At 36.2% G+C, this 144,179-nt stretch overlaps 1 protein-coding gene across 1 annotated transcript; it reads left to right on the top strand.

Annotated features, from left to right (window-relative positions):
- The first annotated feature begins 49,911 nt into the window (after window positions 1-49,911).
- On the top strand, window positions 49,912-142,998 carry LOC150098425 (suppressor APC domain-containing protein 2-like). The gene is made up of 7 exons (XM_090405206.1): window positions 49,912-50,959; window positions 53,510-53,530; window positions 91,870-91,982; window positions 99,290-99,436; window positions 109,083-109,184; window positions 135,508-135,627; window positions 142,010-142,998. Exons 1-7 carry the CDS (start codon window positions 49,912-49,914, stop codon window positions 142,124-142,126), a joined length of 1,668 nt encoding a protein of 555 aa, XP_090261332.1. The 3' UTR covers window positions 142,127-142,998.
- Window positions 142,999-144,179: the final 1,181 nt, after the last annotated feature.

Here is a 144,179-nt window from a genome sequence, read left to right as displayed (position 1 = left end):
TTCCGTGCGTAAAAGGATGGATTTAGCTGGCTGGCCGTAGTATGGTTTACCACAATCACACAAAATCTTGTAGGCTCCTGGATACTGAGTAGGAAGATGTTTCATTTTAGGTCTACTTAGTATGGAGCGAAGTTTAGGACATGTAGTGAAGCAAGGTTCTAATGTTGAATTTCTGAAGCATTTTGGTTAGTTTGGGGGAGAGAGAGCTGATGTATGGTAACGAAATAAAAGCTCTTGGTGGAGAAGAATCTTCAAAAGCAGTTGAGCGGTGGACAAAGAGAAATTTATTAATCTTTTTAAGAGAGAATCCATTGTTAACAAAAGACTTTTTAAGAAAATTGAGTTCATATTCAATTTCTGTTTCATCTGTTAATAAAGACCTGGCTCGATGTGCCAGGGTTGAAATAATACCAAACTTTTGTGGAGGGTAGTGATGGGAAGAAGCATGAAGGTATCTGTCTGTGTGAGTGGGTTTTCTAAAAATGGAGATTTTGATATTTTCAGCATATCTTGTAAGTTTTAAGTCCAGAAAGGGAAGACAGCCGTCGGATTCCAGTTCACAGGTGAAATTGGTTTTCTGATGAAACTTGTTGAGGTGGTCCAGAAAAAAGTTGAAGTTGTTGACACCGTGTTCCCAGATGAGAAATACATCGTCAATATAACGATACCATACTTTAGGTTTAAGAGTCGAGGAATTAATTGCTTTTTCTTCAAAATCCTTAAGAAATATGTCAGCAAGAATCGGAGAGAGTGGACTGCCATAGCTAAACCTGAGTTTTGCTTATAAATCTTATTATCGTATTTGAAGTATGCTGAGTTCACACAATGAGAAAGTAAGGAAAAAAATTTCTTGGATAGTTTCTTCTGGAAAAGGTTTAGAACTTCTTGAGTATGTACATTCGTGAAGAGGGAAACGATATCAAAACTTGCCATTAAATCTGATGTGTTGAGTTTGATGTCTTTTATTTTGTAGACAAAATCAGCTGAATTTTTTACATGAGAAAAGGAAGTACCACAAAGGTTTTTTAAAAAAGATGCGAGGTATTTTGAAAGGTTGTAAGTAGAGGAGTTTATGCCCTCAACGATAGGTCTTAGTGGAGAGTTTAATTTATGGATCTTATGGAGTCCATATAACCTAGGGATTAGAGGATGAATATATATATATATATATATATATATATAGTGATCGAATTATTAAAATATGGAAAACAACAGTAAACAAGGTATCAGGTTAATTAACCAGAAAAACTGTTATCAATATAATGCTGCATGCAGATGATCAGATTTATATTCCAAAACAATGAAGAGAACCTTCAAAGATTAGTTTATGAATTAAACAAAATAAGCCAACAATACAATTAAGATCATGGCATTTAAAGATCAAGATCGTGTTAGATCAATAATAGTCAGAAGTAATAGAACAGGTGACCCAGTTTACTTATTTAGGCTGCATGATAACATACCTTAAAGATATAAATGAAAAAATGCAAAAAAATTCAGAAAATCTGTGGAGCAATTAAAAAGACACTGATTACAAAAACAAGACATGAAACCTCCACTTAAATTTTACAAAGTAATGCAACTCTCGCTCTGTTATATGGTTCAGAAATGAAATTTTTAAGAGAAATTAAAGGATGCATAAAACTGGAACACATAAAAAATAAAGACATTAGAAGATTGCTGGGTATTCACAGCATAAATGAAAAGATCAAGGAATATAGAGAAAAATGGAAAGAGCATTTATTTAGAATGGAAATATATTGGCTACCAAAAGAAGTGGATACATATAAACCAAAGGGAACGAGAGAGAGAGAGAGAGGAAGAGCAGTGAAGCTGGAACAGGCAAATGCCTAATCCTTGATTAAAAGAATAATTAAGTAACACGTAAAAACCACAGTGAAATCTTTAATTAGTAAAAAGACAGATATTTTGTACTAAAAATAATAGTACATCTTCAGTGTCTGTAACAGTAATAGGAATGGAATACAGGCAAACGTTTGGTGGATCACCTATTAAAATACAATTGTTATCGCATGCTAGGAAATAATAGAAATAACAAATTTAATCTATTAAGATAAATGGTTTTTTACATAAGATAAAAGTCTCCTAGATCTTTGAGAGAGAGACATACAGTCATTTCTATTTAAATTCGGTTGGTGTAAGATAGTTTCACAACTTTCTTTGAATAAGCATTCATATTTGAATCTGCATCTATGGAGGAGAACTGCTTTATCCCACTGGACACTATGAGTAGAGTCAATACTGTGCTGCGCTAGACCAGATTTCAGAGGTTTGTTATAATCAATATAATATTGATGTTCTTTTATTCTTTTTTCCTAAGAACGGCCAGTTTGTCCAAAATAAGAGACATCGCATTCGCAAGGTATTTGGTAAATGCCAGCAAAGATAGAGAAGACAGTTTATTCTTTGTAGAAGGCAATAAAGAAGAAATTTTGTTGATAGGAATATATGTTGGAATCAGTTGATACTTTTTCAGAATTCTACCTGTAGGTTCTGAGATTCCTGGAATGTACAGAATAGGAACTTTATGGACTGTTGAAGAAACTGTAGGTGTTGGAACATAAGAGTCAAGTATCTGTTGGATTTGATTGGAGTTGTAATCATTTTCCATTAACTTTTTAATGATGGAAAGTTCTTGTTGTAAGATTATTGGGGGAGAGCAAACTTTATGTGCTCTATGAATTAGAGATTTAAGGATGCCAAATTTTTGAGACGTGTGGTGCGTGGACCTTTTGTGAATGTATCTGCCAGTAAAAGTGGGTTTTCGAAAGACGCTTGTAGATAAGGTACCAGAAGATGTACTAGTAAGGATGATGTCCAAAAATGGTAAAGTACCAGAGTTTTCTTTTTCCATACTGAATTGGATGCGTGGGTGAAGGTGATTTATCCATTGTAGAAAAGTGAAACGTTCATCTTCAGTGTGTGGCCAAACAGCAAAAACATCATCGACGTAACGGTACCAAAGAAATGGTTGAGGATGAATGGATGAGAACATAGTATCTTCGAATTGTTTCAAATAGTAGCTTGCCAAAGGTGGAGACAGAGGGCTACCCATGGCAGTACCTTCAATTTGTTTGTAGATTTTGTTTTTCCAACTGAAATAACCTGAGTGGATAACTTATTCGAATATCCTTGCGATATCTGGAGGGTAATCTTCATATAATGAATTGACTGTGTCGGTTAATGGGATATTGGTGAACAGAGAAATGATGTCAAAACTGACTAATATTTCAGAATCTGTAATTTTTGTATCCTTGATTTTTTCAAGAAAATCTGTTGAGTTTTTTATATAGGATCTGGAATGACCAGTGAGAGCACTTAAGGAACGTGATAATACTTTTGCAATCTGATAAGTTGCAAATTGCATTGGAGAGTCAATGCAATTTACGATAGGTCATACAGGACAGCCTTCTTTATGGATTTTTGGGAGTCCATAAAGACGAGGAGTTCTTCCAAAGTAGGTGCGTATTTTATCCACGTAGTTCAGATCCCAACTTATAACCTCATCAAGTAATTTATTTAGCTGTTTCATTTGCGAATTAGTAGGATTACGTGTGATCTCTTGGTAGGTCGTGGTGTCTTCTAATAGGCTGGATACTTTTGTCTCATAGTCATTCTTATTCATAATTACAATAGCTTTTTCTTTATCAGCCTTAGAAATGGATATGTATTATCTTTTCTTAAAGAAGTTAGACCTTTAATTTCAGCATTTGATAAACTGCATGGAGGTAATTTGCTTTTGAATAACGAAGTTGCAACTTCAAAACGTAGTTTGTTGGCATCTTTGCTAGGAAGTCCAGACAAATTGCGTTCTATATTATGTAAGAAATCAAGATAAGGAATGCGTGAAGGAATAATAGCAAAATCAAGGCCCTTTGCTAAAGCACTGGTTTCAGTGGTGGATAATGGGCCATCGGAAATGTTTTTTAATGTTTGCAATCCATTTATTTGTAGGCGTACTGTCAGAGGTAAGGTTTTTCTTTTGCTTGTTATATAAAGAGTTGTATTTTTGCATAAGATTTTGAAGGTTTCTCTCATAAGACCAGGATAAGGATTGATTTGATAAGTGAAGAACAATATCCAATAATTCTTCATTAAGAACAGCTGAATTGTCTTCAAGAACTGATATAAGAATTGATATTAGAAGCTAATTCTTTTTTGGCAGTATGAAATTGATTACGAATTAAGGAAAAACTTGCACGTATATAAATAGAGTGGGCTCTAGGAGACTGAATTGTTTCTTTAAATCTAGCGAAATTGGGAATAACTTTAGTATCACGGCACTTTTTGAGGAAGGAAATCCGTGCTCGAAGCTTACAGTTTCAAGGAGATGTAGCACCTCCTTGATTAAAAGAAGAAACATATGTTTTGAGAAAAAAATAATAAATACTCATTAATAAAAAAAAATCAATGCACACATATTTTTTGTTCAAAATGCTTGTTTATAAAATTTAATGTGGAAAATTTACTTTAGTCTTCAGCCAAATTGCAAAATGAAGAAAGATTGAAAAATACGTGTAATAATACTTCACCTACCCATGCAACCCCATGAAAATGTGAAAAAAAAGGAACCATCCTTAGTTCATAATGAAATGTATATATTATATACATACACACACTCCTGGGAAAGAAGTCAACAGACATGGCTCCCACCTTAATAAGATGTAGCACCTCCTTTCGCTGTGATGACTGTAGCAATCCTATAGGGCATACTTTCCACAAGTGCATGCTAGGAAGGATGCTCCAAATTTTCTGCTGATCACTATCACATGTAATGAGGTCTTGGATTGTGTTGACCCCTACACTCCAGTTCATCCCAGAGATGTTCAGTCTTAATGTTCTCAACATTAAGATTGAGATTATGGCTCTGCGGATTCATCAAGTGTGGTGATGTTCATGTTCACAAACCATTCAATTACAATAACCACCTTATGACATAGTACATTGTCTTGCTAAAAGAGACAATGGTCAGTTCTGTAGAAATGCCACAAAGTAGGAATCATTGCATTATCCAGAATGTTCGGATACGTCTTGAAGTTCAGTGTTTGTGGCACCACAAACAGAAATCCGAGGCAAAACCAAGTAAAACAGGACCATACAATCACACCACCTCTGAATTTCATAGTTGGGGTTACACACTCTGGTAAAAGACATTCACTGGACATCCGCCATGCTCACACCTGTCTGTTTGCTCAGTAGAGGGTGTAGCATGATTCAGCACTCCATAACACAGCTTTCCAAGCTTCCACATCCTACTGTACTCCTTTGCATCACTGAAGATAATGCTCCATGCTGGTTCAAGTAATGTGAGGCTTGCATATTGTGGTCCTACCATGGAAACCTGTGTTGTCAGCCTCGGTTTCTGAATGCATTTTTTTCAGCTTCATGTTCCAGTTGATGGCTGGAACTCCACATTCAACGTGCCGGCTGACAAATGGCAGTTTTACATATTAACCTTCGTAGTGCCCTACAGTCATGTTTAGTGAGTGTTGTGGGTCACCCAGCATGGGTAGTACTCACGGCTGAACTCCCTGCACTTCCATCTCAGTGTAGTATCAACTTATTCAGCTGTCAATTTTCACCCAGACACAGTTGCACTGACTTGTTACATGGCACAATGCACCTTGCCCAGGAGGAATTGGTTGACTACTTTCCAGGCAGTGTTTATATATATATATATATACTTGGAAAGTTTGCGAGAGAAAAAAAAAATTCCAGAGCGCTTATAAGAATATATCCCTGTGAGTATAATTGGCTATTGAAAAGCTTAGAAATTATTATTATTCAGGCCTCCATAGAGTCAAAATACTCATCGTGGGAGATCCTTCCTTGGAAACACAAAGTCTATCATACCACTCCTTGAACTCATTGACTGTTCTTGCTCTCACCACTCTATCAGGCAATGCATTCCACTTATTATGTCGTTGCTTTCTCTATATTTTTCTGATTTATATCTTCCTATTCTATCTTTCAATCACTAATCTGCTTCAGATATCGGGCCTAATATACTTACATCTAGGATTGTTTCCTCTTCGGATACTGGCAAATTTATATTATGCTGCACCAGCCAGTATCCTATAGCAGAAAAGATCCTTGCTCAGGGAGACAATACTAGATTCTGAGGCGTTCTTACACAATGATTTATTTTAACACCACCGTATAGATTCCGACTGCAGTCATGACCTAAATCTATAATTATATACACATTCTAATTCCTTCCCGCCAAAATAGGTTCTATTTTTATAAGTGGTAAATCAGAATCGTAGTCAGGCATGACTCAGGTTTAGGTAAATAAAACATGTTTATTGAAATATCAAAGCAATACACTAAAGAAATTCATACATTCAATTATTGTCTCAATGCTAAATAAGGAAACTTGTTTTAAGAGATTAACATACTCTAAATTAAATCAAAGGTTATAAAGCATGTTAAATACAGTAACTGGAAAATTGGATAGATTGCAAATGGTATGTTAAGTTAAAATCCCCTTCTGCAAGCTATTCATAAGATGACATGACAAACATTCTAATGCTATTCAGTTGCTATAAATCTACAATTCTAATCTCATTATGTTAATTCAATCATATACAACACAAAAGACTTCTTCCAAACAATCCTTCTTATTCAAAAAAAGGGATTTGACTATCTAATTAGGGTCTGTCCACAAAGTTCTTTAGAATAATGTTCATAATTTACATTCACAAATAATTTTCTCTCTTCTAAGGAATACTAAACACACTTTTTTTGTACGCCTGGTTACCTCTTGTTTATTGGCTGTCCTTACACCAGCGCAGGGGCTATGCTATCTTCATAATTACTGCTAATCACGGACTCTATTTTTGCATCTCAGGAAACATCTCTATTTCTTTCGATGGGACTTCTCTGCAAGGGCTGGAAATCTCACCTTCAGCTCTGTGTGGAATCCTGCAGCATTCTCAGGAAAACGTGCCGTCCGACATCATAGCACTGACGCTTCATTCCCCTCACTTGAACCACTAGCTAACTTCCGAACCAGGAAAACGATTAGACAAGAGAGAGACAATATGGCACCCATTCCCTTATATTCTTCGTTCGAGCTACCCCTTTTTTCAGAGTCCCTTTTGCACATGACCTATATCTTTTCTCCCCTTGGGTTCATCCCTTGCTCTCCCCTTTGCTATTATACTCTTGTATTCACGGAATTCGCGTTGACGTACCTTCCACATAAGCTATTGCCGGCGGCATTATGCCGGACGCGTGTAGTTGTATACCTTCTATGAATTGTTACTTAATATCTATCTGGTGGCTCAGTCATTCTGTACAGCTTAAGTGAGGCTTAAAATAAGTTAAATTATTCCTCTTTTAAGACATTCTCAAATTTGATCTTAATATAATCACAATAGATTAAATACATGGTACATAAAATTAATGCAGTTTTATACATATGTGAAGAAGTTTCACTTTAATTTCAGCTGATTTCTTTGCAAGATTCCTTCATTCAGGATCTAACACACTGTTCAACCACCCTCCATGCAAAGAAACCATTCCTCACCCTCATGCTCACAGCTTCCTTTCATAACTTTCAGGGATAGTCCCTTATCATCGCTCCTTCCCACTGTTCCACCAAGCAAAAGAACTCCCCAATGTCAACCCTGTAACTCAACCGTTTAAAAGTCTCAATCATATCACCTTTCCTTCTTCTATCTACAAAAATCTGCAGTCCACATTCCCTCAGCCAATCCTCATAACTAACATTGCACAGTCCTGAAACCATCTTTTTTATCTGTCTCTGTACCCTTTCCACAGTTAATTTATCCCCTTCAAATCCTGGGGATCAAATAGAGGTAAAGTACTGTAAAAGGAATGAGATGATAAAGGTGACGTGAAAACTGAAGATAAAGATATTCTAGATATCTGGAGTAATTACTTTGAAGGACTGCTAATGAATAAAGCAGTGTCAGCATGGTGGTAGAAAACTCCCAACAGGAATGCAATCAGGAAAACATATCCATACTTCAATAGAAAAAGTCATCAAAAATCCGAAATGTGGAAAGGCAGCTTGGATTAGATGAAATTCAAACCAGAAATGCTTGAATATGGAGGTATAAAAGTTTTACAGTGGCTGCATTGCATAATTCAGAAGGGTCAGAAGGGCGAATTCCAGATGATTGGAACAGAGCTCTCCTAGTACCCTTCCATAAAAAGAGAAAATTGAATATGAAAATTAGAAGTATTTCCCCATTCAGGATTCCTGGTAAGAGAAACAGTTAAGAACAATTGTGAAAGGGAAGCTTGGTGAAAAACAAGCTAGAGGCATATGAGAAGGTGCCAAGAGGAAAGCTCTTCAAAACACTACAGTTACATGGTGTGAATGGGACATTATATAGCAATACATAGTTTCTGTTTAAGGTGTGAGTCAGCAATTAGAATTGAAGGAGTACAAGGGTGTGCATTATCTCCACTGTTATTCATTATCTATATGGATCACATGAAGGAAAGTGGTATTAAATCTGAGATCAAAATTAGAGGTGGGATCATAGCTCTTTACTTTATGCAAATATTATATTTTGAATAAATCCAGTACAAGTCTGCAATATTCCCTGACTAAATTGAATAACTGTTATAATAAATTTGGTATGAAAATTAGCAGTAAAAAGACAATGAAAACATCAACAATATCCTGAATAGTGAACCAAAAGAACAAGTAAAACATTTCAGCTATTTAGGCACAATTGTTAGCAAAGATGGCAAATTAAATATAGAAATAAACAACAGAATTAATAAAACTGATATGGCAGGAAGTCAGCTGAATAAATTCTTATTGAATAAGAAAGAAATTAGTCAAAACTGTGTGTGTGTAGATTTGTATAAGTAGAGGTTTTGTGTTTATGCATGTACTTGCAACATATGCATCTAACAAGAAATTATATGTAATGATGAATCAGAATCCCATTAACTCCAGAAATTGCTGAGGTGAGAGGTTTTTTTTTTTTTTTTTTTTTTTTTTTTTTTTTTTTTTTTAACTAGTAAAACAGATGCCGTTATTTTTGCATGTTAATTTTTCATTATGTTTGCATGTTTGTATATTCCAGTTCCGTTCCTAGGATGTTGATACCTGGAATTGCTATTTGAGCCTTTTTTTTCTTCTTCTTCTTTTTTTTTTTTTTTTGTTATCTCTCATAGACAATGCACATTTAAAAAATGCTTTGTTTTGTAATTTAACCATTCTTATTATAATATGTTTTATATTTTTATTATAAATAAAAATATTTAACAAATCTTATATTAAAATGCAAAAATTATTTTCTTTAGTTGTAGTGAGCCTCAAGTAAAGAAAATAAGTTTATGCAGTCTAATTTTTTTCCTCTCTATGTATTATGAAAATTCATAACAAAAATAAAAATAAATAAATTGATTTCTAGGAATTAACTATGTCCAGGCAAGTGTATTTTTGCATATGAATCATAAAAGTAATTGGGGATGACCACATTGAACTTAACATTATGACATAAACCACATTCAAGATTGATAATTTTGTAACTATAAGTATTATATATGTATATACAACTGTTGAATACATGTTTCTAGTCAAGTTTTTAAATGAATATAAAATCTGCCTGTTAATTAGCTGAACAGAAGTTAGAATGGTAGAGGAGTTGTTATATGATATTCTTATGGCATACGTTCCATTTATGCATCTGAATTCATGAAACTTTGAATTTGGAACTGTTGCTCATGGAATTTGGATATACTGTATGTCACATGAAGAAACCAGAATTAAATGCAGTTATCTGTTAAAAATCAGTGATGTATACACACACAAGTCTGATTTCTGACAAATTGATCAGATTTGCAGTTTCCCATTTTGTGGATTGTATTCAGTTCATCATTTCAGATGTTATGTAGTAAATTGTTTTGTATTGTAATAAAATTTTGTAATGTGAATTTTAGAGTAAATGTGAATTATACTTTACTGTATATTTTTGTGCCATTTTGCTCTTGTGTAGTATTCTCCAGATACATTACTTAAATTTGTGTTTGAAAACTAGCTGTTTTATTTATTAAAATCTCTGGAAACTGTATCTTTAAATTTTCACAGCTTATGTGATCGTATGTTTTGTAAATAAAACTGTTCATAAATATATAGTTATCTCTATGTAGATATTATTGCCTTAGGTAAAAAAAAAACTGCATGCTCTACAACTAATATTTAAAAAAAGTCCCAACTATAAAGCAATAAGTTATTTGTGATAGTTAAAAAATCATTTTCTTCAAAAGCATTTGCAGGTGGAGGAGAGAATTGAGGTGTCCTAAGAAAGGTACTAAGGCAAGTGATGTGAAGTCATACCACCTTTACCACGAGTTGCCCCAGTCCTGAAAATACTTCAGGTGCAAACTTTGTTTACTTACACTTGGATAAAGGATTAAACTAAGTATATAATTTCTTGGTATTTTTAATTCACAATAAGAAATGTCCCTTTATCCAATCACATTAGGAAATAACATTCCTTCTTCCTCAAAAGTTAAAGAACCATGCTTAATGCCAACATCAGTGACATGAAGTACTACTTCAGACAACTGAACCATTCTATTATTCATCACTAAAATTCAACTGGCATCCTCTGACTACAGTTCACCTAACAACTTTCATGTTACGTCATGCATGTCTTCTATAACAAGAGCAAAAATGTGCCTTTTGTCAGGCCTGATATCCCATGCCCAAGTTATCATACCAATCTCCTTTATTTACATGATCTGTTTTGCTCAAGATTTCTTTTCCAGCCTCATTTTGTTTCTTTCATATGCTGCCTTTGCTGACATTTTTGATCATCTCCAAAAGTTGATTATGTACACTCTAATTATTCAAACATAGAGATAATCTTCCTCAAAGATTTCAGTGTACATAATTCTAACTGGCTCCCCTTCTAACTTCACAGACCAAGTTAGAAGAGAAACTGAATTATTTGCTATTAGTAATAGCAAATAACTGGTCATATATTACATAATTCTCACCAGTCTCTATGAACTCTGGACGTTTTTTTTCTTAATCCAGCTTTCCCTCCAAATAAACAATTGCTGTTAGCTCTCTGCTTGGTCACCCTGACTATAACATTTGCATTTCTGTTTTTTTTTCTGATCATCTGTTTCCTAGCCAGTCTCAGCCTTGCATCCTATGATGTTGTTTGGGATTTTTATGCCTCTTTTCCATTTTCTGATTCTTGCTTTTGCTCTCCTGATCCAAACACTTACTTTAATCAAACTATTATTTCTGGAATGAGTGGCTTTATTTCCCACTCCACTCAAAATCCTTATTCCCTATTCAAAGCCTCAACAAAGGTACTAAAATATTCCAAGACAAAATCATACATTCAGTGGCTCAAGTTTAAAACTCCAACCTCTCACTCACCTTACTATGGCTTATAACAACTGTAAGCAAGGACTAAATGCACTAAGTTTCCCTTCTGCACAGATGGAAGGATAGAAGTTGTCCAAGGCCACTGGATGCAACTTCTGTCCTTCCGTGTTCTCCCCCCCCCCCTCTCAACAGTGGTACAATGGTAACATCTCCCAAGCATAAGGCAGACCTCTATGAACTGTAGGGAATCTGCCTTTTCCTCCAGCATCTTGTTTGAAGAAAATATGGATAGATGTCATATCTCTTCCCATTATTCTACAAACTACCTACAGTACTATTTCTGATCTTTTGCTAGAAGCAAGGAAGCTTGAAGTACATCAGAAAGCCCCTCAATAGCCTTCAATTATTCTCCTAGTCCAGATGGTATCCTTCCAGCTGTGCTAAAAACTTGTGCTGCAGGATTAGCATCCATCCTGTCACATACGCTATTTGGCCTAATGAGCGGAACGAATGTCAGAGGTCATCCTCATCGTGAGTGGGCCAACAATATTAAAGACTGGTGTGGGGGAACTCTTCAGGAATTAAGTCATGCTGCAATGAACAGACATCACTGGGACAATGTAGTCAACATGGCATAAGACACCTATGGGTGCTGCACCATGGTTGTTGATGATGATGATGAGGAGTTGGTCAAGAGAAATGCCACAATATTTCTGAACTTTGCAATGTCTACCGATATAATCTGTGGTGTAATCAGTAATATAATCTATGTTCGAGATCTAGTTCTAACCCAAATCACAATTACTTCTGTAACAAACAAGTAGGGAGGATATATTACTTTGGTAGATTGAAGACTTTGTATGCAGGGGCAATGAGAGGGGAATTCAAACAACAGTGTAATATTCCCTCCCCCAAATCAAAGGTGGCAAATAACAATACTAAAGAATTCTTATGTGCCATTGATCCCAGTAATTTGTACCACCTCACTCCCTTTTTATCAGTCCCGCTTATAGCCACTGACTAGATAAACTTTTCTAATGTTTATCTGCACCTAATCAATCTTTAGCACAGGCTAGCATAGTTTTGCTCTCCTGGAAGAAACCACAGATTTTAAGCCCACAACTCAACAAAATTTCGCTAAGATTACAAAGTATATACAAATAAATTAGATTAAGAATGATTCTTATCTAGCACATGTAGAAATAGTCAACTTCAGTGATGGAGAGAGAGAGAGACCAGCTGCTTGCCAGTTTTCAAAAAGTGTAGTTCTAAAAGAGTGCTGCCCCTACATTTTGCAGGGCTGTCAGTCCACTAAGGGATTAAGGAAATGTCTGTCACTGCAAATTTGGAAGGTGGCAAAATTGTATATTGACCATAAAAATACCATTTTTTGTTTTTAATTTTACAAATTTTCTTGAGTTTATGGGTGGCAAAAGAGTGCTTACCAATGGATGCAAGCACTGTTTTTCCATATGGGAATGAAAAGGCATTAGAACATTTGTTTATATCACTATTCCATCATTTTTATTGAGATAGATGTAAAATAGATGACACAAGATACATTTGTATTTAGTGCTCTCTTCCTACCTCCTGCATTTTAAGCATAATGGTGAATTTGTGGCATAATTATTTTTAACTATCTGTGGACATGGATGTACCTAACAAACTTGCTGTGTTAGGAATATTCCATGAGCAGGATATCACATAAGATATTTATTATTATTACGTGACACCTCCAAGGAGTCCTAGAATTCATCATAGGAAGGACCCACCACTGATCTCCGTATGAGATCAGCTCTTTTAATTAAAAAATTCAATACAATGATTCCTCTCGTCACGACGAGATCGAACTCTGTTCTTTTCCAATCAAATGGTATAATGTACTGCCGTTCTTCCAACTGCACTACAAAGGCACTTTTAGGAACTTTGAAAGGCAAGTTGAGAGGAATTGTTGCACAAACACCACTTCAATAAATCTGTTTCATTAGTATGTTGGTAGGTTTTGCAATTTAGCATTCTACCAAAGAAAACAAATTCAAGAAGCTCGCATGCATTTTTTACATCAAGTGGCTATTGTTATGTGATATTCTTTTCCAAAGTGTAAGCAAATAAAATTTATAAACGAATTATCTTCACGACTAGGCTAGTCGTATATAAAAGCTAATGACCTCACATTAATTACCATAGTATCTCATACTACAAATCACATCCTTTCAGATGTGTATTACTATGTATTATGGGAAGGGCCACTACCCAGACCAGTTTCGACTTATACTGAGGTATTCAAGTGTGGGGGTACCACTCTTCATAAACTCTCAGTGATTTACAAATCACTCTGAATCTTACTGAGTGACCCTAAAGGATAACTACCAACCGAGCAGAACGCTCTACTCCCCAATAAGCAAGCCCTTTTTAAGTGTGTTGGTGGGGGGGGGGGGGGTTTACAGAAACTCATGAGTAATCTACAAGATTACTCTGAATTTCACTGAGTGACCTGAAAGGATCACTCAGTGAAATTCAGCTCCTGAGCTGAATTTTACTCTAGGGCAGGAAAACAGCAGTGGCTCCATCTCCAGTGATGGGCAAAAATCCGCCACCAAGCAAAATCGTTCTACTCCCCAAGAAGTCCTATATAAGTAAAGGATTGTCTCTTCAAAAACTAGGCGATTCTTCAGATCACTCTAATCTCAAGAATGATCTGAAAGGAACTCTCAATTCTATACACTCCATTAAATTCAAATGTGCCATACAAAACCTTCAAAACAGAGGCCCTAGCTCCAGCCAGTTGTAGGCAAAAACCAAACTCCACAAGCCGTCAAAAAGAACCAACCACAAGTAGCATAAGGTGTATCACCTTATTATTAAATTACTCTGGATTAGATATAGTTGTAATAAGTTTTTTACTTTGTTGTAATTTAAATTAAACTTGCCAAAAATTATATTCTTGTTTGATTCTTTATCTAAGTGTAAACAAACTTTTGGGCATGAAATATCTTAAAACTAGGCTACTTGTATATAGAAGCTATGACTTCACATTCAGGGCTGTACTTACAATTTTCCCGAGTTGCTGGAGTGCCCTGGGGCCACACGTACTGTTTGGGGCCCTAAGTTTGTGAAGGCTCGGCTATCCTCGGCACCTGTGCATACGTACGGCCCTGTTCACATTAATTGACTTTGCATCCCATAATGCAAAGCACACATCATTTCAGACATGAATAATACTATGCATTTTGGGAAAGGCCATTACTCATACTGGTTTCAACATTTATTGACGTCTAATCAGTGGGAGCCAGAACGAATCATCTGGAAACGAAACTATAATGAAGTCAGATGTTCAGTCAGATCGACAGATATACCAACTTAGAAAAATAAATCTTGCCGATAGTGTTGCCATCTATGATATATATATATACAAGGGTGGTCTGAAACGTTCTCAGCCTCGACCATAGGTGTCAACACTATCAGCAAGAGTTTTTTTTTTTTTCTAAGTTGGTACATCTGTCATAAACATTCATGTCAAATTGCAAGTCATTCTATCAAGTAGTTTGTTTTAACAGCTGTTGAAGCAAAAGTGTTGTCTGCATCCCTTGAAATGAATAAAATTGAGTATCGTGCGGTTATAAAATTTTTTGTAAAAGATTTAACGGCAAAAGAAATTCATTCGAAGTTCATAAACGTTTATGGGTACTCTTCTCCATTTTTGACAATTAAGAAATGGGCTGCCGAGTTTAAACGTGGCCGTACCAGCCTTGAAGATGATCCACGTGAAGGACGTCCAAAAAGTGTAACAACACCAGAAATGATTGATGAAGTGCACGATATGGTAGTGGATGATCGGCGAGTCAAAGTGCGTGAAATTGCTGAGGCTATAGTCATTTCCAAAGAACGTATCGTGCACTTGATATATTTTGATATAGGATATATTTTGCAGAATAAAGAATTGAATGAAAAAACTTTGTACAATATGCGTGCCGCACTAGCTCACAGCAGAGCAAAAATGTGCTTGAAGCATTTTAACAAGAATAAAACTGATTTTGTGCGTTGATTTATTACAATGGATGAGACTTGGATTCACCATTACACACCAGAATCCAAACAGCAGTCAAAACAGTGGACAGAATTATTGTTCAGTGCCAAAGAAGACATAGTCAGTTCCATCAGCAGGAAAGGTCATGACATCGGTGTTTTGGGATGCTAAAGGCATTTTGTTTATTATCTTGAAAAGGGGAAAATAATAACCGGGGGATATTATTCCGATCTTTTAACCAGCCTCGTACTTCGAATAACAAAATGTGTTACAACGAACTAAAGTTTTGGAATACATCTACTTCTTTAACTGAGGTATTACTATATTTCATTCTCCATTTATATATCGCCATCTACCGCCCACTAATATAATATATATATATATATTTTGTTGTTGTCTGTAGATTGCTTGTGTTCTCTCTGGCTGTTTAGAGGAATTACATATCCACGTTTTTCTGAGAAAAACACTGCATATGAGATCGGTTGACTCATCTTGAATTGAAAAAGCCAACATAAAGATTCTCGGCACGACGAGAATAGAGCTTATGTTTCGTTAAATTTAAAATTAATGTAAAGCAGCATCCCTTCCTAAACTACTTGTTAAGAAAATTGATTTCTCTAAGAAGCCCATTTGAAATACGACTGCTATAGGATTGAACATTTTTCGTTACATAAAATTCAATTATAAATTATTTAGTACACTTCATTGTAGGATTACAGTCAATACACCTGTGTATAAAGTATAAATATATTCCTATATCTCAAGTAGAAAATATCTAGTTGCCTAATTATATATTTGGGTTTATCCTTTATCCAGGTGTAAGCAAATAAAGTTGGCCCTGAAGTACTTTCAGGACTGGAGCAACTCGTGGCAAAGGTATAAGTTCTCATCACTTGCCTTAGTATCCCATAATGCAAAGCACATCCCCTTCTGGACATGTATATAAAGCTATGCATTAAGGGAAAGTTTACTACCCAGACCGGTTTCGACCTTTATTGAGGTCTCATCAGTGGGAGCCAGACGCAGAGGTGGTGATACCAAGGTGGAAATAATCGAGGTCATATTTCCATATGCGAATTGCCAAAAGGTGTCACAACTCATTAAAATTCTCTGGATTAGAGATAAGTTAATAATTAGTAGCATAGCCAAGTGGGAAAAAAACTTCTATATCTAGTTAGCTAATAGTATTCGAGAGCCGTTTTCTTCAACCATTTTGCTCATAATGGAGATGACTGATTTTTCAGCAAATCCACTATCTATGAAGAGCATCATATCTAATTATTCCCTGTGACTCTTCTCTGACAAGAACCTGTAAAATAAAATAGTATGTTTACTTACCATGTGAATCTGTAAATAAGCGTCTAGATGATATAAATCTATTCTAAAATTTAAAATGGAAAAATATAATTTACATGTTTACATTTTATTACAGTTTTTGAAATTAATAAAAACTGTTTACTGAAATTCAATTTAATATTTTGCTTCTCGTTAGTGATTTACGTTACGAGCATTCATTTCTTTCTCTTTGATGATTACTGGCTTTTAAAAGTTGTATCTTTCCTTTCCTTGGCCTAGTTTATAACAACAATACTATAATTTAGGTGCTCTTTATCGGGTCACAGTATTGGGCGTTTACAGCATATTCTAAATACCAGGTTTACCGCATCGATATAGCACTAATTCTAGATTTTCACTTGACACGCAATACTATGTAGTTCTGTTCTACTTGGCCAGGCTGTTCACGCTCTCTTAAAAACGTTTATTAATTAATAATATATAAATAAATAATAAATTATTATTGTGTGACACCTCCAAGGAGCCCAAGAACTTATCGTAGGAGACACTACACCAATATTTACAACTCATCTTCTCCCCTACTTAATCTTCCAACTACAACACACAACGCCATCTACCGCCCACTATTATTAACAATAATACATATAATTAAGAAATAATTAATAAACAGATAATAAAAACATAAAAAATAACTAATAAGCAACGATACTATCATTTACGGCATCGTATGGACCCGGTTCTAGATTTCACTTGATAAATGTACAATTGTGTTCTGTTCTGCCAGGTTGTTTACTCCTTCCTAAAATAATTTGAAATATTAAAAATGATGAATGAATAAAAATATTCGCTTTTTATAATAGTAAATTATTTCAATCTCAATTATATTTAAGATACTTTATATTTCGCCACCTTTAATGATGTTTATTATTAATTAGGACCAGTAACAAGACCCAAACGACTGTCAAGAACCCAATATGTCAGGGAAAATGGAGGGATTTAGCAAGAAAGAAGGTTGTGTGTGTGTGTGTTGGGGGGGGGGGGGGCTTAACTGCTTTCGTTCCCACAATTAAAACAAATAGCTTGACTTAAAAAGGTATTTTTTGCGCATTTCTATAAATAATGACATCTTCAATAAAATCACATTATAAGCAGAAATGTTATTTCTAGCTAATCAGCTCTTAAAAGCTCCGTGGTGCAATGCAGGATGATATTCATCCTTCATTTTGAAAGACCTTGATTCTAATACTGTCTAGAATGCGAGAACCTTGTGAAGGTGAGATAACTAGTCTTATATACAGAAATGGAAAGTTACCCCATAAAACTCGGATTTTTCATTGCACAAACTGGCCAGAAGAACTAATGGTGAACAGAGATGATATACTGGTTTCCCATAGCCTTGGTTACTTCTGTTGTAATTTTATTCATTCTGATCTGATCTGCATTCAGATAAGGGCTAATGCATTTGAACCCCCCTCCCAATTAATAATCTAAAATTATCCAGAAATAAGTTTTAGGTTTCAACGACTTTGTTAGTTTTTCAGTCACTTCATCGGCTGCAGCTTATAACTAGTGATAGTCTTTGACCAGCTATCTCTGATTACCTACCAGTGGAGATTGAGCTGTCGACTCTGTTTCCAAAAGTTAGATAGGGCTAAAACAGCCTTGTCTACTCGCTATAAGGGAATAAAATACTTTAGCTGATTTTTAGACTATCATAACTGCTATTTTTGCCCATACTAAGAACTCCATAGATTAGTTTGTATCGACAGTGGCTTCTAGTTTGCCCATCTAATTTTAACACCCAAACCAAGCATCCTGAATACCTCTGCAGATTAGTTGGTATGGACACATGTCCTGTGACATTCTTGATATCGACAATTAGAATTTCTTCTAGGATGCAAAGAACCTTTATAAGAGTTTGTTTTTCATCTGAAGGTGAGCTCACCAGTGTTTTAAATCCCCCAGTGCAGGCAAACCGTCCAGAAAAGAGCACATGCAATTAGCATAGGAAGTATACTGCTTATTGGCCTCAGAATCTTGGCTGCTTTGGCTGTTATTACAAAACAACCACTGTTTCCAAAACAAACCTTTGAAAGAGCTTTTGAGAATTTTGTTTTTAACCTATTTAGTAAGTCCATCTAAGCCAGGGGTGTGTGTGTGTGTATATATATATATATATATATATATATATATATATATATATACACACACACACAATTAACCTACCACTGAATTCTAGAGTGCGCACTTATTATACTTGTTTGATCTTGAAGCAACAGGCACCGGGAAATGCTGACATGCGTCACCAGTTACTCAATCAGTTTTCAGCTGACTCTCGTGTCATAACATTCGATGAACTTCTGATTCGATGTGAGTGAACAATTCTGTGTTTTCGAACTTATGTTTTTATTAACAGTTCTTTAAGTTTAAGATAAGATTTCTGTTTTCATGAAGACTTAGTATAGTTCTGTAAATTTAAAACTAATTTTTTTCATTTTGAACGCGTATGTCAAGTTCTTGCCCGCTCCCCTAATTTGCTGATTACTGAAACCTGCAATTATTCGGTGTATTTGAATGTGTGTGTTTTTATGTTTTTTTTTTATACAATATCTTTCCTTTTTATTTACGTCTAGTAGGTTTACTCCTAAAATTTAACTGATCATCAGCAAAGTTTTCGTTATGAGGATGTTTGGGTTGTGTGTGTGTGATTGCCAGCTGATCGACTGTTTTATGGCAGGAAGCGTTCTCGTAATATATTATGTCCAATGACATAATATATTACGAGAGGGAGACGAAAACTCTATGATAAAAATATATATATGATTTTTAAACTTATAGAACTGTATTAGGCCTTCATGACAACAGGAATCTTATCTTAAACTTGTAGAACTGTTTTTGAATGTTCATAATGTTTAAATAATAAAATTATTTAAATAAAGTATTTAATAATAAGCTTTACTTTTTGGGCCTGTGTAGGTCAGTGGAAGTGGCGCTTGCGTCCTCTGCGCTTGGCCGCTTGAAGTTAGACCTAAGTTCTAGTCTAGTCGCTGACTGGAGGAACTTTTTCTAAGCCTATCTTCGACCGGTTCCCGAGTTAGTCGATCTCTGGCACAGGCAAGCGGGTTTTTCGTCCCGTAAACTCAAGAAAATCGACCGTAGTACCCACATTATTTCAGACAGTGACATATCTTGTTAGGGTTAGGTACCAAGAGATGGCAGCACTTGTTTGCCAGCCTCTTCATCGGCGGCTGCTATAATTGGTGATAGACATGGGCCAGCTATCTCTGATTGGCTACCGGTGGAGATTGAACTGCCCACTCAGTCTCCAAAAGCTAGACAGAGTATAAAGGCCTCGCCTACTCCCTATTAGGGAATAAAAGGCGTTAGTTTATTATTATTATTATTTACTTTTTGAAATAATTTTTTTGCAGTCAGTTACCCATTACTTTGCAAAAGAAAATGAGCAGAAGGTGATAGCAAGCGCCAGTTTAATGAACTGTGAGAAAATGAGTTCTTATTTATTGTGGGTCCTTTAGGAAAACCGTTGTGCATTGTTTGTGAAAGCACTCTCTCAGATAATAGAAGACATGATCATAACAGACTATAGAAAACATCAAACTGAATTAAAAGAAAAACTGAAGTTAGTTTCTGGGTCTGAGTTGCGGAAAGAATATGTGGTTAAGAAAAAGGAAGAAATTAAAAAAGAGACAAAATATATTTGTGAAACGAAGTTGAGAAAGTGTGGCAATGCTGGAGGCGTCTTGTGAAATTGCCTTTGTGTTGGCTAAAAAACAAGCCTTTTTCTGAAGGAGAGGAAGTTGTTAACCCTGTCTTGGAAAATTTGCAAAATGTCTTGGAGATAATAGCAGGAGAACAAGAGGTCATTCCTGGAAGCTGTATAAGGAGGGTGTGAGCAAGGGAGTGAGGAGCAGGTTTTATGCATGGAGAGTGGTGAGTGATTGGAATGCTTTGCCCGAGAGTATGGTGTGTGCAGAGACAGTGAATATATTTAAGCCACAGTATGATAAACTGTGTGTATAACAGTGGACCTCCCACGATGAGTCTTTGACTCCATGGAGGTTTTTATAATAATAAGAAGAAGAATGTTGAAAGAAAAGTAAATCAAATTGCTCTGTCCTAGCAAACAATTACAAGACGCATCGAAGAACTTTCCCATGATGTTACTGAGCAATTGAAAGACCATATTAATGCTTGTTCTTTCTTTTCTTTAGCCTTGGACGAATCCGCTGATATATGTGATGTAGCCCAATTAAGCATTCTTATAAGAGGAATTGATGGTAATTTTAACATCTTTGAAGAACTTATCGGTCTTGAGTCACTTCATGGAAAAACCAGAGGGTTAGACATATTTGACAAAGTAAAGTCATGTCTAGATAATCAACAACTAGATTCTAGTAAGCTCATCAATGTTTGCACTGATGGAGCACCGTCAATGGTAGGTAGAGTTTCTGGGACTGTAACTTTAATTGAAAGGTTTGTAGGTCGTTCTCTACTAAAGTATCACTGTATTATACATGAAGAATCTCTGTGTGGAAAAACTCTAAATTTGAAGCATGTTATGATACCAGTTGTAAAGTGTGTGAATAAAATTAGAACAAGAGGGTTAAACAGAAGAGAATTCAGAGAATATTGTGAACTGCTAGATATGGAATATGGTGATCTCATCCTTCATTGTGAGGTGCGCTGGCTTTCTAAAGGACAAGTTCTCAGTAGATTTTGGAAGCTGAAAGAAAGTGTTCGTAATTTTCTGGAAGAGAAGGATGAGCTGCATGAGAAAAAAGCCCTGTTGTGTGATGAGAAATAGCGATTTGATTTAACATTTTTAGTTGATATTTCCAGCCACTTCAATGATACAAATTTGAAACTGCAGGGCAAGAACGAATTGTTTCCTAGCTTAGTAAATGACATCAGTGCATTCAAAATGAAATTAAAACTGTTCATCTCCCAGTTAGAAAACGGGGATTTAAGTCAATTTCCACATTTAAAAGAATATAGTGAATCTTTTGAAGATAATGGCAACTTTACAGAATATACGGAGAAACTCAGATTATTGCAAGAGTCCTTTAACAGTCGTTTTGGCGATTTTGCCGAAGAAGAAGACTGCATTTATAAATCCCTTTTCACTTACTGAACAAAAAATCTTGACGGTGCCTAGTAACATACAAATGGAACTTATTGATCTCAAAACCAATTCTTTATTGAAAATGAAATTTAATGACCTTCCATCACTCCCAGATGCTTCTGATATAATTAATTTCTGGCGATTGTTGTCCTGTGAACATTTTCCAGAACTGAGAAAATTTGCTCAGAGTTATATCTGTCGTTTTGGAACTACATACAGATGCGAGCAAGCATTTTCATCAATGAAAATGATTAAGAACAAACTTTGGTCGTGACTGACTGATTCAAATTTGAAAAACTGTTTGATGCTTTCTGTAACTGATTTAACTCTAAATTTGAAAAACTGTTTGATGCTTTCTGTAACTGATTTAACTCTAAACATTACAAGCTTATTAAAAGCAAAGCAATTTCAAAAATCTCAATAAAATAATTAATGTTTATCTAGTCCTTATATGAAATCTTTTTATTTAAAATTGCTAAAAGTGTCTATATTACCATATATATAATAAATCATTTTATGCATAACTCTTAAATATATCCATATTACCACATTTTAAAAGGGCCGAAAGTGGTATAAGTTTGTATGGCGCATCTTAACTAAAAAATGAAAAAAATTGACGCATGAACTATAAAAGGTTGGTCACCCCTGATCTAAGCGAAACGCTGCTATGCGCTATCTACCAATAATTGTCTGGACACTTTAGCAATTCACTATTGATACCAGCAGGGAACCCTAATATCGAGTATGTTCACTTTTGGCTTTGATCACTTCCTGCACACTTTGAGGGAGGCTTTCCAGCAATGTGCGGCAGACATCAGGTGGAATTTGTCTCCATTCCTCCAAAGTAGCACTGAGTTTGGCAACAGATCGAGCATGTGCCGTTCTGGACCTTAATCGCCGCTCCAATTCGTTCCACATGTTCGATGGGGTTGAAGTCAGGACTCTGCACAGGCCAGGGCAGTCGTTTACCACTCATCTCTTCATACCATTCCAAAACAGCTGCAGCTTTGTGGCAAGGGGCATTGTTGTCTTGATAGTAACACTGGTCCATTCCATAAACACATCACAGCGTAGGCAGCACCTGATTATCCAGAATATTAAGGTACTGAGCTGCCTTCATGAAATCAGGGACAACGACCAGTGGTCTCACTCCAAACCACCTAAATGCTCCCCACAGACCATTACTCCTCCTCTGCCAAACTTGACTGTGGTACAACACCCTTGGTAACAAGCGTTAACCAGGCTGCCTCCACACCCACACCATGCAATGAGACTGGAAACAGGTGACTTTTGATTCATCGCTCCAGAGTACCGTTTTTCACTGATCAATTGTCCAGTTCACAAGCTATTTGCACCAGGCCAGACGAGCGCCTTGTTCGTTGTTGTGATGTTCGGCATGTGTGCCGCTGCTCTTCCGTGGAAACCCAGTAAATCAAGTTCTTTTCGTACAATATTAGTGCTCACCATTGTGTTACACTAATATTGTACCTTTCGTACAATATTAGTGCTCATCAATGAGTGCTCCAGAGTCCAGAGCACTCATACCGGATGGTCTGGAATGAGTGCTCTGTAACTATATGAGTTCCAGAGCACTCATACTGGATGGTCTATTAGCACAGACCATCCGGTATGAGTGCTCTGGAACTCATACCGGATGGTCTGTACCGATTGTGGCTGGTTTTTGTGTGCTACCCTTTTTAACATCCTCCTGTCTCTTTCAGTCATTTTTCGGCAGCCAACTTGAGTATTTTCCTGCGCTAGGGATGCCAGAACGTCTTAATTTGTTGATCACATCGTCAACGTTGATTTTGGATATCTCAATTGAGCAACAATGGCATGTATGGACATGCCATCACTGTGACAGCCCATGATGACATCTTTTTCGAAGTCACTGCGTTCACATCGTGTGCCATACCACCTATATTCTACTGCTATGCTAAAATACTGCTTACTATTTGTACACCGGTTTTCATGTTATTTACAAACCTGGAATGTTCCATAACTTCAAATAATAGGGGTTGCCAGACAATTATTGGTTGATAGTGTATATGAAGCCTAAGGGGACCTAACAAAGTCTGTTGAGTTATGAATTAAAAATCAAAACTTTTTATGAAAGTAAAAAATTACAGGATTCTAATTCGAGAGTGATTCTAGAATTCCTTCAAGATAGATTTCGTTAATGTCAGTTTAATTAATGTCAGTAACATTTTAGAAGATTGTTTCTCAATTGGCCTATGGTAGCTGTTGTGACTTCTGAGGCATATAGCATTAATGTGAAATGAACAGAGGCAAGGTTATATATCATGTGAACTTTTCTTGCATTAAGGAATATTATAATGCAAACTCGGTCTGTTAAGAGCTCTGTGTTTATTTCCTTTATAATTATATATAAACGTTAGATGGTTAATAGGCTGGTGATGCAAAGTATATAGTTTCCTCCAACTAAATGTCAACTCTCCACTCTAAAGGTGGTGCTAAACCCTCAGCTTGCCAATCCTATCTCTCCAAGAACAGTTCTTGGATGATTCACTGTAGAGTTGCATCACACTCTATTCAGTTTCATATGATCTCATACGGATGAAAAAAAAAAAAAAAAAGAATTAGTATGCATATTTATTAGATCATGAAGTGACGTTTGCATCCTCGGCGCTAGGCCGCTTTTGCAATACATAATTTCTGCAGAATAGTTTAGATATTTCTACTTTTGTTTTTACTTTTTTTTCATTACATCACATTACATTTTAAATTTTTTCCAACATTATAAAACAAACATCATATGTATAACCCAAGAGCATAAGCTCATCCGTGTTTTAAAATGTATAACAATTACAAAAATCAATATACAGTGCACAAAAATATTGAAAATCAAGAACAATATACAGGGGATATAAGATGCTGTGTATGTACAAGTAGAATAAGAACCATACAGTATATTAATTAATTGAATATATTGCACTGGTTAATTTCACATTTCCTACACTTATTTTAACCAAATGTTCAATATTCTTATAGAAAATAACTACTCTCTCTGATCAGATTTCTGTATGTGTTCATGTTGGTTTCGTTTCATATTAAGAGATGTAAGTCATTAAAGATTTTTGGAGCCAAATATATATATGGGGTTTGTGTGTTATTTCTTTTTGCGCTTTAGAAGATACTGTCCACATGGACTTTATAAGAAAATTAACATGTAACATGATAAAAGTGCCATAAAAAAAATTATTTATTTAACTTTTCTCCAGGATTCCAGCTTATCTAAATCTTAGCCTACCCGTTGTGCTGATGTAATAGATCTGTTATCTTTCGTGACTATACTACATTATACTATACTATCTCTCCCTGAATAAAATAGTATATAGTACTTTTATCAATAATTCTATCTATCTATACTACGAAACCAATACTTTTTTTTATAGGATAATAGTAACGTATGTATTGAAACCATCAAGTATCTGTATTTGATAGATTGTGTTATAAATATATACAAGATGGCCCATGATGTCGGTAGATGGCGTTGATGGAGATGATTCGTAGTTGTGGTTTGGTGTAGTGGGTGAGACAGTTGTAGGTGTCCTCCCGCGATGAGTCTTCGGACTCCTTTGAGGTATCAGGAATAATAATAATAATAATAATAATAATAATAATAATAATAATAATAATAATAATAATAATAATAATAATAATAATAATAACGTCACGAAGGGATTTAAACATTTAATAACTTTTTATTTATTCGTTATAAAGAATGGACCTAATTGATGGAGAATGAGATAGTAAGGAAAACAAATGCAAGTAAATCTACACAGAAGACAAAATTAAATTAACTGAAAATCATAAATGTACTTACCAAGTCTAGGGTTATCATCAAGACAAACCTAAATACAAAATCCAAAAATTAATGGTCAAAAAATAATTTACATATAGAGCCTGTGTAGCTCAGTGGATGTGGCGTTTGCATACCACCGCGCTAGGCCGCACGAAGGAAGTCTTGGTTTCGAGTCTAGTCGGCGACTAGAGGAAATTTTTCTAAGCCTTTTTTCGACCGGTTCCCGAGTTAGTCGATCTCTGGCACGGGCAAGCAGGTTTTTCCTCCCGGAAACTCGGGTTTTTCGTCCTGTAAACTCAAGAAAATCGACCGTAGAACCCACATTATTTCAGACATTAAATATATTGTGTTAGGGTTAGAGACCACGAGATGGCGGCACATTTGAGCCGTCTCTCTTCACTGCGTACCACTTAATTAGTGATAGCCTTGGGCCATCTGTCTCTGATTGGGTACCAGTGGAGATTGAACTGCCCACTCAGTCTCCAAAAGTTAGATAGGGCTAAATGGCCTCGCCTACTCCCGTATATACGGGAACAAAAAGGCGTTAGCTGATTTTTTTTTTTTTGATTCGTTATATTTATTATTTTTTTTTGTCATAGCGAAATACAAAACGTATAGTTTTCTTTTATTAGTTATGAAAAACCACATCACGTAAATGCCTTCCATTTTCGCCTTCACAAAGATGGGTCTTTTCTATGGCATATTTCATGACTGTTTGTCATGAAATAGAAAAGGCCCATCTTTGTGAAGGCGAAAATGATACAGTTTCATTTTCCACATCACGTAAAAACCACATCACGTAAATGCCTTCCATTTTCGCCTTCACAAAGATGGGTCTTTTCTATGGCATATTTCATGACTGTTTGTCATGAAATAGAAAAGGCACATCTTTGTGAAGGCGAAAATGGAAGGCATTTACGTGATGTGGTTTTTCATATAGTGTCCGCGCGGTTAGCCTAGTGGCTTTGCGCTTCGCAACCATATCTCTGGGAAAGGAGTGTCCTAGGTTCGATTCCCGTCGCCGACATGAGCAGCTTAAGGATCTTCCACAGCCACGTTAGCCGGGCATGGATGACAGGGTTTTTCCCTCCAGTTTAGCTGGGGGGTTTTTATCCCCCAAGCAATCAAATCGGCCCAGTGAACCAGGGCTGGATTTAGACTTGCTGAGACCCTAAGCTATAAAAAACCCAGAGGCCTCCCCTTACTGTTTTAAATTACATCAGCTGGTCTCAGAAAAATTTAAAATATATACGAAAATATATTGTCTTAATTTTTATTTAAAAAATAAAGTATGCGTTTACAAAATCACAGAAATAATTATATAATTAAAGGGTTTTAAAAACGACAAATAAGGCTCAAAAAAAAAAAAAGAAAAGAAAAGAAAAAGAAAAAAGAAACAAAATATCTCAATCACTTTTACAATGCGCCAAAATTATTTTAATGTTATATTTGTATATTTAAAATTATTTAGAAATTATCATTGTGAAATGTCTGACTTCATTTCAGTGATTTTTCTGCGAATATTTTTTATCAATTTTTATGTATTTTTCTTTTTTTATTTGAGGCCCCGGCAGATTGCGAGGCCCTAAGCTGTAGCTTTTTTTAGCTTATACGTAAATCTGGCACTGCCATGAATACACACGGATCTACAGCAATAAATACTTAACCCCCCATGAGGGGGCTCAACTCGCCCCAATATTGACGAGGGGAGAAAAGGGAGGGAACTCCATACGAATAAATAAATGACAATACAGGTAATAATAAGTTGTTAGTGTACAAAACCCTAATGTTCTCCTTCAGTGTTGGACTGTCTGGGACATGTTCACATCCATCTTTTCCTTCAAGTAACCCCTATTGGAAGAAGTCAGGAGCCCTCGGATCTGAAGAACGTGGCCCATTAATTGCATTATTCGAATGCTGATTTTCAAAATAAAATTGCGTGATATTGGTTGGTTGTTGGGTTGTGAACTTTGTCATGATTAATTTCCCATTTGTTCCGTAGAATACCTGAACAAAATTAATAATTACAAAAAAAAAAAAGTTATTTACATTTTAATTCAGCGAATCTGAAAACCCTGCTGTGGAGACCAAACATCGAACTTTTTCAAGCCACTGCAGGCCTCAACAAAGCGACGAAATTCATTTCCCAGTTAAGGACATTCACTATCATCCATCTCTACGGCGGGATTCGAAACCCATGTAATATTTTATTACTTTGTAATATTTTGTAATATTACAAAATATTACGATTTTTTAGTTTTGTAATATTACAAAATTTTGTAATTTTTTGTAATATTGTAAACTTTTCATAAATATTGCATCATATATAAATATATAAATATTCAGACTGGGCAAATGCATCAGTTTGAATATTTGAAATTACATTTTTATGTCTTGAGCTTACCCTGTGTGAATTCCCAAATAAAGTCCATCACAGCTTATGAGTAATTCTTTACTATTTTGCTATTTTTGTACAAAAATGAGCATTCTCTTAATCGATTATTACGTATTTGCTTCAACTAATATATTAAACTATTTTGTTTCTATGTTTTTAACTACTATATAAAGATAAGATCCTGACATAGTACAAATTTCTTGGTTTTTTTTTTTGTTTTTTTTTTGAAGTGGAGGGGGTTAGAGATTTAACCTAACGCGCTATTGTGTGTCATACAGGCGAAATCATAGATTATATCGGAAACGATTCGTTAGATCATCAGCAGCGTCTTGATTTTCTCATGACTATTGCGTTGAGGGACAGAATCCCCACCCTCAGCCTGACATTGATAGTACCTCCCGTTAATTCTATACCTTTCTTTCTTTACTATCTATCTTTATAAAATACTATACTAGTTCTTTTTATTGCCAACTTTTTTCTTTCTCCCCTTCCGTTTTAAACACGTCTTTGTCATTCCATGTGTGTCATACCTTTTTTTTCCCCGAATTTCAAACTGGTGTTGTCGGGATGAGCGTCTTTACCTTTCAGGTATGACAAATCGCCTACAGAAACGATAGAGGTTAAGGATGGAGAGCATGTCGCACTACATGTCACTGTAACTTCCCACTTGTTCGTCCACCCACGTTACTCCTACTGCAACTTAAGATGACCGTCTTGTTCTCTAAGGTCATTGGCATTTCTAGCGACATCGGAATCAAGTTGCTGTTTCCAAAACGCTACAGCATCTGAAGTCATTCGGGAACTCTATCCGGTTGTTAAGTGAGTACGGGATGGGAAATATATATATATATATATGTGAAAGATTGATCATTAACTCGGTTAACATACATATTTTTATAAAGAATTGAATGACTAGAACCGAGATTTAAGTAAAAAAAGGTTTTAATATAAAAACACGACTAGTTTCGGCTTACAACAGCCTTCATCAGGTGACATTATAAAAGAAAGAAAAAAAAACGAAAAAACACTAAAACACTGAAGCTTAAATAAACTATGAACACCATAGAGAGAGTCTCTATACATAATTGACACTAAATCGTTGTGGTTGTATTTAAAGCTGTTCTTTCGTTAGTTGTATTGTTGGGAAAGTGCGTGCTAGTAGCATCTCGTGAACGCCAGTACATGATTACAGCTGAATGATTAGAATGATTATCTGGGAGGTTGTAATTCAAGTTATTATTTAGATGAACAGGATTGAAGATGATTTTCCTAGATTCCACGATTTTTCTCTCTAGTTCATCGTTGCAACGGGAAGAAGTTAGTAGATTTTTCCCAGCAGACATTGTGACTTTGGTTTTCATCATTAGGATTAGCCGAGAAAAGGATATGACTTGATAATGCACTCGCTCGCTGTCTCTTGTAGGTAATGTCCCTCATGTGTTCTTCCATACGCAATTCGACAGATTTGTCTGTCTGCCCAAAATAAGGAATATCACAATCACACAATATTTTATATACACCAGGGTATTTGAGTTGATGATGACAAGGTTTTGGGTGGCTTATTAAGAAACGGATCTTTGTAAGTGGAGTGAACAAGGTTCTGATATTGTATTTTCTTAGAACTTTTTCTAATTTATGTGAAACTGTACTTATGTAAGGAATAGATATATTGCCTTTGAATCTATTTATTTCTTTTGAGTGATGTCTAGGAGGATTAAGAAGGAATTTTTCAATGATTCTCTTGGAACATCCATTAACTTCGAAAGAAGTTTTCAGATGGTTTATTTCTGTAAGAAGTTCATTTGGGTCATCCAGAAGAGAACGGGATCTATGTCCCAAGGTGGAAATTATTCCAAGCTTATGAGGAGGGAAGTGATGGGACTGAGTATGCAGATATCTGTTGGTTTGTGTGGGCTTTCTATATATATATCGATATTTAGAGTTTACCAGAAGGGCGAGTCAGTTTGACATCAAGAAAAGGCAAGGAATTATTCGTTTCAAGCTCGGCAGTTAACTTAATACTTTGATATCGGCTATTGAGATGTTCGAGATAAACCATAAAGGAATCATATCCATGGCTCCAAATAATGAAGACATCATCTACATCGCGTTTCCAAACTTTAGGTGTTAATATAAAGGAAGAGATAGCCTTGGTTTCAAAATCCTCTAAGTAAATATTTGCGAGTACAGGGGATAAAGGATTACCCATAGCCAGTCCATGATTTTGTTTGTATATATTATCTTGAAATTTGAAGTAACCAGACCTGATGCAATGTGTAAGCAAGGCTAACATTTTTTTGTATAACTTGTCCTTGAGTAATGTTAGGACTTCATCTGTTGGGACATTAGTGAACAAAAAAAATACCTTTCAAATATCTTGCAAATACCTAAAAAGTTTTTCAGGCAAGTCACCATCCTTTATCAAGAACACTACAGAATTTGTTACATACATCAAGGATAATACAGTTAATGAAGAAGATGACATCATGGCTAGCTTGGACATAACTTCTTTGTTCACTAATGTCCCAACAGATGAAGTCCTAATCCCACCTGGGAGCCAGAACCAGGAGAGATACCAAGGTTTTTCAACTTTTAACTTTACTGACATAAGGGGTGAAGCAAAAGCTTTTCATATTCCTTGCTATCTTAAGAGAAACTGTGAGTGGAGAAAGTTTATGAGCTAATTGCTCGCCCTGAATGGGCTAGGAGATTAGTCCTCAGTGTTGAAGTTTAGGATGGCTTTAGGTCTTTTAGGTTCGAAGTAATCCATTGCGTCATATTCTGCAGCCAGTTGGATCAGTTTGTTAGGGTGCACAGATGCTTTTGAGAAGAATTTGATTGCTTTAGTCTCCATGAAGGTGTAAATATAGGGGACATTTGTGTCCCGATGAAGCCGCACAGTTTGTACGAACCATAGGGCGTTCAAGATCATTCTGAGACATTTATTTTGCACACGTCGTAACTTAAGAATATTAGTATTAGCGGTATGACTCCAGGCTGGTGAAGCGTAGATGAGTATTGGACGAACCATCAGTTTATGTATGAGTAGTTTGATTCTGGTGCTCAACTTACTGTTTCTGTTAATTAGTGGATAGAGCTGGGCTAAGGTTCTTGATGTGTTTGCACAGAGAGTCTTGATATGGGAGCTGAAAGTCAGTTTTCTGTCTAATACTACTCCAAGATATTTGATCTGTTTGTCATGGGATTTTTGTGTTGAATAGGAGGATATCTTCTCTAGGAAGCAAAGATCTTCTAGAGAATAAGACGGTAACGCTTTTCTGGGGATTCACTTGGAGTCGCCATTTGGCGAAGTATTATTCAATTTGTGATAGTTTTTTCTTGCAGTTTCTTGATGGCTAGGTGCGGCTTTAAATATCTGGCCAATATCGCTTATCATCTGCGTATAGGGCTTTGATTGAAGACAATGGGCTGTGCGGATATCACACAAGTATAAGGAAAATAGAATCTGTGCTAATAAATGGAACTCCAGCCGAGATGCGTTTTTGTGTCAAAACTACCCCGCACATCCTGATAATCGTAAAGGTATACCTTTATTAGGTGAATGATTCCCATTGGTATACCAGATGATATCAGTGTGTATAGCAAACCATAATGCCAAATCTTATCAAATGCACAGGCTATGTCAAGGAAAATAGCCCAGTGCAGTGACGCCAGTTAAAACTCGTGATGATATATTCCACTAATCTGTGTATTTGTTGCGTGGTGCTATGAGATTGGCGGAAGCCAAACTGCTCCTCAGGCAGGATATTTAGTCGGTGTATGTACTGAATCTAGGAGTCTGGTAAGAATTATCCTCTCGGCAATTTTGCCGAGATTTGAGATGAGGCTAATTGGTCTGTAACTTTGAGGCAATCTAGGGTCTTTTTCAGGTTTATGGATTGGCATTATGTCCGCCAGTTTCCAGTAGGACGGGAAATGTTTGTAGTGAAGGATGGAATTAATTATATTTGTCAGATAGACAATAGCACTACGTGGTAGAAGCTTATCACCTTGTTAGAGATACCATTAGGTCCAGGAGCCTTTTTGTTCTTAAACTTCTTAATAATATCATATATTTCAGCAAGTGAGGTGGGTGCAATTTGAGTGGAGTACGTGACAGAAGATTTGAGTGACCATCTGTCATTACGATAGATCTTGTATATATGGTTAAAATCAAGGTGATTGTATACAGGTTTACATTGTTTTTCTAGATAATCTGCTATTGCTTCAGCTTTATCAGCATCAGTGTGGATGAGACCTGAATCTGTTTGGAGGGGGGAAGAGGTTTATTTCTGTTTTTAATCTTTCGGATGAGATTCCATATGGAGTGGTTATCAGGAGGGATGGAGGTCAATTTTTGTTCCCAGAGTTGACTTCTATGGGCTGAGAGGGCATCTCTCACTGCAGAGTTGAACCTGTTCAAGATCTGTTTGTCTTGCGGCGCCCTGGTGTTGTAGTATCTTTTTCTTGCCTTGTTTTTTTCTCTGATTAGATTCATAATATCTTCTGGCAAGTGGTTAGATTTGCGGCGATAGTAACTGCTGCACAGACTGCTTTAATCTGTTCTGTTAGATTTTTAACGGTTGTTTCAATTTCCTCTTTTGATTTTATGATGGGAACAGGACCAATATATTTCGGAAGTACCTTGGAGAGCCTTTCCCAAGGAATAAACGAGTGAGGAGGAGGGGAAGATAATTTTTCAAGGTTTCCCGATTTTAACCGTGTTGCATTGTGATCTGATGATAGATCATTAATCGTCATTAAACTGTATTGGAGTCTGATGTGCTACAGTATGGCTATGTCCAAAACATCAGCCCGACCATAAGTGTTGTGATGGGTGGGGTCGGTGGGACCTATCACAAGTAGGTTGTTGAAACCAGCATAGTTTTGTAGTATATGTCCATTTTTGTTGGTGGAACGGCTATTCCTGATTGAATGCTTGGCATTTAAGTCACCTGCCACAATGATAGGCTCTGGTAGATACCAAGGTTGGACGCAGTACACGTATGGCGCAGAGGGTGAAGCTTGACGCTTTTCATATTCCCTGTTGTCTGTTTCGGGAGCAGTAATGGGAGAGATTTGTGAGCTATTTCAGCTTGCCCTGAGTGGGCAGAAGTGATTGAGTGTTAGGATGGTTTTCGGTCTTTTATGTTTCCAGTGGTCATTACCGTCATAGTTTCCAGCTTGTTGTATTACTTGGTTTGGATGCGTAGATATCTTCATAAAGAATTTTTTTTGCTATGGAGCGTAGTAGTGAAGAGATGTAGGGGATATTTATTTCCCGGTGGATCTGGGCGTTCCTGATGAACCATGGGGCGTCCAGTATCATTCGCAGGCACTTGTTCTGTAGTCTTTGTAGCTTGAGGATGTTTGTCTTGGAGGTATGGCTCCAGGCTGGGGAGGCGTATATAATTGTGGGACGGATCACTGTCTTGTACAGTAGAATTTTGTTTCTTGAGCTTAGTTTGCTGTGTCTGTTGATCAGGGGGTATAGCTGGGCGATAACTTTTGAAGTTTTGGTGCATGTGCTCTTGATGTGGCCGTTGAAGCATAATCGCTTATCGAGAAGTATTCCGAGGTATTTAGCTTCAGTTTTCCAGGGAATTTTAGAGTTGAACAGAGTGATGTCTCCTTTGGGGGATGCTCATACTTCTTGTGAAGAGTATCGTTGTGCTTTTTTTGGGGTTTAATTGTAGTCGCCAGTCTGTAAACCATTTTTCTAGATTCAGGATGGTGTCTTGTAGTTTTTTGGTAACGAGATGTAGTTGGCAGGATCTGGCTAGTATAGCCGTGTCATCTACATAAAGGGTGATGGTGGATGTGAGAGGATTTTGAGGGATGTCTGCCATGTAGATGTTGAACAGGATCGGGGCTAACAGTGATCCTTGAGGAACTCCAGCGAGGATTTTCCGTTGGTTTGAGACTGTTTCATTGATTTTGACTTGCATCCTCCTGTTTGAGAGGTATGGTTTGATCAGGTGTATCATGTTTAGTGGAAAGCGATGGTAAGATTGTAGAGGAGGCCTTGGTGCCAGACCTTATTGAAGGCCTTTGAAATGTCTAGGAAGACGGCTTCAGTGTGTTGATTCCAATTAAATCCTGTGGTGATGTATTCTACCAGTCTATGGATCTGTTGGGTGGTGCTGTGATTTTGACGGAAGCCAAATTGTTCTTGTGGAATGATATTTAGTTGGTTGACATGATTTTGGAGTCTGACGAGGATGATTTTCTCTGCTATTTTCCCTAAGTTGGAGAGCAGGCTGATGGGACGGTAATTTTCAGGTAGGTGTGGGTCTTTGCCTGGTTTGTGAATTGGGATGATGTCAGCTATTTTCCATGACTGGGGGAAGTGCTGCCATTTGAGGATGGAGTTTATGAGCTATGGCTTTGCGTGGTAGTGCCTTGATGACTTTGTTAGTGATGCCGTCAGGACCTGGGGATTTTTTGATATCTTGAGATGGTTGATGATGCCGATTATTTCGGTAGGCATTATAGGGCTTGGATTGACATCGGGACGATTTACTGTGAACCTGACTTTACGATGGATCTTGCATACATGGCTGATGTTTAGGTTCTCATATGCAGTACTGCATTGTTTCTCTAGGTTTCTTGCTATGGCTTCGGCTTTGTCAGCATCTGTGTATGCAAGGTACTGTTCTGCTTGCAGAGGGGGGGGGGGAGGGATTTGCGCTTGTTCCTGAGGTTGTTTAGGAATTTCCATATTGAATGATCTGCTGTGGAGATGGAGGTGAGCTTGTTGTCCCATTGTTGATTCCTGTGGTTCTGTTGAGGGCTGTTTTGTCCTGGGGAGCACGAGTGTTGTGATCTCTTTTTCATTGTCTGTTTTTTTCCCTTATTAAATCCATGATTTCTTCTGGGAGACGGTTTTGTTAAGATACCAAGGTTGAAGTAATGCAGAAGTCATATATATCTCATATACAAGTAGACAAAAGGTGCTTGACCTTCTTAATAAAAATCTCTGGATGAGAGAGAGAGAGAGAGATGTAGAATTTTTTTTTACCTTGGATTAAATATACGTTAAAGATATCAAGAAATTTTATACTTGGTTTAATCCTTTTCTCAAGTAAGCATCTTGTGGCAACTTGTATAGGTAAAATTATAAGTTCTGCATTACTTCAACCTCGGCATCTCAGGGTCTGGCTCCCACTGACGAGACTGCAATAAATTTCGAAACCGGTTTGGGTAGTACCCTTTCCATAATGCATAGCATCATATATGCCAGCAAGGAGATGTGCTTTTTGCATTATGGGATATACTAAGGAAAGTGATCAGAACTTATTCCACCTTTATCACCCTTAGACCTGAAAATACTTCAGGTGCAAACTTGACTTACCTGCTTGTTTGCTTACTTGAAAAAAAAAAAAGAATTAAAACCAAGTTATAAAATTGCTTGGTATCTTTAACGTATAATATATCCAAGGTAAAAAAACTTTCAACATCTTTCTCTCATCCTGAGATTTTTATTTAATAAGGTCAAAGCACCTTGTGGCAACTTGTATAGGTAAAATTTATAAGTTCTGCATTACTTCAACCTCGGCATCTCAGGATCTGGCTTCCACTGACGAGAAATCAATAAAGGTCGAAACCGGTTGGAATCTTGGGTGATGAATGGCAGTGCTGTAGCCCATGAAGTTAACTGAGGCACGGCTGTTGCTGTTACCCCGAAGATGAAATATGAGTGGCTTTGCTCGGTGGTGGGGTGAGCCTGCCACAGGGTGGAGCCTATGCTAAGAGTTCTTCTCAGCGGCAGGGTGAGTCTGTTACTGAGAGGAACAACACTGAGTTGCTGATCCTGCGGGTCACTCTTCGTTGGGTGATCTGGGGGATCTCATGAGTCTTAATAGAATTAAGACAAGGGGAGGAGGGGAAAAATAACTCGGTAGGTCTTCAACATCCTTAATAGGTGAATATAGTGAAGAATTAATAAAATATATTTTGAGCTAACATTTTTATTTCATTTTATTAATTATTATTGAATAATTACAAACCATAGTTAAATTTAAGCAGTAATAACATTTATTTAATGAAAAATAACACTTATTTTTGTATACAATTTTTAAACTCATATTATTAATAATGCCTTTTATTTCCCTGGCCTAGAGAGTAGGCGAGGCAATATGAAGCCGAATTTGTCCTCGATATTTGTAGTAAATTTCCGAGATATCTAATGGTAAGACGAAGTGGATACTTTTTTTTTTATGGAGTTATTTTTGGAAATGTTGGTTCTAATGTGCGCAACGGAGTACTTATTATATTATATTGAGAAAGAACTCAAGTTCATAATACTCATAACACTCGAATTTCACTAGGAACAGGAATGAAGATACGTTCTGGTAACTACTCGATTTTTGTTTCTATAGGTCCATTTACAGGGTGGTTCAAAATTCCACGTACAGACTTTGAGGCGATGTAGAGAACATCAAAATCAACCATATTCACATAGGAAAGCATGACCGAAAACGCCACCTGAAGGTACTAACAGGGATACAAAGATACAGAAATATCACAAGGCAGTAAGCAGTGTAAAAAACTTTATTAGGCGTAACTGAACAGATCAATAGCAGTTGGATACATAATATAGTTTCACATCAGGTGCTCAAAGTTACGACCATTAGCAGTGATGCATGCCTGATACCGACGACGCATTGATTGCCGTACATTTTCGAAAATACCTGGAGTTTCCCGGATATTAGCAGCGGCGGCGATTCCTGCCGCGAGGTCCATTTCAGAAGCAACAGGCGTTTCGTACACCATGGCTTTAAGGGTCCCCCACAGAAAGAAATCGATGCTCGATAAATCAGGTGAGCGTGGGGGACCATGCGACGGGTCCACCACACCCAAACCGTCGAGCCCCAAAGGACCTGTCTAAATACTGATACACAGAAATGCAAAAATGGGCTGGAGTCCCGTCCTGTTGGAACCACATCTACCGATGCACAGCCATTGGAACATTGTTCAGTAAATCCGACAGAACTTTCAGAAAGGTCCGATACTTCTGGGAGTCCAGTCGGGGAGGTAATAGGTATGGGCCGACTAAATAGCAGTCAGTGACGATACGTGCCCATTTATCAATCGCGAAGCGTTGTTGTTGTTGTGCAGCATGTGATCGCACAGCGGGTGGATTCTCATGGGTCCACACATGAGCATTATGGTGATTGAAGACCCCTTCGCGAATAAATGAAGCTTCATCCGTGAACAAAACACATGTTGGAAAATCCGGTTCTGCGGCACTTTTCTGCAGAAACCACTGCGCGAATTCCACACGTCGAGGATAATCTTCGGACATCAGTAACTGGATCCGTTGCAGATGAAATGGACGTAAGGACTCAGAGTGCAAAAGGTGCAATACACTGGATCGAGATACTCCTATAGCAGAAGCAACGGCACGTGTGCTGTCTCTGGATTATTCTCTATCGCATGCAACACCTCCTCTTCCATGGCGGGATTTCGCGTCGATCCTGGCCTCCCACTATCATGCCTGCGATCCCTGAATGATCCATAGTCACACAAATTCTGATGCAAATACGCAAACATTCTGATGCGGTACACGTCTGTTTGGATACCTTTCGCGATACATTCGTACAGCGGCTCGTCCATTACCGTCAGCTAACCCGTAAACGAGGTGCATGTCTGCCATCTCAACGTTCGTTAAACGACGCATGTTCTTCGTACGACATCGAAAGCTTGAACGAGGAAGCCCAAATTGCCACCTGGAGCGCTGGCGAACAGCGCCATCTATCACTTTCGGGTGGCGTTTCCGGTCATGCTTTCCTATGTGAATATGGTTGATTTTGATGTAATTTTGAATTACCTGTAGAGGGAGAAAGGAAACGAAATATTTCAAAAATATTTTATTTTACCTGGTTTCACTACTAATATATTCCGATTAACGCAGAAATTATTATTCGATAATTTTAGTAGGCATCCTAAATTCTAAACGTCATAAATTCCATACAGCGAGAGGGAAATTATTACTGTCATTTCGATTTGTTGCTGCTGACCAAAAAAAGGCTGATCTGTCATAACCAAAACTTTGATGGCTAAATACATTTTACATTTTAAATTTCAACATTCATTTAATTCCATTCAGCCAGAATAGAGGCGTGTTTTCGTTTCAGATAAATGCAAATATGAAGAATGTTTATTAGCACTGAAGAAGTAGTACAAATGAAAATATCATACAAGAGGTAACAAGTATTTAGAACAATACAAGTCATAATACGAGTAGTTTAAAGTAATACTACATATGCTATGAAAACATGTCCAATAATTATTTCTTCAGTGGTAATATACAGACTGACAGTTAAAGAAAAGAAAAGAAAAAAGAATAAAGAACATAAAATAGAAATAGATTAGAAGTAACTGTAAAATATTTGTAACCACGTAACAGTTAAATATATTAATATAATATTTTTATAGTAACAATACTGGTCACTATAAAAATTAAATGATTATATCTATGAGGACACACGTATACATACACAATATAATTGAGACATAATATAAAATATTTATAGTAATTTTCTATAATATGCATTTAAAATCAAAGTCAACAATTTGATATTTTTATTTTATTTTTATTATTTATTTATTTAAAGATTGCAATAACGAACTTCAATAAAATCCGTCCAATCTGAGCCAGGGATATCATTGCATAAGGGGAAAAAAAAAAAAAAAAAAAAAGAAGAAAAAAAAAAGCTAACACAATAATAAAAAAAAAAGAATGATGATAATAAGTGTTTAAGCTCTCCCATTTTTCGAAACGCACATAAAATAATAATTTGCGTTTAACATAATAAGGTTACGTTAATCTTATTGTTTGCTTAACCTTGCCAATGTCCGTAACGCTACATTGACGCAGGAAACCCGAAATTCGATCCTAGTCATCCATTAGAAGGATTTTTTTCCTAGACTTTTTTCTAGCCGGTTTTCCCTTGGTCGATCTTCTACCCAGATAAATAGTAGCTGACGTACATTGCATTCTTGTATCGTTTTCTTTTGTACATAGGCAGCCAACTAATTTCCCAAAAATCATGTAAAGGAGAGCTGCCTACTACTCCCTCTGGGAAATAAAACGTTAAAGAGAATTTCTTTTATTTAATTATAGTTTTAAATTTATAATCGTTCTGCATTATTATAATATATAATAATGCTGACATAATGTTCTTTATTAAATATCATTTATTATTATTATTATTATTTATCTTCAAAAGAGAAAAGAAAAGAAAAAAGACAAAAAAGAAAAACAGATGACAAGATTCTACCATTAAACTATTGACCTATTACTCTCATCTTAGTGTTGTATAAAGTAGGTTATCACCAGTATAAAGAGAAGATTATCACCAATAAAGGTATTCGAGAACTGGCGAAGTGTCAACTAATTAGCGACCAACAACACGAATTTCGCCCATCAAGATTTATAACAAATAACGATGTCTATATGAATATGTCCCATGGAAAGATTTGGAGAAATCTGGGCTGTCTCCTTTCCAAGGCATTCGATAGGGTTTGATACCAAGGGTGTCCTCAGCAGATTCCATCCTATAGTTTATCCTCCATCCTTTGTAATTGGGTTGCGACTTATTTCTCACCTCGTTCATAACGTGAAATGGTGGAAGATGCTCTGTCTTCAGATTTTCCTATTAAACTAAGTTTTGCTCAATACTCTGTTATTTCACATATATGTAAATTACCTGCTCTTATTGACCTCAAACATTATTCACAGTTTTGCTGAGGATAGCGTTATCCACTCGACCAACTCCATTACGAACAAACCTTGCAGTACTCAAACATTTCGGCTTTAAAATCATCTATGAAAAGATTTTAACACTAAACACTGATCTCCACCACCGTTCAATGGTGTGATAACAAGCTGGTCATCTTCACTGCTTCAAAAACACTGTTTTGTCACATTTCTTTCAAAAAGACCTTAGTTCTTACCTTTGTAGGTGCCAGAAGTAGGAGTCGTCGGAAAAGATAGATCTGACCGACTCCTACTCCTAGTCTTTCCTGACGTTTTACATCACTTCTATAGCACCGTCATCTTCTACAAATTTTAGTTAATTCTTTAGCTCAAGACATTACTTTTCATCTGTCCAGTTGCTTTCTGCATGTATAAATCCCAAATGAGCTGAACCTGGCAATACTACTTACACATTTGGGGTAGTACATCTAAAACCCCCTCTCTGTAAAAATTGTTGATTGATGTTGTTTAGAAGTGAGAATTTTCTTTCACATGCTATCTTCAGTCACTGTCTAATAAACAGTTTCCGTATATTGCGTGTGTGTGTGTGTGTGTGTGTCTTCTATAGATATTTCCACTATACGTTGTTAGCAGAACTAGTATCCATTATGGTTCCCATTTTTGCTTAACCTACAACAACATGAGCATTCCTTTGCAGTTGAAATACTGACTCACGGAACCAGCTACCTCAGTTCTGTGGAGGCATTCCTCACTAAGTATCTTCCAAGGACTACAAACACCTGTTCTTTAAAAAGAATATCAAGAGATTAATTTGATCTTGATCCCACTCCATATACGGCATTCATTTACTGTAAGAGTGTATGGGTTGTTCCAGCAAGCCTTGAAATAATATTAACAAAAAAGTGATCTTCTTTTGTCCAATCTACTATGCAGGCTGTGTATTGGATCATTGGTATAGTCCAAGAGTTTATTGCTTGAATTGTATTCAGTCCATTAAGTTTTGTTCTTAGAATGTTCCGAACTGTTTATGTGTATTCCGCTGCTGTTTAACTTTTGAGTGGAGAATATCACTGAATTTAATATTCCTAGGTATTTATAGTGTTCGTTAGCTGAAATTGCTTTTATATATCTCTTCTGGTCAAAATTAAAATGGCTAGCTTCATTAATTTTTTCTCATTTAATAGATAAAATTGCGCATTTATCCCAACCAAAATTCCATTTTGATGTCGTGACTGAAAATACGAACTGTGTTCAGTAATGAGTCTGTTTGCTGTGCCGATTTTCCATATAACTTCAAGTCATCTATACACAGCAGATGGAAAACTTAATATTATTATTAGGAATTTCATATCCAAGTTTTGTTTGCTTCAAAATCACAGACATAGGTATCAAAGAAATGTTGAAGAGCAATGGTGACATGAAATCACCTTGGAAAATTTCAAGTCTAACACTAATAGCTCCGAATCGTTCATTATTGACTATTAAAGTTGTTTTCCACGATTTCATGGGCACAGCCAGAAACGAACATATGTTTTTGCTAATTCCAAATATTTACAGTGATTTTAGGATCCAAGAGGGGGAGAGTCAAATACTTTCTTATAGCCTATCCATGCTATGTTTATTATTATTATTATTATCTGAGACCTCCAGGGAGTCAAGGACTCATCGAGGGAGGCTGTAAATTACCCAACCCAGCTATCATACCTTCCCTTAAATTCATTTACACTAGATGCACTCACTACCCCTAAGGGCAAATTATTCCACTCACTCACTGCTCTCTGGGAGAAAAACCTAGCTCTTACCCCTTTCTTAACTGAGAACAACCTTAACTTCCATGGACGCCCCCGTGTTCTCTCCCGTCCTTCCATATAACGAAAAATTTCATCATATGAAATGCTATAATACCCATTAAAAAGTTTATAGAGCTCTATCATATCACCCCTCTTTCTCCTGTTAACCAGAATCTGCAATCCACATACTCACAGTCTGTCCTCATAATCTAAATCCCATAATCCGGATATAATCTTCCGGATAATCCGGACATAATGTAACTCTTCTTTGCATCCTTTCAACGGCTTCTTAATCCCCTTGGAACCCGGAAGACCAAATCTGATCACAGATTTTTTTTTTTTTTTAATTTCTAAGGATCATTTTATCAATAAGGATCTGGTCTTTTTTTTTTTCCTCTGGATTTTTTTATTAATTTCGCTTTTGTTCAATAGAGTAAATTTAGTTATCTGATAAGTAATGGTAGTATATAGAGTGCTATGACTGCAGCGAACGCCATAAGCGTAGTTGGCAGTCATGTTATTGGACGATAGTTATTTGGGTCCACACCCTTATCCTTATCTTTCATACAGAGAAATGTACGCCCAGATATCATCTAGCCTTTGACTGAGCCTGACTGCAACAAATAATTAAACTGTTCTGTCATTTGACCATTCAGACTAGTTAATTCGTTCTGCAAAATAGAGAAACTAGCCAAAAGACTCACGTAGTTTACAAACATAAAACACTAGCATCATGGCTTTGAATTCTTTCGGCCATAATCTCAAACAACAACAACTTGGTATTGCTCAGTGATCACCATTAAAAAAATAAATAAATAAATGAAAATTGCACCTAATTTCAGAAGTTAATATAAACAACTTATCTCATTAATGTTTCATACCATTTTAAAATCTTCTCATATACAGTATATACTGGCCATTGTCATACATTAATCATTACAAATGACATATGCTAACATTTACTGAATTTTCTAGTAGCATGCAATGCAACGAATTAACAGCAAAATTATATTTTATAGCGGTGTACCTGGTATGAGAGTACAGTCGAATATGTGCTTATCCTTTCAGTGTAATGAGTTCGTTTTTAGATACGAATAGTGGGCATTTTATTTATTTCCTTTTTATTTTTATTTAAATATATTTTTGATGTTTTATTATTATTTTTTTACATAATCCGGAACTCTACTCAAGAGACGAAACGTGGAACTTTTTCAAGCCCCATCGGCCTCCAATAAGCTGGATGGTGGTCCTACACCAGAGTTGAAATTTATTCTCCCTGCTAACATGAATCCAAGCTCACGGCAGGATTTGAAGCCTCAGCAGGTTGGTGGAAGAGTTGATACGTTAGCCACTCGACCAACTAGGCAGGCAAATAGATCGAATTTAATTGCTGCATTTAATTTAGTCAATTTACAATCAATTATTCAATAAACTTCCTATGTTAGAGATTAACTAACTGGACGTTAGTTAATAAATAAATAATACAAAATCTATCTAGTCGGCCACTAGAATCAAACCTATAATGGTAGTTCTGCGCACTCTAGAAGTAAACCCTCTTCTCACAGAGCTAAACTGGTTGAGCCCTCCTAATGAGGGATTAAGTATGTATCTATGACTGTATATCCGTGTGTGTGTGTGTGTGTGTGTGTGTGTGTGTGTGTGTTCACAGGCCAGTTTTCCTGTTCTAAGGGACGAAAAACCCACGTTTCCGGATGAAAAAACTCTCTACGACCGTATGAGACCGGCTAACTCACCTTTAGTCGAAAGAGACCAGATAGTTTCTCGTGTCATGGACAGGAATCGAAAACCCAGGTCTTTCCGGACAAAGGGCCATTTTTTTTATTTCCTTCAAATCACATAATAATAATAAATAAATTAAAATAAAAAAGAAGCCAAATTCTGTACACAATAATTTATTTATTTTGGTTGAAATAGAGTTTTGAAAGAGTTTGTTGTCTTTTCCTTACTTCTAATAAACATAGATAATGTTTTTTTTTTTTTTTTTTTTTTTTTTTTTTCTATAGGTATACGAAGTCACAACTTCCTGTTATACGCAGGCGTATCACGTATCGCTTTTTTGCCGGAGGCTACTGTCATATATTTTAAAGAGACAAAAAAAAAAAATCTTCTGCGTAGTGGTTTCTGTTGTAAATCCTTTCCCAAAATATCGTCAGCTAATTAATTACTTATTGTAAGAATTATTAGGCAACGAAGTCAACAAACTTTGTATTGAGAGAGAGAGAGAGAGAGAGAGAGCAAAGTTTTTTGCGAATCAACTATGTCTTGGCTGCTTTATTGTTTGCTAAAAATTCCAATAATACGATTTTTCATTTCAATGACAGTCGACTAGACCATTCCATTTACTTCGACTTAGAACTGATATAACCTTGTCCTGGAATTTATCTTGTTTCAAAATTCCAAACTAAATCATTTATTATTTGTTTTGTTATTTAATTTATTTATCTTTATTTTCTGATCGCTATCTCACGCATTTAACGAGTTTGTATACTGATAACCATTTTTTTTTTCTTTAGATATGTGAGTAACAAAAATCTTTATGATTCTAAGAAGCATTTATTAGATGCCTCTTATTATAAAATAAATGTATAATTTTAAATTAAAAATATAACGTTTGATTTTCATGTAATTTTCAAAATAGGTCAGCTACATTTAATTATTAATACCCTGAAGGACAATGTTTGTTTATGATACTAATTTTGTTGTTTGGCTGTTGTCATGGTTACAACATTAAGAGAATTCTGTACTACAAAAAACTGTATACAGTACAGTAATCTCTCGATTAGTGCGCCCCCAATTAGTGGGTTTTCGATTAGTGCGTCATTTTTTTTCGATACCCAAATTCGAATAGTGCGCCTATATACAACTTAAAAATAAATGTTAGAGATTTTGAAAAATTTCTATCTGTACATTATTATTATTATTATTATTATTATTATTATTATTATTATTATTATTATTATTATTATTATTATTATTATTATAAATTATAATTATAATTATAATAATTATATTATTATAATTATTATTATTTTTTATGGCTAACTATTTTAAAAAAAATCACTCACCAGAATGAAATAATTTAATTACCGATTTAAAACATTTTACAAAGTTATTTTTAATGGCATACTACACTACTTCCATGTATAATATGTTTCAACTTTTTACCGCCAAATACAACTTCTCTCATACAACCTATGGACCAGGGGATTATCGCAACCTTTAAGGCATACTACCTGAGAAGAACATTTAAACAGGCAATAGAAGCAACATCTGGTGAGAATTCCATGACATTAGTAGAATTCTGGAAGAGATTTAATGTTAAATCTGCTATTGAAAATATTCATCAATATTGGAATGAAATTACTGCTAGCAATATGCGAGTCGTTTGGAAGCACATTCTTCTACATCGTGCAAAAGATTTTGGAAGCTTTTCAAATGAAATGGATAATGTTGTTGAGGAAATTGCCAACATCGGGAATGAACTGGGTTTTGATGAGATTGACAATGATAACGTCCAAGAGTTAATTAAATCTCATTCTGAAGAATTGAGTGATTCCGACCTGCTAAATTTAGATGCACAGCGGGAAGATCCCGAAGAATATGAAGAAAATTTAACCACTGATAGTCAGCCAAAAGAGATTTCACAGAAACAATTTGAAAATAATTTTCGTACAATCGAAGTTTTTAAGCAGCAATGCTTAGAGACTGACCCTTGTGAAGAGAGAACCAGTAATATTTGCAGAAGAGTAGAAGAGGCAATAGGGCCATACCGTCGGTTGTATGAAAAAAAGAAACAGAATGCCCGCCAAACTACGTTAGCTCAATTCTTTGTTAAGAAGCAGAATAATAAATTTATATTCTGAATATGTTTTATAGTCTTTCAGCTTCATGTTCCTTTAACTATGCCCTGAGACATACCTTAATTCTTTTATAAAAAATTAAGGTTCTATAAAGAAATTTGAGGAACGAGGTATACTTTTCCCCATAGGTTATTATATTCGATTAGTGCATTTTCGATTAATGCGCCTGTTTTAAGGAACGCATTAGGCGCACTAATCGAGGGATTGCTGTACAAGCCAAGCTCCTTAGTGCTTTGTAAATTACGTAAATCATTGCTTTGCAAATTACGCTGATTTATTTTTGATAAACGAAGGGAAATTGTTCTTTAAAATAATTATAGTTCTTTATAATTTGTACAAACTCGGGTTTTTCATCCCGCATACAGACAAATCGGCCCTTCAGAACACACGCAATTTACAGACAAAAAAAATACTACCTGTGGTGGTAGTAGATAGTACGCTGATGTACATGATTGGTAGTAGAGGATCGGTGTAGTTGTGGTGGAGATGCAGAGTTGTATAATAGGTGTCCTCCCGCGATGAATCTTCGGACTCCTTGGAGGTGTCAGGAATAATAATAATAATAATAATAATAATAATAATAATAATAATAATAATAATAATAATAATTGGTAAATATTATGTGAACAGTCCAAGTCATGCTATTATGATTAGTTGTTCTTTAAGTCAGTGTGTGTGTGTGTGTGTGTGTGTGTGTGTGTGTGTGTGTGTGTGTGTGTGTGTGTGTGTGTGTGTGTGTGTGTGTGTGTGTGTGTGTGTGTGTCCAGTTGTATATTGCTCGTTGACTATAATATATGATGCAACACAACAACTATATAGTCAAGAAACTGCGTACACGATGCACTCTTTGATTGGAAACAACCAACCTGAGTTTTATTCTCGTTATGACGAGGGGAATTTTTATATCGACTTTTATTTTATTTTATTTTTTTTTTTTTAATGAAGATGAGTTAGCCGATCTGATATGGTGGTAATAGATTTTTCTTCTTCTGAAACGCGGATTTTCATCCCGTATACAAACACAGCCAGAGAACATGCACATTTAACAGACAGAATATTATTCGTGGGTGGGTGGGCGACCAGATAGCATAGTGTGAGTAGGTGAAAGAGACGTCGTGAGGAATTTTGACGCCTATGGCCCGGAAAGAAAATTGCGCCGTTCTAAAAAAAAAAAAAAAAAAAACCTTTAAAAATCTCAAATTTTGCGCCTATGGCCGGGACCACATTGGCCATAGCCTCACTACGCCTCTGGTAGTTGACATCATAGTGTGATGACGGAATGTGTGGTATATAGTGTTGGAGATTTAAAACAGTATAGACGTAATTGTGTGGTGTAGATGAATCCCGGACTCTATGGAAATATCACATAATAATAATATACACGCACACCATCGATTTTTCAGCAACGATGGCCGAACATCTTCTTTAATCCAGACAAAAATTACAAAATCGGAACTGAAATTTCCGCGACTACCCGAATATTTCATGGGCTAATGTCGGTGGGTAGTGGTACACGTTCCCTTAATTATTTACATCTGCAGTTAGTGATGATCCCTTGATTTTAAGGGGTGCTTAGCATATTTTGCTCACATTATAGGAATTTTTTCAGCCCGTGCAACAGCATATTTTTCCCGCCCCCTCCGAAAAAAAAAAAACTCTTTTAATGATGTCTTAAAAGTCATTATGTTAAGCTAGGCTTCAACGTGTCTGATCATAAATTCTAAATAGTAGCATTAGCTAATGAAAATTCATAAGTTAATGAAAAATTAATCATAAACTATATTTTTTTACAGAAAGAGAGAGAAAATTTTTTTACAGAAAGAGAGACTAGTTCAAAAACAAACCAGACTAAAAGTATACAATACATTAGCTCTACCAGTCTTAATGTATGGAAGCGAAATCTGGACAATAAAACAAAAAGACAAACTAAGATTAATAACAGCAGAAATTACGTTTATGAGAAAAACTGTAAAGTATACCCTATTTGATCACAAAAGAAACGAAGAAATTATGAAAGAATTAAACCAAGAACCAGTAATAGAAAAAATTAAAAAATATAAACCTTAAATGGATGGAACACGTTCAAAGAATGAAAACAGAAAGATTACCAAAACAAGCCTTAAAGTACAAGCCATTAGGAAAAAGAAAACCGGGTCCTCCTTTTAAACGATTCAACGATGACTTCTAAGGCCGGAACAGGCCACGCTAGGCCTAAATCCTTGAAATGCATGATGATGATGATGATGAGAGACAATTAACTCTTTAACGGTGGACTTTTGTTCTAAAAATGTGCGTCTGCATGAGTAATTAAAATCAAGCGAAGACATCGCAGAGAAAATGCACCTGCTGTAAATTTTAATTAAATTATAACAAAGTGGCAATTATTAAAAAGTTAGTTTAATATGTTAGTTTAGTTTAATAAATCAATGAAATTATTGATTTAGTTTAAATCAATAATTTCATTGCTCCAAAATTCATCAATATCAGAAATACTATCAACACAACCTAAAAAATATTGTTTTTAATACTATTAACTTAGATGTAAGTAATGCTCGTCACGTCATGTAGAATGAAGAACTGCTAAACTACAAACACGTAACTAACGACATCCCAAGGTCTGGTTTCAACAGAAAAGGAATAAATTACGTTTTTTATGATTTATTTTTCGTATAGTTTAGGCCAATTTTGCCGTCCCCAAAAAAAACTTCGCCCGGTGAAAATGCTGCAGTCGCACCGTCGGTAGAGCTCACATTTATCCCTAAATGGAGCCTCTAAGCAAGGCCCAGTTCATGGTAATTGTTGCGGTATCATTGTAAGTTGTGACCTTCTTGACATTTGATAATTCTCTTGGTGAAAATGTTGGCAATGACTTTATAAGATTTAACGTATCAAAGAGAAAAGGCAGTTCATGAGTTACTTGCAAAAACTGTTAAAGCAGGGAAAGATCGAAGTACATTGAACAACTTTACCTCAAGATGTTGTGTTCTCCTTAACATTGGCGCACCAGGGAGGGGGACAAGGGGCCCTTCCCCCCCCCCCAAAAAAAAAGAAAAAGGAAAAAACACTAGAAAAATTTCCAAAATTATTTTTTTATTTATTTATATATGTTGTGTCTTCTATTTCTGTGCTACTTATGAATTAGCGATCACATAAGTTGGGAATATCCTATAGCACTCGGGAATCCTGGTCGCTGTGAACGCAAAGCGAATGAAGTAGTGCTCGGGCGCTACTTCATTTGCCCGAGCAGGACCAGAGGAGATCACGGGTATCATGTATTAGCGATCACTGCAGATGCTTAGTCATAGCTCGTATGCAATGCGTAGTGTGTATTCTCAAATCGTCTACTCAACTCTCTTCCCCCCCCCCCCCAATATTAAATCTTGAGCGCTCGACCCCCTCCAAGATTAAATCCTGAGTGCGCCAGTGCCCCTTAGAACATGAAAAAAAAAAAAAAAATGTTGCCACCAGCCTGTTTTGTAATGCGTTGAGTTTCTTCATTACATATTGTGGTGCGAAACTATAAAAAGAGTTTAGCATTTCACGAAATATTATTAATCTAATTATGTATTTTAAGGGTACTTATAACATCTTCACAGAGTCAATAAGATTTGGATATTAATTATTATTATTATTACATCATCGTTATTATTATTTATAAAAATATATGTTACTCAGCATTTTGTACTAAATCTTTGGGATGAACAGGAATGCAATAATAATATTTTAATTTAATATTATGAACGTGTATTTATGAGCCACTCTTTACATCTTTGACAAAAAAAAAAAAAAAAAAACTATTCTTAGAGGCAACAGTGTTTTAGATTCCTTCTGTCGAAGATAAGCGTTGATTTGTAGTAGAGGTTCGGTGTAGTGGTTGAGACAGTTGTAGGTATCCTCCCGCGATGAGTCTTCGGACTCCTTGGAGGTGTCAGGAATAATAATAATAATAATATTAGACGGACATTCAACATGATATTGAACATGACATATTAGCTACGAAATGTATTTTAAAAAATACGTTTTTTTTAAAAAAAAAACAGACTTCGTAGCTAATATATCACTAATGTGCAAATAACGTATACATGTCGAGTATTATTTTATCCTAATAAAAGTAGAATATTTAATAATAATTAATAAAGTGACAAAGATTCGAAAATTTGTTCTTGAAAAGCAAACGTTAAAAGTTGATTTAGAAAGTTCAAATTCCATGACGTCACAAGCCAGTTTTATTTTATTATTGTATTTTTTTTTTTTTTCCTCTCTCTCCTGGTGCCACTTGTTGCGCTGTAGTCTCGTCAACAGATTACACCAGTAACTCTAATCGGAGTCGCCGTTGATAGGTCGCCTGCTCGCCAAGTGTTATTTGAAAACGTGCATGGCTTTAGTTGAAGTGCTATGCGGGAGCACCTGCTCCGGTGTTACGGTCGATTTGCTATTTGATTATATTTTCCGTCATTTAACTTTCAACCATAATGTCAGCTTTACCTCCTCAGAAGTCCACGTTAGACGGACTACCAAAGCAGTTTGTGTCAGCCATGCGAAAGTTGTTTGATCTCATGGTTGACAAAAGGACCGGCTGTGTGAGGTTCAGTGACATCAAACAACACTGGCAAGAAGATCCCACTCATAATAATGGCCTTCCCAAAGGAGTTATCGAAAGTCTTCGTAAAGTTACACCAGCCAACGGCCTTCTAAGTTTTGAACGTTTTTGTGCGGGACTCAAGATCTGTTTATTGCGGCATCGTGCCGGCCAGTACAATGAAGGTCGACGGACGGTCATAAGCAGAGAGTCATCACCACCGCCGCAAGCAGCGTTCGTCGCCACGAAACCGCCGGTGACCATGGCTTTAAACCGGCCGTCTTCTGCCCCGGTCCTCGAGGTATCTGACAAAGACGAGACAAAAGGGAAAACTAACCTTCCGGCTACAGTGATTCGTCCCAACAGCTCGGTGGATCTCCCCTCTCGCCTAAGCCACATCAACACCGCAACCGTTAGGCCTAGTGTCAAAAGTCTAGCACAGCTGAGAGCCGTTAGCATGCCTCAGTTACAGGTGGATAACAGGGCAAAGAACTTGGATGAGCAGTTACGCAATACAAAACTGCGTGGGTACAAAAGTGAGATGAAAATTAGCCCTAACGACCCACTCATGAGTGTACCTGCCACATATCATAATAATGATTCCGATGTTAACGCAACTACAATGAATCGCCGCGATATTAGGACAGCCCTGGAAAACTGGAAGTTAGGTTTACTGAACAACGAATATAATAATGAAACGAAACGGGAAGGTCAGACGGGCGGTCTTCTTCCCAACGGTCACCAACCCAGTAGACATTACGCACCGCCATACCGAGCAAGGTCACTAACAAATGACCCACCAGGTGATAATCTGCAGGATAAAGTCGATAATGCTGGAAAAGACAAAGGCAAGACAGACACGCAAGGAGGATCTGTCTTGACAACAGGAGATGGTAACTTTCTAACATTTTTCTATATGTGTCTATGTGGGCGTAATTCAGGTAATCCCACTTTTGTACTACATCTAGTTATTAACTCACATCCGGTGAAACAGTCACCACCCTCTTACGCAACCATTTATAAAGATAATTGTATGCTTAAAAAAACAAAAACGAGTTTTGTTATAGGCACCTTAGCCTTTTTTTTTACTTTAATACGAGTTTTTTTTCTCCCATGTGTGATTTTAATAAGAAATGTTTTATTACTTTAATTTATTATTATTATTACATATTAATAATTTATTTCATTATTATTATTATTATTATTATTATTATTATTATTATTATTATTATTATTATTATTATTATCTTTCTACTGAAAGAATAGTACACAAAATGGCGATTCATTACCGATATTTCGGCAAACATTGTTCATTGTATTATTTATTTATTTATTTTCACAGTGATAAATGGCAACAGAAGAAGTAAGTTTGCCTCTCAGTGTCTACAACCTCTTTAAGAAAATCAAATAATATATGCATAAATAATGATGACGAATGATTAAAATTAAGGGGATAAAAACCCTTGTTGTTTTTGAGCCAGTAAGCGAAACTCCAAGATCGAGAACCACGATCTATGAGTTTCATGCCGAAGAACTATCGGCGAATCCAAGCGTAAGTGACCACTTGGTAGTACAACATCAAGGCAACTCGAAGCAAAGGTGGAGCAAGCTCCCTCACTATCCTTGACTGGCTGAAAAACAACTAGGGATTTTTATCCCCTTAATTTTAATTAAGATCGCCAGAAAAATAGCCGTTTGGCTTTTCATCTTAGATGGTGAATGATTTTAAATTATGATCGTTGAATAAATAATGTTTTACAGATAGAATCAGGTCTTCCGCGATGAGCTTTACGACTTCATAAAAGTACCCCATTAATAATAATAGTAGTACTAATGAGCTTCTGCGATTTCTGGTTATATTATCACACAAACACAGATCTTGGATCTGTGTTTCTAGCTAAGGAAATATATGCCATCACGGATCAATTGTTAAACCATTTTTCATTCGATGATTCTATTTCAAGTTTGTTTCAGTAAAAGGTCTCTTGTTATTTAACTGATATTTAACAAATTCTCTAGAGGAAGTGCGCAAAAAAATGTATATATAGTAGAGAAGTGTAGGAACTAATCAAATTTTATCTTAGAATTACGAGGTCTTTATACGAAACTCAATATTTTTTATTATACAGTATAATTAGTCTGTACTTGATAACACATGATTATTATTATAATCATGAATGATTGTAATAATTTTATTATAATTATTATTAATAAATATTTATAATTATTATTATTAATAATAAATATTATTAATAATTATTATTAATGATAAATATCATTAATAATAAATTAATAAATGTTAATTATAATAATTATTAATAAATATTAATTATAATAATTCATCATCATCATCATACGTATCAAGGATTTAGGCCTAGTATGGCCTGTTCCGGCCTTAGAAGTCATCGTTGAATCGTTTAAGAGGACGTCCTGGTTTTCTTTTTCCTAATGGCTTGTACTTTAAGGCTTGTTTTGGTAATCTTTCTGTTTTCATTCTTTGAACTTTCATTCTTTGAATTATAATAATTATTAATAAATATTAAAGATAATGATTATTAATATTAATAATAATACATTAATAATTATTAACAATAATAAATATTAATGATAATACTTATTAATAATAAATTAATAAATATTAATGATATTGGTTATTAATAATAAATGTTAATGATAATGATTATTAATAATAAATAATAATCATTAATATAATCATGAATGATTATAATAATAAGTAAAATAAAAAAAAAAAACTGTATAATACGAGCGATAGTTGCGTTTGCTCCAGATGAATACGACGTGTGTTTCCATGACAACATGTTTTTCATTTAGTCGAACGCCCTAGTAAGATACTACTTTTTCCGAATATGTTTTTATCAAGGAATAATGTATTCAGCTAGTTTTTATATATTCGGATTGAATGAAACGAAACGATCATATTATTTACTTCTCAGGATTCGAGAGGAGTTATTTTCATTTTAGTGATCTATTATATATTATAAGTAATGTTCAATCAAGACTGTTTTCCACGCGTCACTTAATTCCAGAACAAAATATTCACCTCTTGAAACATCCTACACAACACACACTCACACCAATGAATTTTTTTTCCCTTGTGTTTAAATTACGCTGTGGTGATTAATTTAGTTATTAAATGGTTCGCAGCAAACATTAATATTTTCTGTCAACAGTGTAGATTGGGAATCATTAAAATAACTTTTGTTAACTTTAATGTTGAGTGCGCACATTTATGTAATGGATGTAAACTTTAATCCAAATCGCTTTATACAAGATATATTACAAATAAATGTATGTTTAGTAAATATTTTGTTATACGTAACTTGATATGTTACGTATTTTATCATGAGTTTAGTGCAATCAATGAAATGAAAGTTTTCATTATTGCTAAATGTGCCTTATTTATCCAACCAACCAAATTAAGAGGGCGCTGCTACAGTGTGTTACTTGATACGTAGTTGCGGGTTATTAAATGTTTGACCATGTTTGCTCAGGTAAGGTAGTATTCCTCGAATATCTTGGAATAATTGTGTACCAAATATATTATTGATCTGAAAGTTATCTTGCATACAAAGTAAACAAATCTTTCACGATTACGTGTATTTAAAATCTTTCGCTTATTCTGAGGAAGGGAGGGAGTAGTGGTAACAGCAATGTAGTAGCATACTTGTTACATTTTTAATCTTTTTTTTACATAGTCCGGAAGTCCTGCGCTAGAGACCAAATTGGAACTTTGTTCATCCAGTAAGCAGGGCTGCAGTCTCGCACCGGGCGACGAAAATTTTCTCTCACCTAATGGCAATCACAAACATCCATACCTGCATTCGAACCCACAGCCTACTGGTTGGAAAACGGGTAAGCTAACCACTCGACCAACCAGAACGAGATTTGCACGCGCGCGTGCACACACACACACACAAAATTATATAACTTTTTCAAATAACTTCTATGTGCACGGAAAATCCTATGAAATATTACCTAATAAATGTATATACATTTTTAAGTTTCTCTCCCCCCCTTCTTTTTTTTTATTTTTAATAATCGCAGAAAGTCAAATACTGTTGCACTAAATGGGAAGAAATTCAGAAAAGATGATCTAGGGTAAAGTGGAGAGAGGAATTGTGAAGGGATAACACAATGGGGAATATATATCTAGAATGACTTCTTGTTATTACAAAGTCGACATATTTCTGTAGAATTCTATTTTCATTTCTCGCAATTTTAATATATTTCAAAAATTGTTGCAAACACTCAGAAAATCAGTTTTGAATAGTTATTACACTGATCGAACAATAGTTGAATATAAACCTAGTTTTTATTTTATGATTTCAAAATATACTTATATGACCATTATTATCTAATTGTTGAAATGTTTTAAAAAATGGAAAATTTAAAAGTTAAAAATGGATATTTCCGTAATTTTTGAATTTGTACACAAAATATTGCTTCTGTGATGACGGAACATTGAGAAGGGGCATTTAATTCCTATATATTTGAAAAAGAAATTTTACAAGATAGTGTAACGCGCATGTACAAACATTCAAGATTTATGTCATCCGAAAGACAGTTCTTCAAAGGATTGTAGTATTGCTGGACGGCGGCAAAGGCTTGCAATAGGGTCAAAGGATGGTTGAATATAGTTCAGGCCGACGAGGCTCTGACCTCAGTAAAAAATTCCCTTCCCCCAACCTGAAAAGACAAATATATTCAATATAGGCGTACTGCACGCCCACAGATGAGGAGACACTTCTGCGAATTCCAGAAGAAGGAGAATCCATTCCGATATGAGGATAATCGATGCGTTTCGTGGGATGAGTGTTTATAATTATATGTCGGAAAATTAGCTTTTCTTTTATGAAAATTCAGTTCTTAAACTATTTTTGCTTGTATAACAGTTGGAAAATTTACGTATAAATCACGTGATTTCGCATGTTGGTGACCAATTCGTACATCCTTTATTTTTTCCTCCCCCTTCGGCAGGAATCGACTATTCTTGGCACATTGCCAGACTCGGTTCTATGAAGTGTGGGCGTACAAACCTCAGATTCCCTCTCCCTTTCGGGTCTCGGCTTTTCCCCTTCTCGTCGGTATACCTTTTTGCAAGGAGACTAACATTGGTTGAAGTAATGGAAATTGTGAAAAAAATCAGTACAAGTTTAACAAATATGAATTCGTTTTCGTAGTTACTGATATTGCTACTAGAGTGCAGCATCTCTCTAGTAGCAAGTAGCACAGCAACACCGACTGCTGTGCACAGACTTTAAAATAAGATTGAAGATAAGAACCTCTGGATGGCATGGGATGAAGACAATTAAGTGGTTTCGCTTAAGAGAGGAGAGTGTGAGGAATCGTTTTAGGGAGAGGGTGTTAGAGAGGATTTCAGATGGACTGGAAAGTGTACAAGATTGGTGGAAACATAATTCAAAAGTAATCCTGAGCTGTGCAATCTAGGTGCTTGGTGAGACATCTGGAAAGATTAGAGAGCAGAAGGAGGGTTGGTGGTGGAATAATAATGTACAAGTGGCAGTGACAGCTAAGAGGAAGGCAAAGCAGAAGTAGGATGAGTCAAGAGTGGAAGAGGACAGAGAGAGAAAGCAAGAAGCCAAGAGAGTTGTGGCACAGGCGAAGGCCATGGCATATCAAGATCTGTTTGATCAATTAGAAACAAAGGAAGGACAGAGAAAAATTTATCAACTAGCGAAATGTAGAAATAAAGCAGCAGAGGACATCTTACATGTGAGGCAGATCAAAGACACTGAAGGAAGAGTATTATGGAGGGATGTGGACATAAGAAACAAATGGAAAATATACTTTGAGGGACTTTTGAATGAGGAAAATGCAAGGACTCACAGAGAAGATGGGCAGTCTTCTGAGGGGATGGTGCAGAACATCAGTAGAGTGGAAGTGACTCTATGAAGTTCTGCACTCAATGAATTTTCCATTCCTCATCCTCCATGAAGAGGATGAGGAATGGAAAATCAGTGGGCCCCGACAGAATTCCAGTGGAGGCATGGAAGGCACTGGGGGAAGAGGGAATTGACCTGCTGTGGGACCTGTTCATGAAAGTTTGCCAACAGGAAAATATACCCTAGGAATGGAGGGAGAGTACTCTTGTCCCCATCTACAAGGGTAAAGGGAATGCACAAGACTGTAAAAAATTACAGAGGAATAAAGTTGATGTCCCACACAATGAAAATCCTAGAAAGGGTTCTTGATGGTAGATTGAGGAAGGAGGTGGAGATTGCAAAGGAACAATTTGGCTTCATGCCTGGTAGATTAACAACAGATGCTATCTTTGGGTTACGGCAGATGATGGAAACGTATCGAGAGAAACAAAGGGAGCTACATCTGGTATTTATTGATCTGGAGAAAGCATACGATAGAGTGCCAAGGCAGGAAGTCTGGAGGTGTCTGAGGGAGAAGAAGGTTCCAGAGAAATATGTCAGGTTGGTGCGGAAAATGTACAGAAATGTGAAGACAAGTGTTTGGACCTGTCTGGGACAGACAGAAAATTTTCAAGTAACAGTTGGCTTGCATCAAGGGTCAGCATTAAGTCCGTTTCTGTTTAATATTGTGATGGAGGTGAGAGAAGATGCGCCTTTGAAAATGTTGTATGCAGATGACATCTTGCTGTGTGCAGATTCGAGAGAAGAAGCGGGAACTAAACTGGAAAGATGGAGAAAAGTACTGGAAGAGAGAGGTATTAGACTGAGCAGAAGTAAGACAGAGTATATGTGTTGCGCAGTGGGCGGCGGACAGGAGACAGATCTGGAGCTGGAAGGAAATGTCATCAGGTAGGTGAGAGACTTTAGATACTTTGTTTCAACAGTGGAAGAAGATGGAGGAGCTGAGAAGGAAGTGGGATGCAGGATACAAGCGGGTTGGAGGAACTGGAAGGAGATGGCTGGAGTGTTATGCGATAAGAGGGTACTGATCAATCTGAAAGGCAAAATCTATAGGACAGTAGTGAGGCCAGCTATGACATATGCTATAGAAACTGTGGCCCTGAGGAAAAATAACATCAGCAGGATGGAAGTAGCAGAGATGAGAATGCTTAGGTGGATGTGCGGTGTGACCAGAAAGGATCGTCTGAAAAATGACTATGTCAGGGGAACAGTGAAAGTTACGAACTTGGGAGCGAAAATACAGGAGGCAAGATTGAGATGGTTTGGTCATGTGATGAGGAGGGAGGACGAATATGTGGGAAGAAGGGTCATGCAGATGGATGTGCAAGGAAGGCGGAAGCGTGGGCGGCCAAAGAAGAGATGGAGGGAGCTGGTAGAAGAGGACTTGAGGATGAAGAACTTGGATGTGGTGACAGCCCAAGACAGGAAGGTGTGGAGGAGACTCATTATCACCAGTGATCCCACTTAAGTGGGAGAAACTGCAGAAGAAAAAGAAGAGTGCAGCATCTCTCTCTCTCTCTTTGTCATGATAAAATTATTTTCTTGAGAGTCGGTTATTTACAGTTACTAATATAGACATTTTATAATTCAATGTAAATAAATGAAATCCAACTATTTTTCAATATTAGAGCAGCTTTAATTTTTTTATTAAAAAATGGAAAAATTGGATTTATAATTTCTGAAGTTGTGTCATTTATACGGTAGTTGCTTTTAAAAATAATTGTCAGTATAAATAAAACAAAAACGAATTACTTTTTTTAATCTTTATCTGTTAGTGAATGTATTCTAGTAAGCTGTGATTGAATTCGCGTAAACTGTATAACTATTTTATATATTAAGTAAGTTTGAGCGCGGTTAGTAGTTGGAAAGGGACCAATCGTTCGATGCTGTTGGCACACTCTCCCTCGATGAGTCTTTGGACTCCCTGGAGGTGTAAAATAATAATAATAATATACGATTTTATACGAAGTGTGCAATTTAATTACGTGTCTGTTCTATTCTATTAGTATTTCTATTAATTAAAAAAAATATCAATTTGTAATTTTTACCGTAAAAAAAAAATTGTCATTTCTCTCGCTGACTGATGATTGGCCCATCAGAGATTCGACATTCAAAGTGGTCCTTTACTTAATTTAATCGAGAAGCCCTGGTTACGCAATCCTGATGAATTATTGATAATGGCCATACCGTAGTTTGAATGCCACAGTTTTTTTGACGAATGGCTTGATTATCAATTTTCCAGCGGCCATTAGGGAAAAGAAAACCATGACGTCCTCTTAAGAAATCCAACGATGACTTCTAAGGCCGGAACAGGCCATTCTAGGCCTAAATTGTTGACAGACATGATGATGATGATGATCAATTTTCCAGTCTTAACTGAAGTATTTTTGGATATTTCATATAGTATCATATTAACCAATAGGCGTGAACTTGTCTTGGTTATTCAAACGTAGGCTGTTATATATAATATTATAATTATGAGGAGGGCCTCAAATTGCTTATGTCTAGGGTTTCCAGAAGGTATAAATCTAATACTCCATCGGAATACGACCAGCATTGAAGCTGGATTTGGTTTGATTTTTCCCGCTTTATTTACCTACTGAATATCGATAAATATCAATTCCCTCAAAATATTGATAAATATCATCCTGTATTTTTTTTATTAATAAAATTAAGAATAGAAAAATTTTCATTTCGTCGTGTAATTTTTCATCAGCCTTTCACTTCGTTTTCTACTTTCATTTAAACTGCATACTCAATGCACTGAAATAAATTGACCACTAATATTAAGTAACTGTAGATAACAGCAGCTATCGAGAATAATAACTTTTGAAAGGCGTGTGTTGTTTTTATTTTGTGCTACGAATACCGACATGATCTCAAGATACTCGAGCTTAGAAAACTAGCGGAGGCTTTCTTCCTTCGACCTTATTTGTCATACTTCCACTATCAATAAAACTGGGGACACTTAAAACAACAGGAGTAGGTGTGGTGCGTTTAACCTGAAATATACTGACCTAATAAACCTTGAAGGTATTGGGTCAAGACTCAAGGAGTGTCATTTCTACTTGAGAAGTATATTAAGGAGAGCAACATGATTAGTTTCTATTTCGGCTTTTATACTTGCTTTTAGATTTAACTCCACCTTTTAACAAACAACACATTTTTGTTTGTTAAAAGGATAAAGTACACTGATTTCATACAGTATACTTTATCCTAGCGTAAAGTATACTGTATGAAAGAAGAAATATCTTCGAAACATGGAAAATGAATGAATGCGATAGAAGAAGAACACAGTCACAAAGTAGTCTATCGTAGGAAGTCTTAAATGATAGTCAAGACCAACTTCTCGGGATCCTCCGTAGGGCATTCGTTATCGACAGTGCCCTTTAGTTGAAAAGATCTGTGTTTGAATAGGGAATTCAGATAGACAGAAAGAACAGAATCCAGTTCTTTCCTACCAAATGATTCCGTCGAAGCCAACCGACCTACGGAGGCTCGAACCAGACTGTAGTGTGATGCAAAAAGTCTCCAAAGAGCACTGTTCCTTCGGAAGTTTAATCTGTGCCTCGAGTTGAAACCATTTCGAAAGCTGTCCACTTTTTTTACCATCCGGCAAGGATAAATAACCACCTCTGTGCTTGTTATTTATCGAGTTTCAGATTTCAGAGATTAAAATCCAAGACCATCGGAAGAATTGCATCAGATTATCAGAATCTGATAAGTCAGCTTTGCTTACCACTAGCTACATCAAGATTCTGCACTCCTATAGATTTAATGATCGTCTGTTCCTTACAGGAGAAACTGCACTTCACGTACCAGATCTAATTTTGGAAAGCAATCACAATTAACTATTCATAAGTTTTGTTTGTATTTTTGTATTTATTTAATGGATTATGCAACTCTGTATTGAATTACAAAAACTAACCATTGTTTCCTCTGAATTCTAATAGTATATTCTCTTATTCACTCAGCTGTGGCCGAAACACGAAGCATGCTATAGAAAACACTTGTCAGCTTTGATTATTGCTAACCGATCTTTATTCTCTCCCTGGCCGTGTCCATCTAACAAATATATATATCTGGACTAGCATTCAGATCTCTCTATCTTTTCATCCCCGTCTTTATAAAAGATCCCAAAATTCACAAAAATATAATAAATAAATAAAATCATCATAATAAAAAAAGACATGCTTTTCTTCTCTGCCAATTTGTTGAATGTATAGATTTACCTTTGTATAATTTTCCAAACATTTAGCAAAACTTAAAAAAAAAAAAAATTGTCATCTTTCTTAAGAAAAATAAAAAGACATTAAAGACTCATTCACTTCCGTCTAATAGCAAAAGTCATCTTCGGTTTAAAAAGCCCAGAAACATTTACGACAGAATTCAGATACGAATCTTTCCAAGTGGTTTGAAATGTTTGATAAACTGTAGTGTTTTTTTTCTTCTTTTAATAAGAGTAAAGTGATTTGAAATAAAATTATTAGAAATAGTTATATCGATCATGTTCAAATTCTCTACCCCCCCCCCCCCACAAAAAAAACACACGCCTTGTATAATTGGGAATATCGGGTGTTACGGCTACAATTGTAATATGAGGTTATTAGCATATCGTTGTATTTGGATTGTGAATGCCTGCAGCATGTTAAGGAAGTTCGTGTATTCATACGGCAATCACAGTACCAATTCATTGCCATTCCGATTGTTATTCTGAGCTTCTATGAAGCGTAACCAACGCTAAAGGACATGTGGCCTAATTTGATCACGAATCATTATACTGTTGCCATCCTGTTAAACTTGGAACATGGACAATGGGCGTAATTATTTTTACTTAGTCCTTCTTATCGCTTAAGACCTGTTCATGATTTAGAACAAAGCATAGTGACAAAAAAATAGACGATTATTCATTCACTTAATCGATATTTGCTGAGGTGCACTGACCTCTGTTGCTGTCTTCGTTATTACTAAACTCAGTTCATATGCAAGGAGATGAGTTATAAAGCAAATATATAAAACCACCTTAGGCATATACAAGTATCAAGTACTGTGGTGCACAGCACAGCAAAGATGTAACCTGAAAGAAATCTGTTATGGAAGTAGGGAGAAGCAGTTAGCCATAAATACTGTTACAACTTGAACATAAACCTTTAATCTATCAGTAAATCATTTACTGCTTTCAGCACATAAAAACCACATGCATATGGCAGCACTCAATGTTCGAAATTTCCCCTTTTCTTTTCAAGCACGCCCGAAATCTGTGAGGCCACATATCGATGGCGACACACAAAACATTCGATGAAAACGCTGCCGCTGCTTGCTCCAAATCCACTTTCAGGCTGGCGATGCTGGGGTGTAGTTTCTTGTAGGCTGCTCTCTCAAGCTCCAACTACAATTTGAAGTCCAACGGATTCAGACTAGGACTTCCAGACGGCCAATCAGATGGTGATATGTGGTCAGGCGCATTCGCCTCCAACCAGCATTTTGTGGTCCTCGCCTTGTGCAGGGGATGAGTCCTGCTTACAAGGTGTTGTTCAAGGGCCGTACCACAGGTGCCAGCACTGTTGCTTGATACCCTTTGGCGAATATTTTGACCCCTTTCTCGCAGAAATGCAACTTGGATACCCCCCCGACACGTCACCCCCACCAAACCATCATTGACGCCGGGTGATGACCTCTCTAAATCCCGGGTGTTATGGTACGTGCAGTGGACCATCCGGAGCATATAACCGTCGAAACGATTGACCTGTTCTCAATCGTTTCGACGGTTAAACAACTTTTCAATGGTGAAAATTTCATTTGTTCGTCTGTTGTTCGCGTGCTGTAGGAGAAGTGCCTTTGATTTTATCGCTCTCTGCCGCATAAGTTTTGGTGTTAGGAAGTGTCCGGTAGAACGACGATACTCTCATCCCCAGGTCACCAGTCATTACACGTGACATCGTTCTCTGTGAAACGTTCATCTCTCGTGACATCACTTTCTGCGTTCTCACGGGATTGCGGTGTAGGCGTGCCTTCACAGTTCTCACTAGCTGTTGCTTTCCAACGTAGTGTGGTTGACCTGTTCTTTGACGGTCAGAAACGTCTTCTGTATCTTTATAAGTTAATAGTCCAATACACAAACATCCTACTGATCCCGAGTGTCTTTAGCATGGTGAAAATAACGGGTGGCTGCATTCCAACCTTGTGAAGCGCTATTACAGCTACACGGTTCTCGTAATTTCCCAACTGCATGTTAACCTGTGCAGCTAGACAAGTCTCTTTATACTAATAAACACGCGAATGTTAGCTGCGCATAGTGCTACAAACGGAACCGGCTCGCGCAATTCTGTGGGCGGCACGGAGTGTGCGGAAGTTGTAATAGTATTTATGGCAAGACTGTTTATAACTTCTAAGATTTATCCAGAATTCAGCGCGCTATCATTTTTTTTATTATTATTTCTGATCTAATAATTAAACAAATTCTAAAATATTAGTTTAATTATTCTTTTAGTAAATATAATTCCCATATTAAAACCGTTCATAATTCTATCCCAATAATAATAATAATAATAATAAATAAAGGTCAGAATTGTGGAGAACATCTCACACCTACCCATTAGTTTATAGAATAGCTCTGGATTGTATATGATCTTAATTGAGCCTGAAGATTAATATATATGATATACCAATCGATACACATCCGTTACCAATTATAAGCAGGTGAATCACGAATCAGTCACACTTGTAATGGCATCTAAGATCCAATATACTGGCGGCATTTGACAGGCTAGCTATCTCCAAGATAAGGCGTAATGTACCAGTGCTCCAATTTATACTCAAACCAAATAGAATGAAATAATTTTAGTCTTAAAAACTACTATTGCAGTGTACGCTTCAGATGATGAACATATATGGATAACACCCTTCTCCATGAAGGATTGTGTTGAATGTTTTTGCTGTTTCAACAGAGCATTATGATTTATTATCATCTATACCCACGGTGGCCAAACTGCGGCTCGCGAGCCGCATGTGGCTCTTAAGTTTTATTGCGGCTCAACTAACAAATAAAAAATATTTATAATTTTTCTTAAATTTCTAGCAGACATAGGGCAATCACCTAATAAAGTTTTTCTGAATGATGATAATAATTTAAAAAAAACTCGAGGCAAAGCCAAAAAAAGGGGAAAAAATCGATGTTTTTCTCTAAAAATCATCGATGTTTGTTTGCCATCCCTAATAGACTGTATTTTGCTGCTCGATTGGTCAATGTTTTTGAGTGGCTTGATGAAATTTGCTGTTCATATGCTGTTCAGCAATGTAGTTATATTTATATTACCTTGGGATGTGGCTCCTAACAATTTCTGGTAGGTAACTGTGGCTCTTGCTGCAAAAACTGTGACCACCCCTGATCTATACGTTTCGCTAACGACTGTGCACATGCCAAATTTGTGAGACTTGTCAGAAAACGTGCATTGACAGTTCCAAATTTATACTTCCATGTCAGTGGCATTATGAAAAAAAGCATTTGTAGTTGTATGTGGATTTTTAAAATTCCACGCAGAAGTGATGAAACATTTTAATGTTTCGTCTACCCATTTCATGATATCATCCCAAATGTGGTTTGGGCTGATATATTTGTCTGGGAAATGTAGCTTACATACCAGCAAGGGGTGGATACAAATCATGTTGGTTGCAGGTCCTTCGGTGTGTAGTCCACGCTTCACAGCTATTCGGCACAGTTGGGATACCATCATCCTTATTAATGAGTTTTTTTCTTCTCCCAAACTTTCAAAATCCAATATTGCACATTTCGAGCAATATTGGATTTCTTCATCAATGTGCGCATTCACTAAACATGGATACTAAGACAGCCTTACTCCATTTTCACTACAAATAGATCATATCTTCCAAATGTCCATTGCTAATCACACTCACAGACACGTGTTCATGTAACATTCTCAATGCAGGAATGAATGTTGGTAGACAATCAGTCTTTCATAATTTTCCAGTGTTTTCTGATCAATAAAGGCAAAAGCTTTGACTCTATTGCTCTAGGAACACTAGAAACACTTTGATTAAATCGATAATGTTGTAAAAGAAGGAATGTAATGGCTTGGAGCTGTACTGTGACCTTGGAATAGATTTCTTCTGTAAGAAGAAGCAGTGTTAGCAAGGGATCTTTCCAACAATAGCCAAGAGGGAGCCCCCGTTAATTGCTACAGTCTGACTACTCATTATTTTCGAAGATGGATACAATCAAGTATTGTTTACATCAGTCATATTCTGTGTTTGAAATTTGTACGAAGAGTCTGCGAAGCTGGTGCGTGAATTTTGTTCTTTAAGAATGTTACCAATGTCCTTGTGACGATTGGCCTTGTTGGCAAATATGCTCAACGAAAAAAAAAAAAAAAGCGAACTGAGATCAATCGTAATTAGCTCTAGTGAGTAATTGTTCTCTTTAGCCAGCATGATGAATTAGGTAATATTGAGAGCACTGCTTCATATTTCACTCAGATGGCATGTAAACCTTGCGAAACATCCATAGAGTTCCTGGATTACGCTGAAATCTTCAAAAATCGAGTTCATCTTTATATATCTGCTGTGCATCGAAATGCTTCCATTTCTATTAATCAGAAATTGGATTTCCATTTCATTTCGTTTCGTGAAACGAGTCTTTTTGAGATTGAGAACTAAAATTTCAAAAGCATGTGACAGAAGGTGTTGCAACAAATGCCGTTGCAATATGATTCCCTGTTTGTACTCTTCATATTCTCAGCAACAAAACAAATCAGCGTTATAAATAAAAGGAATAACAGACAGTGTGCGAACTTCTTTGCATTTTGCACATCGTTGAGCTATTATGCTTCTTTAAGTGTAAATATATATATATATATATTTAAATTCAAATTTCTGAATTCTAAAAATTAATGCCAACCAGGGTCACTTCGATTCTAGGTGAGGACTAAAATCCACCCGAAGTCTTTCCTATACGTTATAGCGTTAATGTAATTTTTGCATGATAATCCACTTTTGTTAGGTCATATACCTGTAACACTTCATTTATTGGGCAGACCGAAGGTCAAATCATTTGAAAACTCCGGCTCAGGAGACCAAACTTTTCAAGCCATTAGGACCTGAATCAGGAGAGTGACAGTTCACCGGGCCAATGAAAATCATTATCACTTAAAATATTTTAATTAAATTCTTAATAAACAGTCATTTGTTGAGTGAACAAAAGTGCTCGGTAATTTAAATTAAAGAATTGAAAAAATAATCAATCAGTGGAAGCTCTGCCACAAATTGGCCTTTAATTGCGTTGTTGAATGAGATCATCGTGATGGCTCTATTTACATGATGCTTAAAGCACTAGTTCCCAAACTACGGTCCTGACTCACATTAAGGTCTCTTAGGATCTACAAAACGGTTGCGAAAGACTAGAAAATTCAGTTACATAACTGCAACTATTGGTAACCACTTGCACATTCTGTATTTAGAAATAATTCTAGTATCGTTCTGCATCTTGTATCAATCCAATGCTGAACAGATGTCTCTATTTGTATACTGTAAGTCATTTGGTTTTCTCTTCCTGTGGCCATCCATAAATTTACATCCTGTTAATAATTTAGACCATGTTAGATTATCATATTTTGAAGTGTGTCTAGCAGACTTCTATTTAAAATGCACAAGGATAATGCCCTGTATATCTTCATGTTGTTATCGAATTGAGAACGTTCTTATCTCTAAATGTCACACCAAGTTTGTGAACTGAATCTTGAAATCGGTATAGCACGACACACACACACACACACACACACACACACACACACACACACACACACACACACACACACACACACACACACACACACACACACACACACACACACACACACACACACACACGCACGCACGCGCGGATGTTTGTGATTGTTTCATAATTAAGTTACATGTTCATACGTACAAAAGATCTTCCGCAATGAATCTTCGGACTCTATCGAGGTTTTCGTATGTAATAATAATAGTATTAAATAGATACTTTCCCAATATGACTAGGTCACACCATGAGAGAATTATAGAACAAACTCTCCCACATTGAGTGAAATCTCATCCCATTATTCAGTTTTTTTACAGGTACTTAATTTTTCCCCCCTTTATTAAATTGTGTCAGAAAAGGAGTATTTGAATTCACATGTTCGTATGTCGCAATATTAGCAATGTGCAAATATAATGTGAAGTCGGAAAGAGCTCAGTATTTGCGAGTGAATAAGTAACAGGTTGTGGGAACCTGTTCTTGGAATAAATGCGTTCCACATTTAGGTCTTGTGTACCTGAAATTCTTGCAATTCGTGTGATGAGCAAGGACTTTCAATATGAAGAGTGTATTCGTTCTCGTTTTGGTAATAGGAAAGTGTTTCTTAGCATGATAACAAAAAAGAAAAGTAAAGAAATTAAATCATTTTTATTGTTACCTCACGCTAGTTTCAAAATAGTAAAATCGAAAATTATAACTGTGATTTCTCCTGTTAGATAATTTTCAACTAATGTTTTGCTGCCTTTAATAAAATAATAATAATAAACATTAAAATTGCTGTTTTTTAAACAGATACTTTAAAGTAGGTGGCACTGCATTGAAGTGTTCTTCATAGAGCTAATGTCTTTAGGTTAAAAAAAAGTGAATTTCTTATCGTTTACTATAAACAAAAGTAAAGAAACTGGGGTGTATATTCCGGGCGTGCTAGGTGTACAGTGCACACCCACGAAAATAGCAGTATCACCGATATTATATTTTTGCATTTATTCCTGTTAAACACTCCTCTAATTGTTTCCTAGCTTCGCGTGATTCCTAAAATTAAACACAATATACCAATGATGTGACTGCAAATTTGTGACCGCATACCTGGGCACACCTTTGAGCCCTTTGAACAAACATAGAGATAGCGCAGCTGGTTAAATTCTTAGTGTTCCAGTAGTTTTAAACCACCTAGAAAAGGCGAGGCAGAGTGCGCTGCCACTCATATTTTTCGAAATTCCCCAGATTAGACCTCAAAAATTCCCCAGATTACGGAAAAATCCCCCAGGTAGTAATAACTAGAGCTCTGATTTTTAGGTCGTAAAAAAGTGCAAAATATGCGTCCAAGTATACACTAAAAACATTTATAACATCCGAAATATGCTCTTAAATATGCAAAAAAAAAAAACAACAACTCAAACTATGCACTTAAATATGCCTTTATTAATTTATAATTCTGCATGGTTTAATTAAAACATTACACATAAATTAAAAACATAATATAAAATACAAAAAATTGACATTTAAATAGTTACCTACTAATTAAATATTTGCTCATTTTTTTATTAATTTTTTTTATTAATTCCCTCTTTCTCTTTTCCTGTAACAAAGTATACTCTCATTTAAAAAAATTTATAAGTTTATATTATAATTGTATAATTTAATAATTAGACAATTCATTTTACCTTTTACCTCTTTAACTTTTACAATTTCTCCTCTTTTTTTTTATTAATTTTCTCTTTCCCTGTAACAAAGTATACTTTGATTAAAAAAAAAATATATATATATATATAAGTTTATATTATGCGAAGAATACATGCTAACTTACTTTAATTGACATTTCCTCCCTCTTCTTCCTCGCCAATATCTTCTGGTAATTGATCACATTCCCTTTGCTGCTTTGCGGTATTAAGTCGATTTTTATATCTATTATGAACTGTGTGACTTTCCAACTCCTTGGTTAATGTTCTCGGTGGCTCCCAAGAAGTACACGTTGCATTTTGTCTCTCTAAGCACTGCTTTGCTAGGATTCTGTCTCTCACAGTTTCTGTTTTTAATGAATTAGCTAATTTTGTTTTTATATTTACTTGTGAAAAAATTCGTGCCACGCATGCAGATGAATGCGGCAGAATAGTAAGATTTGTCATAAAATATGACAGTAAACCATATTTATTATTATTCGAGCCATCTTTTATGTCAGTCGAGGAATGCCAATATCTTTAGGAATTGGTAGATCTGATGCTACGAGACGATAACTTCTCCACTCATCATCTATTTGACCTAATATTATCAACAAGTGAGGGGAATTGAGCAACAAGAGGAATAATGGTAGATGGTGACTGGCTAGGGTCACTAGCAACTTTTGGGTCCAAGATTCGTAATTTTGCAACAATGCTGTCTTCTTCGAAGACAAATCTTTTCTTTATTTGCGAACTAAGTTCCACAAGAACCTTTAAACAATCATTTTTAAATCTCAACAAAATAGAGTTATCTTCGAAAGGGTTTCTAATTAAGTGCGCCGTTGCTTTACAACCGAAGTAAATATCATTGACATTTTTATAGTTGTTTTGGTTTCTTGGATCAATTTACGATACTTTAGCTGTTCTTAAAATCTCATCTTTAATGAAGCAACTAAGTAAATTGAGATATTCTGTTGATACATTTAGGAATAGTTGGTGTAACCTGAAATGCTCTGATTGAAAATCTATATTAAGTGTATTTACTTTTTCAAGAATATACTGAAGGAAAAAAAGCATTGGTCTGGTTCCAAGGTCAGTAAGTGTATCATAAAATTTTTTGGCATTGTCAATTTTATCTGTCCTTGATTCATTTTGAAAGTATAGAATTAATGCATCATACTGTTCTAAAATAGCTGATACCACTTTTTCCCTCGACAGCCACCTAGTTGAGCAAGTTTGGGAATTTTATGTGTAGCTATATCAGCAGCTTCTTGAATGAGTACAAGATCTCTTGCCGCATAGCACTGCGGGAGAAGTAGGTTAAATCCTTTAGAAAAGCTTCTAAGTATGAGGGTAAAACACTGACTGCATGACTAGCGCATAGAGCAAATGAATGACAAACGCAACCCATCACAAAAACAGATGGGGTGTCATCTTTCAACAGTTTCTGAAATCCATTGTTAACGCCCATCATGGAGGAACAGTTAAGGGGAACGCCATGATCCAGCAGAAGAGTTTTGACAGCACTGTAAAGACTTTTAGCACTTCCGTTCTCTACAACACATACTATGTCTAGTAATGCATCAGCTACATCTTTTTTATCTGTATCAAAATACCGTACAACAACAGCCAAGATTTGAGTGACGGAGATATCTGTACTCGCATCTATTATAATTGAAAATTTTTAATTCTTGCCTATTTCGGTAAGTTGAGACTTTTCATGGAATGATATTCCATCCTGAATAACATAAGAAAGTTTAGTTTTCTTCATTGCCAACTTTCCAGCAATTTGGCTATCCGGAAATGCGTGTTTACACATCGTTACAAAATGATAAACATGAGAAAATGGGACGTTATGCTCAGAAAAGAAGGTAGCAATTATTAACTCACTCCTAGCTAATTGTTTATCCTCTATTGACGCTTTCTTATTAAGAAATTGAGTAATAATGACAGCTGTCGACTTAGCAGACTGATAATTACTTTTATGTTTGGCCTGAATCTTTATGCTTTATTAGCGCAGATTTGTTTGCGTTTTTAAATGTAATATTACAACACTTACAGTAACTGGTATCTTTGCTGTTCACGTCTTGCTGCAGCCAATCTTTTAATTCAGGATATTTTAACCAATCTTCTTTAAATACTTGAGAATACTACTTCTGTTTTTTCTTTGATGGCTCCATATGGTTGGATTGGAAGCACCATAAATATGAAAATAAGTAAAAATATTGATAATTTAAACCATTTGTCAAACACTGTACAAACACAAGGATCTCTACGATAACACTGCAAGAGGTTGCACTATATGTATGTAACGATGTAAAACTTGTGTGATAAGAAAGGGAAAACGAAACCAGAACAGAGCAAAAACGGTTTATTTATTAGATTTATCAAAAAAAAAAAAAAAAAATCGTAAATATAATAGTAAAATATGACAAAAATATTAAAATTCAAACTTTTGTTCAAATTTCCCAAGATTTTGGGAGTTTTTTTTATTAAAACTCCCTAGATAGCGGCTAAATTTCCTAGATCTTGGGAAAAATCCCAAGGAGTAGCAGCCCTGGTGCTGAGACAATAGCACCCAAAAATCAGTGGCTGTGATTGGTTATTGTGTGTCAACCAATCGAAATGAACATCATTTGTTATGAATTGCTGTTTTTTGTTTTCTGAGTTTCGTGCGTGAAGTGTGAACTGGCGTGTTTTGGACACCGATATAGACAATTTTTTAATGTATAATTTTTTATAAATAATTTATAACTTTTTTTTACTCATATTTACAATGGGAAATAGTACTGATGTCCTGTTTTCTGCCTGAACTTTCATGGATTGTATGATTATAGTCGAAGGAGGTTGGAACTTGTGCATAAATAAATAAGTAAAACGAGTTATTTCAGCCTTTCTTTTGTTTAATCCGGTAAAATGATAATTTCTCAAGTGATTACTTTTTCCGATTTCTGTGCGTAGCATATGACTGTATTTAAAAATCGTATCAAAATTCAAATTATCCGTGTCTCACTCTAGTATTTGCCAATGATAATCTAATCTGACCACTCGGCATGAACCCTTTGTGCTTCTCACATAAACGACGTGTCTGAAGGATAGTTATTGTTCATTTGACCTTTATGCTTTCCATATTTAAAACTATATTAATTGATAAATTAAAGTATTCAAAGTTATCCTACAATTAATTGATTTGGACCAATTAAGATGAGCGCTGATGCGCTATGCACTCTTAAAACTTTCATACATCAATAAAAATGCAATCATATGGTCAAATTGACGTGAATTTTGTAGCCGGGTTGCATAAGCGACTGACAACACACCTAACCTAAATAGGCACGCGACGCCAGTGATAGTATGTTGTAGTATTTATTACATTGGTGCAACTGTACTCCAGGAAATTGATGAAGCAAGAGATTTAGGAGTGTTGGTGGATAAGGAGTTGAAGTTTAGGGGGCACATTGCAAAAATGGCCAGATCAGCTCATCAAATCACTTGGTTGCTGAAGAATACGTTGACGAGCAGAGACAAGCATGTTATTGTTCCTCTGTATCGAGCCTTGATAAGACCCCCATCTCGACTACTGTGCCCAGATTTGGTCACCTAGGTTTCTTCTTGATGGGGAGGAGGTTGAGAGGATCCAAAGGCGAGTGACCAAGATGATAGCAGGTCTGTGGAATGAACCTCATGAGAACAGGTTGAGGATTTGTGGGTTGCAGAAATTGGTTGATAGGCGGAGGAGGGGAGTTATGATTGAGACATTCAAATTACTGAAGGAGTTTCTATAAAATTAATTCAGAAGATATTTTTGAGAACAGGGCTGGTTGTGGGAGGACTAGGGGACATCCATGGAAGCTGGGAAAGAGTGTGGTTAATAAGAGTGTTAGAGCTGGGTTCTTTACTTTTAGAGTGGTGAATGAGTGGAGGTTGAGAGGATCCAGAGGCGAGTGACCAAGATGATAGCAGGTCTGTGGAATGAACCTCATGAGAACAGGTTGAGGATTTGTGGGTTGCAGAAATTGGTTGATAGGCGGAGGAGGGGAGATATGATTGAGACATTCAAATTACTGAAGGGGTTTCTATAAAATCAATTCAGAAGATATTTTTGAGAACATGGCTGGTTGTGGGAGGACTAGGGGACATCCATGGAAGCTGGGAAAGAGTGTGGTTAATAAGAGTGTTAGAGCTGGGTTCTTTACTTTTAGAGTGGTGAATGAGTGGAGGTTGAGAGGATCCAGAGGCGAGTGACCAAGATGATAGCAGGTCTGTGGAATGAACCTCATGAGAACAGGTTGAGGATTTGTGGGTTGCAGAAATTGGTTGATAGGCGGAGGAGGGGAGATATGATTGAGACATTCAAATTACTGAAGGGGTTTCTATAAAATTAATTCAGAAGATATTTTTGAGAACAGGGCTGGTTGTAGGAGGACTAGGGGACATCCATGGAAGCTGGACCCCCAATCAAGGACTCACTAATGGATCGTATGTCGTACTTTAGTGATATGAAATTACGAAATTTTTATGGCATTAAAAAGTGGTAAAAATATTAAACTAGAAAGAAACAGTAATTTAAAGTGACACCAGACACACTGATTCATATTTACTACATGTTTGAAATAAAGATTTCGTAAAGAGTTTAACCACTATTGTCGCGTCGTTTTCCCTTCTGAATTCTTCATAGCATTACCATGCATCCGTTATTATTATTATTATTATTATTATTATTATACGGGCATCTCCATGGAGTCAGAAGACTCTCGCGGGAGACTCAAACTATCCCCATAATATATATTATACTTCTCCTTAAGCTCTTTGACAGACAAAGCACTCACAACTGACTCAAACAACGCATTCCACTTTTTCACTACTCTCCAACCAAAGAATCTAGTCCGCACACCCTTGTTAACCACACTCTTACTTAATTTCCACGGATGACCTTGTTCTTCCACCACTAACCAATGGCTGAGATATTTTCTCTGCATCAATGATATAAAACCCTTTTAGTAACTTAAATGTTTCTTCTTTGTTTTGGTAACACCTATTATGTCGATCTGGTACTTATCCACTTTTTCTTCTTCTTCTGTTGGTTCACTTTCTCTTCTATTAACGCTTCTTATGTTGATGTGCTAATCTTGAATTTTGCTGATGTTGAGTTGGGATTTGTTCCAGTAGCTGACTTTTTGCTGTTCACCCTTTTCCCCTAACTAAAACAATGCGGGCTTGTTTAACCGGGTGATGCCCAGCCGTCATGAATCCTGTCATGCTGTTCCATCATTTTGGAGTCCAGTTCAAGCCAATAAGAATACAGTTTGGTCAGTTAAATTCCAAATTCACACCCCTTCCTTGTTCGTTCCGTATTCAGGTAGATGCGTAACGGAGTGCACCACGAGAAGTTGAGGATCGGACATTAGATCCGAAGCCTTGGTCAGCTCTCTGCATTTCTGAAAAGGCCATGCTGAAGTCTCCTCCCAGTTCTCCAGCTTTGACTCTTAAGCATCTCAGAATTATTATATTAATTATGTCTAGTTACACACTTAGCGGTAGGTTTATTTTTGGTTCCTGAAGAATTTTATTTTGGATAATTATGAACGATTATCGTATTATTATTATAATACGAACACTTCTATGGAGTCCAAAGACTCATCGCGTGAGACCCATACTATCTACATAATATCTATCATACCTTTCCTTGAACTAGTTAACAGATGAAGAACTCAGATTGAGTCTGGCAACGTATAACTCTATCTACACTCTTCAACCAAAAAAATCTAGTCCTCACACCTTAGTTTACTATACTGTAACTTAATTTACATAGAGGACCTCTTGTTCTTACACCACCAGCCAGCTGTTGAAATATTTCCCCTGCATTAATGATAAAAAAAACCTTTCAGTAACTTAAATGTATCTATTACATCCCCTCTTCTCCGCCTATGAACCAAATTCTGCAACCCAAAAAACTTTCAATCTATCAATGTATAGAGAGTATTCCTCATACCGTTCGCCATCTTGGTCACTCGCATCTGAATCTTTCTACGACTTCATCTCCAGAAATCCAGCAGGTCACCAGACCTGAGCACAGTCATCCACATGTGGACATATCAACGCCTTATAAAGAGAAATAATAACTTCTTTATTTCTGCATGTTAATATGTTCTTCAATAACCAAGTAATCCTATGAACTACCTTGGACACCTTAGTAGTATACAGGGCCGACGCTAGAGTTTATGTCGCCAGGGGTAAGACATGCATTTGATGCTCCTTTCCCCCCCCCCCTTACATAAAATGAACATTTTGTATAAATTTATGAAAATTTTCCCCCTTGCGATTTGTCGTCCTGCGTAAATACCTAGTTTGCCTATGCGGTAGCGCCGGCCCTGCCTAGATATGCTTGTTAAATTTCGACAACTTCTCCTGTCAGTTTTACATTGTCAGATACATGGACTGTCGTTGAATTTCTGATACCTGATTATTTGCGTTTTCTGGAATCACTTGATTATTAATTTTTTTTTTTTTTCAGTATTGTCCGTAATGGTATGAAGTGTTCATTCACAGTCCAGTCACCAATTTATATACTTCGTTTTAAATCCGCTGTTATATCTTCTCTCAGAACTGTTGACTTTTCTTCTTTTTTCTTCTTAGATGATAGCTTTTCATTTCTTTGAAGGTTTATTAGAATTCATACTGCAGGGTTCACGGAACTGGAAAAAGGGAAAAAAAGGTGAAATCAACTATAAAAAAAAAAGTGAATTAAAATTTGAATTAAGCAACGTGGGAACATTTCTAAGCAAGATTGTTAACGCAGGCATTTATCAATAATTACCTTAATCTAGTCCTAGGATCGTAAGAAGCCCATTCCTTATACAATGTGTCCATCACCGCTTCTTAAAAGTAATTTACTCTCAATGCTTTCGCCACTTCAGGTAACATGTTACACTCATGCAGCAAGAGTAGAACTTCCCTCCTTACTAATTACTCTGTTACTCTATTTATAATAACTCCATCTTCTTTCCCATCCTCCCATGGATTGAAAAATCCCTCATATATCTAATCCTGCAAAATCTTATATGGCTCTATCACATCCCTTCTTTTTCCTGAAATTTAATTAACCCTCAAATTCGACATTGCATAGTCCGAATATAATCTGGTTGTCTTGCAACACAGTGATGAAGCAAACAGTTAATTGAATAAGAAAATTAGTTGTAATGCTCTCTAAAGGTTCGTCGTGTCCTATTCAGGATTCCAATCCATGTTCTTCCAACTAGAAGGAACATTGTCGATACTGAGTTATGGAGGCTTTCGATCGTCCAGGAGTGTGGGGATTTCTTACCTCCTTACGATTCTTACTTTCAGTTGAAGAACTTTCATAAAGGCTCCTTGCTTCCCAAACTAGATTCGGAGGGTACTAAAATGTTGACTTCTGTATACCAGTGTTCTAACGGAGAATAACAATATGATAAAAAGAAAAGCAACTCCCAAGGGAGGACATGTGTACGTGAAGTAAAATTAAAAAAAAAAAAATTCATTTCGCTCAGTAAGTGCGAATAATCTCAAGAAAGTATTCTGGATGGATATACTTGCTCAACGTATCGAGTACTATGCTACGAAAAATGAAGTTAAATAAATTATGTTAAAAATGAATTTAGGGGATTTAAATATATTGCTAATAAATTCATTTGCGGAACTAATGTTGTTACTACATTTTGATTGCTGAATAATCATAATAAATTTTTATTCATCTTTATTAAGCGAAATAAAAATCGGCACATATTTTAAATTGCATTAGACAAATATTCTATTTATGTGATCTGGCATATATCAATGAATATCTGTTTCGTACTATATCCAGAAGTGCAGAAGTAAATTTTACAAATTATATGTACCTTAGAAAAGCATCCACACACACATAAAACAAGTTATTCATTGTTCACGTAATAATTTCTCTTTAAAAACTTCTTTCTTCGCTCTCGAACGCTTTCAGACAATAATAATAATAATAAAATAATAATAATAATAAAATAACTTAACATCATCATCAATATTTACATCCTGTTTCTTATAGCACTTACGACATGGTAATACATCATCAAGTTTATGGGGTTTTTTTCCCTCTTAATCTCGTTGCCTTAAAACTAGGAGCGGTTCGTGCATAGGCACTACGGAACTGCAGCACACCCAATTTTTCTCGATATATAAATATATTTATTAATTTATTTATATTTGCTTGTAATATTTAATTTTATCATCAATAATCCTACACATTTCAATTATTTTGTATAAAAAATAATAAAAATCCATCTTGTAGCACTTAGGAGGGCGAAGGACGCTGACAGTACTGTGTTTATCACCGTGTCATATTGCTACGCGCGCAAGCATTTGCACCTCATATTGAGATGCGAGCTATTAGCGCAATGCGGCACTGTACGTCGCGCAGTCTGTTGTTTATATGCAGTTTGCGCCAGTAGTACAGTGTTCGTAGTGCTTATCGTGTTTAAAATCGTGTTTTAAATATCTGGACATTAAACACATAACATTTGTTATAGTTTTTATTTTCGAACATTATTGGGGTTATGATAATAGATTTTATTTTTAAGTAATTTTGAATTATACCAAACTGTATAATTTTATCGATAATAAACAATATTTTTTCATGTTTAATTTTTTTTTTTTTAATTTTTACCATAATTTTGATATTTTATCCAAACACGTATACACTGTATTTTCAGTGTGTATGTATATTTCGAAAGTTGCAGCACCCCCACGATTTCAAGCCACGAACCGCCACTGCTTAAAACATTTATACATTACATTAGCCAGGCGCTATCAGCCCGGGGGAGACTTTCGGCTTCAAGCACCACATGTTGCCACTGGGCACGGTCCCCTGCGACTGTCCACCACGTTCTGGTCTCCAGCCCGACAGTCTGCAGGTCTTCCTTCTCCTGATCCGCCCATTTCCTTCTCGGTCTCCCATACTTGTCTCACATCCTTTCGGGACCCATATGGTACAGGTGTCCCGGCCACTGAAGACGCCGGGCTCGCAGCTCCATCAAGACGTCTGCCGAGTTGTATAAAGCGTGTATGGCAGCATTGGACCGCCTCCTCCAGACTCCGCTGCCATGATCCCTTTATAGATACGTCGTAGCATCTTGTTCTCGAATACTCTCAGGTGATCGGCTTGTCTCGCTGTGAGAGTCCACGCTTCAGCACCGTAGAGGAGAACAGGCCTGATCAAAGTCTTGTATAGTCCCATCTTTGTAGTCCAAGACAGCAAGCGCGAGGCGAAAAGGGGACGCACCTGATAATAGGCCACATTCGTAGCATTTACCCGACTCTGGACATCAGCCTCAACTTTGTTGTCTTCAGTCTTGAAAGAACCCAAGTACCTAAATACTTCACCCTCTCAAACTGTGCAGCTCCCTCTGGATCTTGAGCAGCATGGCGACTCATAAAAAAGGTATTTTGTCTTCTCGGAGTGTATCTTCAGGCCAACTTCTTCTGGAGCTTCTTCAATAGTAGTAACCAATGCCACTGCGTCGTCCCGTTGATGCGCATGACGTTCAGGTCGTCCGCGTAGCCAAGAATCCTAACTTGCACCCCCATGTCGACTCCACCTGCCACTTGTTATGTGTTTCTAATTACTTTCTCCAACACTAGATTGAAGAGAATCGGAGAAAGCCCATCACCCTGCTTCACACCGGTCTGTACTTGAAACGGGTCCGACAGGTCACCTTCTGCTTTCACTCTTGCTCTCGAACCAGCTACGCACACCTGCACATTTATATAAAACATGAATATAAAACATTTATATTCATTTCAGTGTATTGGCAATTAAATATAAACACATTTTGAGAACGTATATATATTTTAAGGTATATATAGATATGCGAGTATCTAGCTTGATATTGTTTCATATATAATCTGTGTGTTATATGTGGTTTGTAATAAACTTTATATGGGTATCTATGGAATCTGAAGATTTATCGCAGAAGACCACCAACCGTTCACAAAAACATTTTCTTTTTCTGAAGCTCATGGTTAATAATATTATTCATCTGTGCAACTCCCACATGATTAATCCTCCTTACGTTAGCTATACAATTTAATATAGCTTTCCCCTAGATGTCCCTTAAAAACTATCTCCCAGGCACTACTAACATCTTTCTTACAGGGTTTTGTGGCATGGCACAGCTTCATGCTTCCTCCTAAGCTTGTCATAATCACCTGCCTTGTAGTTCCACACATATACTCCTTGACAGAATATTCCTCATTTTTTGCAATCTCCAAACTGCATGGTCAGTTTCCCCAATCGGAGACAATGTGGCCACCTTAGTTACCGATTGCTCTTCTGATCCTATGACCAGATCCAATACACTTGCACCTCGAGTCCCCTCCATCATATGCTACCTCAAGTAATTATCTCTCAGTAGGTGTATAACTTCCATTTCCTTCTTGTCATGTGATCTCTCTTCCTTCCAATCTGTATCACCATAGTTGAAGTCTCCCCATAATAATCATTCGACCTCAGTGGCGGCCGGTGAAAAATTTAGCTGCATATACAAAATAAAAAAATAATTCATTTTTTCCTAATCAGTAACCAATTTATTAATAAGTAAATTTGCATATTCGAGAATATGTAAATTTACATACTTCGAGAATTTTGAGACTTGCCGATATTCGTTTGCACTTGTCACTGCACGTAACAAGTGAATCCGACACTGCTCAACGAGCAGTGTTGCTACGAACAAATTGTATGCTTGCGCGCGTTATTTCTGTGAGATACCAAAGTTTTATTATGGGTGTATGTGCGTGGAGAGGGTGAAATATTTTTGCCCAAAATATTTCACTGTCAGATTCACTTGTTACATGCAGTGACAAGTGAATCTGACGTGTGCAAACGAATATCGGCGAGTCTAGCCGCAACTGACCAAACGTGATAATTCCGACACTCACCGATATTCGTTTGCACTCGTCACGTAACAAGTGAATCCGACACTGCTCGTTGAGCAGTGTCGTTACAGATAAATTGTATGTTTGCGCGCGTTATTTCTGTGAGATACGAAACTTTTATTATTTCGGCAAAAATATTTCACACCAATAATAAAAGTTTCGTATCTCACAGAAATAACGTGCGCAAGTATACAATTTATTTGTAGCGACACTGCTCAACGAGCAGTGCCGGATTCACTTGTTACGTGACAAGTGCAAACGAATATCGGAGAGTCTAGCCGAAACTGACCGAACGTGATAATTCCGACACTGCATTAGATCGCAATAGATTTGTTTCGTAATCTAAAGCGTTAGTCGAAACATAACCTGTAACCTTTAATATGTTGTATTGCATTTATATAATGTTATAATCATTGCTATTATTTATAAACACAAACAAAATTTAATTTTTTCGTTTTTTCCTTGGGGTTGCTGCAATGTCACAGTTCTTATGTACAAGCCACCACTGCTCGACCTGCACTCATTATACTAATTTGCTGATGCATGTCTTCTAGATAATCCTGGATTCCCCTGGCCTATAGCAGCAACCAAAGTATATTTTGTCTTATTCGTCTTGATCTTACATCAGACTGCTTCAAACGAACAGCCACCCCTTCTGCTTCTTTTTTTTTGGCTGCAATTCACCTGTTATCATCATTAGCATACATACCCTCTACCCAGGGCCGCGCCAACCCGAGGGTGCACCTCACCCGGGCGACAACATTGATAGGGCGGCATTTTATGTAGCTAATATCTAATTTGGGTTATACAATGCAGTATTAGGAGCGACCGATAAAAGTTTGCACCCGGGCGGTAAATACCCTTGGCGTGCCACTGCCTCTGCCCCATCCCATTTTCTGTATCTTCCTTGAAAATAATAAACCCTTCACATACTATCCCTGTAACTACATCATCTGCTGTTAGCCAAGTCTCACTAATGCCTATAAATAACTTTTGGCAATGTGGCACTAACCAATGCCAAAAACTTCCCCCTTCTGTTCCCAACTTCTGGCATTAGGATATAGAAACTGCAGTATCCCTTTACCCCCCCCCCCCTCCAATCACTTTTACTTCCTGAATTGACTAGCCTATTCAATATTTTTGTTTGAAAGACTAGATTCCGCAACTGGTCGTTCTCACACTCGCCTCATGGGTGTCTTCACACTCGCCTCATGGGTGTCTTCACACATTCCCTTGCATCCACCCTAATTGCTTAAGTTTTCCTGAATTTGCGCTTCAGCATGCTCGGTGAACAAAGCTCTCTCTAGTTACCTAATACCAAAACCATTTAGATGCACTTTATACAAATTCTTCGTTCTGTCAAACACGGGCCATAGGTCCACAAACTCTACATCATTCCTTCTGCATAATTTGCATATTGATTCGTTTACTATCAACGCCATCCTCCTCAATTCGCCTCTATCAAAGCGCGGCAGGAGACTTACACTCTTCACGTTCTTGATCTTCAGTTTTGCCTCGTTCAACACCCCTTCACATCCTCTCGGATCATTAGTGGCAGCCAAGACAATTAGTCCTTTACCTTACCGTTAATGTTTTCTAGTGCTGCTCTTTCTTTCTATTCTTTTTTTTTTTTTTCGCACAAATAATCAAAATAAAGTGATTGTTGCAACCACTAATCTACTATATACTGTATATTGATGGAATGTCTTCCGGAAGGACGTAAATTTGTTTGTAAAAAGAGAACTAAAAATTTCCAAATTTTAGAGAAATTTAATTACCCAGACTTATATAACGTTCTCCAGTTGCAAGAACAGAAAAGGAAGCTAAATCTATGAGGACTGCACTTGGGAACACGTGCACGAGGCGCTAGCTGGGGGCCCGAAAAATTAGGGCCAATTTGAGGGAGAGTGTAAGTTCGGCACTGACATGTCAACTGGTAGCGTAAATGTAATAAAAATGAATATAACTTGCTGCTGTTATAAAGTGCATTACTGTATTTTAATTATTTTTCTTGTCTCCTATATCCACATTTCTTTAACAGTAGAAGAGGGCGCCTAACTACTACCGTTGTTTTTATTCCAATCGAAGAAGGAAAAGGGAATGCTATTAATATTATTTCATTACCCCATTTTTTACGCAGTTGAATTACGTTTACCATAATCCAGTTAGTTGTAATTATTCTGGCCATAAACATAAGGCGGACCTTTGTTACTCAACCTTTATTCTCACCATTGTATTTGATGCCCTCAAGGTATACGCTACTTTCAAGCTCTGCTTAACAGAGCTTTGTGATTAATATCCTGGGTCCGATATGTAGACGACTCATGAAGTATACGTGTACGTTGACTACAGCAGTTATCTGGTAACTACATTTGAAGGTATTTACTTCCGGTATTATTTCATACCGTGTGTTTTGTACTGTAGTAACCTTCAGTTCACGTCCGCAAGAAGAATTTGTTATTGACTACTTCCAGTGAATTGCGTCGACGAAATTCCGAAGTTTTACTGCGCCCTTACTGTTGAAAGTATTTTTGCCTGAAGCATTTTTGGATGAAGGTAAAAAATAAATGGATATACTGTACATCAGTTAACTAGTTTAGGGAAATATTTAGCTGGTGCAAAACAATAGATGAATGCGAAATTGCAAAAGAAAGTTGTACAGTTTTCTCCTAGTAAGCTGTACTACAAGAAAACTGGTAATGAAGGGGTACATGCAGCTACTTCTATCTGACAACTGAGAAAGCAACAAAACTACGTGACAGTGGCACACCCGGGGGGTGGGGAGAAGGGGCCCTTCCCCCAAAGAAAAAGGGAAAAAACACTAGAAAATTTTCCAAAAATCTTTTCCTAATAAAAATTCATTTTTTTATTTACGTTGTGTCGTGTCTTCTATTTCTATACTACTTATGAATTAGCGATCATTGCAGATGCTCAATCATAGGTCGTATGCGATGCGTAGTATGTATTCTCAAATCGTCTACTCAACTGGTTCCCCCCTCCCCCCCAAGATTAATATTAAATCCTGAGTGCGCTACTGCTACGTGACATACCTTGTATCACGTGGTTGACGTACCGGAAGTGTTTTATTGGTTGGTTGCTGTTATGTTTACTAGTTTGTTTTTTTCTTCATTTCCCACTGGCTTTTAGTTTGTGTTATAGTGACACGATGATTTCACGTGCTGTTGGGTGGGTGTTTTTATTTTCGTAGGGGTGATATTATTCAGAAGATTTCAGTGTCTTTATATTTCCTAAGGTGTCTTTGGATGTTAGGAATTGCAATTTATTAATTCTTAGGATGAAGTTTGTGTTCATCCTAAGAATTAATGATTCATCTTAAGAATGAGAGAGGATGCTTCTTGGTGACAGCGTGTGTGGTACTGTGTGTTATATTATTGTTATATGCCTTATCATTGACTTTAAATGTTTATCTTTACCGATATTATTCAGAAATTTTCATGAAAAAAAAAGTGTTACGTTATCAAACCGCCGCGTTGCCCTTACTATGTGCGCGCAACTCGAAACTCAATTTTGAAAACTTGTACATATACAGCAGGACATATTATGTACATGGTACAGAAATTTAGAGTTTTTTTTTTATTACCATTGTTATTATTCCCAGATCCCCATGGAGTTAAGGACTCATCATGGGAGGTCTCTCTCTGTTAACACAGCTCATCATTCCTTACTTAAATACATTAAAATTGTCTGCTGACACCATACTCTCAGATAATGCATTTCAGTCATTCACCAGTGTCCAGGGATGACCTCTTGTTCTTCACCATTCTATGAAAAACTTCTTTAACCTTGATCCTATAATAACCTCGCCAAGTGTAAACTCTGCATCCCATCTGTGTTTTCCAAATTTTAAAACTCCCTACTTTTCAACATTGAACTAGTATCCCCATTCCTGTGCTTGTTCATTTAATCTATTCAAGTTCTATTGTCGTAAAACAATAACATCTGCTCTACTCCTCATAGTTCTTTCCAACTTTGTCACATCTGCAAAAAATGGAATATTTCCTTTCAAATCTTCCCCAGTATCATCAACATACAGGTTAAACAGTAATAGCCTTAAAACATACTCTTGAGGCACCTTACTAGTGACTCTTCTCTTTCAGATCTCAAAATCGTACACAACTTGCTGATACCTGTCAGATAGTCGATCTCCAGTCCAGTGCACATGTAATATCCAACCCCATCTGCTCCAGTTTAACTATGAAGTTATCATGTGGTAATTTATCAAAAGTCTTTGCAAAATCTAATTATACTACAGGTACATCGTCGATTTTCCAGCAGTGGATGGTCTGGCACTCTTGTAGTCCGAACACACAATTGTGATAGCACACTTGATATTCCTGTGATTATCTGCCACAGATGGCACTGCTCTTGCACATGCTTGCTTAATTATTTCCATCTGCACTTGATGGTAATCTTTTGATTCTGGGTTATTCGTAGCTTATGTAAGCAAAGTGGATATTAGATCCAGCATTATTTCAAAGCCGAATGTAGAAACTATGAAAGTTTCGTAAGGTAATAAATTTAGTTTAATCCTTTAGCCAAATGTAAGCAAACAAAGTTTGTGCCTGAAGTATCTTCAGGACTGAGGCAACTCGTGGTAGAGGTGGACTAAGCTCTCATCACTTGTCTTAGTATCTCCAATAATGCAAAGTACATCTCCTTGCGGACATGTATAATGCTATGCATTAAGGGAAGGGCCACTACCCAGACCGGTTTGGACCTTTATTGAGGTCTCGTCAGTGGGAACCGGATCCAGAGGTATTTCCACCTTAGTATCACCACCTCTGGGTAGTGGCCCTTCCCTTAATGCATAGCATTATACATGTCTGCAAGGAGATGTGCTTTGCATTACGAGAGATTCTAAAACAAGTGATGAGAGCTTAGTCCACCTTTACCACGAGTCCTGAAAATACTTAAGGCGCAAACTTTGTTTGCTTACACTTGGATAAAGGATTAAACTAAATTTATTATAGTCTAACCAAGTGGAAAAAACTTCTAACATCTTTCGTGAGGTAAGTTGATCAGAAAGCTTATGGAAATACACTCCCTTGCTCTGTACACATGTGAATGTATTTCCATAAGCTTTCTGGCAACTTACCTTACAAAAACAACTTTCATAGTTTCTACATTTGACTTTGAAATAATGCTGGATCTAATATTCACTTTGTTTATATAATTTTTCATAGCCCAACTAAAGCATTTTGGCTCTTTGTTTTAGTAATATTCTTAGTTTATTTTGCTTATATTTAACCAAAACTAGCGTTTTTTAGCAAGAGCCAGTTCACAGTGGTGGTGTTAACTGCAAGTGCAAGTCTAAGTGTCTAAAGCACTCCATAGTGCTTTAGTGACATGGAAGAGGTATAATTAGTGGATCAAAAGATGTACAGGTGAATTATTATTGTATGACCTCCATTGGTCTGACAAGGCTCTGGAACCAAGGGTGCCGGAAAATCGTTGCTGTACCTGTATTTATGATCTCTGGAATACTATCTAAGTATACTATATATGGTATATTATTATTACAACAAACAATGTTGCTTGGTGTTTTGTTTGTCATTTATTTTATTTTATTTTTTGAAGTTGATATTGTTATCTTATCTGCATAGTATTTTCTTATCTCCATAGCGCATCATCATGAGATTAACACCATACACTTCTGACAACTTTGATCACTTGACACCCCTTATGTCTTGTGGTTTTGTTGGTTTCTCAGTAATTGGAGAGCAGTAGTTGTTATACTTGCACCTTATAACTCCATGGCCTGCAGGTCAGAGAGAAAAGATATTCACTCTACTACTCAGGACCGAAAAGACCTCAAGATAATAATAATATATAATTTGTGATAGGGTGCTTATGCACTCCTGTGGACATGGTGTTTGCTTCTTTAGCATTAGGCTGCCAATGAAATATCATTATGGGTTCAGTTCTAGTTACCAACTAGCAAAACTTGTTCTAAGTCTTTTCTTTAGCTGGTTTTCCTGAGGTATTTGATCTTTATCATGGTAAAATATTTTTCAGGAAACATAGGTTTGTCCATATTTCTCAAAAATTGACCACAAAACAAATTATTGCAGATAGTAATATGAGTATTAGGTTTACAAGATGACGGCAGACTCTTTCAGTCTTGATTCATTGATAGCTTGAGCTCAGTCATTCAAATGATGGAGAGGACAGAAAGCTAAAGGAAGGAGACTGGCTGCCAATCTGTCTTTAGAAAGTTAGAACCAAAGGAGCTCTGCCTAGTCCTTTTGGGGAATAAAAGACATTAGTGGGTTTATTTTAAAACCACTAATGCCTTTTTAAAAGTTTCATCTAAGTTAGGCTCTTTGGCCTTAACTTTTTGAAGGCCAGTGGGCAGTCATTTTTCATCCTTAGCTTTCATATATAGCTGGCCCAAAGGCTAACAGTGATTTTAATAGGCATCTGGGGAAGAGAGGTGTGGAGAACTGCTGTCACCTTGTGGTCCCTAACACTGTGTATTATTGTTCTGAAATAGCATTAGTTCTGTGGTTGATTTTCTTGACTCGTGGGGTTAAAAACTTGGGTTTGGTTCCAGTGAGGAAACCTTACTTGCCTGTACCAGAGATTGACTGACTCTGGAACTTGCTTAAAAAAGTTTCTCTAATCAGTTACTAGAATAAAACTTTATAACTATCTTTTGTCTTCAGGGACCTGGATTTATTTTGTTTTTACTTTTTTATATTTTTAATATATAACACTACAATAATGCTAGATATTGCTAAGGGATATTTGATAGGAAACCACATGAGTGGCATAAGCTGGAGAATGTGGTGTTAGAATATAAACTCTTGATTTGGATAAGTGAATGGTTGACAGACAGATATCAAAAAGTGGTATATGGTGGATGTGAATCTGTCAGATTTAAGATGTCTAGTGGTGTATCCTGAGTTTAGTCCTTGGACCATTGTTGTTCAATGTATATGTATACATTAATACATGGGCAACTCGTATATAGAGGCTAATGACTTCACATCATTTGCCTTAGGAGTGGTGCTAGCGTCACTGTAGCACGTGGCGGTGAATTTGAGCTGTGCAGAAGAAAGTGATTTTTAATCGGTGAATAGTCCGCTTTTTTCCCCGTTTTTCTATGTTTTTGAGTGCTAAATTGTTTCTCTGAATACGAGTGTACTTCAGTGGTTGTTTTTTGGAAGTTAGTTGCTGTCGCGATATAATATATTTTGGTACCGTCGGAATCGAACGCATAATGGTGGAAGACAAAAGGAAGCTAAGTTACTGTATTTAGTTATATTTCATTTTATTTAATTATATTTAGTACTTAAATGTTCTGATGTTTGTACTTTTTTTTCCTCTTATTTATTAATTGAATAATTATTAAAGATTACGCTACTCGGCAGTAAGGAACGATGGTGGATTCAGCAGTAGTCGCAAGTGGCGTAACGCCAAGTCCTCTGCCATTTAAGAACTCAATTATTAGCAATATCATAAGGGACTTTGTGGCATGCAGTACTTGCATCTCGGGAATTACATGTGGCTTGTTAAAGAGAGTGGAGAGCGTATGTGCGCAAAATGCAGGCATTTGGAGGAAATAAGTACATTAGATATATCGATATTCGACTTTGTTGCTCCAGAAATGGGGAATGAATGTAGGAAGACAAGTAGTGTGATAGGAGAGAATGAGAAAATAATAGTTGATAGTGTGGAAGGTGTGAGTGACTGTGAAAGTTTAGGAGATGGTTTTGTTTGGGAGAGTGAATTTAGATTAAGAGTGACTGACCTGCAGAGGGAGATAGATGAGCTGAAAGAGGAGGTGGAATGTCTTGTGAATGAGAGCAGAAGTATGAAAGATAAGATTAGGAGAATGGAAGAGATAAATGCAAGGCGAATCAGAGTAGGAGAGAGAGAGAGAGAGAGAGAGAATTTAGGGAGTATGAGTGAGAGGTATGGGGGTGCTAGAAGAGGAGAGAATGGAAACAGTAGAAGAGAGGGAATGAGAGAGAGGTATGGGAATGCTAGCAGACGAGAGGATGGAAACAGTAGGAGAGATGGAATGAGAGAGATATGGAAGTGCTAGAAGAGGAGAGAATAGAAACGGTAGGAGAGATGGAATGAGAGAGAGGTATGGGAATGCTAGAAGACGAGAGGATGGAAACAGTAGTAGGAGAGAGGTATGGGAATGAAAGAAGAGGAGAGAATGGAAACAATAGGAGCGAGGGAATGGTAAGAGGTATAATGTATGGCGACTCAATGATCCGTGGTGTTCAAGATAGGATGTGTGAGGAGTGTTTGCCAGGAGGAACAATAGAAAGGGTGGCTATGGCAATTAAGAGAGGTGAAAGGGTGGATGAGATGATTGTGATGGTAGGAATGAATGACTTGAGTGGTAATGTAAGTCGGGCAGCGAGAGATATGAGATTTTTGCTTGAGACTGTACGGAAGAAGACAGAGAGAGGAAAAATAGTGTGCATGTTGCCTAGGTATGATAATGATGAGCTGAGCAGAAGAGCGGTGATATTGAATGGCATAATAGCGAGAATGTGTGACAAGAGAGGACTGGTATATGTGGATGCTTGGAGTGTGTTTGAGGAAAGAGAGGAATTGTATGCGAGAGACCGTTTACATTTGAATGAGGAAGGAGGTAGGCATCTGGAGAGATTGCTGTTCTGAATGAGTCAGTGTGTCCCAGGGAGGATGATAGCAGGGATGGCCTCTTGTGGGAATGGATACTTGGGAGAAGGGAGACAATGTCAGGTAACACTGAGCCCAGTGGAGTCTAGAAGGGATAATGCTGGGTATAGAAACAATGGCATTTATATGCTTTATACTAATGCCAGGAGTATCCGGAATAAGGGAGAGGAATTGGTGGCTCAGATAGCATCAGCCTGGCCAAAAATTATTGCGATCACTGAGACGTGGTTGACAGAAGGGGATATAACAACAGGAATAGAAGTCGCTGGGTATAGCATTTTTCGTCAGGATAGGAGGGGAAAGCGTGGTGGTGGGGTACTGCTTATGATAAGTGATGACCTATGTCCTCTAAGAGTGGAGAATTTGGAAGGAAGTGAGACAAATGATTTTGAGAGCGTATGGTGTGAGGTAGAGGTAGGCAAGACAGGATATTTAGTGGAGTGTTGCTACAGACCCAGGAGCACAGAGGATGGGGACCAGGAGATGCTTAGACAGCTAAGTTTGGCAAGTGCAAGAAGAATGATTGTTATGGGAGATTTTAACTTCAGTAGTATAAATTAGAGAGAGGAAGATGCATGTAGCAATAGGGGAATGGAATTTCTAGAATTCTTGAGGGACAAATGTCTTAGGCAACATGTAACAGAGGGAACAAGAGGTTCAAAAGTTTTGGATTTGGTTATAGCATCAGAAGAGTTGATAATAACTGAGTTGACGTCTCTCCCACCAGTTGGAGAGAGTGACCATATGGTGTTGACTTGGAAAATGAATAGACATGCAGGAGTATCAAAGAGACGGGAACTTATGTGGAATTATAAGGCAGGTGATTATAATAGTCTTAGACGTCAACTTCGGGAAATTTCATGGAGGGAAGAATTGGAAGGCCGGGATATCACTAGTGCGTGGGAAATTGTGAAAGAATATTTGTTATCAGCAATGGTAAGTTGTATACCACGAGTGAAGAAGAGGACGCAATTTGGAGTAAAGTGGATGACAAACAATATTAAACAGCAATTGCATGCGAAAAAGAGGCTGTGGAAGAGATATAAGGAGACAGGTGAAGAGATGTATGAGGAATATAAGACACAGGCCAGAAGAGTGACTAGTGTGGTAAGGAAAGCGCAACTGGAATATGAGAGGAGATTGGCCCTAAGATCCAAAGAAAATCCTAGGGAATTTTTTAGCTATGTGGCCAGTAGGAGGAGAAATGACTGTGGAAGAATGATATTGTGGGATAAAAATGGGAATAGAGTGACTAATGCAGAGGACATAGTGGAATTGTTCAATGAACACTTTATTGGAGTATTTCATCCTAGAGGAGTCAGTTTTAATGCTAGAGGGATAGGACTGGTTCGAGGTCTGGAGGTACAGGAGGAGAGTGTGTTTCAGATACTGAGTAATCTGGATGTCAGTAAAGCTGTGGGACTGGATGGTATTTCACCACGAGTTTTGAGAGAATGTGCTAGGGAATTGACAGTGCCTTTAACGTGGCTTTTCAATGAAAGTCTGGCTTTGGCAAAGGTGCCCAGGGAATGGAAGGAAGGTAAGATAGTGCCATTGCATAAGGGTGGTAACAGACTGGAAGTGTCTAATTATAGGCCAGTCTGTGTGTCATCAGTAGTTGTTAAGATCTTGGAGAAAGTAGTGAGGGACCGTATACAGCATTGGGCAGATGAGGGTAATGTTATCTGTGAGAATCACCATGGATTTGTGAAAGGATGCTCTTGTTTTAGCAATATGCTAGCCTTTTATAATAAAGTTACAAGAACATTAGATGAGGGAAAGGCATATACTGCAATTTTCTTAGACTCGGCGAAGGCATTTGACAGGGTGCCACATGATAAGCTGATATTTAATTTGCAGCACATGGGTCTGGATGTCAGATTGGTCAACTGGATTCAGGATTGGCTGTCTGATAGGTATCAGAGAGTTGTGTATGGTGGAGCAATTTCCAGGAGGCAGAGGGTTACAAGTGGGGTTCCACAGGGCTCAGTACTAGGACCTATATTGTTTAACCTTTATATCAATGACATAGCCAGTGGATTGCAGGGGGATATTCAGTTGTTTGCGGATGATGCGAAGCTAGGACGGATCATTAGTAATGGTGCAGATGTGGTAGCCCTGCAAGAGGATTTAAATAAGCTAGATAGATGGGCAAATGAATGGGGGTGTCAGTTTAATGCAGCAAAATGTAAGGTCTTGAGGTTTGGGAAACATCGATGGGATGCTGCATACTCTATGGGAGAAGTTATACTGGAGGAAGTAGGGGAGACAAGAGATCTGGGGTTGATGATTGATAGAAACCTGAAGTTTAGGGGACATATTGCAAAGGTGGTGAAGGTAACACAGAGGATTGCTGCTATTATGAGAAGGACACTGACCTGCAGAGATAAGAGGGTTATCATTCCGTTGTATAAGTCTCTGATCAGACCACACTTGGACTGTTGTTCTCAGATTTGGTCCCCAGGATTTGAAGGGGATAAATTAACTGTGGAAAGGATACAAAGACGGATGACAAAGATGGTTTCAGGACTGTACAAGGATAGTTATGAGGATCGGCTGAGAGAATGTGGACTGCAGAGTTTGGTGGATAGGAGGAGAGGTGATGTGATTGAGACTTTTAAACTGTTGAGAGGTGGTTACAGGGTTGACACTGGGGAGTTCTTTCGCTTGGTTGAACAGCGGGAAGGAGTGATGACAAGAGGCCATCCCTGGAAGTTACGAAAGGAAACTGTGAGCAAGAGGGTAAGGAGTGGTTTCTTTGTGTGGAGGGTGGTTGAGCTGTGGAATGCATTGCCTGATGGAGTGGTGGGAGCGAGAATGGTCAGTGAGTTTAAAGAGTGGTATGATAGACTTTGTGTTTCTCAGGGGGGGGACCTCCCCTTGATGAGTCTTGACAGACTTTATGTCTTAGGAAGGACCTCCCTCGATGAGTCTTTTAACTCCTTGGAGGCCTGAATAATAATAATAATAATGCAAAGCACTTTGGGATAATAATGGTATCACTTCTGGATCAGGTCTGGCTCCCACTGATGACACCTCAATAAAGGTTGAAACCGGTCTGGGTAGTGACCCTTCCCATAACATAGCAGTATACATGTTTGTAAGGATATGTGCATTGCATTATGGAATACTAAGGCAATTGATGTGAAGTCATTAACCTCTATATGCAAGTAGCCCAGTCGTGAAGTCACTTCATATGCAAACTTTGTTTGTTTACACTTGGATAAAGGATTAAACCAAGAATATAATTTCTTGGCAACTTTAATTATTAGTATAACCAAGTGGAAAAACTTTCAACGTGGTATGGGCAAGCAGAACATTTTATCAAAATTTGCAACGTAGAAGGCATAACATCATGTTAATCTTAGTCAACATTGGAAACATACAAACTGATTATTGTGCTATGTGATATTTACATAAAATAAATTAAAGATGCCAAGAAATTATTCTTGGTTTAACCCTTTATCCACATGTAAGCAAATAAAGTTTTCACGTTGAAGTGACCATGCCTGGGCTACTTGTATACAGAGGTTTAATTCTTGGTTTTATCCCACAATGCAATACACATATCCTTACAGACATGTATAATGCTATGCATTATGGGAAATGCCGCTACCCCGACCGGTTTCACTATATAAGTGAAGGGAAGTCTCCAAAACCTCAGGATATCCCCCAGATCACTCTAAACTCAAGCAAGTATGAGTGACCTGAAGGATCATTTTACTCAGCAGTTCCATTCAGTGACAGAATAGAATTTCATTAACGATGTCATTATACTTTGCATCTTTAATTAACATTATGACTAAGTGGAAAAAACTTTCAATATTATTTAAATAGGTAAATTAACAAACTGAACTTTTTAATAATATTTATAAATGTTATATAAAATGAATTTCAATGCATTTCATTATGAGTATTAAATTTCTACAGTACGTATAGCGTACGTTTCATTCACGCAACGACCATCTGCTTAAATCAGGTTCTGGACACTGTCTTGTGTCCTTCTGAGGATACGATTCCAAAATTGAGCTCTATCATATTCCTCCTATTCCCAGTAGTCTCAGTCTGTTCTCTCCAATTTTTGCCAGCCCATGTGTGCACATGGGAAACATTTTGCTCACAAATTTCCAGTCTCAGTGTGTGTGTGATAGCATGTGTATGTGTGTGTTCTTTGATGTTGGTATTGCCTTTCAATACATTTGTCCAGCCACTCAAATTTAAATGAATCTGCAGTTCTTTTCTGATTTAATTTTGACAGTGAAATTTTGAGGGTTTTATATTAATATTAATGTTGCCCCTATTTTTTTTTTTTTTTTTTTTTTTTTTTTTTTTTTTTTTTTGTCTAGTTCTAACCTGTAAAATTGTGATCACTAAATTAATTCACTTAAATCCACATAGCTAAAAAAATCCCATCACTGTTTACACAAGTTCAAGTGACAGTACTGTCTAGACAATATCAAAAACAAATATGCCTCTGAAATCTTGCTGATATCAGCATCAATTTGCCCACATGACACAGGCTAAAAGTAACTAATGAGAGAGAGTATTAAGTTGGACTGGGTTTGAGTAATATTTGAGTAGCGACATTGGAGAAATTACTAAATAAAATAGATGACAAGTATGATTTATCATATAATTCATTTTTATAGTATGTTCAAAAATTATTGACCATAAATTCTGAAAGCAAAAATTTTATGAATACAATTACGTGTCTTTTTTTGAGGGAACATTATTAGCCATATTCATCTTAAGATGGATATAGCTAGGGTTTAAATAAAGAAATAGTTTTCTTTATTTAAATGAATAAAGAAACTGTCTATATAAAGTATTACTTTAATTTCATGTCTTCATAGCAGAAGCAAAACTAAAGAGTATACAAGAGAGAGGGCCTGCTGCAAAAAAAGTTTTGAATAGAAGACGAGAGCCAAGAAGACACACTGTGGCTAATGGCATAGACTATAATATGGTAAGATCATTTTATTAATCCATCCTTTAGGTTCTTTATATTATGGAATAATATTTTCATTATTGTTTTTCCTCTAAGTATACCTAGAAGAAATTGAGAAATTATTTTATTTTTTTATTTTGAATCTCATAACTGATCTACAAATTGAACAGTAGTTAAGTTTATAGATCACTTTTTTATCTTTATTCCTCCCACTTTCCATTGGGCCTCTTAAAACACCTTTATGGTTTAACCATCAACTGTAATTTACTGAACTTGTTTATCTTCTCTTCCTTGTATATTTCAGCGTCTCTATTCTATGAAACAGCTTCCCTTACAAATTGTTCTGCAATAGCTACAACCTCTAGTTTTTCAAGAAAACCAATCCTAACCTACAGATGGCAATAATTTGCTAGAGGTTCTTCTACTTCATGTGTATGTGGGCTGGGGGTGGGGGAGATATAAAAAAATTAAGATTTCTTTATTGAGTCTGAACAACATGAAAGTCCTCTCGACTACCTTTTAATATGATTTTAGCTAAAATTATTTTGCTGTAAACATTGAAGTATCCCTACCATCGACACTACAACCAGATCTTCAAAATCTCATAGAATTCATCCCTGTAAATCAAGCTGTTAATCTTCATTCACACAACTGGTGGTAATGCAGTTAATTACCCTCGTTTAATTTTTGATTTGTCTTTATAAGCTTCTCCATGACTTTATTTCTCTTAGGTTTTTGGGGTTTTGGATGCAACAACTGTGCTTATATCTCAGCATGGTAATCTAAAGATGGTCAGTCTAAAAAATTCTGAATTTTTTTGAATTTTGAAATGCTTAATATTTATATCAAAAAGTTAATGATATCTTTTTATATACTGAGAAATAAGGATATGTATTTTGTAAACATAATTGATTCAAGATGGAAGTCACAACTTTTTTTAAAAAAATGCTAAAATAACTAATTTAATAGTAAGCACTAATATTTTGTCAATGGCATTATCAAACTAATTATACATACATAATAATGTTATAGATAATAGGGCAAATATTACAGCTGTTAAAAGTACAAGCATTGTAATTTCAAAGAAAAATTACCATTGGCAATTATTGCATTTAATTCATGATACAAACCAAGAGCTTCTTAACACTTAGTTATAAAAAAGAAAGTATTACAGAATGCAAGAATAGCTAATATTATTTTTGGAACATCTAAACACATGATTTCACAGCATCTGACTGAACACTGCTTAGAAGAAAAGTGATTAAAGTAAATGAAGCTTACTTAGGTTGGGATCCTAATTCGGAGTGGAGGGAGGATAGAAATAGATGAGGAGAAAAATTTTGTTGGGGGAGAAAGATGGAAGTAATGTAAAGTAAAGTAATGTAGTACTGCAAAATGTAATCTGATGATAACATTTTGGAATATCATTATTAGGTTTGGTATTATCAAAAAAATCATTGGTTTCAGCAAAGTATGGTTGACAAAGAATGATATATTGATGGATATAGCATTTTATGAAAAGAGAAAGGAAAAAAGAGATATTATTGGTGATTTCAGAAGAGTTGTGTTCCCTCCATGTGGAAATTCAAAGAAGTAGTTGTGATGTAGCTTTGAGTTCATTTTGTGTGGAGTGTTGAGATTTGTAAGAATTCTAGATATTTAGTAAGGTTATTCCCTATAGGTCAAGAAATGTAGAGTGAGACGATTCTGAAATGTTCAGATAGATGTAGAACTAGTGAGTTTTACATCTGCTTGAACTATAATAATGAATGATTTTAATTACAGAAGCAGGTTGTGAGTAAGAAGAATGAGTTTGAGTTATTTAGGCAGTGGTGCATCCAGAGGGGGGGGGGAAATGGGGCCCTGTCCTCCCAAAGAAAATGGAAAAAAACATTAGAAAATTTTCCAAAAATCTTTTCCTAATTAAAATTCATTTTTTAAAAAAAATTTATGTTAGCCCAGTGACAGTGCGCTTCGCAACCATATACCTGGGGAAGGAGTGTCCTAGGTTTGATTCCCATCGGCGACGTGAGGAGCTGAAGGATCTTCCTCAGCCATAGCCAAGTTAGCTAGTCGGGTTTTTTCCCCAGTTTATCCTGGGGTTTTTCATCCTGTAAAGCAGGCAAACTGGTATTAAGAACTCAATACTACAGGACATAGAATACACTGGGGTGTAGGGCTGACCACCTAATCCTGTGAACGGTTTGAGGTCCGATGATTAATAAACCTCGACAGGAAGATGAGATTTATGTTGTGTCGTGTCTTCTATTTCTATACTATTTATGAATTAGCAATCATTGCAGATGTTCAGTCATAGGTTGTATGCGAAGCATAGTGTGTATTCTCAAATCATTTACTCAACTTGCCCCCCCCCCCTCCAAGATTAAATCCTGAGTGCGCTATTGTATTTAGGAATACACAAAAATATCTGGAGTGCTGTTCCTCCCAACTCTGTAGTATGCAGTGGCATAGCTGGGGGGGGGGGGGGAACGGTCCGCCCCAGACGGCATTTTGAACTTTTGCAGTTAATTCTAAAATACATTTTCGAGTTCCAAATAATGTAATACCACTGCAAATTTCCTCACAATTGCTGTAAGTGTTGCTAGTTGTGAGAGGAGGTTTTCTAAATAAAATTGATTAAGAATTATCTACATTACTATGAAATAGACTTTGGCAATGTCATCAACGATTTTGCTAACAGAAAAGGAGGAAAAATAACATTTTAGAATATTGAAATTAAAATTTTACTTCGGAAATAAACATAGTGTTTTAATTTATTTCCCTATACGTCGTTTTGATTTTTTATACTATTTGTGTGCATTGACAGGAGCGGCAAACTCAGGGACCGCTCTGGGCAGCAAAAGCTGTAGCTACGCCACTGGTAGTATGAAAGGCATTAATATGGAGTTGCTCCACCCTTTGCTGTTATAACAGCCTTCAATCTTCTGGAAAGGCTTTCTACTAGAGTTTGGTATGTTGTTGCAATAATTCCCTTCCATTCTGCCAGAAGAATGTTAGTGAGGTCATACCTGAGAAGATACCGAGGTTGATTTTTGACATTTGACATTAATAGCTTTAGGGGTGAAGCAAAATGCTTTTCATATTCCTCGCTATCTGTTACGGCTACAGTGAGGGAAAAATTTTGTGAGCAGTTTGCTCGCCCTGAATGGGCATAGAAATTATGCATCGCTACAGGAAATTAAAATGGCTTTTGGTCTTTTATGTTTAAATATATCCGTTGCATCATAGGCTACAGCTTGCTGAACTAGATCGTTGGGGTGTATGGACGTTTTTAGGAAAAACTTTGTTGCTAAAGATTGTAGGAAAGAGAAAATATATGGAATATTTGTATCTCGATGAAGGCGCTTGGTTCTGATGAACCATGAAGCATTTAGAATCATTCGTAAGCACTTATTTTGTGCAGTTGGAGGATATTAGTGTTGGAGGCATGGCTCCGGGCTGGAAAAGCGTAAGTGACTATGGGATGAATCAGCAGCTGGTATAAAAGCAATTTGATTCTGATGTTTAGCTTGCTGTTCCTGTTGATTAGGGGATAGATCTGGGCAATGGCTTTAGATGCCTTTGCACACGTAGTCTTCATGTGCTGGTTAAAAGTTAATTTGTTGTCAAGCACGACACCAAGGTATTTTGTTTCTGTCTGCCAAGGGATTTTAGTATTTAGTATAGCAAGATGTCTCCTGCAGGAGATATCAATCTTTTCGCGAAGAGAATGGCTGAGCTCTTTTGGAGATTTACTTGTAGTCTCCATTTGGAGAACCATTTCTCGAACTTTAGAAGGTTTTCTTGAAGCTTTTTAGTAACAAGGTGTGGCTGAAGAGATCTGGCTAATAATGCTGTATCGTCTGCATATAGGGCCATGATGGATGACAATGGGTTGTGCGGAATGTCAGACATGTATATAGAGAACAGTAATGGAGCCAGTAGGGATTCCTGTGGTACTCCGTAGCAATCCAAAGTGCTATATTTTGTGAAATGCTTTGGATAAATCAAGAAAAACAGCTCCAATTTGATGCTAGTTGTAGCTGGTGGTAATATATTCAACTATTTTGAGGATTTGTTGGGTAGTACTATGATTGCCAAAAACCAAATTGTTCTTTAGGAAGGATGTTTAGTTTATATACTGAAGCTTGAAGTCATGAGAGGATGACCTTCTCTGCAACCTTACCCAGGTTGGAGATGAGACTGATTGGACGGAAGGTTTGCACTGCTCTTCTAAATTTTTTTCTATGGCTTCTGCCTTTTCTACGTCTGCATGAACAAGGCCTTGGTCATAAAATATAGGGGGAGGGGATATTCTTTACTGGTCCCCAGATAGAGTGATCAGTAGGTGTGATAGAAGCTAACTTTTCTTTCCATAGTTGATCTCTGTAAACTTTGAGTGTATCTCTCACTGCTCCATTTAGTCTGTTGATACCAAGGTTGAAGAGTGCAGTAATCATTTATTTCTCATATACAGGTAGTAAAAAAAAAAAAAAGGTGTATCACCTTATTATTAAAATACTCTGGATCAGAGATAGTTGTAGAAAGTTATTCAGTTGTTTAAAAAGTAAATTAGACTTGTTCAGAAATTATATTGTTTAATCCTTTATCCAAGTGTAAGCAAACTAAGTTTGCATATGAAGTATCTTCAGAACTTAGTAGCAGAAGTACTTATGATACTTTTCTAGTAGAAGAAAAGGTTGAATAAGAAAGACTTGGTTTAGTTGCTGATAGTAGTGCAGGTGGCATCAACTGAAGATATAGTATAAATATTCAGTGAATATTTTGCCAGTGTGTTTCATATTTGGTGGAGGTGATGAAATTACGTGCATAACAACATTGTTGACTTGATTGTTCAACAATAGTCTAACAATAGGCACAGTCCCTGGAGAGTGATAGGTGGAAAAAATAGTACCACTGCATATTAGAGAATCTAAGTCGGCAGTGGACTATAGACTATTTAATATGTCAAGTGCAGTGTCAAAAGTATTCTCTCTCTACCATAGAGAGAGAGAGAGAGCAGATGGGTTTGTTAAAGGGGAGGTGTTGTTTCATTAACCTAGTTACATTTTGTAATAGAGTGATAAAGTGATAAGCATATACTGGACAGAGGAGATGCTTATGTGGTAATTTCTCTAGATTTTGCAAGGGTATTTTGATAGACAGCCTATCGAAATTGAGTTAGGTGGGGAAAGATAATTGATTGGTCTGGTTATTGGAACAGTTGGTTGAAATAAGCTAGTATTTTGCATAAGGGAGTGCATTGTCTTGAAAGAGAAAGCAACAGCAGCTACAAAACAATATACCCACAAAGTTATGTTTTTGAGCAGCTGTTGTTTAATTTATATATTTATAGTTCAGGGTTTCAGAGGAGATACTCAGTTATTTATAGATATACTAAATTGGTAGAGCAGTGTCAGGAAGCTGTAATGTGATGTTACAAGAGAATTTGAATAGATTCTTGCCAAGTGTGAACTTATTAAAGTCACATTTTGGCCACAAGAGATGGAACAAGGTGTATTGTATTGTATTGATGGAGTTTCATCCCAGGAGGTGAAGGATCCAGATAAGTTGATGGATATTGAGCTCAGAGGATGCCTTACAAAAATGATTAAGGCTACTCAGAAAATTTGCAGTAATTTGAAGGACGCTGACGAGCAGGGATAAGAAGGTAATAGTGCCATTGTATAAGTCATAGGCTTATACAATGGATTATCTGGATTGCTGTGCACAAGTCTGGTCACCTGAATATCTGGGTGATGAGGAAATAGAGAGAGGGAAGCAGAGCGGGGACACAGAGGTGAGTACCCAAAATACTCTCAGGACTCTGGAAGGGTGAATATTGAGTATTAAGGCAGACAGAGGGAATGCGTTCCACAAAACTTGGTAGATAGAAGGAAAATATGTGAAATAATTAACTCGTAAGTTGATGAGAAGAATCTATTAAGTATGGGGGAGGATAGTGCATAGAATAATAGGTGGTAGGAGAAGAAGAGGCCATCCTTGAAAACTATATATGGATCATGTCGGTAAGGACATAAAAAGTTGATTTTTTTTCTTTTTTACACTATGAGTTGCCAGAAAGGTGGTAAATGCCTTCCAGACTGGGTATGATATATATTTTAGTTGGAGAATTTGGCCTCTGCTTAAAGAGTTTTCTGATTTCATAGCATCCTAGAAATAATACTAATCTTAAAGAAAAAGTACACCCTTTTTGTTATTACTTCACTTTGATTTTGAATTCTACTTTATTTGAATTTATCAGCAGATGACATTAAAGTATTGTTCTGACATCATTTAACGATTCAGTCTAAAAAAGTATTGACCCATAAAAATTAATTAGGTCAGTGATTATGATATAATCACATCTCATAAGTTATGTATACAGGTAATTTTATAGATAAAATAAATTTATTTTATTATTAATTTTCTTATATCTGTTTAGCAAATATGCACATATTAGTTGGCTCAGTTCTAAGTCTGCCCAGTATGGAACATTACAGGTTTGCCACCTTTGGATATGCAGTTTTCTAACAAGAGGTGATGTATGTGTTCTCATTATTGCTGTTTATTGCATTATATAAGGGGTTTAAAACATATATATTCTAAACTAATCCCTTACTTCAATATAAACTGTTCACTTTGTTATAAATTCTTTGGTGATTATAGGTGTGACTGCTCACACCATTTATATGCAGTAATTCTTGCTTAGTTTTTTTTAAGCTCTCAGCTTTAATGTTTCATGCTGTTGCTATTTCTTTTTCTCGATCACTTACCAGACATAAACTTTGGATGCTTTCTTCATTGGTGCATCTTACAGATCTGGTTACCTGTAGAATTGCACTAGGCTAAAGTACAGTTATGAGATTTCATTGGGAGTCATTAATTACTAGTACATATTCATGTTATTTGCTAGTTTGATTAGCCAAGTATTTGGCATATCTGCTCTCCAAGCCAGTAGGCTGCAAGTTTGAATCCTGCCATGAGCATGGATGTTTGTCTCATTCATCCACACATTCATGCATACACTCCCTCAAGATGGGCTAGGTTGCCATGAGAAAAGTAGACCCAATCCTCCCACATATGGGAGAGGCCTTCACCTAGCTTTTTTTTAAGAGTTGTTGTTCTAATGTTATAATTAATCACACAATCCTCATCACATAACATTATATGTTATGTGATGAGTATCTTTTATTTTTATGTATAGTCAATGATGAATATGTATCTATATTCTTATATTTAGTCAGTGGATACCATTAAGAATATTATTGTAGATTAAAAGAAGCTTTGCATTAAGAGTTATTGCATTTTCCCCTTTAATATAGCTGAAAAGAATGAAACTCCTAGAACAGGAAAGAGATGTATTGTTACAAGGTATGGATGCTGTTGAAAGGGCTTGTGAGTGGTATACAAATCAAATTACTAATGTCCAGGATAAAATGAAATGTATCAACAAAGCTGATATCCATTCTGTAAGTAAAGCCTCCTAATAGCACTTTACATAAATAAAAAAGACCAAGTTATGAAACCTAAAAACTTACTGATATGAATTTATGTATGGCTTCAAAAAAATTTTACAGTAATAGATTTTTTGAGCTGTAGTAGCTAACAGAAAAATTTTTTTGGCTTTCCAGTGTCCATTTAAATTCTGTTGCAGACACATGGATGTATATGAATTTCTTCAGGCGGGAGATGAATTTTATCAACCACTATGAAATCATTGTGACTTATTTGAAGTCTTATTTCATGTGTTTGAAAGAGTTCCTTGTTTAATCTCTAGGCCAGTGTTTCTATAATATCTAACCTTTAGCCTGCCCATTGTACTTTATATAATAGATTTACAGCTTTCATAATATGATTTTGTTTAACTTCAAAAGTTGCACATAGCTGAATTTTTCAGCATGTGCAAATTTTGTGTAAGAAAAGCTGTTAAGTATATAGTAACAAAATTATATCAGCAACTCTTAGGTGGTTTGAACTTGGTTTTTCTCTTAGTACAAAGTGATTTACGTTTTTTTGTTTGTTTGTTTGTTTGTATGTTAAAAACATTTACATAATACAATTTGTAATATATATTCTTTCTTCTAATAATTTATATGGAATGTGAGAAAAATTAGCCAAGTTAGCATTATACAGAATTTTAACTAACCAATTTCAATTAATGAATCAGCTGGAATACAAATAAAAGTTTAGTAAAGACGGGAGACTATAGATATGAATGTTTTGAGGAAAATTTAGAGAATGAAAAGATAGCATCAGTGGAAAACCATATTAAACAAGAAGATATTAGAAAAGAACTTTACATTATCATTCAAGAATATATGAGGGGTCTGAAAAGTTCTTGGCCTCGACCATAGATGGCAACACAATCAGCAAGATTTTTTTCCTAAGTTTGTACATCTGTTATAAGCATCCATGTGAAATTACAAGTCATTCTATCAAGTACTTCTTCGTTTATACAGCTGTCTGAAGCAAAAGTGTTGTCTGTATCCCTTGAAATGGATAAAATTGAGTAACACGCAGTTATAAAATTCTTTGTAAAAGAAGGTTTAACGCCAAAAGACATTCATTCCAAGTTCATAAAAGTTTATGGGCACTCTTCTCCTTCGTTTTCGACAATTAAGAAATGGGCTGCCGAGTTTAAATGTGGCCGTACCGGCCTTTAAGATGATCCACGTGAAGGACATCCAAAAAGGTGTAACAACACCAGAAATCATTGATGAAGTGCATGATATGGTATTGGATGACCTGCGAGTCAAAGTGCATGAAATTGCTGAGACTATAGACATTTCAAAAGAATGTGTAGGATATATTTTGCATGAAGAATTGCAAATGAAAAAGCTTTGCGCAAGATGGGTGCTGCGCTTGCTCACAGCAGATCAAAAACGCACTCACATGAAAATCTCTGAACAGTGCTTGGAGCATTTTAACAAGAATAAAACTGATTTTGTGCGTCGATTTATTACTATGGGTGAGACTCGGATTCACCATTACACACCAGAATCCAAACAGCAGTCAAAATAGTGGGACAGAAGCTGGTTGTTCAGTGCCAAAGACAAAGTCAGTTCCATCAGCAGGAAAGGTTGTGGCATCAGTGTTTTGGGATGCTAAAGGAATTTTGTTTGTTAATTATCTTGAAAAGGGTAAAACAATAACCGGGGAATATTATTCTGATCTTTTAACCCGACTAGATGAAAAAATTCTTGAGAAAAGACCCGGTTTGCAGAAGAAAAAATCATCTTTCATCAGGACAATTCACTAGCCCACAAAAGTGTTTTGGAAATGGTAAAATTAAGGGATCTGCACTATGAATTGTTGGAACATCCATCCTCTTCTGCAGATTTGGCTCCCTCTGACTTCTATCTCTTCCCAAAATTAAAACTCTTCTTCGCTAGTCAGCCTTTTTTCTTCGAATCAAGAGGTGACAGCTGTACAGGGTATTTTGCAGATCTTACTGAGAACCACTATAGGGATGGGATAATGGCACTGGAGCATCGCTGGAATAAATGTATTAGTCTAAGGGAGATTATGTTGAAAAATAAAAATAATTTTGAAATTATAAATTCGTTTTTTCATTGTTAGGCCGAGAACTTTTCAGATTACCCTCTTATAAGCAGAAATCATCTAAGATGGCGGGTCACCTGAAGGGAATGAAGACTAAAAGATTAATAAATAGGCATTTTAGACCTAAATTGCTTCCTATCAATAGTTTTCCTCCAAATTAATCTGCCAGCTCCAATATTGCCAGTTTTTTTCTGTCTTCCAAGGTACAGTAAGCTAAATCTTAGTCTTCCCCTGGGTTTCTTTCCTGACATCAAATACTTCTTTTTTTGCTAACATTTCCTCTCCTGTTCTGTTTATGTGACCACCAGAGATTAGCTCTGCTGACACGTTCCTTAACACTAATGTCAAGTTTCTTCCTAATATCTTCATTTGTAGTAATACTGTACAATTGTTGCCATCTGAAGAATGCTAGCCAACAGCACTTAATTTTTCTCAGAACTCATATCTCTGGTCTTTATCTTAAATCATTTTTTATTTCTAACCCAGCTCTCTTAGATCTATAAGTTAAAATTAGTTTAAACAGTAATATACTATTTTGTATACAGCTTCTCTAGTGTTATCATGAATTTTCTCTCTTATTCCGTATAAATTTATTCAGTTGATTTCCTATCATGCTAGCTTTGAATGATAAATGCACATAAACACAAGAAAGATATTTAATTAACCAAATATTTCGGTCTTATAAAAAAAATATAAAAAAAAATACAAGCTAGAATATTAACAAATATTAACAATAGATCATTTAAAATAGAACACACCACGTGATGTTATATCACTAAGTATGAAACGGAATATTTTGAAGTAGAGACATGATTGAAAAAAAAAAAAAAAAATTAATGAGTAATCTTGATTAGACTTTCTCAGATTTTTGATATAGATATACAGTCATTATGATTCAGGTTGGGACGATAGAGCAAGGCCTCCATGCTTTCCTTGAACAAACATTCAAACCTATAACGGGATCTATGTAAGAGGCGAGTCTTGGTCCAAAGGATGTTGTGGTCAGTTTCAATCCCATGCTGAGCCAATCCAGATTTTTCAGGTTTATTATGAAGAATGGAGGATTGATGTTCTTGGATTCTTTTTTCAAGAGAACGTCCAGTCTGTCCAAAATAGGACAGATCACAGTTGCACGGAATTTGATAAACTCCAGGAAGAGATAAAGTTGAGCGTTTGTCTTTAGGAGAAGGAAAATGAGAAGACAATTTGTTAATAGGTGAATAAGTAGCTGTTAAATCATATTTCTTTAAAATTCTTGCGATAGGTTCAGAAATACCGGAGATATAAGGAATTGGCACTTGACGTATTGAAACTTTGTTGTTTTGTGGAGGATTATAAGAATTGATTATAAGATTATAAGTAATGACTGTATATCTATATCAAAAATCTGGGAAAGTCTAATCAAGATTACTCATTAATTTTTTTTTTTTTCAATCATGTCTCTACTTCAAAATATTCTGTTTTATACTTAGTGATATAACATCACGTGGTGTGTTCTATTTTAAACGATCTATTGTTAATATTCTAGCTTGTATTTTTTTATAACTGTTCTTGTAATACCACTGAGGATGGTTTGCTATTCTTTCTTGTGTTTACATGCATTTATCATTCAGTCTTATGTCACAAGTATCCTTAAAACAGCAAATACTAGCTTTGCATATTCTATTGGCTATTTCTATACTTAATTTTCCATCTTCAATAAAAATTGTGCCTAAATACCTGAAATATTTTACTTATTCTACAGGTTTTCCATAAGATGCAGCTGATGTTTTCAACCTCCTGCCTATTTTCATAGTCTGTCTTTTTATTGAAATTTTCATAACAAATGTATTAATTACTGCAGTTTTTCAATTTAATTAGGAATTCTGCAAATTGTACTGGATTTAAGATTATAACATCATCTGTACAAAGTAAAGCGCTGAGGTTAACACCCCCCATTTTAATATCAGGAGTAATGCTATTTTCCTGCATAATATGATTCTTTAGATAATGAATAACAGTGGAGATTGCATGCACCCTTGTCTTACACCAGATTTTACATCAAGCCATCTTCTTGAACCTCTTTCAAGAAGATGGCTTAATGTAAAATCATCAAGCCATTCTTGAAAGAGGCTTGATGTAAAACCATCTTCTTTGAACCTCTTTCTAGCTGCTGACTTACAACTATGTATGCTCAATATAATATCCCATTTATATCATATAACCGTAACGTTTTGAACAATTTTCTATTTCTATTTATATCTTTTCCAGATCTATAAAACTTGAATACAGATCTTGTGATATTCCCATTATTTCCTAAATAGAGGTTGTAAGGACCAGATTTTCACTTTCTTTGTTTTAAAGTGAACATCTGGTCCCGACAACCTCTGATTGGCATGAACCCAGCTTGTTCTTCAAGTTTACCTTCTGCAGTTTATTATTATTATTGGTAACCTCTGTGGAGTCAACAGACTAATCGTGGAAGGTCCACTCAACCAGCAACATGTCTATCATAATGAGCTTTGAAGTTATTTACACTACCTGCACTTCCAGTGCACACTCAGGCAATGCATTCCACTCACTAACAACTCTCCACATAAAAAATCTACTCCTCACACTTTTTTTTACCATATTTTTATGCAACTTCCAGGGATAGCCTCTTGTTCTTCCCATCTTGACATCCACTCTTTTTATAATTTCTTCTGTATTAATATGATAGAATTCCTTAACTAACTTGAAGATCTCTATTATATCCCCTCTTTTCCTTCTATCCACCAACCTCTGTAATCCACATTCTCTCAAACACTTTTCATATCCAGCACCCCAGAATCTTGATATTACTTTGACTAGTGTTTCCACATCACAGTGAAAACTAGATGACCAAATCTGAGCACAATAGTCCATATGTGGTATAACCAGTGTTTTTTTTTTCTGGTGGTACGCAACGGTATGCAGTACCGGCACCTTTTTTCTTAAGTTCTTAAAAATTTGCGATTTATTGACAGCAAAATGTATTATAAATATTCCGGTAGGTGGTATTGTGTTCACGAATTGAATTTCCAGTTTTGATTACTCATAAGTTAGTACCCTGCTTTCCTGTTTCATAGGTTGGTACGTAACCGGAAACAGTAAGTTGTGTTCACTTCCGATTGCTTCCAGTATCGGTTTATCAGTTCTATATTCACTCTGCAACAGGCAGGTGTTCATGTGAGTTTTGAATTAATCTAAGTTAAATCAGTGCAATCATTATTCAAAATGAGTAAAATAAGTAGTTACTTTATGCCAATAAGGAAAAAAGTAAGGCCGAAGAAGCAGAAATTGTTGAATCTACTTGTGATCCTGTAAAACAAAAAACTAACACCGAAAATACACTTGGTGAAGAGGATCACGAAATCAAGATGAAGATCCATGTGGTCATAAGGAAGCAGCTTCTGATAATGATTGGCCCGAATGTTGGACATTTTTGCAGAAAAATGAGTCCTGTGAGAGAAACAAGTGGCTGTATGTCAAGAATAAAATGTTGGGTTGCAAAGCGTGTTGTGATGTCGGAAGTCTTGTCGTCGATAAACACATGGGAACTAAAATTTCAGCGGAGTGGTCAAATGGTAAAATGAGTCATTTTGGAGAATCTCGCAAACAACAGTTAATGTCATTAAGAAAAAAGATTTATGATCATGAGGAGAGTGCAGCGCACAAAGCATGCCAACAAAGCGAGACGACGAGGGTATATCAGAGAATATGTTAAAAGTGTGGAAGTTGCTGTAATAACATCTTCATGGTGAGTACCGGCACCTTTTTTTCCAGAAATATAACCAATGCCTTATATAGAGGCACCACTTCCTTATCCCTACATATCAGTGTACTTTTTATCATAGTAGATATACAATGTGCAGTCTTTGCAACATATGCGATGTGCCCTCAGAACTTCAGTCCACCATCACTCCAAGATCCTGAATCTCATCCACTTTTTAAAGTACGGCTCCACCAATACAGCACACAGCCTTAATCTGTGTATCTCACAGAGTGTAACACCTTGCATTTATTAACATTAAAATTGCAACGGCATTCATTTGTCCAAGATAAATGTCTATTGAAATCTTCCATTAGAGAATTAACATCAACACTACTCCTGATAATTCTACTTAACTTTGCATTATTGGCAAACATTTGAAGATCACCAGTTAACCCACATGAAATATCATTAACAAACAAGTTAAACAGTAGGGACCCAAGAACATAACCCTTGCATACCACTTGTCATCTTCCTTTTCTGAGCCATGGCTCCATCATAAACAACTTGCTGGTATCATTCAGAGAGCCAATTTCCAATCCATCTAACCAATATACTATCTATTCCTATCCTCTGCAACTTGTACATAAACTTATCTGTGGTACTCTATCAAATGCTTTTGCAAAGTCCAAGCATATTACTGTATATGTTTCTCCCTTGTCCAACACATTCATCACTTTATCATAAAACATAAGCATATTGCTAAAAGACCTGCCTTTCACAAATCCATGCTGATCATCATAGATAATCTTATGTTCATCAACTCAAACTTGTATTCTATTTCTAACCAATTTTTCCAACACTTTAATCAAAGCCACAGATATACAGAACCATATTCTATAATTAAAAACGTCTGTTCTCTAATCATGCTTGTGGAGAGGTATTATTTTGCCTTCTTTCCATTCCTTAGGAACATTCCCCACTGTAAGACTTTCATTAAATAACCAGGACAAGGGCATGGCTAACTCTTTTGCACTCTTTAAAAATATGTGGCGATATGTCATCCATTCCCACAGCCATATTAACATCTAACTCGAGCAACACTTGATACACCTCTTATTCTTTCACCTTTAATTCTCCTAATTCTTGCCTCCCTTCTACATGTTGCAAGCATCATTCACAAAAGGTAGTATCTAACACAAGTTGACCTTGTGTTAGATACTACCTTCTGATGAAGTGTTCATTAAATAATTCCTCTTTATCATTTGCTATGGTTGCTCTGCTACCATAACTATCAACCTGCCATAATTATTTTTCGTCTTCCTTCCACATAGCAGAAAAACTCCCTTGGATTAGCTTTGACCTGACTGGCCAATCTCCTCTCATATTCTACTTTTTCTTTTTTAACCATGCTTGTCACTTTTCTGGCTTGCACTTTATATATTCTTCATGCATTTGCTCACTGTAAACTGTCTTGTATTTCCTCTATAACAACATCTTTTGTAACACTGCTTGCTTTAATTTGCTGTTCATCCACTCACTCCTACTCTATTTATTTGCTTAACTCTTGGTATGCAGTTATGCAATGTGTGTTAGATACTTCCTTATTTCCCCATGCACTGTCAGTATCTTTTCTACACAATTCATCAACCCAATGTATTGATGCTAGTTGACAAGGAGCTTCTGATAATCTCCCACCTTATAGGTCCACATATAGACCTTCTTAATAACAACTTTTTCCTGTTTGACTACCTTCCAGACCAATACTTCATGATCACTTTCATTTTTTCATGATCACCAATACTTCATGATCACAACATTGCCACCAACAGGTGGCAATGTTGATACCTCATTCACAGCCACATCTTGTGAGAATATTACCAAATCTAATACTGATAAACCTCTTGTTGCTTCCATCACATGCTGCTTTAGATAGTTATCCTGGAAAAACTCAACAAATTCACTCTCTTTGTTACTATACACTATCTCTTTTTTCCAATCTGCATTGCTATAATTAAAATCTCCCATTAGGATCATCTTCCTTTTACCTGCCCAACTAATTTTGTCTAAACATTTCACAATCAATACTCTCCACATTCTCTGTCCTATAACAGCATCCTATTAAATGCTGTTATAGGACAGAGAATGTGGAGAGTATTGATTCAAACATACACATATGTATATGTGTGTATGTTTGGATAAAATATATACACACATATACAGTGTATATGTGTGTATGTTTGGATAAAATATATACACACATATACAGTGTATATGTATATGTGTGTATGTTTGGATAAAATATATACACACACATATACAGTGTATATGTATATTTCGAAAGTTGCAGCACCCTCCCCCCCCCCCCACGATTTCAAGCCACGAGCCGCTGCTGGTGACATGTCCAAGAACTCATCGTGGAACACAACTCACAGTCTCCCATACTTAATTCTCCAACTACAGAAAAACACTACTGCCATCAACACACAGTGCTATCTTCCACCACCAATATATTTTGTCTGTAAATTGTATGTGTGTTCTCATAATCGATTTGACGGCATGCAGGATTGGAAACCCCATGTTTCTGGGAGAAAGAACCCTGTTATTCCCATATGAGATTGGCTAAATCCCCTTCAGTTGAAAATGCCTCTATAAATCTCTCGTCATGACATGAATTGAACTCAGGTATTTTCGAATCAAAAGGCACAGTGTTTTGTCATTCTTCCAGTGTGTATGTTTGGATAAAATATATACACACATATACAGTGTATATGTATATGTGTGTATGTTTGGATAAAATAAAACACACATATACAGTGTATATGTATATTTCGAAAGTTGCAGCAAACCCCCCCCCCACACACACACACAATTTCAAGCCACGAGCCGCTGCTGGTGACATGTCCAAGAACTCATCGTGGAACACAACTCACAGTCTCCCATACTTAATTCTCCAACTACAGAAAAACACTACTGCCATCAACACACAGTGCTATCTTCCACCACCAATATATTTTGTCTGTAAATTGTATGTGTGTTCTCATAATCAATTTGACGGCATGCAGGATTGGAAACCCCATCTTTCTGGGAGAAAGAACCCTGTTATTCCCATATGAGATTGGCTAACTCCCCTTCAGTTGAAAATGCCTCTATAAATCTCTCGTCATGACATGAATTGAACTCATGTATTTTCCAATCAAAAGGCACAGTGTTTTGTCATTCTTCCAGTGCTGCTAAAGAGCTGTTAATTTTGTGTACTTGTTTTCACTGTAGGTCAAATAGAAGTTGTCATTAGAGATTTTTTACTTTAAGACAAATACTTCAGAAATCATGGGAATATAACGAGGATCTGTATTTGTTTTAGGAGAAAAGCTGCTCAAGATACTACAGTTGTAAGTGTTAATGGGTTATTATACAGAATAGTATATAGCCTATATCTAACTTTGAAATCAGCAGTTAGAATTGAAGGATGCACAGAAAGATGATGTAAATCAGCTGCAAAGACAAGGTTACACAGATATTCATTTATATGGATCATATTATGAAGAAAAGTAACATTAAACCTAATATCCAATTAGAAATATTACTTAGCTGTTGACTTTATACAGATGATATACTTCTAAATAAATCAATTACAAGTGTTCAGTACTTGAATTTTAACTAAATTGTTTAGTTATAAATAGAGGAAGGAAGGAATATGAAAAGCATCAACTGCATTTTGTTCAGAAAGAAATTCTTTGTTTACCAGCATTATCTTTTTTAAGCTAAAATTATATAAACTTCACAAACATGTAATTATTTAATTATTTATTAAAAGTATTTAATTATTATTCTGTTTCCTTTAGGAATCATCCATGGATGCCCAACAGGAACGATTAAATTTTAAAATGACTAGAATATATGAAGTTAATCAGCATCTTACAGCATTGATGGAGAGTTCAGACAAGGTAGTATGATCTTGAAGTATGGTACTCTTTTGTATTGTGTAATGTTATATGGTTAATGTTGCACTGCACAGAAATAAAAGAATATAAAATTTATTTACTTAACTATCCAACTGGCCATCACATCTCAGCAGTTGAAAATTGAATGTATTTTCCTTTGTAATGAATGATATTTAAAATTATAAATATGAATAGCAAACCATCAGTCAACTTTCATTAGGAAGCATGAAAAACCTAATACATTCAGGGAAGGAATAATTAAGGATTAATTGTTTAATGAAAGATTGAGTGACTGAAAACAAGAAGTGTATGCTTCGTTACACACGTGTAGTTTTACTTGTCTAATTGTAATTATTATTATTGTTATTAGCACCAGACCACCATAAAGTCAAGAAACTTATCATGGGAGACACACACTTACACACAAAGTCCATTAAACTGTGCTTTAAACTCATTCAATGTATCTACATTCACTGCAATGTCAGTGTCAGTCAGTGCATTCCACTCACTAACCACTCTCCATGCAAAGAACCTGCTCCTTATTCTCCTGCTCACATCCTACTTTTAAAATTCTAGGTATGTCCCCCTTATGTGGAAAAATTTTTCCACATTAACCTGGTAACAACCCTTGACCAACTTAAATGGTTTAATCATATCCCCTCTCTTCCTCCTATTCAGAAGGCTTTGCAAACTTCAGTCCCTAAATTAGCCTTCATATCCTGCATCCCCAAGAACCAATTACGACCTCAGTCAGTCTTTTCTGGAACATTTCCAATACACTCTCATCACCATGAAAACTAGAGGACCAAATCTGTGCACAATAATCCATACAAGGCATTATACAATGGAACCAGAACCTCTTTATTGCAAGTTAAGGTTAAGGTCCTCTGCATAACTATTATAACCTCATGTTATTTCTTCACAACTGGTGCAGTGTGACCTCTGAACTTCAGATTCTTGTCCACTACCACCCAAGGCCTCTTATCTCCTCATTTTTCTTCTTTTGTCCATGTTTAGCCAAACAGGAGTTGTCAGGAACAGATTTTTGCTAACCGAATAATCAAGATACAGCACTGAATCCTAGATGAAGAAGTAATTCTTTCCCTTAACTAAATGAAATCATCAAAAGCACCTGGATATAATGAAATACCCATAGAGCTTTATAACAATGGCAGACCTGATCTAATTAAACAACTAACCAAACTTTTCAGTATTATTTTCACTAGGACTATTCGAAATCATTGAAAAATAGACAAATTCTTGCCTATACATAAAAAAGGTGATGTTCAAAAATGTCACAATTATAGAGCCATTATTCTATGAAATCTTTGTAAAATTAATGCAAATTTATCTAAATAACTTTTATGAACAGCTAATAGAAGAAGAACAAGTTGGCTTTAGGAAAAAACACATCAACGATTGACCATATCTTTACATTTCATTGTCTAGCTGAAATTGCACGGGAAAAAGGGAGAGACCTCTATTGCTGTTTAGTGCATTTTAAACAAGCATTCTTCCTTAGTACCATAGCTTCAAATAAGTCTTATTGTCCAATTTCCTATTTCGATCAAGTACAAGTAGAAAGGCATATCTTGTCTTGGTAGTTCATGTCAATTTATTTAACAGTATTAATTCAAAACACAAGAATAATAAGAAAATAATTAATAATTATTTAACTTATTTTGCTGATATCTCATCATCAGATTCCTGCCATGTACCCTCAAGGGTACATGGCAGGAATATGCTAGGATATGCTAGTACTACATGAAAAATTTACATCATTACTAACTTCCTATATACAATTTTCCTCCAAATCAGTCTGTTACCTATCAAGACCCCAACATTATCAGATCTTAGATTTCTATCTTCTAAGGCACTTTTTACTGCAATTCACCTATATCTTGGTCTTCCTCTGGGTCTTTTTCCTTCCAACCTGGAAGAGAACACATGTTTTGCTAATCTTTCCTCTCCCATTCTGTTTGAGTGACCATATCACCTGAGATTAGCTCTGTTAACGCATTCCTGGATGATGACAATGTCAAGTGCTTTCCTAATATCCTCGTTTTTAATATGATATTGCCATGATTGCCATCTGTTCATGCCTCTAATCTTTCTCAGGACTCTCATATCTGCTGTCTCTAGTCTTTGGTGAAAATTCTTACCTAGCTTTCATATCCATAAGTTGAAATTGGTTTCAACATTGTCTTGTATACAGCTAATTTAGTGTTTTGACTAATTTCTCTCTTATTCCATATAAATTTATTCAATTGACTTCCTACCATACCAGCTTTGTTGATTCTGTTGTCTATTTCAATATTTAATTTACCATCTTCACTAAAAATCGTGCCTAAGTAGCTGAAATGTTCTATAGGTTCTCCATTCATAATGCAGTTGATATTTTCTATGCTTCTGCCTATTTTCATGTCTTTATCTTGTTATTGCTGAACATCATACCATATCTATTACAACAGTTATTCAGTTTAGTCAAGGAATCTTGCAGACTTCTAGTTTATTTAGAAGTATAACATTGTCCACATAAAGCAAAGAGCTGACATTAACATCTCCAATTTTGATATCAGGTTTAATACCACTTTCCTTCATAATGTGATCCATATAGATAATGAATAACAGAGGGGGATAATGTACATCCATATCTGACATCAGATTTAACATTAAAGCATCTTCCTATACTTCCTTCAATTCTAACTGCCGACTTACAGCTCAAATAAAGACCAAGTATTGCTTGATATAATGTCCTATTGACACCATATTACTGTAGCTTTTGAAAGCTTCTCTCTTGGCAGTTTGTCATATGCCTTTTCCAGATCTACAAAACTTAAATACAGATCTTTGTTATATTCCCACGATTTCTCAACTATTTGTCATAAAGATTTGATCCTGACAGCTTCTGTTTGGCCTAAATCCAGTTTGTTCTTGACCAAGCTTTTCTTCCACAATCCTTCGCAACCGTTTCTCAAGTATACTTGCATAAATCTTACCAGGAACACTCAGTAGAGAAATACCTCTGCAATTCTCACATTCAGTTTTATTTCCCTTTTTATATATGGGTACTATGAGAGCTCTACTCCAATCATCTGGAATTCGTCTCTCTGTTCAGGTCTTCTGAACTCTGCAGTGCAGCCACTGTAAGACTTTTATAACACCATACTTGAGCATTTCTGGTTGAATATCATTTACTCCTGCTGCACCTTTCCACATTTCAGGCCTTTGATGGCTTTTCTACTTCAAGTATGGATATGTAGTGTTTTGTTGTGGAGTAGTAGTAGTTTCAGAGAGCTCCCGAAAGCTAAGTATAATTTTGAGTGAAAATTGGAATATTGGTTTAAACTTTAACATAGTATTGTTTATTTTTGGTAGCTTGTTGTGTCTGTGTGATTTTGGTGTGAATTACGTTTTATTTAACTTAGTATTTTAGCAATACGTTTCATAGAATAGCACATGGCACCAATTCGACGTAAGATAATGGTATCCACAAATATGACTCCTTTTGTTCAAAAGCTGTAATGTGAGGGAGTTTGTCCAATGTGATGTGTGTGGGATGTATGCATTCCTGAAGTAGGCTGGAGTTTGGATGGAAAGTGACAGTCAGTGGTGGGAGAATGTGCATAAAGTGTAAGCAAAGTGAGTAATTCAAGTATGTGTCAGGTCGTGAGATAGTTATGGTTGAAGAAAGCCAGAATGTTAGTGAAAATAGTGGCTTGATAGGGAATTGTGATGTTGTACAAGATGGCAATGAGAGTGGTGATCAAAGAGAGAGTGAAAGAAATATACAGAGAGAAAATGGTTTAAATGAAGAAAAAAATGAGAAATTATTATTTATAGTGAGTGAGATCACTAGGTTGCGTGCAGTGATACACAGTGCGCAGTGAGAGTTAGAGCACCTGCAAAACTCTTTCCAGAGTGCCTCGGCTAACGGAAATAAACAAGTGTTTGAAAGGAAAAATAAGCATAAGAGTGGGAGAGTTTCTGAAATCAAGGAAAGAGTGCTGTATGGTGACTCGTTATTAAGAGGAGTGATAGATGGGAGTTTAACTAAATCTTACTTACCGGGTGCGAAATATAAGTGAGAGTATTAGAGCACAAAAACAGAGGGTAAAAGAATTGATAGTTGTGATGGGTAGGAATGAATTGAAAGGAGATAAATTTTTTATGAGAGAGGACTTGAAAGTATTGTTAAAGATAAGAAAAGAGTGACAGAGATAGGATGGTCAGTCTGTTGCCGCAGTATGACAGAGAGGAGTTTAGTAGGAGGGCCATAATCGCAAATGATTTTATGTACAGGTTATGCAGACGGTGTGATGTGGAATTCGTGGACTTGTGGAATGAGTCTGATGGGCAAAAGGATTTATACGTGTGGATGGCCTGCATTTGAATGGATTTGGTGTGCAGAGACTTGAAAAAGTGTTGCTGAAAGAAGTGAAAATGAATGTGCAGAACCAGGGAAAGTAGAACTAGCAAGGAGGGGGGGGGGAGTGGATATGCAGACATCAGTGAGACAGTTGAGTGTAAGAATTTATATAATGTACCTGAGCCAGTACTAAGGACAAGAAATCAAAATGGGATAGTTAGAATAACGCATCAATATAGGGGTGGGACAAAGGGACCTCTGCATTTCATGTATACTAATGCCAGGAGTATTTAGGAACAAGAAGGAAGAATTTTTGGCCTTGATTGGCTCTTCCTGGCCATAGGTTATTGGCATTAATGAAACATGTGGTAAGGTTGTCTGCAAGTATAGAAAAATCAGAACTCCATGGTGGACACAGGAAGTTAAAGAGGCAGTGAAGGAAAAGAAGAAAGCATATCAAAAATTCCTGGCAAATAAGCTTGTGCTCTTAGAGAATACAGAGACAAATGTAAGAAAGCTAAACACTGTGTAAAACTAGCTAAACAATAGTCATGGGAGGACTTTGGCAAGAACATAGAAAATAAATATCAAGAAGGTGGTAAGATATTCTGGAGGTTGTTGAGAAATGGAGGAAAGAGTGCTGTAAAAGGAGTTAGAGATGATAAAGGTGACATGAAAACAGGAGAAACAGATATCCTTGAAGTATGGAGTAATTACTTCGAAAAATTGCTAAATGAAACGAGCAGTGAGAGCACTGTGATAAAAAAACACACAACAGGCATGCAGTCAGGAATACATATCATACTTGAAGTAGAAAAAGCCATCAAAGGCTTGAAATGTGGAAAGGCAGCAGGAGTAGATGATATTCGACCACAAATGCTGAAATATGGTGCTTTAAAAGTCTTACATGGCTGCACTGCATAGTTCAGAAAGCCTGGACATAGGGACGAATTCCCGATGATTGGAGTAGAGCTCTAATAGTACCCATATATAAAAAGGGAAATAAAACTGAATGTGAGAATTACAGAGGTATTTCCCTACTGAGTGTTCCTGGCAAGATCTATGCAAGTATACTTGAGAAACGGTTGAGAAGAATTGTAGAAGAAAAGCTTGGTGAAGAACAAGCTGGATTCAGGCCAAATAGAGGCTGTCAGGATCAGATCTTCACTTTACGACCAATAGTCGAGAAAGCATGGGAATATAACAAAGATCTGTATTTAAGTTTTGTCGATCTGGAAAAGGCATATGACAAGGTGCCAAGAGAGAAGCTATTCAATACGCTGCAGTTATATGGTGTCAATGGGGCATTATATCAAGCAATACTTAGTCTTTATTTGAGTTGTAAGTCAGCAGTTAGAATTGAAGGAAGTACAGGAATATGGTTTAATGTTAAATCTGTGTGAGACAAGGATGTACATTATCCCATCTGTTATTCATTATCTATATGGATCACATTATGAAGGAAAGTGATATTAAACAGAGCCGGCGCTAGGGTCTTTGCCACCCGCATGCAATTTCTATCTAAGCGCCCCTGTAACGATCTGGGAGTGTGTAGTTCTTTTAAGATAATAAAAATTTAAATTATTTGAAATTTCTTAAATTTTGACAGAACAGCCACATGTTGGTTCCCTAAATGTAACGAACCGGGGGTGTTGACTAGGCAGGATAATCGTTTAAAACCTTCAAAAATATTCAAAAAATTCTCAAAAGTTAAAGCAAATTTTGATAAAGCCACTTCACTTTAATCGTTGAATATAATGATACAGGGATTATAGCCTCACCGACCCGAATTGCTAACGAAATTAAAATGAATTTTAATTATTATTCTAGTAGCAAGGCTTATACGTTGGTCAGACATAACTGGTAATTAGTTTATGGAATTAACAACGCATATAAAGTATATTAATTAAAGGTAACTTTAATGAATTCAATTAAAGTTACAATTTATTTGAACTAAAGTTTAAAAAATTCTTGAATTTTAAGAGTTAGTAAATTCTTAGTAACTTGTAAAACATTTTTAATAATTTTTATAAGTGGAACTATCTTTTAGGAAAATAAAACAAACTCGAGATAGATGAGAAAATGAGAAAAGAATTGAGAAATAATTAGAACATTTAATATAAGTATTCAAAAAATAACATCTTTACAGAATAACAGAAAATAAATTAAATTACATAAATATATTTGAAATTTTTTTTTTTAATTTTAATGTTTTTGATTTCATATTCACAAAATTAGAAATAATGGTCTTAACGTCTAATTCCGCACATATATCATTTTCGATAGCTATTAACGCCAAACTAACAAGCCTTTTTTGTGACATACTTGTTCTTAAGTAAGTTTTAAATTAAAACCTACTTTTAATCAATTTTCAACTTGGAAAAGGAACGTTCACCGCTCGCTACACTAACAGTTAAGGTTAATAGTATTCTTAAAGCAATTGAAAAGTTAGGGAAAGATAAATTATTGGACACAATAAAATTAAGAATATCGAAAGGGCTTTTGAATATTCAAATTATCCTTCCGAAAAATATCCCGGAAAGCACATAACTCGTCATATAGTTCTATTGCATTTACGTCTTTATTGTCACAGTCCTTCAAGAATCTCTAAATCTTCACAATTTTTTCGTAAATCTTCATTATTAATTTGTAGTAATCTATACAAGAAATTTAAATTATCATATGTTTTTAGTTGTTCAAAACGTTCTATTAACGAACACATTGCAACGTCTAGAAGTGTATAAAACGCATTCACTCTAAATTTATCTTCTGGCAATTGTGGCGTTTCGTCATGATGCTCGTAGTCCAATTATCGTGTCTTCTTTCCTCATCGAACTTCCGTACCAGTTTTAAATTCTTGTTCTCCATCCACCTCTTCACTCAGTTATTTTGCGGTTTTTAGAACTTCTTTAAAATTTGTATCTGATCGATACTCTTGTAAGAATATTTTTAAGTTTTTGATAGATCCTAAAGCAAGTGTAATGTTCATATTTTTGTCTTGAAGCATTTTACTCAGGATTTATTCTGTTAAGTAAATCATGCCAAGTTATAAGAGAGCAAATAAATTTGTTGTCCTTTATTTTAGCACATAAAACTGATATTTAAGTTGCAGCACATGGGTCTGGATGTCAGATTGGTCAACTGGATTCAGGATTGGCTGTCTGATAGGTATCAGAGAGTTGTGTATGGTGGAGCAGTTTCCAGGAGGCAGAGGGTTACAAGTGGGGTCCCACAGGGCTCAGTACTAGGACCTATATTGTTTAACCTTTATATCAATGACATAGCCAGTGGATTGCAGGGGGATATTCAGTTGTTTGCGGATGATGCGAAGCTTGGAAGGATTATTAGTAATTGTGCAGATGTGGTAGCCCTGCAAGAGGATTTAAATAAGCTAGATAGATGGGCAAATGAATGGGGGTGTCAGTTTAATGCAGCAAAATGTAAGGTCTTGAGGTTTGGGAAACATCGATGGGATGCTGCATACTCTATGGGAGGAGTTATACTGGAGGAAGTAGGGGAGACAAGAGATCTGGGGTTGATGATTGATAGAAACCTGAAGTTTAGGGGACATATTGCAAAGGTGGTGAAGGTAACACAGAGGATTGCTGCTATTATGAGAAGGACACTGACCTGCAGAGATAAGAGGGTTATCATTCCGTTGTATAAGTCTCTGATCAGACCACACTTGGACTATTGTTCTCAGATTTGGTCCCCAGGATTTGAAGGGGATAAATTAACTGTGGAAAGGATACAAAGACGGATGACAAAGATGGTTTCAGGACTGTACAAGGATAGTTATGAGGATCGGCTGAGAGAATGTGGACTGCAGAGTTTGGTGGATAGAAGAAGGAGAGGTGATATGATTGAGACTTTTAAACTGTTGAGAGGTGGTTACAGGGTTGACACTGGGGAGTTCTTTCGCTTGGTTGATCAGCGGGAAGGAGTGATGACAAGAGGCCATCCCTGGAAGTTACGAAAGGAAACTGTGAGCAAGAGGGTAAGGAGTGGTTTCTTTCTGTGGAGGGTGGTTGAGCCGTGGAATGCATTGCCTGATGGAGTGGTGGGAGCGAGAACGGTCAGTGGGTTTAAGGAGTGGTATGATAAACTTTGTGTTTCTCAGGGGGGGACCTCCCCTCGATGAGTCTTGACAGACTTTATGTCTTAGAAAGGACCTCTCTCGATGAGTCTTTTGACTCCTTGGAGGCCTGAATAATAATAATGATAATAATAATAATGTTTGTGCTTCATGCCGAGTTTCTTTATTAAAATTTTCATTATTTAAATTTCAAAAAGTGCATCATAAATTTCTCCTAACTGATATCGTAGAGGGCAGATTGCATTAATTTTACTTTCCCATCTCGTTTCAGATGGCCGTTTCAATGTTAATTTTTTTACGAACTTTAAAAGGATTGCCCAACGTTTTTAAGAGAATGAAAAGAAATTTTATATTTCTTGAATAATTGCAAAGAAACTAATTGTATCTACATTCACTTTGGCTGCATCGTTAAGGATTAAATTTAGAGTATGAGCAGCACATGGCATGTAAAAAGCTCGAGGATTTTTGTTCAAAAGCAAATTTTGGAGCCCATATTTTCCCCCTTTCATATTTGCCCCATTGTCATACCCTTGACCTCGCATGCCTTCAATGGGAATGTTCCATTTTTCCAGTTGTTCCATTATTGTTGCACATAAACCACGTCCTGTGGAATCAGATATATCTGCAAACTAAAAAGTTTTCTCTGATCTTAACAATTCCATTGTCACAGGAAACAAAGTGAATAATAATGGTGAGTTGTTCTGTTTTACTTGCATCAGGTGTGCAGTCTAAAATTATGGAATAATATTTAGATTTTCGAATTGATAATAAAGTTGTATCTTTGATTGCGTTACTTAAAGTTTCCAATATTTCATTTTGACTGTCTTTACTCAAATAGTGTACCCTATTATTTCGTTGTAGGGCCCTTTCAACATGATTTTTCATAACGGGATCAAACATAGCAAACAGTTCAACTAATTTTAAAAAATTGCCGTTATTCCTTTCATATAATTTATCAGATGATCGGCAAAAAGCTAAATTTCGACTACCAAGGAATTTTATAATTTCAATGAAGTGTTCTAAAACACTTGACTATTGTTTCTTTTCCATTTCATACATGCTTTGAGAGTCTGGAAATCAATAGTTTTGTTTTTTTAATTTTTATCAAGTTCCTTCAATTTTAAGAAATTTTTCATGTGAGTTAAACTTGTCTCATGTCTAATTAAAGTTGTACTTACATTTCTCCAATCGTTGTAACCTTCTACAAGACTCAGTAGGTGATTCAGTTGATTCAGTAGGTGCGACAAGTTTGCAAAAAACAGAATTTAAAGTTTCGGAATAAATAAGCCATGTTCTTGGCACGAGCTCCCGTTTTTCATTTTTCTATTATAATACGTGTCGCCAAATTTACAACCATATGTAACTCTGGGATATATTATATTTTTATTTTGAACAGGCCCCATTCCAATTAAAACGACTCGTAATTTTTCATCAATATTTCCCCATTCACCTGGATCTTCTAAATTTACAGACACTAACAATGTGTTAGTTTCATGGTCAACTACGACTAAATCCTAACTATTTTTCACTTAAATTATGTTCAATTATCTTGTTCAATAGTTGCAATAGTACTTTCATGCAAACTAGATGATGTGCACGTTCTTCAACTCTGATTTCTGATGTATCGAGTTGGTTACAATCTGCATCAGAATATTTTAATATTTTAACAAATTTATTAAGAGCCCCAGTTTGTTTCTTAATATCTGATTCTTTCGCAGCCTGACACTTATGATTTTTTGCACCGAATAACTGTTTTTTAATTTTTGATTCCATTTCTATTTTATACCTACAAGAAATTATTACATAACACGACACAGAGACGAAATAATAGGTCGGCACTGCACTACTGTTAGTAGCCTACTGAGATGCGTACCATATGACAGGTTAACTAGCAACAAATGTTTTGTATGAAAATTCGTTTCTGCACATAAAAACCGTTCACTGTTTCACTTTAGATAGATTGCAATAGAAACAACATTCTGCAGGCAAGCATTTAGCCTGCTCTAGCTGCAAAATTGTAAACAGCTGGCTGATCAAAGAGGCGGCAATACACTTTTTTTTTTAATTTTTATTCGATATATCCGGCCTTATTTATTTTAATATTGATCATTCTAAGAATTTTTTGTTTTTATGATAAAAATTTTGTTTCTTAAATATTAACTTATGAACCGTTCAATGGCGGGGGCACCTGCATGCCGCTTCCGCCTGCCCTGGTATTAAACATGATATCAGAATTGAAGTTGTTAATGCCAGCTCTTTGCTTTATGCGGACGATGTTATACTTCTGAATAAATCTGCTACAAGTTTGCAAGAGTCCCTGACTAAATTGAATAACTGTTGTAATAGATATGGTGTGAAGGTGAGCATTAAAAAGACAATCATCATCATCATCATATAATTCCTGCCATGTACCCTCAAGGGGGTGTACAGGATATGATAGTACTACATGAAAAAAATTACATCGTTACTAACTGCCTATCTACAATTTTCCTCCGAATCACTCTGTTACTTGTCAAGACTCCAACATTATCAGATCTTATATTTCTATCGTCTAAGGCACTTTGTACCGTATCAATCCACCTATATCTTGGTCTTCCTCTGGGTCGTTTTGCTGCCAACCTGGCAGAAAACACTTGTTTTGCTAATCTTTCCTCGCCCATTCTGTTTAAGTGACCATACCACCTGAAATTAGTTCTGCTAACACATTCCTGGATGCTGACAATGTCAAGTTCTTTCCTAATATCCTCGTTTTTAATATGATATTGCCATTGATGCCATCTGTTCATGCCTCTAATCTTTCTCAGGACTCTCATATCTGTGGTCTCTAGTCTTTGGTCAAGTGTTTTACTTCTGACCCAGCTCTCAGATCCATAAGTTAAAACTGGTTTGAACACTGTCTTGTATACAGCTAATTTAGTGTTCCGACTCATTTCTCTCTTATTCCATATGAATTTATTCAATTGACTTCCCACCATACCAGCTTTGCTGATTCTGTTGTCTATTTCTATATTTAATTTACCATCTTCACTAAAAATCGTGCCTAAGTAGCTGAAATGTTTTACTTGTTCCACAGGTTCTCCATTCACAACACAGTTGACATTTTCAATGATTCTGCCTATTTTCATTGTCTTTGTCTTTTATTGCTGATCTTCATACCATATCTATTACAACAGTTATTCAATTTAGTCAGAGAATCTTGCAGACTTGTAGCGGATTTATTTAGAAGTATAACATCATCCGCATAAAGCAAAGAGCTGACATTAACATCTCCAATTTTGATATCATGTTTAATACCACTTTCCTTCATAATTTGATCCATATAGATAATGAATAACAGAGGGGATAATGTACATCCTTGTCTCACATGGATTTAACATTAAACCATCTTCCTGTACTTCCTTCAATTGTAACTGCTGACTTACAACTCAAATAAAGACTAAGTATTGCTTGATATAATGCCACATTGACACCATATAACTGCAGCGTATTGAATAGCTTCTTTCTTGACACCTTATCATATGCCTTTTCCAAATTGACAAAACTGAAATACAGATCTTTGTTATATTCCCACGCTTTCTCGACTATTTGTCATAAAGTAAAGATCTGATCCTGACAGCCTCTGTTTGGCCTGAATCCAGCTTGTTCTTCACCAAGCTTTTCTTCCACAATTCTTCTCAACCGTTTCTCAAGTATACTGGCATAGATCTTCCCAGTAACACTCAGTAGGGAAATACCTCTGTAATTCTCACATTCAGTTTTATTTCCCTTTTTATATATGGGTATATTATTATAGGCTAATAATAATGGCAAATATCTGTTGGATTTCTGCTCAGGACATGGACTGGTTATTACTAACACCATGATCCAACATAAAAATATGCCAAATTCACAAGGAGAGAAGAGGCTAGGAATAAGAAAAGTCTCATTGACTATGTTATTGTTGATAGTGATGTTTTCTCCCTGGTGCAGGACACCAGAGTGTACAGAGGATTTGAAATTGGAAGTGATCACTATTTAGTCTTGAGCAGGATAAAATTGAATTTCATATTGAAAAGAATAACATGTAAGAAAGTTTTAAAGTGAATAAAAGTTGAGCAGCTCTCAGATGTCAACTGTAGACTAAAATACACAAAGATTATTGAAGGAAAAATGAAAGAGTTTGAGAACAGGAATCAAACCTTGGAGATTCAGTGGCAAACTCTGAAGAAAACATTGATTGATTCTGCCAGAGAGGCATGTGATGAGGTTGTCTGTAAGGATAAAAAAATTCAGAAATTCCTGGTGGACACAGGAAGTTAAAGAGGCAGTGAAGGTAAAGAAGAAAGCATACCAAAAGTTCCTGTCAAATAAGTCAGCTTGTGCTCTTAGAGAATATAGAGACAAATGCAAGAATGCTAAACACTATGTAAAACTAGCTAAACAAACGTCATGGGAGGACTTTGGCAAGAATATAGAAAATAAATATCAAGAAGGTGGCAAAATATTCTGGAGGTTGTGGAAGAAGCTTAGGAATGGAGGAAAGAGTGCTGTAAAAGGAGTTAGAGATGATAAAGGTGACATGAAAATGGGAGAAAAAGATATCCTTGAAGTATGGAGTAATTACTTTGAAAAACTGCTAAATGAAACAAGCAGTGATGACAGCACAGTGGTAAAAAACACTGACCAGGCATGCAGTCAGGAATACATTTCCATACTTGAAGTAGAAAAAGCTATCAAAGGCTTGAAATGTGGAAAGGCAGCAAGAGTAGATGATATTCGACCAGAAATGCTGAAGTACGGTGGTATAAGAGTCTTACAGTGGCTGCACTGCATAGTTCAGAAAGCCTGGACAGAGGGACGAATTCCCGATGATTGGAGTAGAGCTCTCATAGTACCCATGTATAAAAAGGGAAATAAAACTGCATGTGAGAATTACAGAGGTATTTCCCTACTGAGTGTTCCTGGTAAGATTTATGCAAGTATACTTGAGAAACGGTTGCGAAGGATTGTGGAAGAAAAGCTTGGTGAAGAACAAGCTGGATTCAGGCCAAAAAGAGGCTGTCAGGATCAGATCTTCACTTTACGACAAATAGTCGAGAAAGCATGGGAATATAACAAAGATCTGTATTTAAGTTTTGTTGATCTGAAAAAGCATATGACAAGCTGCCAAGAGAGAAGCTATTCAATACGCTGCGGTTATATGGTGTGAATGGGGCATTATATCAAGCAATACTTAGTCTTTATTTGAGTTGTAAGTCAGCAGTTAGAATTGAAGGAAGTACAGGAATATGGTTTAATGTTAAATCTGTGTGAGACAAGGCTGTACATTATCCCCTCTGTTATTCATTATCTATATGGATCACATTATGAAGGAAAGTGGTATTAAACATGATATCAAAATTGGAGATGTTAATGTCAGCTCTTTGCTTTATGCAGATGATGTTATACTTCGAAATAAATCCGCTACAAGTCTGCAAGATTCTCTGACTAAATTGAATAGCTGTTGTAATAGATATGGTATGAAGGTCAGCAATAAAAAGACAAAGACATTGAAAATAGGCAGAATCATTGAAAATGTCAACTGTGTTGTGAATGTAGAACCTGTGGAACAAGTAAAACATTTCAGCTATTTAGGCACGATTTTTAGTGAAGATGGTAAATTAAATATAGAAATAGACAACAGAATCAGCAAAGCTGGTATGGTGGGAAGTCAGTGGAATAAATTCATATGGAATAAGAGAGAAATGAGTCGGAACACTAAATTAGCCTGTATACAAGACAGTGTTCAAACCAGTTTTAACTTATGGATCTGAGAGCTGGGTCAGAAGTAAAACACTTGACCAAAGACTAGAGACCACAGATATGAGAGTCCTGAGAAAGATTATAGGCGTGAACAGATGGCATCAATGGCAATATTATATTAAAAACAAGGATATTATGAAAGAACTTGACATTATCAGCATCCAGGAATGTGTTAGCAGAGCTAATCTCAGGTGGTATTGGTCACTTAAACAGAATGGGCGAGGAAAGATTAGCAAAACAAGTGTTCTTTGTCAGGTTGGCAGCAAAACGACCCAGAGGATGACCAAGATATAGGTGGATTGATACAGTACAAAGTGCTTTAGACGATAGAAATATAAGATCTGATAATGTTGGAGTATTGACAAGTAACAGACTGATTTGGAGGAAAATTGTAGATAGGAAATTAATAATGATGTAATTTTTTTTCATGTAGTACTATCATATCCTGTCCCTTGAGGGTACATGGCAGGAATTTGATGATGATGATGATGATGATATATGGGTACTATGAGAGCTCTAATCCAATCATTGGGAATTCATCCCTCTGTCCAGGCTTTCTGAACTATGCGGTGCAGCCACTGTAAGACTCTTATAGCACCATACTTCAGCATTTCTGGTCGAATATCGTCTACTCCAGCTGCCTTTCCACATTTCAAGCCTTTGGCTTTTTCTACTTCAAGTATAGATATGTATTCCTGCCTGCATGCCTGGTCAGTGTTTTTTACCACTGTGCTGTCGTCACTGCTTGTTTCATTTAGCAGTTTTTCAAAGTAATTACTCCATACTTCAAGGATATCTTTTTCTCCCATTTTCATGCCACCTTTATCATCTCTAACTCCCTTTACAGCACTCTTTCCTCCATTACTAAGCTTCTTCAACAACCTCCAGAATATTTTGCCACCTTCTTGATATTTATTTTCTATATTCTTGCCAAAGTCCACCCATGACTTTTGTTTAGCTAGTTTTACACTGTATTTAGCATTCTTGCATTTGTCTCTGTATTCTCTAAGAGCAAAAGCTGATTTATTTGCCATGAACTTTTGATATGCTTTCTTCTTTTCTTTCACTGCCTCTTTAACTTCCTGTGTCCACCAGGGAGTTCTGATTTTTTTTATCCTTGCAGACAACCTCACCACATGCCTCTCTGGCAGAATCAATCAATGTTTTCTTCAGAGTCTCCAGAGTCATTTCCACTGAATCTCCAAGGTTTTATTCCTGTTCTCAAACTCTTTCATTTTTTCTTCAATAATCTTTGTGTATTTTAGCCTACAGATCACATCTGAGAGCTGCTCAACTTTTATTCGCTTTAAAACTTTCTTACATGTTATTCTTTTCAATATGAAATTCAATTTTATCCTGCTCAAGACTAAATAGTGATCACTTCCAATTTCAAATCCTCTGTACACTCTGGTGTCCTGCACCAGGTAGAAAACATCACTATCAACAATAACATAGTCAATGAGACTTTTCTTATTCCTAGCCTCTTCTCTCCATGTGAATTTGGCATATTTTTATGTTGGAACATGGTGTTAGTAATAACCAGTCCATGTCCTGAGCAGAAATCCAACAGATATTTGACATTATTATTAGCTTTGCTCTTTTCTCCAATTTTCCCAAAATATTTTTGTATGTCTCACAATCATTTCCTACTCTGCTATTTAGATACCCAACAAGGACCAACTTTTCCTTTTTCATTATTTCAGTTGCTTTTTCTAAAGCCTCAAAAAATTCCTCCACTTCTACCTTAGTAGAACCTTCTGTGGGACCATAGGCACAAATAAGTCTCATTGTCCAGTTCCCCATTCTCATATTTGTCCGCATTACTCTACTTGAGACTGACTGCCATTCAAGAAGATTAGCCTCGTATTTTGTGTTGAATACTATGGTTACTCCTTTTTTTCCTTGATTGTCATTTCCTGAATATAACATTTTGTATTTATTGCTCAGAAAGATCTCACCAGTTTTGGTCTTTTTTGTTTCAGTCACCCCTATTATGTCGATCTGGTACTTATCTAATTCCTCCATTTCTTTGCCATTCAGGATTCTTACGTTGATATTACCGATCTTTAACTCTGGTGATGTTGTGTTGGGGTTTGTTTTCAGATTTGTTCCAGTAGCTGACTTTTTGCTGTTCGCCCTGGTTCCCTGGCGAAAACAATGGGGGAGTTGTTTAACCGGGCAACACCCCAGCTGGCATGAAATTTTGTCATGTCGTACCATCATTTTTTATTTTGGTTTAACCAATGGGAATACAATTTGGTCGGCTAAATCCCAAATTGCCAGCCCATCCTCATTCGTTCAGGATCCAAGTAGATACCCAACAGCACCACGAGAAGGTGAGGATTGGACATTAGGTCAGAAGCCCTGGTCGGTTCTCCGCATTCCTTTAAAGGCTATGTGGAGGTCTCCTCTCAGTTATACAGCTTTGACCCTTAAGCACCCCTTAAAAAGACAAAGACAATGAAAATAGGTAGAATTGTTGAAAATGTTAACTGTGTTGTGAACGGGGTACCTGTGGTACAAGTAAAAAAAAAACATTTCAGCTATTTAGGCATGATTTTTAGTGAAGATGGTAAATTAAATATGGAAATAGACAATAGAATCAACAAAGCTGGTATGGTAGGAAGTCAATTGAATAAATTCATATGGAATAAGGGAGAAATTAGTCGGAACACTAAATTAGCTATATACAAGACAGTGTTCAAATGAGTTTTAACTTATGGATCTGAGAGCTGGGTCAGAACTAAAACACTTGATCAACGACTAGAGACCGCAGATATGAGAGTCCTGAGAAAGATTAGAGGCGTGAACAGATGGCATCAATGGCAATATCATATTAAAAACAAGGATATTAGGAAAGAACTTGACATTGTTGGCATTCAGGAATGCATTAGCAGAGCTAATCTCAGGTGGTATGGTCACTTCAACAGAATGGGCGAAGAAAGATTAGCAAAACAATTGGTCTCTGCCAGGTTGGCAGGAAAACGACCCAAAGGTGACCAATATATAGGTGGATTGATACGGTACAATGTGCCTTAGATGATAGAAGTATAAGATCTGATAGTGATAATATTGGAGTCTTGACAAGTGACAGACTGATTTGGAAGAAAATTGTAGATAGGAAGTTAGTAATGATGTAAATTTTTCATGTAGTACTATCATATCCTGTACACCCCTTGAGGGTACATGTCAGGAATTTGATGATGATGAAACATGGCTGACAGAAGATGATATAGTTAGTGGGATAGAATGTTTAGGTTATAGTGTGTTTAGGGGGGGGGGGGAGACAGAGAGAATAAAATGGGGGATGAGTGTCATTGATGATAGCTGATGAACTGCATACAAGGAGAATTGAAGTTGTATTGCCAGATAGTGAAAAGACCTCATTTGAGGCTATTTGGTGTGAGATTGAGACTGTCAGAACAAAATATATAGTTGGGTGCTGCTAGAGACCAGGTGATGGAATAGATGGTGGAGATAGTATGCATAAACAAATTGATGAAATGAGTGGATGGAGAGTAATTTTTATGGGGGATTTCAACTATGGTAACATTGATTGGAAGGAGGAGAGGACACATGTGAGGAATGAAATGGATTTTATTCAATTATTAAGGGATAACTCTCTGAGACAGCATGTAAGTGAAAATACAAGGGGTTTGAGAGTGCTTGACCTGGTAATAGCATCTGAGAATTTGACTGTAATGGATATGACCATGTTGCCATCTATTTGTGAGAGTGATCATAAGGTCTTGACCTGGGAGGTGGCTAAAGGTGTGGAATTTTCCATTAAGACAGGGTATAGCTGGAATTACTGTGCTGGCAAGTATGAGCTTAGGAGATTGCTTGGATCAGTGTCATGGCATGTAAAACTGCAAGGGCTGGATGTTGATAGAGCATGGGAAGTGGTCAAGGAGAATTTACAGGAGGTTATGGCTGATTGTATACCTAGGTTCCGAATAGTAAAACAAGTAGGGGTTAAATGGATGAATAACACCATTAAGCTTGAGCTGCAAAAAAAGAAACAACTGTGGAGGGAATTTAAAGAGAAAGGTGACCTGCAGGCATGCGAATGGTATAAAGCGCAGGCCAGAAGGGTAACGAGTGTGGTAAAAAAAAGCAAAAGCGAATTACGAAAGGAAACTAGCTATGTAAGCTAAAGAGAATCCCAAACAGTTCTTTCAATATGCTGCAAGCAAAAAAAAACTGTACGCGGCAGAATGATTTTAAGGAATGACGATGGTAAGGAGGTCACTGAATCAGTCGATATAGTGGAATTACTGAGCGAGGACTTTGCAAGAGTATATCATCCAGATGGTGACATTGAAAAAATGAAAGAACCATTAGTTTATATGAGAATTGTGATGAATGAAATGTAGATAAATAGTCTATTACAGAATCTTAATGTGAATACATCTGTGGGATTGGATGGTATACCGGCACGGGTTTTACGTGAAGCGGCTAAAGAATTATCAGTGCCCTTGACCATGTTGTTTAATCTGAGTCTTGGGTCTGGTTTAGTCCCGAAGGTGTGGAAAGAGGGGAAAATAGTTCCACTGCATAAAGGGAGGATCCAAGACTACTGTTGCAAATTACCGACCGATCAGCATATCAGGAGTCGTTGTGAAGGTCTTGGAGAAATTAGTCAAGGGAAAAATACAGGAATGGATTGATGATAATGAGATACTGTATGGGAGACAGCATGGCTTTGTGAAGGGTAGATCATGCCTCAGTAACTTGCTCAAGTTTTATAATGCAATGACGGCTGAACTGGATAAGGGTAATGGGTTTACAATGATACTGCTGGACCTGGCTAAGGCATTTGACAGGATACCACATGGAATTCTAATCCATAAACTACAACATATGGGAATGGATATAGGGTTGGTGAGATTGGATAGGTGGGTGGTTCATGGAGAGATATCAGAGGGTAGTTTATTCAGGAGTAGAGTCCAAAAGACAGTCTGTGACTAGTGGTGTGCCACAGGATTCTGTTCTTGGACCACTGCTGTTTAATTTGTTCATTAATGACATAGGGAAGAATCTAAGAGGAACAGTTCATTTGTTTGCTGATGATGCAAAGTTGGGTAGTGCAATAGTGAATGCAGAAGATGTCAAAATCTTGCAGGATGATTTGGATAGATTGGAGTTCTGGGCTAAGGAGAATGGATGTCAATTTAATGTGACAAAATGTAAGGTTATGCATTTTGAGGTAAAAAGATTAGCAGCAGTATACCACATTGGTGGAACTGTACTCCATGAGATTGATGAGGCCAGGGAATTGGGAGTGTTGGGGGATAGGGAGATGAAGTTTAGGGGGCACATTGCAAAAGTGGCTAAATCAGCTCATCAACTCACTTGGTTGTTGAAAAATCCTTGGACGAGCAGAGACAAGCAAGTTATTGTACCTCTGTACCGAGCCTTGATAAGGCCTCATCTCGACTCCTGTGTCCAGATTTGGTCACCTAGGTTTCTTCTTGATGGGGAGGAGGTGGAGAGGATCCATAGGCGAGTGACCAAGATGATAGCAGGTCTATGGAATGAACCTTATGAGAACAGGTTGAAGATTTGTGGGCTGCAGAAATTAGTTGATAGGCGGAAAAGGAGAGATATGATTAAGACATTCAAATCGCTAAAGGGTTTCTATAGGATTAATTCAGAGGATATTTTTGAGATCAGGAATGGTGGTGGGAGAACTAGGGGACACCTATGGAAACTGGGAAAGAGCAAGGGTGTTAGAGCTAGGTTCTTTACTTTTAGAGTGGTAAATGAGTGGAGTAAGCTACCAGAGTCTGTTGTGAGTGCTATGACAGTGAAATAGTTCAAGGCAAGGTATGATAGATACTGTGAGAATGTCGAATAGTTGTGTGGACATAATGTTTAGGGCCTCTCTCGATGAGTCTAAGGACTCCCTGGAGTCACCCATAATAATAATAATGTATTCCTGACTGCATCCCTGTTGAGTGTTTTTTTACCACTGTGCTATCACTGCTTGTTTCATTTAGCAATTTTTTGAAGTAACTACTTCATACTTCAATGATATCTTTTTCTTCAATTTTCATATCAACTTTATCATCTTTAATTCCTTTTACAGCACTCTTTCCTCCATTTCTGAGCTTTGCTTCTTAAACAACCTCCAGAATATCTTGCCACCTTCTTGATGTTTATTTTCTGTTCTTACCAAAGTCTTCCCATGGCTTTTGTTTAGCTAGTCTTACACAGTTTTTAGCTTTCTTGCATTTTCTATTCTCTAAGAGCACAAGCTGACATATTGTCAGAAACTTGTGATATGCTGTCTTCTTTTCTTTCACTTTCTCTTTAACTTCCTGTGTCTACCATGGAGTTCTGATTTTTCTATCCTTGCAAACAACCTCACCACATGCCTCTCTGGCTGAATCAATCAGTGTTTCCTTCAGGGCTTGCCACTAAATCTCCAAGGTTTGGTTCCTGTTCTCAAACTCTTTCACTTTTTCTTCAATAATCTTTGTGTATTTTAGTCTATAGTTCACATCTCAGAGATGCTCAACTTTTATTCACTTTAAAACTTTCTAACACATTCTCTTTTCAATATGAAATTCAATTTTATTCTGCTCAAGACTAAATAGTGATCACCTCCAATTTCAAATCCTCTGTACACTCTGGTGTCCTGCACCAGGGAGAAAACATCACTATTATCAACAATAACATAGTCAGTGAGACTTTTCTTATTTCTTGCCTCTTTTTACCATGTGAATTGGTGCACATTTTTATGTTGGAACATGGTGTTAGTAATAAGCAGTCCATGTCCAGAGCATAAGTCCAACAGGTATTTGTCATTATTATTAGCTTTGCTCTTTTCTCCAAATTTTCCCAAAATATTTTTGTATGTCTGACAATCATTTCCTACTCTGCTATTTAGATCCCCAACAAGGATCAACTTTTCCCTTTTCATTGTGTCAGTTGCTTTCTCTAAAGTCTCAGAAACTTCTTCCACTTCTACCTTAGTAGAATCTTCTGTGGGACCATAGGCATAAATAAGTCTCATTGTCCAGTTCCCCATTCTCATATTTGCACACATCACTCTACTTGAGACTGCCTGCTATTTAAGAAGATTATCTCTGTTATGTCGCTGTTATCATATTCTGTACACCCCTTGAGGGTACATGTCAGGAATTTGATGATAATTGGGCATGGGGGTGTACCATGTTTGTGAATTTTTGGTGCTCCATGTATTCTAGGTGTTTTAACATGAAAAGAATTGAGTTTAACAGTATCTTTAGACCAAGAAGTGACTTTTTCCTCATCAATTTATGAACTTTATTCTTTTGTGAGTTAATAGGATCATGATCTATGATTTGGTATATAGACTGATTTTGTAAAAGAATGTGCATTTTGTTTTCATATGCTGTTTGATTCATAATCACAATTGCATTATCTTTGTCTGCTAAAGCTATTACAATATTGTTATTACTGTGTAGCTCTTCTAAAAAATTTATTTAAAATTTTTTTTTATATTATTATTATGTTTTTTTTACATATTGCTTCTAGAAGGTTTTAATTAGAATAAGATGTTGGCTACATTCAAACGGATGTTATTGACTATAACTGGAGGAAGGTCATATATTCCACGTTCAAACGATGCCATTATTTTCTCTTTAGGAACCTGCCTAGGTGTAATGGGAAAATTACGACTTCACCTTAATGCACTAACAGCTTCATTAGAGCTACTAATGATAATATTACAGTGATGCGATCTTGCTGTAACTGCAGTTGTCTGGTAGACCTACAATGTTGGAAGATTTTGAATTTTTTCTGATGCCTTTTGACTTTTGAATTCTTTATCTGCCATTGCATCAGAGATGTCGATAAGGATTGACCACAGTTCAGTGTTTAAATATCACACAGTTCATCACATAGAGCATTGATAGCTGCATTTAATTTGTGCAGCTCCATACATGTAATGCTAATCTATTCAAGCAATAGCTAGACTAACCCATTTGTAAATACGTAGGGCCTTGGTTGAAGATGAAACTTGTTTTTAATTTTGACACAGTTCAGTATTGTATTAGCATCTCAGCACTTCTTTAATAAGGCTAACCCATTTAGCTGCAGTGCTAATTTTAACTTCCATTTACCAAATTGCCATGCCTCTTGCATACAATATCTCTCTGTGAAGAATTCTTAAATGAGTAGAAAGGCTTATTGACTTGTTAGCAGTTCGTGTCAGTTTATTTAACAGTATTGATTCACAACACAAGAATAATAAGAAAATAATTAATATTTATTTAACTTATTTGCTGATATTTCAATGGTATTATATCCAGCATCTTCAGAGCACAAAAACAGTTTGTCACAGTACACGAACAGCAGCAATTTAGTTAATGGTGGGGGTCAGTTAAGAAAAATTGTACCGACAACACAGTGGATACAATATCAGCAAATAAATTAAATAAATATTAATTATTTTCTTATTATTCTTGTATTGAATTAATACCATTAAATAAATTGACATTCCCATTTTAGTATGTGCCCAGCCCACATCACTCATCAAGTAGAGTGATGTCTACCAATCAAGAAGATTCTATTCATAGTGTTGAAGACTATAGTTAATTCCCTTCCTTTTCTTGATCATTATTGCATGAATATAACATCCTGTAGTTGTTAATTAGAAGAATATCACCTGTTTTTGTCTTCTGTATTTTGCTAACACTAAATATATTGACATGTACTTCTCTAATTCCTCTGTTCCACTTTTTTCCACTTTTCCATTGATACTTTTTATATTTATGGTGAATTCTGCTGATGCTAAGTTTGAGTTTGTTCCAGTAGCCCACTTTTTGCTATTTGTCTTAATTCCCTGACAAAAACAACAGGGGTATTGTTTAACCAGGTGATGCCTCAGCCAGCTTGACTTTCATACTGTTACTATCGTTGTCTTTTGGTTTAAGCCAATACAGAATATAGTTTGGTTGGGACAGAATATCAGGATTGTACTAAATATGTATATTATACACTGAATAACATGCAGCTGGATGAAGTGGAGGAAGATGAGTGGGGTCCTGTGTGACAAGAGAGTGAGTTGTAAGATGAATGGAAAGCTATATAAGATGGTGGTAGGCCGGCGATGCTCCATGGCATGGAGACGTGGCCTATAACAAAGACACAGGAGAGGAAGCTGGAGGTGGCGGAGATGGATGAGTGGTGTGACGAAGGACAGGATAAGGAATGACTACATCAGAGGGACGATCAAGGTGGGACCGATCGATAAGAAGGTACAAGAAAGCAGGCTGAGGTGGTTCGGTCATGTAGAGAGAAGGAGTGAGGAGTATGTTGATATACGAGTGGAGTGTATGGAGGTGAAGGGAAGGAGGAAAAGAGGCAGGCCCAAACTCAGGTGGAAGGATAAGGTGGTAGAGAATCTTAGGGATAAAGGATGGAGTCGGGAAGATGCCCTGAACCGGGGAATCTGGAAGAAGAAGATTAAAGATGGGAATGCCGACCCTGTTTCCATGCGAAATCCTAAATTCAAATCAAAACTTATGCTACTTTAATTACAACAAATATTCAAGATCTTCAACTACATTCTAGAATGTGTCAACAAAGAAAGTACAGAAATGGACCTAAAAATTAACATGAAAAAAAACAACAACTAAACTTATGATAAGCAACAACCCTTCGATAAGCACTAACTTAATTCTAAATGGAAATAAATTTGAACAAGTGAACAAATTCAGATACCTGGAATCCTGGCTAAATGAAAGTTCGGAGTGTGAAATAGAGATAAGAACAAAAATTGAAATTGCAAGACAGTTCTTTATCAACATGAAACCCATTTTATTTAATGACTTAAACATTGAAATTTGAGTATGAATGATGAAGGGCTACATATAGTGAAGTTTACTATATGGAGTTGAAACGGATGTTAAAGGCAAATACAATAAAAAAAACTGGAAGCTTTTGAAATATGGATATTTAGAAGGAAGCTCAAGATCCCATGGACAGAAAAAGGTGAAGAATGAAGAGGTTCTGAGAAGAATAAATAAAAATCGAGAATTAATCAATATTGTGAAAAGAAGAAAAACTGCCTACTTAGACATCTAATGAGAATCCATAAACATAACATTCTCCAGGTAATGCTAGAAGATAAATCAATGGAAAGAGAAACCTAGAAGAAGAGAGATATCATGGCTAGATAATATAAAAAAACTGGACTAAACTGAACTCAGGGCTCTTAAGCAGAGCCACTAAAGATGGAAGTAAATTGCAAAGGCAGTTACTGAACTTCTTTAGGAAATAGCACTTAAAGAAGAATATTCTCAAGAGTTGGGACTGGATACCAGGATTGTACTAAATATGTATATTATACAATATACATATTGTATAATATATGTTGAAAGTTTAGAGAGGGGGTTGTATATACGTTATACAATATATATTGTATAATGTATATACAACCCCCTCTGTTCTCCAGTCTGTTATACAACCCCCTCCCACAGTCTGTTAAAGTTAGGGTGCCCATCCATGCCATTTTGAATGGGAAGTCCAATTTTCACAAAAAGTGTCATGGCATCCCCAGATATATTTTTCAATATCTGATTTCAAAGATGAAATATTTTCATGTAATTCATAAAACAAACAACTGTTTGAAGAAATAAAGTTATTATGATAGCTTGAAAGTCTTATGTATAGATTTATTTCTCTTATCAAAATGTTAGGCTGTTTAAGAACACTGCATGAGCATCTCTCTCTCTCTCTCTCTGACCCTCCATTTTCCTGTCTTCATTACATTTCCCTCATTCTTCTCACTACACTACTCACCTCTTCATTTGCAAGTCCTTCTTCAATCTCTTTTATCCTATTTCTTTTTCATCACCTCTTACTTCCTCTGATCTCCTGTTCACAGCTGCCATTCATTAACATTCTGTGATTGATGACATAGCTGTCTACCTTCTGGCAGCAGTCTGTCCAGTTAACTCGCTTCAAAACCATTTAAAATGCAGTCCATCACTCTTATAGTTCCATCAGTCCTTCATGTTCACAAACTGCACTCTTTTCTCCTCACAACTCTGCTAACATTTTATTCAATTCACAATTGTTGCTCATTGTCTCAACTCATCCTTATCCTACCTGAGCAGCAACTACCTTTCCTACCACAATGCTGTATTTTACTCTCCTTAACAGCCTCTTGTCATCCACATCTTGAATAATTAAATTGCCATATAGCATCATTCTCATATCGTTCATTACCTCCTTCACTCAGTCATCTGTCATTTCATTATCATTCCATTCATATCCACAGTTCTCATTTTATTCAGCATATGCTTCATTTCTTGTCTCATCTGATGGTACAAAAGAGTGCAACAGATGGTAAGATATCATATTTTTCACTGTCATTCCTGCTCACTATGTTGTCATCTGTTATCCTCTCTTTCTCATCTGATATCTTACCATCTGTTGCACTCTTTTGTACCATCAGTCTCCCTTACTTCTGTACCCCGGCTCACAGTCTCTTCCCTTCCCTTCTGCCTGCTGCTCACATTCTTACACTCCACACTGCCTTTCATCCTTTATTCACCATTGCTTACTCCACACTCTCTACTCTGATTCAGGGAAGCACAGTCCAGGTACTCATTCACCCCTCTTATTCATCCTCTCCACATATATATCATCAACTTCTCTCCATGCATTCATATTGTTTACAACAACATATCATCCTTGAAAAATCTACACCACTCATTATTCATCTTTCATGCCTATGTAACAACCTCACTCTCACTATCATTTTGTCCCATATCAGTAACACATAGATTTAAGATTTCATTTTGTGATAACTGAATTCAGTTAATTTCTATTTGATAATGAAACATAATAAATAAAAAAAATTCAGCTGATCTTTCTGCAGTCCATAAAACCCTTATCTTCCTACATTTGTCCCCTAATGCCAGATGTAGGAAGATTATTTTGGCATTTCCATTGTTTTTATTAATCTGTTAGAGATATTTTTATATATTTCAATTCAAATTATTGTTTGGTTTATTTTTGTATATTCAGAATATTTTAAATAGGTCACGATATTTATTTTGACATAAATGGCATATTTTTAGGGTTTTCCACTACACATGAACCTTGCTGTTCACCAACCATATCTTTATAGTAAGATGCAACAGGACTCAATACAAGCAACAGTCAGAAGATTGAAAAACCAGAATAATTTATTAACAGAGGTATCTATTATAGATAATGTATTTATGTTGGTTTATATTAGAGATAAATGAAAACTATATAGTTATTCTTAGCCATAAAGTTAGAAGATTCATTGCTACTAACATTATTCTGTGCTTGCTTTTTAACTACTAAATTTACTGCTAATTTTTTATAACTGTTAATTTTACAGAGAAATTTATCCTCCATATATCTATAATCATGTCATTTGATTGCTTTCAGACCAAGGCAGTATATCATTATTGTTGTTGTCTTAAAGATTTCAATAATTATTTAATTTTTTTATTATACATATTGTTTTCATTTATAAGTTAAGTAAAGGATTATGTTTGATTATGTTAAAGGGTGAAAGGTATAGTACAAGGATTATTCTCTAGGCAAATCATATCTGAAAGAGATCTAGGTTGAAATTCTGTTCTGATGAGTAGAATTTTCTTAGGTCCTTTTTCAGGCAGAGCTAAGTTGGACAGAGACAAAAAAGATTATTGGAAGTTTATTTTCCACTTGGTTAGACTATAATAAGTTTAGTTTAATCCTTTACCCAAGTGTAGGCAAACAAAGTTTGCACCTGAAGATACTGAGGCAACTCTTAGCAAGGTGAACCCAGCTCTCATCACTCCTTGTCTCAGTATCTCCCATAATGCAAAGCACATCTCCTTGTGGACATGTATAATGCTATGCATTAAGGGAAGGGCCAATAAAGGTCAAAATCGGTCTGGGTAGTGGTCCTTCCCTTATTGCATAGCATTATACATGTCCGCAAGGAGATGTGCTTTGCATTATGGGAGATACTGAGACAAGGAGTGATGAGAGCTTGGTCCACCTTTGCTACGGGGGGTTGCCTCAGTCCTGAACTACTTCAGGTGCAAAATTTGTTTGCTTGCACTTGGGTAAAAGATTAAGCTAAATTTATTATACAAAAGGATTTTATATATCCTCAAAAGTGAAAAACAGGAATATTATATGAAAAAAATTCATATAATATTCCTCCCATCATATCAGATGGTGGATGATTTTCATCACTCAATACCCATCCTGATTACTGGAGGCATTAAGTCATTTGAAAAAAGTACTATGTTTAGCCTCTAAAGCATGGTTTCCAGATTACCACACCCTTAGTCTGCTCACAGTGGTTGTGCAAGAGGTTTATGCATTTTTGTGCATTGGACTCGCATAAAAATCCTTGTTTGTTCAAATAAAAAATATGTCCACCCTTACTTCATATGAATATACAATGGCAGAAGAGCTATTGTATATTCATATACAGTGTATATATTCATATACAGTGGCTCTTCTGCCATTGTATATTCATATGAAGTAAGGGTGGACATATTTTTTATTTGAACAAACAAGGATTTTTATGCGAGTCCAATGCACAAAAATGCATAAACCTCTTGCACAACCACTGTGAGCAGACTAAGGGTGTGGTAATCTGGAAACCATGCTTTAGAGGCTAAACATAGTACTTTTTTCAAATGACTTAATGCCTCCAGTAATCAGGATGGGTATTGAGTGATGAAAATCATCCACCATCTGATATGATGGGAGGAATATTACAAATTGAGGTCTATAATTAATCAACATTCACAAATGTAAAGCATATTATAATGGTATATCCTGTACAGGATACTTCTGTCCTGTATCTTGTGCTCTTGAGTTTCACTCCAAAGTAAGTTGGAGATTTACATGGCACTCTGATAGTATCCTGTATAAAATAAATAAGTAATAATTGTAATAATTACATAAAAAAACCTTTTAACATCTTTTGTTTCCCAAAGGTGAGGCTGCTTTAGTCCTAACTAAATTTTTGAAATTGCTGAGTAGCTAGTGTCCATCCTTAGTTATCAGTGATAACTGGCCCAAGTCCACGAGTGCTTTCATAAGTATCTGGGAAGGAGAGTATAGCACACAACTGCTGCTGCTGGTGATGATTTCCATGGACAATTTTTCTTGAGTTGCAGGGTTTTAAAAAAAATGTTTTCAGGAGGGGTGGAACATACTTGTCTGTGCTAAACATTGATTAACTGGAGGAACTGGCTGAAAAAAAAGTATAAGAAAAGTTAAAGTTCCTTTAATCAGAGACTAGGAATGAACTTAACTTTTTTTTCCCAGTAGGTCTAGCACTGTGGAAGCAGATGGCATTTCCATAGGACTTGAAATACTAATAGATAGGTTTTTCAACTTATAGTATATTGGTGGATAGACAGAAAGTTGACGTGAGAAGAAAATTGGTAACATTAGATTTGAAGACTTGCAGATTATACCCTTTAGGAAATACATAAGGGGCAGTTGTTCCAAAAGTTAACAGCACAGGCACCAGTTATTATCTAAGATTGTGATCAGATATCCAAAATTGTAATAGCTTACATTTTGTTTTCTTTTAAGACACTACTAACAGTGTCAGTCCACTGGGTCTTTTTCTCTGTCATATTTTACTAATCTTTCCTTTATCTGTGAGAGATAGATAAAACAAAATTAATAATAATAATAATAGTAATGGTATTTAGGAAAGAGCTGAGACGATATAGATGACATATTAATTAAAATAATTTAATTAATACTTTCTGTATTTCACTACAATCAAATTGCATCACTGGTTTCTTTTTCATTTTTTACCAAATTTTAAGTAAGAAGTAGGTAGAAAGTAAGAAATAGATGCTTTTCCAGTCAACTCTACAGTATGTTCTGAGTGCATGATAAAATTCTAATTTTTCATAATTATTAAATTTGATGGGAGCTTGGCCGTTCGGTAGTATTGAAGCGGGAGTTAAGCCAGAAGGCAAAGCTGGCTGTCTTCAATACACTCTATGTCCCCATCCTCACCTATGGTCATGAGAGTTGGGTAATGACTGAAAGAATGATGACACAAATCCAAGCGGCTGAAATGAGGTTCCTTCGAGGGGTTGTGGGGCTGACAAGACTCGACAAAGTCAGAAGCTCTGCAATTCAGGAAACCCTCAATACTCAACCGCTGCTTCTCCATGTTGGGAGATCACAGTTACGTTGGTATGGGCACCTGGTCAGAATACCACAAGAGAGGCTCCCTCAGCAGGCTCTCTTTGCCAAGCCAGAGGGTGGGAGGCCATGTGGACAAGGACTCGCCGGATAGATTATATCCAAAACCTTGGGTGGACACGTTTGGGAATCCCACCAGAACACCTGAGCTTGGTGGCAGAGGATCGTGACCATTGGAGTTCCACATTTCCTAATTGGGTTGCCCCCACAACCCAATTAGGAAATGTGGGCCTTGAAGATGTATGTATGTATGTATGTATGTATGTATGTATGTATGTATTAAATTTGATTTGCTTGTCCTCTTCTTTTTTATGCATCTGGCTTCATCTGTGTGGGGTATGTTACAAGTGAATTGGATTTGATATGTATGGCTGGGGGGGGGGTTGCTTGGTTTGAATACTGTCTCATATGCTGCTAGTTTAGTATATTAGCATAATCCTATATAATGTATGTGCTATAGGTTTTTTTCAACTTATAGTATATTAGTGGATAGACAGAAAATTGATGCGAGAAGAAAATTAGTAGCATTAGATTTGAAGACTTGTAGATTGTACCCTTTAGGAAATACATAAGAAGGGGGCAATTGTTCCAAAAGTCAACAATAGAAAGAATGAATGAATGAAGAGTAAGAAAAATTTGTTCTGAAAATTTGGAGTTGAACTGTGAAGGAATACTATATAGCTGCACTATGTATAGTACTTGCTCTTAAAAGAGCAAGAACTTAAGCCCCACAAGATTTCTGATTGTTTAAACAGAACAATATGGAAAAATAAAAATCTAAATTTGCAATAAGACAAGTATACACCCTCTGTCCAAAAAGAAACCGAACTTTTTGAAAATAGAAATAACTAGGCGCCACCTGTTGTATCTTTTTGTTGTCTAAAGCGGCAACCTTCATTAGTGTTGTGTCAACATTTATGACATTTGTTTCATTAGAAGCCAAATTATAGTGCCAAGAGAGTGAGTGTTTTGACAAACAGTCGGTCGTCATGATATTCATGCCGTATGCGACGAATTCTCGCTATCAATCGCTTCAAAACTTTGAGATAAAACTCACCATTGACCCTTTGGCTAGGCAGAATGAATTCTTTGTGGATAATGTCCTTGGGATCGTAGAAACAAATCAGCATTGTCTTTACTTTTGACTTTTCCAAGCAACTTTTTTTTGGATGCCCCTCTTCTGGTGGTCTCCACTCAACATTCTGGCACTTTGTTTCAGGCTCATACTCAAAACACTGTGTTTTGTCACCAGTAACGATCGTTTCAAGGAAGTTTGAGTCCTACGAGTGGTTTTAACGAGGTCCTTGCAGTGTTCAATTCGATACATTTTTGTTTGTCGGTCAACTTGTGGGGAACAAATCGCGAATTCAATTTACTAAGGCCCAAACTCTCGGTCAAAATTGTGCACAGTTGATTTTGGAATCCCCAATTCATCTTCAATCAATCTCACTGATGATTTTCAAGTTTTCTTTGATGAAATCATGCACTTTTTTGGATGTTAACTTTGCTCGGTCCAGTTTTTGGACAGCCTGGCTTTTCATCGTCCTCAAGCGTCTCATGACCACTTTGAAATCGCTTAAACCACTCGTAAACTTAAGTATGGAATAAGCATTCGTCAACCGTATGCTTTTTGAGGCATTTGATACGTTTCGGTAAAACTTTTACCAAGTGTAACACAAAAGTCAGTCGCAGCCCTCTGTTTGAAACTCATTTTCAGACCGTTCATCAAAACACACTGTCACTCTTGGCACTATAACTCGGCTTCTAATGAAACAAATGTCATAAACAGTTGGCACAACACTAATGAAGGTTGCCGCTTTTGACAACAAAAATATACAACAGGTGGCGCTACTAGTTTCTTCTATTTTCGAAAAGTTTGGTTTCTTTTTGGATAGAGGGTGTATATAAAGTATACTAAGACCAGTTTTAACTTATGCATCTGAAACAAGAGCTGAAACAATTAAAGATCAAACAGTTCAGCACTACCTGAAATTTCTAATTTCATAAAATTAGAAATGAAGAAATATACGAAAAGTGTGCTTTATAAGCAGTAAATTAATGCATAGCAAACAGGTAAAAGGAATGGCAAAAGCATGTAGAATGCAGCAGTATGCATAGCTATGCATTCATTTACTGCTTATAAAGTACACTTTCTTATATTTCTTCATTTCTAATTTTATGAAATTTTGTTTTTCCTGCAGCTTTCCTAAGCATTTTCATTTCGAATCAGTACTAGAATTGATTTGGAAGAATCAATTTTATAGTCATTTGGAAGAATATGAAAATGGTGGAAAGTGGATTGCAATAAGCATTGCCACAACAGGTAAGAATTAAGGTGAAAAAAGAAGTAGTAATCTAAAGATGATCGACTAAGATGGGTTTTGGTGTCAGGCATATTAAGTATAAAGAAAGACTGAAGAAAAAATGCAATTTGCAGAGACCTAGTAGATGGGGGGGGGGTTGGAAGGAGATGCGATTGTAACATATAAGTTAGTAAGGGGTTATAACCAGATTAATGTCGAAAACGTTTTTTTATAGAATGAAGGAGACAAGGGAGAAACTTGAACAAGAAGCTATATAAGAGGATGAGGAGTAGGCTTTCTTTCTTGCACAAAAAGTAGTGGCTGATTAGAATGCATTGCCTGAGAGTGTGAGATAAATGGTTTGATGAGCTGTGTGTGTGTGAGAGAGACCTCTCATGATGAGTCTTTTGACTCCATGGAAGTCTGTTGATAATAATAACACAAATGCTTTACAAATATCAAGAGCAACCATTTGAGATTTCCTGAAATTTTTCTATGGTATTTGTCCAAAGATGGATGACGTAAACAAGAAAATTCCCTGTTAATTGATAGTGACAGAATCCATACTGGCAGTCATTATTTATTACTTTCCAGGTAGTGAAGTTAATGGTTTTTGCCATTATTTTAGGGGGGGGGGGGATTGTAAAAGAAACTGGATGATAATTTAATGGTAAAAAACTCCCCCATCTTAGTACCAGGTTGAATGCGGCTAATTTCTAAGAACAGAGAATAGTAAAAAGGCAAAATAAAACCAGAATCAATTTTGGAGCACAAACCTTCAGAACAATTGAAGAGATGCTATCAGGAAAAGATTTTTTGGTATTCAGTTCAGACACATTTCTTCTGATCTCTTTCTCCCAAAAAATCAAAGCGGCTATTGAGCATTGCATGTTTAGAATGATAGGAGGATATTTACCAGGATCATATTTAGGGAAGGCTGGCTGATGTGAGTTCTTTGTCAGTGAATGAGTTTAAGAAAAAGTATGATAGGTATCATGTGAATAATGGTTTGTAATGAGATCTTTGAACTTCATGATAATTATAATAATCATTTTGTTTGTTTCAGGAGATCAGCAAGAAAAGTAATCGTATCACCCAGTTGGAAAGGGAAAAAGCTGCGCTGGTTCGAGAGCTTTTCCGTGCACGCTCTCAGAATCAAGAGCATGATGATACATTAATGTAAAATTTTGACTCATCTTTTACTCTAAATTCCAACAAAAATTAGATCGACTTGTATAATAATTTACTATTTTCATGCTATTGAGGAACATTTGTTATAAAATAGAATTATTAAATATTTTAAATAGTATTTTTGGATAAATATTTCTTTTCAAAATTTTGACATACAAATGAATTTTCTTGGTGTCTCTTATGTAGATCACACTGGATATTCTCAAAAGATTTAGTATAACTATTTAAATAGGATATCTGAAACTCATCAATTTGGAACATTGATTGAACCTCTTTCTGAAATTTAATAATTATTTAATATGTTAACACCAGGCAGTTTCACAGATGCTGACACTGCCCACAGGAACTCCCTTCAGCATATGTATTTTCGTATGTCACTCCTGCTTGAAATGGCCACATTTTTACACAATTTATTATATGGAATATATTAGTTGCAACTTTTCTGGTAGAATTTTATATGTAAAATTAGCATTTTGACTGTCTTCATGATATCAAAAATCTTAAATACAATTTGAACTGATTTCAAGTTATATTGAAAAACTTGCTTTAGAAAATTTGTTTTACATGAATCGTTTATTTTCTGCACCCAACAACTGCATTATAAACAGGTGATGCCACATATTTTCTGCAACTGAAAATTTGAAACAAGGTATTAGGGCAAATGTATTTAGTTAGATACTATGTTTGTCACTACAATAAAGCTGCTTTACTGCATGTATGTAGCATAGTGTTCATGGAAGGGGGTGTGTTTTTCATTATGAAGGGTCCTTTCAGTTGCCTTTAATTACACTAATTGTTGATAAATATAGTATACAGACTATCAATGTCTCTGTACTGTATTTTGTGATACAATAAAACTACTTGTTTTTTCTTGCTTCTGCAGTATAGTGTCTTTTCAGAATGAGCTTTCTCCCCTTTTGTATTGTAAGAATATTTTCATTCCTGTCTTCAGAAATAATAGATGTAAGTAAAAATTCATTTATTCCTGAATAAAAATGAATCTTACTATGTATTACAAGAAGTGAAGTGCATCTGTTGATCTCTAACAAAAATGTATTATATGTGAGATATCCATTATTGATAAGACAGAAGAGCCAACAACAACAAAAATAAATAAAAAGTAATAAGCAACTCATAAGAGTGGATAATTTTGATAATGATTGGAAATTATTAATACATTTATTACTATGTTAAAAGAGTATACTGATCATCAACGAATAAATAAAAATTCTTACAAAACAAAGCAAAATGATGTTTGTTGCTCCATCAACTTACATGTATTCCTGCCATGCCTAGATGAATCACCTGATGAACATTATTAGTTTGTTGGATTAGCCCCTTCTTGTAGTTATTTATTGAGGTACTAAGGTATACAGCTGCTATTTATTATTAGTTATGTTTTGCAAACAAAACTCTCCTCTGCACATAATTTTTTTATTTATTTATGATTGTTTTTTTATGCCTATCATAAACGCAAGCGTTAATGTCTAGAGTTTATAGGATCATATGTTATTTGCTCTACCCAGCAACTTATAAGGCACAATCATATAATATCAAAAATGTTAATTATTAATAATTCATTTGTTAGTAATGAAAGCATTTCTATTCTTGCCTGTTTTTTCTCTCCCTTATTTTTGCCATTTGCAAATGGTTTGTTAATGTTAATTCACGTATTTACACAGTTTAGTAATTCGAATATGCCAACCATATAGTGTTGTCTTTAATTATTGTTTTCTAATATATTCTAAACAAACACATTTGTCCTCCCAAGGAGAGTTGGTTACAATCATAAATACCTTCATGATTTATGGTGTGTTTACTGATACATAAACATGAAATTATGGCAGTGTTTTCTCTAATCCTGTCAGAAGGTTAAGGTGGTAGCAAGAGTTTCTTAAATTTCCCAGCATGACTGTGTTAATTGATTATTAATAGAGTAATATACAAAATGGAATATTAGATGAATTTTTTTATTAGAGTTCTATTAGAGTAAAGTAGAAGATTATACCTATTTAGTCACTGTTGTACAATATAAAACTGGTCGC

Source organism: Typopeltis vanoorti, chromosome 15, assembly GCF_054136105.1.
Source record: "Typopeltis vanoorti isolate ZY-2024b chromosome 15, IOZ_Tvanoo_1.0, whole genome shotgun sequence".
NCBI classification, from domain to species: domain Eukaryota; kingdom Metazoa; phylum Arthropoda; class Arachnida; order Uropygi; family Thelyphonidae; genus Typopeltis; species Typopeltis vanoorti.
The sequence above is the reverse complement of the archived record's forward strand: the minus strand, read 5'-3'. Positions and strand labels throughout refer to the sequence as shown.

Coding starts and splice junctions, on each gene's coding strand:
- LOC150098425 (XM_090405206.1), top strand. CDS start 49,912: ATGTCAGCTTTACCTCCTCAGAAGTCCACGTTAGACGGACTACCAAAG. Junction 50,960..53,509: donor TCTATGTGGGCGTAATTCAG/GTAATCCCACTT, acceptor CGGGTTATTAAA/TGTTTGACCATGTTTGCTCA. Junction 135,628..142,009: donor AGAATAATTTATTAACAGAG/GTATCTATTATA, acceptor TGTTTGTTTCAG/GAGATCAGCAAGAAAAGTAA.